The sequence below is a fragment of the Odocoileus virginianus genome, chromosome 11 (assembly GCF_023699985.2).
Source record: "Odocoileus virginianus isolate 20LAN1187 ecotype Illinois chromosome 11, Ovbor_1.2, whole genome shotgun sequence".
Classification (NCBI taxonomy): domain Eukaryota; kingdom Metazoa; phylum Chordata; class Mammalia; order Artiodactyla; family Cervidae; genus Odocoileus; species Odocoileus virginianus.
Window position 1 is genome coordinate 37,318,670 of NC_069684.1, and position 139,142 is coordinate 37,457,811.

The 139,142-nt window shown below is 49.7% G+C and overlaps 6 protein-coding genes and 1 non-coding gene across 20 annotated transcripts in view; 4 read left to right on the forward strand and 3 right to left on the reverse strand.

Annotated features, from left to right (window-relative positions):
* AGTRAP (angiotensin II receptor associated protein) overlaps window positions 1–10,154 on the forward strand; it is a 17,471-nt gene extending 7,317 nt beyond the window's left edge. The window contains exons 2-5 of one of the 2 annotated variants that reach the window (XM_020894307.2): window positions 4,280–4,314; window positions 6,836–6,941; window positions 7,790–7,985; window positions 9,453–10,154. In XM_020894307.2, the coding sequence (XP_020749966.1) occupies window positions 4,280–4,314; window positions 6,836–6,941; window positions 7,790–7,985; window positions 9,453–9,556 (441 nt within the window). In that variant the 3' untranslated portion in view covers window positions 9,557–10,154. The remainder of the gene's footprint in view (window positions 1–4,279; window positions 4,315–6,835; window positions 6,942–7,789; window positions 7,986–9,452) is intronic. The other variant, XM_020894384.2, reaches the window with a different exon arrangement.
* Window positions 10,155–22,334: 12,180 nt separating this feature from the next.
* Window positions 22,335–22,407, forward strand: TRNAW-CCA (transfer RNA tryptophan (anticodon CCA)). Its single transcript has one exon. It is a non-coding gene; the product is annotated as a tRNA-Trp (tRNA).
* A 6,306-nt stretch (window positions 22,408–28,713) lies between these two features.
* Window positions 28,714–51,222, forward strand: C11H1orf167 (chromosome 11 C1orf167 homolog). Of its 4 annotated transcripts, none has more exons than XM_070474291.1 (20): window positions 28,714–30,442; window positions 30,646–30,689; window positions 31,115–31,322; window positions 32,414–32,550; window positions 35,101–35,216; window positions 35,752–35,938; window positions 38,884–39,059; window positions 39,538–39,724; window positions 41,397–41,574; window positions 41,659–41,813; window positions 42,471–42,679; window positions 43,560–43,704; window positions 45,028–45,411; window positions 45,960–46,230; window positions 49,034–49,127; window positions 49,349–49,455; window positions 49,544–49,659; window positions 49,873–50,008; window positions 50,359–50,469; window positions 50,925–51,222. In XM_070474291.1, the coding sequence occupies exons 1-20, from the start codon at window positions 29,270–29,272 to the stop codon at window positions 51,201–51,203; spliced, it is 4,413 nt and encodes a 1,470-aa protein (XP_070330392.1). In that variant the 5' UTR covers window positions 28,714–29,269; the 3' UTR covers window positions 51,204–51,222. The 4 variants fall into 4 exon arrangements, with proteins under 4 accessions (XP_070330392.1, XP_070330393.1, XP_070330394.1 ...); XM_070474292.1 differs by having other exon boundaries at window positions 49,430–49,455; XM_070474293.1 differs by lacking the exons at window positions 35,101–35,216; window positions 35,752–35,938.
* Window positions 51,223–51,533: 311 nt separating this feature from the next.
* Window positions 51,534–66,644, reverse strand: MTHFR (methylenetetrahydrofolate reductase). Of its 7 annotated transcripts, none has more exons than XM_070474295.1 (13): window positions 66,499–66,644; window positions 65,985–66,145; window positions 63,703–63,945; window positions 62,080–62,318; window positions 61,148–61,258; window positions 57,713–57,906; window positions 56,493–56,743; window positions 56,085–56,219; window positions 55,745–55,925; window positions 55,310–55,492; window positions 54,109–54,210; window positions 53,177–53,296; window positions 51,534–52,519 (listed from the first exon to the last, which is right to left on the reverse strand). In XM_070474295.1, exons 3-13 carry the CDS (start codon window positions 63,933–63,935, stop codon window positions 52,301–52,303), a joined length of 1,968 nt encoding a protein of 655 aa, XP_070330396.1. In that variant the 5' UTR covers window positions 63,936–63,945; window positions 65,985–66,145; window positions 66,499–66,644; the 3' UTR covers window positions 51,534–52,300. The 7 variants fall into 7 exon arrangements, with proteins under 7 accessions (XP_070330396.1, XP_020750451.2, XP_020750519.2 ...); XM_020894792.2 differs by having other exon boundaries at window positions 63,703–63,948; XM_020894860.2 differs by having other exon boundaries at window positions 63,703–63,948; window positions 65,981–66,145.
* Window positions 66,645–66,669: 25 nt separating this feature from the next.
* Window positions 66,670–101,008, forward strand: CLCN6 (chloride voltage-gated channel 6). Of its 4 annotated transcripts, none has more exons than XM_020895206.2 (23): window positions 66,678–66,987; window positions 67,785–67,844; window positions 74,620–74,685; window positions 75,368–75,433; window positions 78,022–78,088; window positions 79,910–80,016; window positions 80,544–80,670; window positions 81,727–81,794; window positions 83,067–83,125; window positions 83,980–84,112; window positions 85,125–85,238; window positions 85,486–85,652; window positions 86,194–86,320; window positions 88,911–89,037; window positions 89,311–89,464; window positions 89,806–89,965; window positions 90,055–90,161; window positions 91,139–91,325; window positions 92,266–92,423; window positions 92,540–92,696; window positions 94,308–94,415; window positions 94,558–94,683; window positions 97,421–97,772. In XM_020895206.2, exons 1-23 carry the CDS (start codon window positions 66,901–66,903, stop codon window positions 97,421–97,423), a joined length of 2,535 nt encoding a protein of 844 aa, XP_020750865.1. In that variant the 5' UTR covers window positions 66,678–66,900; the 3' UTR covers window positions 97,424–97,772. The 4 variants fall into 4 exon arrangements, 3 of the variants coding, with proteins under 3 accessions (XP_020750865.1, XP_020751032.2, XP_020750794.2); XM_020895135.2 differs by lacking the exon at window positions 97,421–97,772 and adding an exon at window positions 97,800–101,008 and having other exon boundaries at window positions 66,679–66,987; XR_002314203.2 differs by lacking the exons at window positions 94,558–94,683; window positions 97,421–97,772 and having other exon boundaries at window positions 66,670–66,987; window positions 92,574–92,696; window positions 94,308–94,397.
* Window positions 101,009–103,732: 2,724 nt separating this feature from the next.
* NPPA (natriuretic peptide A) lies at window positions 103,733–105,668 on the reverse strand. The gene is made up of 3 exons (XM_020902185.2): window positions 104,943–105,668; window positions 104,520–104,846; window positions 103,733–104,000 (listed from the first exon to the last, which is right to left on the reverse strand). The coding sequence occupies exons 1-3, from the start codon at window positions 105,060–105,062 to the stop codon at window positions 103,989–103,991; spliced, it is 459 nt and encodes a 152-aa protein (XP_020757844.2). The 5' UTR covers window positions 105,063–105,668; the 3' UTR covers window positions 103,733–103,988.
* Window positions 105,669–117,950: 12,282 nt separating this feature from the next.
* NPPB (natriuretic peptide B) lies at window positions 117,951–119,770 on the reverse strand. The gene is made up of 3 exons (XM_020902292.2): window positions 119,231–119,770; window positions 118,712–118,958; window positions 117,951–118,178 (listed from the first exon to the last, which is right to left on the reverse strand). Exons 1-3 carry the CDS (start codon window positions 119,354–119,356, stop codon window positions 118,162–118,164), a joined length of 390 nt encoding a protein of 129 aa, XP_020757951.2. The 5' UTR covers window positions 119,357–119,770; the 3' UTR covers window positions 117,951–118,161.
* Between the last annotated feature and the right edge of the window lie 19,372 nt (window positions 119,771–139,142).

Sequence of the window (139,142 nt, forward strand, 5' to 3'; positions counted from 1 at the left end):
CCATTGTTTCTCCATCTATTTGCTACGCAGTGATGGGACTGGATACCATGATCTTTGTTCTTTGGATGTTGAGTTTTAAGCCAGATTTTTCACTCTCCTCTTTCACCTTAATTGCTTTCTGCCATGAGGATGGTGCCATCTGCATATCTGAGAATATTGATACTTCTTCCTGCATCCTTGATTCCAGCTTGTGCTTCATCCAGCCCGGCATTTCACATGATGTACTCTGCATATAAGTTAAATAAGCAGGGTGATGATTTACAACCTAGACATACATACTCCTTTCCCAATTTGGAACCAGTAAATTGTTCCATGTCCTATTCTAACTGTTGCTTCTTGACCTGCATACAGATTTCTCATGAGGCAGATAAGGTTGTCTGGTATGCCCATCATTAAGAATTTTCCAGTTTGTTGTGGTCCACACAGTCAAAGGATTTAGTGTAGTCAATGAAGCAGAAGTAGATGTTTTTCTGGAATTATCTTGCTTTTTCTATGATCCAACAGATGTTGGCAACTTGATCTCTGGTTCCTCTCCCTTTTCTAAATCCATTTTGAACATCTGGAAGTTCTCAGTTCACATACTGTTGAAGCCTAGCTGGAGAATTTTGAGCATTACTTTGCTAGTGTGTGAAATGAGTGCAATTGTGCAATAGTTTGAACATTCTTTGGCAATACCTTTCTTTGGGGTTGGAATGAAAACTGACCTTTTCCAGTCTTGTGGCCATTGCTGAATTTTCCACATTTACTGGCATATTGAATGCAGCACTTTCACAGCATCATCTTTTAGGATTTTAAATAGCTCAGCTGGAATTCCATCACCTCCACTAGCTTTGTTTATAGTGATGCTTCCTAAGGCCCACTTGACTGCACACTCCAGGATGTCTGGCTCTAGGTGAGTGATCACACTCACCTGGTTTTCTGGGTCATTATGATCTTTTTGTGTGTAGTTCTTCTGTGTATTCTTGTCACCTCTTCTTAATATCTTCTGCTTCTGTTAGATCCATACCATTTCTGTCCTTTATTATACCTATCTTTGCATGAAATGTTTCCTTGGTACCTCTAGTTTTCTTGAAGAGGTCTCTAGTCTTTCCCATTCTTTGTATTCCTCTGTTTCTTTGCACTGAAGTAGGTAGCCTATCCCTTTTCCAGGAGATCTTCCCAAACCAGGAATCGAACCAGGGTCTCCTGCATTGCAGGCAGATTCTATACCAACTGAACTACCAGGGAAGTCCACTCACTCCTCAGACCCTGGGAAAAACCTCAGAAGACTATTTCTACTCTCCCTTGGTTTCTGCATCTTTGTAATAGGAGGACACATCCACTCAGGCCCTGGGTGGAACAACATCTGGCTAAGTCGGGATTGAACCCTGGCTCTGCTCTGTGCCCTGGTGCAGATTACTTACCGTTGAGCCTTGGTTTTCTCAACTGTAAAACTGGGGAAATGATGCTTCAGAGAATTGTAAGGATGAAACATGTTCACAGGCAGAAAAATCTTATCTTGGTGCCTGACATGTAGGAAGCACTAATTAATAAAGGTAGGTGGTGACCAAGATTCCTTCCAGAGCTAGCCTTCTGTCATGTTGTTCTTGTTCAGTCGCTCAGTTGTGTCCAACTCTTTTCAACCCCATGGACTGCAGCATGCCAGGCTTCCCTGTCCTTCACCACCTCCTGGAGTTTGCTTAAACCCATGTCCATAAGTCAGTGATGCCATCCAACCATCTCACCCTTTGTCTTCTCCTCCTGCCTTCAATCTTTCCCAGCATCAGGGTATTTTCTAAGGAGTTCTTCACATCATGTGACCAAAGTATTGTAGCTTCAGCTTTGGCATCAATCCTTCCAGTGAATATTCAGGTTTGATTTCCTTTCAGATTGACTGATTTGATCTCCTTGCAGTTCAAGGGACTCTCAACAGTCTTCTCCAGCACCACAGTTCAAAAGCATCAATCTTCAGCATTCAGCCTTATTTATGGTCCAAGTCTCAGTCATGTAGGCTCAGCTTTTTCAGCATCTTGAGACCTCTATAAAGTCAGGTGTGTTGGTCCTTAAAAAGCTGTTCTCCTAGTCCTCTGTAGCTGGAAGAGGAGTTCTGTAGGGGTTGGGGACCACAGTCTGGACTTGGTTCACTTCACTGAGCACTGGAGGCAAGATGGGGTATCCTGGCCATCTGCCCTGGATGTCATCTGGCCATCCACCCCCGCACCATGTGGAAAACATCCATGTCTGTCCAAGCCCAAAGAACTTCTCTCTCTAGCACAAAGGTTAGGAGCCCTAGTTCTGGAGTCAGACTTACCATTTAATTACAGTTTTGCATCAGTGGAGTCATGATCAACTTAATTTACCTCTGAGCCTAGTTTTCTTGACTGTAAAATGGGAATGATTCTAGTATCTGCTTCAGAGGCCCAGAGAAGGTCATGTGAGACATTGGGTCCTGGGCCTAGCACATTGCAGATGTGCAATAAATAATAATTCTTTTTTTTTTTTTTTTGGCTATACTGGGTTTTCATTGCTGCGTGCAGGCTTTCTCTACTTGTGGTAAGCTGGGGATACTCTCTAGTTACCACGCTCCGGCTTCTCGTTGCTGTGGCTTCTCTTGTTGCACAGGCTCTAGGTGTGCAGGCTCAGTAGTTGTGGCGCACAGCGCCTAGTTGCCCTGTAGCATGTGGAATCTTCCCAGACCAGGGGTTGAACCCGTGTCCACTACATTGGCAGATGGATTCTTAACCACTGGACCGCCACGGAAGTCCAATAGTAATTCTTCTAGAAATGCAGCCAGAGTTCCTTGCTGCAGGTGGCATCCTCTCCTTAACACCCCCCACCCCCCTGAGCACAGGACCATAAACCTGGGCCTTTCACTGTAGTCCTTTCTGTGTCTACCCTTGCTCTCTGGGCCCAGCATGCTGCTGCTGCCTCAGGCTGTTGGCATCCTTGAACCCTCAGTGCCTGGAGCAAACTCCCTTAAAGGTCCTTGTCCACCACTGGACCCCACTCCTACAGTCTCGCCACCACCCCCAACCTCAACCCCATCCTGGCCCTACCCCTCCTCAGGGCTCTGGGTGTTGTGTCCTTGCCTGTGCTTCTGGGAGTCCACCCTGGAACACCCCACTCTCCCTCCCCTGTGCCTGGCTGGTCCCCAAGTCCCCTTTAGCACCAGCTCCGAGTTCCCCGCTTCTTCCCCCTGCCTTCCCCATAGCATCCATCTGCTCCTTCCTTCCTTCCTTCCTCTTTTAAAAAATTATTTATTTGGGACTTCCTGGCAGTCCAGTGGTTTAAGAATCTACCTGGCAGTGCATGGGACATGTGTTCGATCCCTGATCCAGGAACTAAGACCCCACATGCTGAGTAAGCAACTAAGCCCTCGCACCACAACTAGAGAACCTGCATAACACAATGAAGATCCCACGTGCTGCAGGTAAGACCCGACATAGCTAAACAAACAAATGAATAAATATTTACTAACAGAGATCTTTAGTTGCAGCATATGGGATCTAGTTCCCCCCACCAGGGATCAAACCCTGGACCCCCTGCATTGGGAGCACAGAGTTTTAGCCACTGAACCACCAGGAAGGTCTAATACTTCCTTCTTTACTTGCTTTGCAATCAGGACTCTCTTGATTTCCAGGAATAGAGACCAGTTCCAGTAAAGAGGCCTGTCTCTGAAGGATATACGTGGCATTAAAAAGGGTGGGACAGTGCATGGACTCTTAGTATAAATCCTAACATGTTACCTTCCTGCAGAAAAGCTCCTGGTGACTTCCTTCAGTGCCCTGGAGATGAAGTCCATGCTCCTTGCCGAAGCCCTCCAGGCCCACCTTTCCCCTCTGGTCTCCTGCCCCCGGGATGCTCTCCCATTCCTTGGATGCACTGGACATCTGCTCAGCCCCACACGGCACCCCACTCCGGTGTACTGAAATCAGCTTCATTTGAGCCCCTCCCGGCCATCGAAGCCTCCTCTGGTTTCAGAACAGATTCCCAGATTCCCCAAAGGAGCCTCCTTGGAAGTAGGAAGGGGTGAGGGTGTCAGCGGCCCCGAGGAACTGGGGAGGGGTGACCTGGCAGTGTCCTCTGGCCTGATCTGTGCTCTTCCTCTTTTTCTACCACTGTTGGGGGCCACTCTCTTGCTGGTGTCTGAGCAGACATTGCTGAAGCCCTCTTAGGTCTTTGGCCGGGGCTTCTGGTGTTTTTTGATTCCAGAGGCTTTCCTGCCCACTCATCCTACCACCATGGTGGTCACAGTCACAGTTCTCTTCTTTACCCCACCCCCTCTTTTTTTGTGCCACAGGCGATCCTCCTGGTTCACTGGCTGCTGACGACCTGGTGAGTGACTGTGGGTGTCCAGTTCTGTGTCCCCCTGGTCTCCGGAGATCTGGGTCCACATGTCTCTCTGGGGTCTTGTCCACATGTATCCTGGATCCTGTCCACATGTCTTCCTGGGGCCTTGTCCATGTCTCCCGGCCCATTCTAAGATTAAATAGCTCCTCTGTCAAGATCATCATCAGCAAGCTCCTATGTCCCAAGGATGTTGGAGGGGCAGGTGGTACCCAGAGGCCTTTACCATCACTGACCCTAGGAGCTTCGAGCCCTCATCCTCAAGAAGACAGCAGCCCGGGGGGCAGTACTGACAGCTCAGACCTTCCTCCAGACACTGCCCAAGCCCTTTGGGGCTTGGCATCCCCTCTGGTTCCTCCCCCAGGGCCTTTGTGTCTGGGGCTGTGAGGTGCTGAAGCCTAGAGGCTGGCCTCTCATACCTTGCTGGGGTGGATGTCCAGTGGAGCTCTATGTGTCTGTGACCTTGGTGAGCCACTCAAACCCCCTGAGTCATTTTCTCACCTATAATGTGAGAGTATTACTGACCCTCCCACTTATCCTGTTAAGTCGTCTGAAGGTGAAAACACAATTTCTGAAACCATAATAATTGCTGACCTTTATTGAGGGTGCCTTCTGGAGGCTAACTCAGCAGCTCAGCAAGTAGACATATGATGAACCTGAGTTCAAGGGTGAGGGCACTCACTTAGGGGTGGACCCTCATTCTCATTTCATACCCCCTGCCCAGAGACAGCAGACTCAGGATTTCGACTGACCCTGGTCATGTCCTTAGCCCTGCCACGTTCCAGCTGGGTCACCTTGATCAAATGACTTCACTTCTCAGTACCTTGGATTCCATCTGTAAAATGGGTGCAAGGATGCACAGCCCTCAAGAGCTGTGACGGAGAAGCATGGCCTTGCTCTGCTCACCAGACATTGCCCAGGGGCTTGCACAAGGGAGGCCCGGGGACCGCAGGGTGATTTTCATCATTACCTTCTGCTTTATCGGTTGAGTTTCTGGGGAGATTTTTCTGCCTGACCAAGACTGGAAACCATTGAGCTCACGTGTGCATTTTGCAGACGTGAAAGTGCAGTGCATGTGTTCATGGGTGTGAATAACGGGAGCAGTGGTCATCATGGTTATGGCCTTGGGGAGCAGAGTGAAAATCCAGATTTCTCAGGCACACTCCCTGAGACTCTGAGTTAATGAGTCCATGCTGGGCCCCCAGCACTTGCTTTCTCAAAACCAAAAAATGAGATGACTAATTCCAAGTAAGCCCCACGGTGCTCTGCACTTAACTGCTTTGCACATGTTTTCCACATGGTACACTTCAGGGAATGTCATTTACATTTATGAAGCACCCCACTGTGTGCTTGGGCCATCCAGGTGGGTAAGAGCATGGCCTCTTGAGCCAGACTGCCTGGGTTTAAATCCCAGCTCAGCCACTTAGCAGCTGTGTGACCTTGGGCAAGTTCCTTGACTTCTCTGGGCCTCAGTCTCCTCTTCTGTAAAATGAAGATGACCGTAGTGCCTCTTTACAAGGGTTGTTAACGCATATGCACATACATGAACCCATTTAAAGCACTCATAACTGTGCCAGATACTAGTAAGAGCTCTGGGTTAACTATTCTTTTCTTTGAATTGACAAACAGTTTAGTTAGTAGCAATGCCCTACAAAATAAAAGAGAGTGGGTGTTGTGTTAGAAGGTGGTCCTTACAGTGGGGCAGTCAGGGAAGGAGTCTCAGAATTAACACATGAGCTGAGCCTAAACTGACAAGAAGAGACCAAATGTTCAGGTAGAAGGAACAGCAAGGCAAGGGATGGGAGGTATAGGCTGGGCTGTGTCATCAGACCCCACAGGGCCCTGTAGACCATGGTCAAGAGTCTGAATTTTATTCCAAGAAAGTGTTGGAGGACTTTTAGCAGAGAAATGACATCTGATTTACCTTAATGGTTGCTGTTTATGGAGGAGTTAATAAGTGTCGCTAGTGGTAAAGAATTTGCCTGCCAATGCAGGAGACGTAAGAGACACAGGTTCGATCCCTGGGTCTGGAAGATCCCCTGGAGGGGGGCATGGCAACCCGCTCCACTATTCTTGCCTGGAGAATCCCATGGACAGAGGACCCTGGCGGGCTACTGTCCACAGGATCGCAAAGAGTCAGAAACAACTGAAGTGACTTAGTACGCATGCAAGCACATTTATGGGATGGCCAGGATGGGGCAGGAATGGAAGTTAGGGGACCAATGGGGAGAGGCTACAGCGAAACGATCAGTCCCAGTAGGAGAGGATGTTGGTTTGGACCTGAAGGGATATGGCCAGATTCCGGATCTATTTGGGAAGCAGAGCCGATGGGACATGCTGACATTTTTGGCACATGGGTGGGAAGTAGGGGAGTGGAGAGGGGAATGAGGCCAAACTGTGGCCTCTGCTCGTGGGGCCCCTGAGACCTGGAGCCCCAGGAGGTGACCTGTGGGAGGGGTGGGCACCTAGGGGGCACCTCTTGACTTGACTCAGGCACCTCCTCCCGCAGGGGCTGCATTGTGTTCCAGGGCGCCTATCCCTGGACCAACTTCCCCATCCTGGCCTTGGGCGTGTGGGCTGTGGCGCAGCGGGACTCTGTTGACGCCATAAGTATGGTGAGCTGGGGGAGCAGCCAGGGAACTGGCTTCAGGGTGGTCGTGGGCCCAGCTCCGTCTTCCCCTTCACCTGTCCTGTCTTCTCTGCCTTCTTTTTCCCCCATTTTCCATTTTCTAGAGTCCAGGTTCCCAGCCCACATGTATCTTAACTAGCCTGGCCTGCTGCTCTGCCTACCTGGCTCAGAGAGTCTCCTCATTTTTTTCCCCAAAAGGGGCATGGGGTGGACTCCCACCAATGCCCCACGAGATTGGCTGCTCCTGGAGGGCAGTAGGGCATGCACCAGTAATCCTGCTTGAGGGCCCCCCTAATAGGGAGGGGCCACCATGAAGAGGGAGCTCCACCACTTTGTGAAGTCAGAGTGGACACAGTTTGGCTAAACTGTCCCACTGGCAGCCCTCAGACACCTGCTCAGACCCCATGGCTGTGAGCGCCAGCGTGGGCCTCTCAGGATGGTTAGGGACGGATTTCTTCAGTGGTGGAGATGGAGCCAGTGAATTCCAAAGGACCTTCCATCTGGAAGATTCTGAGCCCACGTCTTGTGCCTCATCATAGCCTCAAGGATGAGAAGAGTTGGGGGAGAGGGCTCTGTTAGAGCTGGCAGGTTGGATCCAGACAGGGACCCCAACCCTGCTCTCAGCCCTGCAGTTCCCAGTCGGGCATCTAGTCTGCAGAGTCCCACCTGCTGTCTTGGTCTGTCTTCCAGCAAACCCCAAGGACACAGTAGGGCACAAATGGAGCTTCCAGTCTGGTATATATGGTGGGGGGTGGGGTGACAGGGCAGCAGCGCGCTCATCAACACTAATGACACCGTGGTCACCCCTCGGCCCTGTGCCTGGCTGTCTTGCAGTTTCTGGGTGGCTTGGTGGCTACCATCTTCCTGGACATTATCTACCTTGGCATCTTCTACCCGAGGTCCAGCCTCTCGGACACGGTGCGCTTCAGCGCAGGCATGGCCATCCTCAACCTGATCCTCAAGCCGATCTCCTGCTTCTTCGTCTACCAAATGTACCGAGAGCGTGGGGGTGAGCTCCTGGTCCACGTTGGTGAGACCACCACCTGCAGCCAGCTCCCCAATTCCCCTCCCACCAGCCCAGGTGCTGGCACTGCTGTCTCCTCCTCTCTCCTTGGTCTCTGCCTTGCCCGCCCCCCAGCCCCTGCCCCAGGGAGCCAACCTTGCCCCCTGAGACAGGGATTCAAGGTGCAGGGTGGGGCCTGGTGTGGGCTCTGGGCACCAGGTTGGAAAGTGTGCAAGTTTCTGGTTTCCTAGAAGAACCCAGGGGTCCCCCAGCCATCCCTGCCTGGTATGACCTTTCCCTGGCACCAGGCTATGATGCCATGTCCTTCTCTCAGCTTAAACATGGGTGTGACTGGGGGCCTGATCCAAGGCCCCAGGCAGCTCTGGGCAGCCTGCAGCCCAAGGCCCATAGGCACCTGCAGGGCCAGCTTCCCCTCTCAGCTCCCTCTAGTCCCATCACTGGAACCCCCTTTCCTGCCACCTATGGGGTCTGGGTGACCAGGGGAGAGTCAGTGCTGGCCTTGGTCCTGGGAGCCCTGGCTAAAGCCAGCCCTGAGCTGCACATGCCTTTCCTTAGCCCGGCCCCACCTGCCCCCTCCCACAGCCTCTCTGAGCTGAACCCCTGCTTGTTGCAGCCCTTCCCCAGCCCCCTGTGACACCCGTTCTCATGTCCTTTCTCTCTGAGAGAAGTGGGGAGAGGTGTGGTCTTCTGCCTTTCACTCTTGAAGAGTGGCCTGAGACCTGCTGGGGGAGCAGCTGGGTTGAGGCTGGGAATGGCCCAGGGCTGCCCACCCTTGGCAAACCGCCAGGCTCCCGGACCTGCCCTGGGGTAGGGAAGAGCCAGCGCGGTCCCTTCATTAGACAGATGAAGATACAGAGGCCTGGGGCGCTGGGGGCTTGTTCAGGAGCACAGGACAGATATGGGGAATGAGGACAGGAGTGAGGAGTATGGCACCCAGAACCCAACAGCCAGCCTGGCATCGTCTGGGCTCTGCAGCTGCGCCAGCCCCGAGGGCCTTCTGGATGCTGTACAACAATGTCCATTATCCGGGAGAGGAGCTGGAGGGGAGCCCATGGGTCCAGGGCTGGGTATCCCTCGGCCAGATTCCTGAGCATGTGCTCCCAGGGAAGGACTGAGGCCCCTCTCTTTGGGGTCGTGCGGCATAGGTTTGAACCCTAGTGTCCTCTATTTCAAGCTTTATAATCTTAAGCAAGTCGGTTTATCTTTTTAACACTCGGTTTCCTCACCTGTAAAGTAGGGACAAAAAAAAATACCCTGCTCTGTAGGGTTACAGGAGGATTTAATAAATGATACATGCTAAAGGCTTGGTGCCTGGGGCTGCTGCCACTGGGTGCCCGGATGCCCAACTCTGGCTTTTCTTGATGGGGTGAGATGGGTGGTGGGGAGTAGGGGGATCTTGGTTTGGCCTCGTGGAATGTCCTAAGTCCTCACCCTTCATTTTTTTCTTTCCTCCCATCTCCCTCCAACCCCCAGGTTCCCTTAGGCCCTCAGAGGATCGCAGTTCGTACCAGCCGATCGACTCCTCAGAGGTGCCTGCTGACCCGGAGAGCAAGGCTCACGTGACCCGAGGATACTGAAGCCCAGCCCAGGGGCCAGTCTGACAAACTGTGGGGCCGGCAGAGAGGAGGCCTCATCACCTTCTTTGTGCCTTAGACGTCATCCTAGGGGGTGCTCCTGACCGCCCCCTGCTTTCTCAGAACTAACTTCTGTCCTCCAGTTCCCCATCTCAGGGGCTGCCTGAGTCAAGTGCCCTAAGAGGCCCAGAGCCCCTGTGCACACCTGTCCCCAATTCCTCGAGGCCTCTCCTCCCTTCTGGGTAGCCCACTGGTCCCAGGCTGGGAACTCTGGTTGCTTTTGTCCCCTCCACCCTTAGCTGCTCCATGCAGGCCCCAGGCCGAGCCGTGCCCAAGCCTGGCAGGATCAGGCCTCTGGGGGCCACTGGTGCCCCCCCACCTCGGCCTCTCCTGAGGTTGGCCATGCCCTCCCACAGGAGCTCCGAGAGCCTCGGGTCTTGCTAACTGCCAGGAGCACAAGGGTGAGGACCCCTGGCTTCTCACTACCTGGTCACTTGGTGCCTGGGGACCCCAGGGCTGGTGACAGGAGGGGTCTGCAGCCCCTCAGACCCCCATCAGCCTCTGGCTGCGGCCACAGCATTAAAGTTCAGGGAATTCTGCAGCCAAGTGTGTTTGAGCCGTGTTTCCTCTCCTGTCAGAGCTGGGGCCTGGACTTGCCATTCCCAGGAAGATTTCTCCTGTGAATCTCCAGGGTGCCAGGGCTTAGGTGCCTGTTTTCTTGTGACAGAAGGAAACGGGGCTCGTGACCAGCTGGGCCTGCGGGTGCTCAGCTTCGGCCTAGCCGAGGCCCCGGGAGAGAATGCCAATGTGTCAAACAGGCATCCATGTCTCTGAATTAAGTGACTCAGGTATTGGTTTGAGTCCTGCTCTGCCACTGACTGTGTGCCCTTGGGCATCTCAACCTTTGGACCCCATGTCTGCTGGAAGAGGGCTGATAACTGCCCAGAGAGAGAGAGACGACACAGGTGAAACGTACAGTGTGTGACCCTCAGGAGGGCTCCCTAAATGACAGCAAAGTTTTTGGTGGGTCTGCTCCCTAAGCCTATGCTGATGTTGGTCAATAGTCCAGGGGTGGCCTCCCCCTGGCAGACCCGCTGTCTTGGACTCAGAGTAAACTGAGACACCTGTCCAAAGTTCCAGGGGTTTCATGGCCAGGACCCTACCCCACCCACATTGGGATGGGTATTGACCACTGGGCCCAGGCATCTGGGCTTTGTCAGGCCATCCTGGCTTGCTTGTCCCTGGCACAGAGATGTCAAGGCCGGGTGCACAGCCCCCACCACCCCAATCTTCCGTATCCATCCATCCAAAGAGGCTGAATGCCTGCCAGTGCTGGGCATGAGCCTGGGGCTACAGGGGTGAACTCAGGTCCTGCCCTCAGGGTAACAGACACTGGGAGTCCTGTCAGGAGGCCTGAGCCCTGAAAAAAGGAACATGGGCCTCCAAGGAAGGGACTCATGTTCTGGGGCCGAGGAATGCAGAGCAGCTGCAGCTGCAGAAAACCAGAAACAGTCTCATAGTCAGACGAAGACAGACAAATAAGCCATGGTTCATTCATTCTAAGGAGTACTGTTCAGCAGTTCAGATGAATAAACCAGACCCATTTCTATCAATGATGCAGTCCCTCCAAATATCGATTGCAGAATGGCACATGCAACATGAGAGCATTAGTGTGAATTTTAAAAGCTCATAGAAATACTTTGTATTGTTCATGGGTGTGTATGTGGTGAGACATAAAAGCATTGACTAGAAGGACCTGCCTCAAGTTCATGATTGTGGCCCTGGGTGGCAGAGCGTTTCCAATTCTCTGCCCCCCTCTTTTTTTAAAAAAAATTTTTGGCTGCACTGGGTCTTCATTGCTGCACACAGGTTTTCTCCAGTTGCAGAGAGCGGAGGTTACTCTAGTTGCAGTGCGCGAGCTTCTTATTGCGGTGGCTTCTCTAACTGCAGAGCACAGGCTGTAGGGACATGGGCTTCGGTACTTGTGGTGCATGGGCTTAGTTGCGGCATGTGGAATCTTCTAGGACCAAGGGTCAAACCTGTGTCTCCTCCATTGGCAGATGGATTCCTACCCACTGTACCACCAGGGAGGTCTCCAGTTCTCTTTTGTTTATACCAGTTCCTGGCACGTGGGAGGCTGGCAGTGTATGTGCTCCTTGAGCATATCAGGAGCAGATGAGAACAGGAAGAAGGAATGAGGTCAGGGAGGCAGCAGGGGCCAGATGATACAGTCAGAAGGTCACTTCAGGAACTTTGAATGAGATGGGAGCTGCTGGAGGGCTTTGGGCAGAGTTGGACATGGTCTGATTTGCGGTCTAGAAGGACAGTGTTGGACAGAGAGGTGGGGGTGGTGACAAGTGGTCAGGCCAAGCAGAGCACCAAGCACCAGCTATATCAATCTAGGGGAGTTCTTCAGGTACTTCTGCCTGATAGGGATAGAACAGGTCAGGAATAGGTCAGAAAGATCCCTTAGAAAGGGAAATGGCTGTAGCTCACCAGGCTCCTCTGTCCATGAGATTTCCCAGGCAAGAATACTGGAGTGGCAACCCACAAAATAGTCAGACATGACAGCATAAACAACAACAGGTAGTTGTAGAAGTTCTAGTAGGGTAGATAGGAAAACCTAGGAAATGTTGGGAGACCACTGTAAGTTAATGATCACTCAAGAAAGCTATTGGAAGGTAGTGAAATTACAGCCTTGCTAAACTATAAAGTCATAAATAAAGGCACAAGATATGCCCCAAGCCATTGTGTGTGTGTGTGTGTGTGTGTGTGTGGTAAGTTGCTTCAGTCGTGTCTGACTCTTTGTGACCCCATGGACGGTAACCCACCAGGCTCCTCTGTCCATGGGATTCTCCAGGCAAGAATACTGGAGTGGGTTGCCGTGCCCTCCTCCAGGGATCTTCCCTGACCCAGGGATCAAACCCACGTCTTTTATTTCTCTTGCATTGGCAGGCAGGTTCTTTACCACTAGCATCACCTGGGAAGCCCCAAGGCCATTAGGTGAAAGAAAAATGTCACCACTCTTCTTTTGATATAATAATCCTAAGAGATTAAGAAGAGATGGCAAGAATACACAGAAGAAGTGTACCAAAAAAAAAGTCTTAATGACCTAGATAACTATGATGGTGTGGCCAATCGCCTAGAGCCAGACATCCTGGAGTATGAAGTCAAGTGGGCCTTATGAAGCATCACTACAAACAAAGCTAGTGGAGGTGATGGAATTCCAGCTGAGCTATTTAAAATCCTAAAAGATGATGCTGTGAAAGTGCTGCACTCAATATGCCAGCAAATGTGGAAAACTCAGCAATGGCCACAGGACTGCAAAAGGTCAGTTTTCATTTCAATCCCAAACAAGGGCAATGCTAAAGAATATTCAAACTACCACACAATTGCACTCATTTCACATGATAGCAAGTGCTCAAAATCCTTCAAGCTAGCCTTCAACAGTATGTGAACTGAGAATTTCCAGATGTTCAAAATGGATTTAGAAAAGGCAGAGGAAGCAGAGATCAAATTGCCAACATCCGTTGGATCACAGAAAAAGCAAGAGAATTTCAGAAAAACATCTGCTTTGTTGACTACGCTGAAGCCTTTGACTGTGTGGATCACAATAAACTGTGGAAAATTCTTCAAGAAATGGGAATATCAAGCCACCTGCCTCCTGCAAAACCTGTATGCAGGTCAAGAAGCAACAGCTAGAACCAGACATGGAACAATGAACTGGTTCGAAATTGGGAAAGGAGTACATCAAGGTTCTATACTGTCACTCTGCTTATTTAACTTATATGCAAAATGCCTGGCTGAATGAAGCACAAGCTGGAATGAAGACTACCAGGAGAAATATCAACAACCTCAGATATGCAGATGATGATACTATAATGGCAGAAAGTGAAGAGGAACTAAAGAGTCTCTTAATGAAGATGAAAGAGGAGAGTGAAAAAGCTGGTTTAAAACTGAACATTCAAAAACTTAAGATCATGGCATCCAGTCTCATCACTTCATGGCCAACAGATGGGGAAAAAATGGAAACAGCGGCAGATTTTATTTTCTTGGGCTCCAAAATCACTGCAGCCATGAAATTAAAAGATGCTTGCTTTTGGAAGAAAAGCTATGACAAACCTAGACAGCTTATTAAAAAGCAGAGACATCACTCTGCCACCAAAGGTCTGTATAGTCAAAGCTATGATTGTCCCAGTAGTCATGTACAGATGTGAGAGTTGGACCATAAAGAAGGCTGAATGCCTAAGAATTGATGCTTTCGAACTGTGGCTGAGAAGACTCTTGAGAGTCCCTTGGACAGCAAGGAGATCAAACCAGTCAATCCTGAAGGAAATAAACCCTGAATATTCATAAGGACTGATGCTGAAGCTCCAATACTTTGGCCACCTGATGCAAAGACCTGACTCATTGGAAAAGACTCTGATACCGGGAAAGATTGAAGGTAGGAGGAGAAGGGGATGAGATGGTTAGATAGCATCAGAGACTCAGTGGATGTGAATTTGAACAAACTCCGGGAAATAGTGAAGGCCAGGGAAGTCTGGCCTGCTGCAATCAGTGGGGTCAAAAAGAGTCAGACACAGCTTAACAACTGAACAAAAAGAACAATCCCTAGTTTGACCTCAGGTCAGACACTCTCCTGACTGATAGGAAGGAGAAGCTCATGATGTAAGCCTCACATCTTCTGGAAGAAGGTAGTCTTTTCCCCTCCCCTTTTCCTTTGACAATAAAATTGTAGTCTACTTAATCCTGGGGTAGAGCTCCCTCACCTGCCCACCTGCATCTCTTACAAGCATCCTATGTTAATAAATCTGCTTCTTGCCTATCACTTTGCCTCTTGCTGAATTCCTTCTGTGCCGAGAGACAAAGAACCTGAGCTTCATTAAGTCCTGAAACCAAGTGTGTGATCTTAGTTGGAAGACTGTGGGTTTTGGCTGGGTTCAAGTCCCAATCTGAGGTGAATGGTTTCATGCCCACGGCAACTTGGAATTGGAGGCACCAAGGAAAACATCAGGCACTCAAGCACTGATGGACAGTGCTGGGCTCATGCCGAGAAGAAACTGCATGAACAGCATCAGCAGTGGTCATCACTTTGCCAATAAAGGTCTGTATAGTCAAAGCTATGGTTTTTCCAGTAGTCATGTATGAATGTGAAAGTTGGACCGTGAAGAAGACTGAGCACCAAAGAACTGAGGCTTTCGAACTGCAGTGCTGGAGAAGACTCTTGAGAGTCACTTAAGTCCAAGTCAATCCTGAAAGAAATCAGTCAATCCTAAAAGAAATCAGTCCTGAACACTCACTGGAAGGACCGATGCTGAAGCTGAAGCTCCAATACTTTGGTCACCTGATGTGAAGAGATGACTCATTGGAAAAGACCCTGATGCTGGGAAAGGCTGAAGGCAGGAGAAGAAGGGGATAACAGAGGACAAGATGGTTGGATGGCATCACCAACTCAATGGACAAGAATTTGAGTAAACTTCAGGAGATAGTGGAGGACAGAGAAGCTGACATGCTGCAGTCCATAGGGTCACAAAGAGTCGGACACGACTGAGTGACTGAACAACAAGTGGTGTTGGTCCCCTGGGACCAGCAGGCGTCTCCCAGCAGCTGATGGGCAGTTTGCTTGCTGAGCCATCTCATTGCACAGTGGAAGCACCTTATCCCCTCTTGGAAGAGGACAGTGGGGTTGGCTGGGTGCCATGTGACAGGCATGTTTAAATGGAACAAAAGAGCACACACTGGCCAGAAAGAGGGTAAGATATTCCCGTGCCAGGTGATGAGCTCAGCAAAGCTGCATGGGCTCTCCCATCTCTTGGTGAGGAAGTGTCCCAGGCCAAGCAGGGTGGAAAGGCCACACTGCAGAGATTACCTCTCCAAACCTGGAAGCTCTGGGGTCTGCTCTGAAGGCAGAGCAGCAGATTTCACTCATGGACTGGATATAGGAGAAAAAGAGAAAAGAGGAGATCAACATGGCAAGGTTTACGGCTCGATCAGCTGGAGCTACCACACACCAGGAGGAGGCAAGGAGGCCAGGTTCAGGGCAATGATGCCCAAAACTCGGCCCCTGTGCACCAGGGCCGAACTGACTCTTGGAGACAGAGTTTTGGGTGAAGTAGAGAAAGGTTTATTGCTTTGCCAGTCAAAGGGGGACACATAGTTTTACGGGGCAGGAGTCTGCTGTATCTCCCTTTGCCTGCAAGGCAATAAAGTTGTTCTCTTCTATTTTACCCAAACCTCTCTCCGAGATTCGAGTAGGCCCTGGTGCCCAGAGGCTGAGTTTTCAGCATCAATAAGGCCAGAGCTCAGTCTCCAGTGGGTCATGCTTGAGGTAATGGGGCTTTCAAGCCAGACATTCTCACTACTGTGGTCTTTCTACTCCTTTTTTTTTTTTTTTTTTTTTTTTGAGCACCTTGCAGCTTGTGGGATCTTAGCTCCCCAATTAGGGGAATAGTGAAAGTGCTGAGTCTTAACCACTGGATCCCATGCCCTCCCCACCCAGGGAATTCCCACTTATTTTTAAAAAGCCAGTTTCTATAGGGATTTGGAAAGAGACTATATATTTTTAACTTACCTATTTTTGACTGCACTGGGTCTTCGTTGCTGCGCATGGGCTTTAGTTGCAGGGAGCCAGTGCTACTCTTCATTGTGGTGTGCAGACTTCTCATTGAGGTGGCTTCTCTTGTTGCTGAGCACCAACTCTAGGGCGCAGGCTCAGTTGTGGCACACGGGCTTAGATGCCCCACAGTATGTGGGATCTTCCTGAACCAGAGACCAAGCCCATGTGCCCTGCATTGGCAGGCAGATTCTTAACCACTAGACCACCAGAGAAGCCTGAGAGTCGCTCTTTTTGTCTATAGTGTTGTCTGACATTCTAGAAACTGTCAACCACCAAATTCCTCTTGCCTTTGGTTCCCTGCTGGCGAGAACTCAAGTCACCTATCTTGTCTACAAATCCTCTATTTTTTGTCTTCACTAAACTGAACCTTCCAGATTTAGGAACCAGAGAAACTGCCCTGAGAGGGCTGGTGTCTTTTCCTATTGTCAAAACTGGACCAGAGCAGGAAACACTATCCTTCCTTTGCATCAGGCCTGTCAGGCGAGTGTATGCTCCTCGGTTCTTTGTCTCGTCACAACAAAGATTTGGAGTGATGGACATTAAAGCCCTCGGCGCATCACAACTGTTGGGTCTTGGACAGGCCATGTTATAGCTCTTAGACAAATCAGTGTTACAGCTCTATTTAATTTAGAAGATAGCAGGAGAATCCATCCTCGAAGAAGAGAAGAGAGTGGAGGAGCGTGCCAGCATGCGGGGTAGTGGTGGGGGGTGAGGAGTAGAGAGAGAAAGTGGGTACGCATGGGTGGGAGAGAGACAGCCCTTTGGCTCCTCTTTTTATATGTTTTTTTTCTTCCCCCTGGGCCTGCCCTATGCAAATTGGGCTTGGCCAGGAGTGCTGTTCTACCTGAAGTCCTCACTCCAGTCCTCGGACCTTCCTTTGACCTTCCTCTGTTCTATTTTCGCGGGCTTTTCCCTTCCTTGTCTTTTAGCCACCGCCATTTTGGACTCTTTTTCCCTATTCTAACTACCTAACAGGCCTATCCTCGGAGTCTCCATACCAGCTCTGGAGCCAGTGAGTCTTCGCTTTAATCCCAACTGCTGCCTGTGACTGGGACTGTAAGAGACTGGATGGTCCCTAGACTTCACTGAGCCTCAGTTAGATAAATGTGACATCTCAGTTAGATAAATGTGCGTTAATTTTTCAGAGGGAAGGATGACCAATGTAGGAAGGAAAGTTTTTCTCAATCCTCCCCGGGTCTCTGGATAGGTCTGAAATTAAACTGACAGAGATTATTAATTTTGGGGGGCTTGCAGGATCTTAGTTCCCCAACCAGGAATTGAACCCACCCTCTTGGCAAAGAAAGCTCAGAGTCCTAACCACTGGACCACCAGGGAATTTCCTAAACAGGCAGAGATTAACAGGAGAAAAGCGTATAAGCTTTTTTGAAGTTTTATGCATGCAAGAGAATAGAGACCCAAAGAAGTGGCTGGAGTAGGAAGCTTTTAGACAAGAGAAACAAGAAATCTGTGAAGCATTAACAAGACAAAGGTTTGGGAACCTGGGGTTGTAAATAGTAAAGAAGTAACTAGAAAGATAGAGGTTTAACAACTGATAAGGGTTTAACAGATAAGGGTTTGTTCATACAGATTTCTTGATCAGAAATCCCCAGTCTCTGGTGATAAATGTCTTCTTTTCTTCTGGAACAGCAAGGGTACCTTGCATGTGGGCGTCTCATGACCTGTTTCAGGGAAGAAGAACAGAGGGTTGGGGAAAGGTCAGAGGGACCTTCCTGCTTCTGCTGTTTTCTCAAAAACTCCTGTAGCTTAAAATCCCCTTGAAATTAAAAGACGCTTGCTCCTTGGAAGGAAAACTATGACAAACCTAGACAGCATATTAAGAAGCAGAGACATCACTTTGCTGACAAAGGTCTGTCTAGTCAAAGCTATGGTTTTTCCAGTAGTCATGTACAGATGTGAGAGTTGGACCATAAAGAAGGCTGAGCATCAAAGAATTGATGCTTTCGAATTGTGGTGTTGGAGAAGTCTCTTGAGGGTCTCTTGGACAGCAAGGAGATCAAATCAGTCAATCCTAAAGGAAATCAACCCTGAATATTTACAGGAAGGACTGATGCTGAAGCTCCAATACTTTGGCCTCCTGATGGGAAAAGCTGACTACTGGAAAAGACCTGATGCTGGAAAAGACTGAAGGCAAAAGGAGAAGGGGGCAACAGAAGATAAGATAGTTAGATAGCATCATTGACTCAGTGGACATGAATCTGAACAAACTCCAGAAGACTGTGAGGAACAGAGGAGTGCTGCAGTCCATAGGGTTGCAGACTTAGTGACTGAACAACAACAAAGCTTAAAATATTCGATCTGCCAAGGTGCCATATTTGGGGATAGCATGTCCTGAACCCCATCACCAGTCTGACCACCCATTTATCTATCCATTTGTTATTAATTCCACAAACATTTATTGAGTGCATTCTACAAATTTTCAAAAAATTGAAAAAGTTTCAGGGAACAGGTCAACAGGTTTTATAAAACATTATTGTTGTTCACTCACCCAGTGGTGTCTTTGCAACCCATGGACTGCAGCACACCAGGCCTCACTGTCCCTCACCATCTCATGGAGTTTGCCTAAGTCCATGTTCATGTCATCGCTGATGCTGTCTGGCCATCTTCTCCTCTGATGCCCTCTTCTCCTTCTGTCCTCAACCTTTTCCAGTATCAGGGACTCTTCCAGTGAGTCACCTGTGTACATCAGATGACCAAAATACTGGAGCTTCAGCTTCAGCCTCAGTCCTTCCAGTGAATATTCAGGGTTGATCTCCCTTCAGATGACTGGTTTGATCTCCTTGCTGTTGAAGGGACTTTCAGGAGTCTTCTCCAGCACCACAGTTCAAAAGCATCAGTTCTTTGGCATTCTGCCTTCTTTATGGTTCAGCTCTCACAACCGTATTGACCACTGGGAAGACCATAGCCTTGACTATATGGACCTTTGTATGGCAGAGTAATGTCTCTGCTTTTCAACACACTGCCTAGGTTTGTCATCGCTTTCCTGCCAAGAAGCAATCGTCTGCTGATTTCATGGCTGCAGTCATCATCCGCAGTGATTTTGGAGCCCAAGAAGAGGCGCCTATCTTGATTCTGGCTTGTAACTCATCTAACCTGGTATTTCTCATGATGTGCTCAGCGTATAGGTTAAACAAACAGGATGACAGCAGACAACCCTCTTGTATTCCTTTCTCGATCTTGAACCAATCAGTTGTTCCATACAGGGTTCTAACTGTTGCTTCTTGACCTGCATACAGGTTTCTCAGGAGACAGGTAAGATGGTCTGGTATTCCCATCTCTCTAAGAGCTTTCCACAGTTTGTCATGGTCCACACAGTCAAAGGCTTTAGTGTAGTCAATGAAACAGAGATAGATGTTTTTCTGAAATTCCCTTGCTTTCTCTATAATCCAGTGAATGTTAGCAATTTGACCTGTAGTTCCTCTTCCTTTTCTAAACCACCTTGGACATTTGGAAGTTCTTGGTTTGCATAAAGCTGAAGCTTAGCATGCAAGATTTTAGGCATGACCTTACTAGCATGGGAGATGAGTGCAATTGCTGAATGGCTAGCACATTCTTTGATACTGCCCTTTTTGGGAATTAGGATGAGGACTGACCTTTTCCAGTCCTGTGGCCACTGCTGGGTCTTCCAGATTTGCTGACATAGTGAATGCAAAACCTTGATGGCATCCTCCTTTAGGGATTTGAATAGTTCTGCTGGAATTTTCATCAAATCACTAGCTTTATTAACAGCAGTGCTTCTTAAGGCCCACTTGACTTTGCACTCTGGAATGTCTGGCTCTGGGTGACTAAAACATTATATCAGAGATCTAAACTCAGAATCATAGATTTGAACTTGAAGAGAGCTTAGAGCTCCCCTAACCCAGCAGTTTGAAAAGTCTCTTCTATTTCAAATGCTTTGTTCAAAAGAAATCTTATCTAGTATATGGAATAGAGCTAGTCTGACAGGGCACACCCCAAGCTGTCATCACCAGTGCCACACTAAGGTAGGGCCTCTGAGCACAATATGAAAATTGGTCCCCTGGATCCTCCTTGTTCCACAACTGGGGATACAGCCCAGGAAGAGGAGACTCAGACAAGAGCACATGGAAACTTCTTGATTTTAGAGCCAGATTGTGACTGTGCAAAATGGGATGCCAGATAGAATTTAAAAGGAAAGAAACAGGGGATTTCTCTGGTGGTCCAGGGCTTCTCTGGTGGCTTAGATGATAAAGAATCTACCTGCAGTGAGGGAGACCTGGGTTCCATCCCTAGGTCAGGAAGATCCCTTGGAGAAGGGGATGGCAACCCACTCCAGTATTCTTACCTAGAGAATTCCATGGACAGAGGAGCCTGGCAGGCTACAGTCCATGAAGTCTGCATGGAGTTGCTCCGACACAACTGAGCAACTAACACTTTCACAGATGGTCCAGTGTTTAAGACTCTGGGCTCCCAATTCAGGGGGCATGTGTTCCATCGCTGGGGAGCTAATATCTTGAATGACATGCTGCATGCTATGGCCAAATAAAAAATTGGAAAGAAATATAACTTCTACCTATGAAAAACAAAGTGACTGAAGTTAAAAATTCAATGGATAGGTTAATTCATAGAGAGATTCACCAGAGAAAAGAATCAGTAGCCTTGAAGATTAGAGATGAAGGATGCAGCAGAGAACAGAAGTTAAACAAAAGACAGAGTCAGAAGGTCCAATAAAAATATCATCAGAGCTACTGAGGGAGACAGCACGAGAGAGAGGTAACATCCAAAGAAACAACAGTGGGTTTTCCAAAATGGAAAGACACCAAACCCAAGATCCAGGGAGCCAAACAATCTCCAAACAGAATTAGTAAGAGGAAATCCACGTTTATCAACATAATGGAACTTTGTTCACTCACTGATATATCTTCAGCACCAAGAACAGTGCTGGCTCCCAGTAAGTCCTTTATAAAAGTTATGGAATGGGGGCTTCCCTGGTGGTCCAGTGGTTAAGAATCTATCTTGCAATGCAAGGACACTGGTTTGATCCCTGGTCTGGGAACATCCCACATGCTGCCAGGGCAACTAAGCCCATGTATCACAACTACTAAGCTGATGCCCTAGAGTCCATGCTCTCCAACAAGAGAGTAGCCCTGCTCATTGCAACTAGAGAAAGCCTGTGCACAGCAACAAAGACCCAGTGAGGCCAGTTAAAAAAAAAAAAAAGTTATGGAATGAATGGATGAATGAAAACAGCAGAACATCAAGGACAAACATTAAGATCCCAAAAGCAGTTAGATAGAAAAAATATTGTTCTAAAAAGGAATGACAATTGTCAACTGAAAAAAAAATGCATAGCCTAAAGGTAGAAAATTATGTTTTATTTGGCGGACAAAACTGAGGACTTAAGCAAGGGACACAGCCTCTCAGAAAGCTCTGGGAAACAGCTCCAAGGAGGTAAGTAAGGGGGAAACCAAGGTATATAGGAGTTTTTGCAACAAAGACCAGCTAATCAGAACATCAAAAGGTTCATTAAAGAAAACCAGACATTTCAGGTAGATGCATGTAGCAATTTTCTAGGTATGCAAAGATGTAAAAGTCTGGGCTCCTTGCCGTCATTCCTTTGATATGCATCTCAGTTACCTGGGGCCAGTATTCTGTGCTTTCTCATTCTGAGTGTCCTCAGGGGGCACCTCAGGGGCCACTCTTATGTGGTAGCTTGACAACTGCAGCATCCTGTTTACTGATATGGCAGCAACATTTTTTCTTTCATAAAATTATACTGTCAGCTGATGTCTAGTGAGGTATCTGTCAGAATGAAATACATATTCAGAGGAACACTAGTGGAGATGATCTCCAAGAGACATTCCATACAGAGGCGTCTGAAGAACCTTTTTGTGGAAGAAGGAAATTTTTCCATAAGGTAGATCTGACACCCATGAAGGAAATATTAATAGTAAACATGTGGTTTAGTGTTCAAGACAATAATACTATATGTCAGGAGAAGCAGACCAGGCACAGTGTTACCAAGTCCATTTGGGGTCTGAAGGGAAGGTAATTACTGGATTAACTTTAGACTTTGTTAAATAAATACACATATTTAAATGTTTTGGAGAAACACTGAAGAAGAAAAAATGTGTAATTTCCAAAACAGTGGTGGGGGAAAATATGAGGAAAAAGACAAGAAAGGGAGAGTCCCTGGTGGTCGAGTGGCTAAGATTCCTTGCTCCCAATGCAGGGGGCCCAGGTTCGAATCCTGGTCAGGGAACTAGAGGTCACATGCTGCAACTAAGAGTTCGAATGTCACAGCCAAAGATTCTGCATACCTCAAGAAAGATCAAAGATCCCATGTGCCGCAACCAAGACCCAGCACAGCCAAATAAATAAATAAAATTTTAAAAATAAATTAAAAAGGCAAGAAAGGAGAAAAAAAAAACCATGAAATGTGACCATTAGCAAGCACCAAATAAGATGGTTTATATAAATAGAGTCATACATTAGTAAACGACTTTTAAAAAAATTCCAGCCACATTGTGTTTTAAGAACCATGCCTAAAATATACAGACACAGGAAGGCTGAAAGTAAATGGATGAAAAAGTTAAACCAGGCAAATAATAGAGCTGGTAAATATAATTACCAGATTGATTTGACTTTAAGGCAAAAAGTATTACTAGAGATAAAAGAGGACTTGAAGTAATAACCACACCCTCCTTCAAGAATTGCTTTAATTTAAAGGCTCTTTGGCCTCACCTTGCTAAACAGCGAACTCTCACATCAAACCCGTGAGAGAGTCGAGTAAGTCTCATCACTCCTCTTTCACAGATGAGGAGCCTGTGGTTTGGAAACGTTAGACACTTCTGCCTAAGGTCAGACAGCAGCGGAGTCAATATTGATCACAAGTCCTCTGACTCCACGCTCCATGCTCTCCGTGTTTAGAAAGGAGAAAATGGGAAAGAGCAGGGCAGTGCTGGGTGGGGAACAGCACATAGGCAAAGAGGCTTGGCAGGGAGAAAATGCCTGGAAAAAAGTAAAATTGCTCCAAACTTGCCCCGACACACCGTGGAGGGGAGTGGGTCGGGTGGATTCCAGCCAGTTTTGAAGAGGCCCCAGGCTCTGTGCCTGGTGGCTCAGATGGTAAAGTGTCTGCCTACACTGCGGGAGACCGGGTTCGATCCCTGGGTTGGGAAGATCCTCTGGAGAAGGAAATGGCAACCCACTCCAGTACTCTTGCCTGGAAAAGCCCATGGCCGGGGGAGCGTGGTAGGCTACAGTCCATGGGGTCGCAAAGAGTCGGACACGACTGAGCGACTTCACTTCACAAAGCTTTGCGCAACAAGCTTGCACGAGGCCACCTACCTTGCCAGTACCCTAGTGCGGATGACGGTCCCTTCCAGCGCCCTCGAGCCCGCGCACGCGCAGACACCAGTAGTCGGGCTCAGGACTCCACGCAGGCGCCGCGCGCACCCTCCGCAGACAGCCGCTGAACGCTGGGCGGGCGCGCTCTCTGACGTCTCCCAACACACATCCCACTTACCTGGGTCGTTAGCCGGCCGGCCTGAGACCCCCTCCAGTGAAGGTGGACGGAAGGTGAAGGCGGACGGAAGGTGAAGGTGGACCAGAGGAAGACAGACGCGTGGGAGGGCAGGTCCAGGAAGGCAGGAAAACAATTCTGGTGGGAAGAGAAGAGATGCTCTGATCACCTTAACCGGCCAAGGATGGAGTGCCTGCGGGGTGGGGGGGCCGGCGGGGTGGGGTGTGAGAAGAAGGTAGATGGGCAGGTGAGTCCAGGCATGGGACCAGGGGAGTTGGAGGTAGGAAAGGATATTGTGGATTGAGCTGTCTCAACTCTCCTTTGAAAAGAGGTAAGGGTCGAGGTGGTCCTGGTTAGGAGCATGCACTGTGGAGTTGGACCCCCGGCATAGCCCTTCTGCAGCTGCTGATCTACTTTAACATTTGGGCTGGGCAGGCTTTAAACTCACATGTAAAACAAGGAACTACTTCTTAGGACTGCAGAGCAGATTAAATGACAGGAAGCATCCTAAAGGCTGCATGATGCTGAGTACCAGCCGGTCACTCCTTTTACACAATGTGCAGGCCCCTGCTAGGTGCCAGATACTGTTTATTCTATGTGCTGTGAATACAGCAGGAGAAGAGAGGGTGGCTTCAGTCCCCTGAAGGGAGAAGAGCAATTTCTTCAGTCTGTTAGTCTGGGAAAAGTCAAGGAGAAAAGTCAGGCAGGGTGAAAAGAGGGAGTAGGGAGGGTACTGTGGAAAGGGGCGGGGGAGTGGTCAGGGAAGGGCTCCCTGTGAAGTCTGAGCAGGACTTGAAAGAATGAGGGAGGGTGGGAGGGAGCGAGAGTGTTCTGAGCAGAAGGGACAGCAAGTGCAAAGGCCTTGAGGTGGGAACATGCACAGCATTTTGGAAGAACATGGAGGAAGCTGATGTGTTCAGAGCAGAGAGAACAAGGGAGGGAGTGGGGGTGGGGGGAGGTGGGGTACCTAAGCGTGGGGAGCAGATAGCTAGGGCAGGGGTCAGAGAGTAAACATATGCAGCCACAGACAAACACAACCAGAGAGCGGGACTGTGTTCCATCGTCACTTTGTACATAATAAACAAGGTCCCTACGGTAGGGCTTCGAAACCTTGGTTGAGGACTGAGTTGGGGAAACTTTGGCGGTCTTTGAGTTGAGTCAGGGCAGACTTGGATTTCAGTGTTCACAGGTCACTCTGCCCTCCGTGGGAAAGAGGCTCTGGGTGTGGGGACAAGGGCAGAAGAGGGGAGACCAGTTAGGAGGCAAGAAGGGAGGGTGACTCAACCCAGGGAGGTGAGGATGGAGGCGGGGAGCAGCGGCAGATTCTGGGTGTCTTTGGAAGGTAGGACAGATGGAGTTAGCTGATGGACTGCATGTGAGGTGAAGGAGTCAGGAGTCAGGATGTCCTGATGGAGCCGTCCTTCGGGAAGAAGAGCAGGATGGGAGTCTGGGTGAGAAATGTCTGAGGCTGAGGTCACCTGGGGTGTGAGGATCAGGGGAGTGGGGGTGTGGGCTGGGACTTAACATGGAGAGGAGGAGGAACCAGCAGAAGAGACTGGAAAATAGGCAGGAGGGATGGAGGGAAACTGAGAGGGGGCAACCTGGAGTCAGGGAGACAGGGCCTCTGAGGAGACTGAATAATCAGTGTCCGGCCTCCAAAAAACAGAGGGCTGGGAATTCCCTGGCGGTCTGGTGGTTAGAACTCCGCACTTTCACTGGGTTTGATGCTCCTTGGAAGGAAAGCTTTGACAAACCTAGACAGCATATTAAAAAGCAGAGGCATTACTTTGTCGACAAAGGTCCATATAGTTAAAGCAATGGTTTTTTCAGTAGTCATGTAAGGATATGAGAGTTGGGCAACAAAAAAGGTAGAGCACCGAAGAATTGATGTCTTCGAACTGTAGTGGTGGAAAAGACTCTGAGAGTCCCTTGGACAGCAAGGAGATCCAACCAGTCCATCCTAAAGGAAATCAGTCCTGAATATTCATTGGAAGGACTGATGCTGAAGCTGAAACTCCAACACTTTGGTCACCTGATGCGAAGAACTGACTCATTGGAAAAGACCCTGATGCTGGGAAAGATTGAAGAAAGGAGGAGAAGGGGACAACAGAGGATGAGATGGTTGGATGGCATCACTGACTTGATAGACATGAGCTTGAGCAAGCTCTGGGAGCTGGTGATGGACAGGGAAGCCTGACATGTTGCAGTCCATGGGGCAAAGAGTTGGACATGACTTAGTGACTGAACAACAACAGGGAGCTAAGATCCTGCAAGCTGGGGGCTGAGAACTGGCCAGGGGTGCAGCACCTCAGAGGTCACCTAGAGGAAAGGAGCTTTGGGGTGAGGGGAGTCCAAGTGCAATGAAGTCAGCAGAGGTGAAGGTGGGGAAGGAACAGGGATTTGGGGGTGATGAGAAGGGGAGACATGGCCTGGGTCCTTCCTGGAGGCTCAGAAGGAGAGTGTTGCTGCTGTTTGGTGTTTTTGTTTTTAAAGATGGAAAAAAATAACCACCGTTTAAGTGCTGATGGGGATGAATCAGTCAAGAAAGGGGAAGTGTTGATGATGGGGGAAGTTACTTAGGGAGTGGGGACAAGGCCCTGACACACCATAGCCTGCGTCCTGTCCCCCAGCTCTGTGTCCTGGTGGGGTGGGGGGCTGAATCAGCTGTGAGGCTATGGGGATTGAAGGTGCTCTTTCTGAGTCACAGAATGGGACCTCAGAGGTCAGTGGTAGCCCCGTGTGCTGGCTTTGGGCAGGGCAGACAGGATGGAGCACAGAGGAGGGTCAGGCAGGTGGGGGGACCACACAGGATGGCAGAGAGACTATGGATACAAAGGGGGCAAGTGGGGACACTTAACAGCATTTCTCTTTTTTAATATATATATTTATTTTTGTTTATTTATTAGTTGGCTGCACTGTGTCTTAGTTGCAGCACGCGGGATCTTTAGTTGCAGCTTTTGTTTTTGTTCAGCCACTAAGTCATGCCTGTCGCTTTGCGAACCCATGGATTGCATCATGCCAGGTTCCTCTGTCCTCCACTGTCCCCTGGAGTTTACTCAAAATTCATGTCCATTGAGTCGGTGATGCCATCCAACTATCTCATCCTCTGCTCATCCTCGCTCAATCCAACCTCTCATTCTCCTTTGCCTTCAATCTTTCCCAGCATCAGGACCTTCAGGTGGGATCTAGTTCCCTGACCAGGGGCTGAACCCAGGCCCCCTGCATTGGGAGCATGGTGCCTTAGCCTCTGGACTGCTAGGAAGTGCCAGCATTTCTCTTCTGATGTCCCTATTTGATGGGTAAAATAGGAACAAGTTCTGCTGTGGGGGGTGAGTGGAGAAGAGGGGGCAGAGGCCTGAGGACATCAGAGAAAGTGTGAGTTAGCATCTGGGAGGGCCAGGAGGAGGGGACTAGAGTTTGATTCTCCGGCAGCCTTGGGGGCCCCTCTTGAGACTGAAGGTGGTACTTTCTGAGCAAGGCCACCAGTGCATTGTAGGGTTTCCTTTAGTCACTTTAACCTGTGTTGTCATTTTTCTGAGTGAGTGGCAGAGAGGAGGAGCTGGGAGGGTGCATAAGGGATGGTTAGAACACTGGATGGTTAAGCTGCAGGAGGTGGGAGAGAGACATCAAGGATCAAAGGATGAAGGGTGATGAGAACAGAGGACCAGGTCTCACGAAAGGTCCACAGGAGGGAGCTGGAGAGATGGTGTGGTCTCTGAAACAAATTAGGGAGGGGTGCAGTTATTGAGGATGACAAAGTCTGGTGGGACCCTGGGCACCAGAGGCTGAGGTTGGGTGAAGGACAAGATGGTGGGAGGCAAGAAGGTCAAGGACTCACAGACCAGGAGTTAGAGGGATCATCCACATGGAGGATAAAACCACCCAGAACTTAGGTGTGTGTTGGACAAAGTGACAGTGAGCCTAAGCTGACATATTCAAGAAATAAATAATCAAGACTTCCTTGCTGGCTCGCCTGGAGCTTAGAGCCAGAGCATTCTAGAGAAGAGAGAGGGCGAATGGTTGGGAAGTGGCCATAGGAATCAAAGAGGGACACCCCATCCTGCCTGGAGGTCTGAAAGAAAGAGCCCCTACTGAGAAGCCTGCTGGGGAAGCACAGTCCACAGGAACCTGTCATCAGTGTTAGGAGTGGGTGCGGAAGACATGAGAAAATGACAAGGGAAAGGGGTGGTAGGGACTGGGGAGAGGAGACTCGAAGGGGCCCTGAACAGGACAGCCAGGCTGGACCTCAGGGCAGCCAGGGATGCTGCTGAAGGGTGGGGTTGGGGACCAGGGATGGGCATGGCTGGGTAGGAACTGAGCGCCCTGTCCTCACCCCTCAGAGCCCCTCTAATCAAATAGGACCGCCAGCTGTGGTGTGGAACAAGATCACTGCCCCCTGCCCCCCGGCTTTGCCCTGGAGCACGTGGAGCTGAGACCTGATGCCAGCCACAAGGAGAATGTGCCCCCCAGGCCGGCAACCTCCCTGAGGCCAGGCAAGAGGTTCAGTGGGTCTGGGTCAGAGGTGGCAGGAGCAGGGGCCCCTGGGGTAGCAGCCCAGAGCCCCTTTTCGCAGACAGCCCAGCCAGGGCTTTGTGGATTCCTGAGATTGCTCTTTGAGGCCAACTGGACCAGGACAAAGTCTTCCAGTCCAGGGCCCAAGGGAGGATCAGGAAGTCAGGACATGAGGTGAGGAAGGGGGAAACAGGAGCTCCAGAGCTCGATCTCTGCAGTGGTGGGCTGGGAACACCTCTGCTCAGGTGCCTGGGGCTTCCGGAAGGCCACAGAGCTGTGTAGCCAAGAGTGGGAGCAACCCAAGAACCAGTTCAGATTCCAACTGACATACCAGTTTCTCTGTGTTCTTAGCTGTGTGACCACAGGGCAAGGCTCTTAACCTCTCTGAACTTTAGTTCCTGTCTGCAAACTTTAATGGCCCACTCTACCTGCCAGGCCCTCCCAGGCGTCTCACCAGTACCCAAGAGGCCGGTAGAAGGGAGGCAGGCTGGGGAGACTGGGGGCGGTGGGGAGGGGGTGGTGGCTGGGAAGTGGAGGGCTCTAAACTCCACGCCCATGGTCCCCAGAGCAGCTCCCTTTTAACTATAATATGTTGGATCTTGCTTTCACTCCAACTGTGAGCCACCCTCTCACCCAGCACCTCTGCTCAAGCTGGACACCACCAGGGAGTTGTCCTTGATGCTTCACCCTCTTTTACGCCTTCACCTTCTCAGCAGATCTGATCTGCCTCCTCTCCACCCTCCTACTGCCCCCATCCCAGCCCCATCACCTCTCACCTGGGAGCCCCCTCAGCAGCCTCCCCCGTCTCTCCCTGCTTCCCGCTGCCCTCCTCCGAGCCCCTTCCCCGCTCCCCGCTATGAGTCCCTGCACTGACACCAGGTCACTGTGCTGGGGTGCATCCATCGGTCCACCCGGGACAATAGCTGACACAGACCTCTGGACTCTGGGCTCCCTCCGCCATCCCTCCTGAGCACTGACCACAGAGTCCTCCCCCAGCACATAACTGTCTGTCCTTTCTTTAGAGCCACGGAGATTCCGGAAGAGCCTGGGTGTCGGCCTGGCCAGTAGACGTGGCCAGTGGGTGTCCATGGGCCCGGCTGAGAGGGAAGGGCCTGCTGCCACACCGTGTCTGGGGACAGCACTACACCAGGAGCCTTGCCGAGTCCAGAGCAACCTGGCCAGCCCCAGCCCCAGCCTGGGCCTCGTCCTGAGGGACATGACCGGCCGGCTGACCAACTCAAGCTTCCGGCAGCAGGACAACCTGCAGCCCTTGGTTGGGAGACCCCAAAGGAGAGTCCAAGACTTTGCGATCCAGCAAAGTAACTTGTGTGCTAGGGAGACCCACACGGCTGAGTGTGGACGTCTCACCAGCCCCCAGCTCTGGTCAGAGCCTCAGGAGAGCTTCCGGCCCCACCTGATGCCCCAGGGAAGCCCCCTACCCCAAGGGCCACTGGCTCGCCCATCCTCCAGTCTGAGGCAGTCCTGGCTGCTGGCCACAGATACCTCTTGCCCAGACATCGGGCTTGCTACAGGGCTGGCCCCACTCAAAGGGCCCACATGGTCAGACCCCAGATCCCGGTGTGGCCTGGGGGGCTGGACCTCCAGGCTCGTGGGGAAACCCCTGACCCTGAAAGACCTGGCTGTCCCTGCCCAGAGCCTACCTCAGGCCCCATCCCAAGCTGCCATTCACCAGCTGCTGGTCTGCGTTCAACGCCTGGAGTGCCAGGCAGTGCGGCTCAGGTGCCAGGCATCCCGGGAATTCCCAGGCCCTGTGTGGCAGGAGCCCTGGACCAGAGCTGGCCAGACACTCCCTGTCCACCCCCAGCTCAGCCAGCCTGTTCTTGATTCCTGGGATGAGAGGAGGAGACACTCCCGAGGCCTCAGGGAAACTACTAGTTTCCCAGAGACTCCGGGGCCCCAGGAGGGTCTCTCAGACTCTCAGGCAAGCAGCAAGCATGGATCACTGGGGACCACTCTGGCGATGCTGCCTGGGGATGCCCTTGACCCTGAGCAGGTGGTCCTTTCTGCCTGCACCCTAAGGCAAGGAGAGCAAGGCTCCTCGGGGACTACACACGGCTGGGGGCAGAGGGGGGACCCCCTGCGCCCTCCAGGTGTGGACAGCAGGGAGGCCAGACTCTGCTCTTCAGACTCGTCCAGTTCAGCCCGGGGCATCCTCCCTGGGCGGGAAGGAGGGGGCAGGACCCCAAGGGAGCAGATCAGCAGGGAGAAAGAAAGGCCAGCTTCCAGGAATGCCCTGCAGGTAGGGGCCAGAGGAGTCTGGGAGTTTGGGGACTCTGGGTTGGGGGCTGCCCTCCCTCCCAGGAATTCTCACTCCAAGCTGGCTGTCACTACCCTGTTGCCCTCCCTCAAAAGGGAGGCCTTGGGCAGGCAGGCTTAGAAGGGGGTATCTAGTCCTGCTTGCTTCTCAGCCTGAGAGCATGTTGTGTTCTTTTATTTTCCAAGAGCAAAGCCAGAAACACGGTGAACCTGCAGCCTGAGTTAGGCCGGTGAGGTTATGTGCTGTGGCGTGGGGACGAGGCCACACTCTGGGAACAGCTCCTCTCCCACTTGCCTGCAGATTCAGGCCTGATGGCACTAAGGCCGGGCTGGCAGATCCTTGCAGGAAACCTCCCAGGCCCCTAAGGACAGGAAGGTGGGGGCTGCTGCTTCCTGGGATCTGAAACTTGTTAAGCTGCCCTGCAGCTTGGCAGTCAAACAGGGCATTCCCCTGCCTCCATGAGCCCTTTTTTATGGGATTTCCAAGGCTAGCCCTCTGTAGAGGAAAGTCCTCCCAGTGTCCAGCCAGCCCTCTTGCCTCAGGGTGGAGCATCACCCTTCGTGCTGGAAAGGCAATGTGGGTGGCGCTGAGCCCCCAGCTGCTCCCTGGGGCTGGGGGCCAGGCCCACCCCTGGTCAGCCTTGTCCATCCCTAGCTGGCAGTGGCTGTCCAGATGTTTCAGAGCATGGTGGCGCTGGGCACGGCGGCGGCGGACAGTGGCGGCGGCTGTGGCCCTGGGCCGGCGGCAGCTGTTACGCAGGGGTCTGCGGGCACTGCGGTGGGCACTGTGGCTCCGGGAGGCCCAGCTGGAGGCAGCATGGGGGCAACACACACAGGCCTTGCTGGCCCGGACCTTCCAGAAGGTTAGGAACCTCCAGATTGGGGCATAGAGAGGTGATGAAACACCTGTGTGTCTGGGGAGGAGGCTCTCTTGGAGCACAGGTTGTTCCCCCTGAGTAATTAGCAGTAGAAGGGGCAGGCATCAGCCCAGGCACAGGACTGAACTCTGCTCAAGTTTAAATCCTATTTCCGCCACTTTCCTTTCCCCCACATTTTCTCGTTGTGTGACCTTGGGGGAAGTTACTTGACCTCTCTGAGCCTTAGTCTCTTTAGCTCTGAAATGCACTCACATTTACATAGCTCTCAAGGTTGTGAGGTTGTGCTGTGCTTATTTGCTCAGTTATGTCCGACTCTTTGCGATCCCTCTGTCCATGGGAATTCTCCAGGCAAGAATACTGGAGTGGGTTGCCACGCCCTCCTCCAGTGGATCTTCCCAACCCAGGGATGGAACCCAGGCCTCCCACATTGCAGGTGGATTCTTTACCAGCTGAGCTACCAGGGAAGCCCCTTTGTGAGGTTAAATTAATAAATATAAGGAACTCAGAATTCTGCCTAGCACATAGCAAGCCTTCTGCTATTTAAGTGGTTGCTTTTTTTTTTTTTTTCTTTTTTTAAACTAGGGGCTTCCCTGGTGGCTCAGCAGTAAAGAATCTGCCTGCCAATGCAGGAGATGCAGTTTCTATCCCTGGGTCAGGAAGATCCCTTGGAGAAGGAAATGGCAACCCACTCCAGTATTTTTGCCTGTGAAATCCCATGGATAGAGGAGCCTGGTGGGCTACAGTCCATGCTGTCCAAAGAGTCGGACACAACTTAGCAATTAAGCAACATTTTACTAGAGGTTTGCTAGCCAGGACTGGGAGGGCATTTCTGTGTTCGTCCCTCCTTAGGAAAAGTGCTTTGGGAGGGCCTAGCTCCAGGTTTTGTCTCCCAAGGAAAACCCTGCCTCTTGGGCTCCATTTCTCCATCCATCCATCCATCCATCCATCCATTCCCAAAGAGGCTGGGGCATCTAATTGGTTAAGACTACAGTGTCTGACTTTGTCTCTGCCCTTCCCGCTCAGGGCACATTTGAGGCATCAGCCAACATCCTTCTTCCCCTTCTCTCTTGACCTAGTGGAGACATTTGATTCAGCAGCACAAACAAGGGCAGCCTCACGTCCAGGCTGGGCCAAGACCCCTGTCCTCCGGGGGAGACCAGGACCAAGGCCCCTCAGGAAGGAAGCCGGTGGTGGACGGTGCCTGGAGAAGCAGGTAGTCTGGGACACCCCAGGTTGGTCAGTGTGACCTGGACAATGATTGTGCCTTCCCTCCTTGTCCCCCACTTCCCCTCAAATGTGGACAAGGATTTATGCAGAAGGATGTCCATCGTGGCATTATTTATACCTATGAAAGCTTCAAAACAGCCTAACTGTCCAACATCAAGTGAGAAAATTGTCATTTAACCATGTGATAAACATTTGGCAACTGTTCAATATGATGTTTATCAAGATTTTAAAAATTCCTCCCCACTCTTTTTTTCTTTATTTTTTGTTTCCATATCTTTATTGGTGTTCTTTCCTATTATAATAATCATAATAGGAATGCATGCTTGATTTGAAAAAACATTCAAGATAGTTGCAAGTATTTCAAATAATTCAAAAGTTTCATCTCCCTTCTTATGTATCTTATCTTCCTTCCTAGAAGTAGCTTTATGGGTATTTGCATATGGGTATTTTTAATGCTGGGGGGGCGGGAAAGAGGGTAAAAAACAGTACCTAATGAGCTTCCCTGGTGGCTCAGTGGTGAAGAATCCACCTGCAATGCAGGAGACACGGGTTTGATCCCTGGTCTGGGAAGATCCCACCTGCTGTGGAGCAACTAAGCCTGTGTGCCACACGTACTGAGCCTCCTCTCTAGAGCCTGGGGAATCACAACTACTGAGCCCATATGCCACAACACTGAAGCCTGTGTGCTCTGGAGCCCGTGCTCCACAACAAGAGAAGCCACTGCAATGAGAAGCCCTCTCAAATGCAACTAGAGAGTAGTCCCCACTTGCCAGAGCTAGAAAAGAGCCCATGCAGCAATGAAGCCCCAGCACAGCTCCCCCCATCAAAATAGTACCTAAGAAGGAATTCCCTGGCAGTCCAGTGGTTAGGATTCTGCACTTTTTAAAAAAAATTTTTAATTTATTTTTAATTGGAGGATAATTGTTTTACAATATTGTGTTTGTTTCTGCCCTATGTCAACATGAATCAGCCATAGGTATACATATGTCTCCTCCTTCTTGAGTCTCCCTCCCCACCCCACCCCTCTAGGTTGTCACAGAGTACCGGGTTTGAGCTCCCTGCATCATATAGCAAACTGAAACATAAGCATCACTATATGTAAAATAGCCAGCCAGTGAGAATTTGCTGCAGGACTCTGTGCTTTCACCGCTAAGGGCGTGGGTTCAGTCCCTGGTTGGGGAAATAGGATTCCACAAACTGTGTGGCCAAAAGAAAAAATAGTACCCAAGATGGGCTTCCCTGATGGCTCAGTTAGTAAAGAATCCACCTGCAATGCGGGAGACCCCGGCTCGATTCCTGGGTTGGGAAGATCTGCTGGAGAAGGGATAGGCTACCCACTCCAGTATTCTTGGGCTTTCCTTGTGGCTCAGCTGGTAAAGAATCCACCTGCAATGCGGGAGACCTGGGTTTGATCACTGGGTTGGGAAGATCCCCTGGAGAAGGGAAAGGCTGCCTACTTCAGTATTCTGGCCTGGAGAATTCCACGGACTGTATAGTCCATGGGGTTGCAAAGAGTCAGACACAACTGAGTGACTTTCACTTCACTTCAGTACCCAAGATATTGTTTTCTATGAATGAAAAATAGTGCATAGAAAAAAGACCAGAAGGAAAAATATTAAAATGCTACATAACAATGTGAATTACTTAACACCACTGAACTGTTCACTTAAAATGGTTATTGTGTTTAAAATATTCATTTAAAATGGTTAAGATGGTAAATTTTATGTGTATTTTACCACTGTTAAAAATAAATATAAGTAAATAAATCTTATTTCCCCCTGTCCCTCCAAAAATGCTAAAATGGAAATAATGGTCATTTCTGGAGCAGTGAGGTTAAAGATGGTTATTTTCAGTTCCTCAGTTTTCCATTCCAATGATGAATTGTTTTTGTTCTTATTTTCATTTTTTAATTTTTAAAATTTTATTTATTTATTTTTGGCTCTGCTGGGTCTTTGTTGCTGCTTGCTGGCTGTCTCTAGTTGCAGTGAGTGGGGGCTACACTTTGTGTGGTGCTCAGGCCTCTGACGTGGTGGCCTCTCTTGCTGTGGAGCGCAGGCTCTAGGCTCATGGGCTTTAGTAGTTGCGGCTCTCGGGCTCTAGAGCACAGGCTTAGTAGTCGGGGTGCACAGGCTCAGTTGCCCCATGGCACGTGGGAGCTTCCCAGACCAGGACTTAAACTCATGTGCCCTGTTGGCAGGCGCATTCTTAACCACTGGACGAACCATCAGGGAAGTCCCATTCTTATTTTTAAACAGTTGTGTTTAAAAGATTTAAGTAATATTTATTTGAATGCATGTTGGTTGTAAAAAACCCAAATAGTATTAAACAGAATACAGAAAGAGCAGAACCCTCCCCAAAATTACTTGCATAATCAGGAACAGAATGTACTATCTGGAATAGAACAGGGGGGTGGCTCAGCGCACCTTTGCTCCTGCCGGCAAATGGTCCTTCAGGACTGGGGTGGATGGGTTGTGACTGGGTGCCCTCCCTAGGCCTGGGAGGGCATCAGTTTCTCTCTGGGCAACTTCACTCTCAGTCCAGGGAGTCTGAGAGAAGAGGCGGGAGCCCAGCCGATCCCGTTGTGTGCTGGGCCGAGGCCAGATGGAGGAGATAGGGGAGTCCTGATCCTGCAGACTCTGCACCAGCTGACTGGTGAGACACGGGGTTCTGGGGAAGTGGGGAGATGGATCCAGGCAGGGCAGGGCCCGAGTCCCTACACTGGGCAGGCAGAGCCAGCGGGGTAGGCCCAGGCCCCCACACTGGGCAGGGCAGGCGGTCAGGGGTCCTCAGAGAGTGAGTGAGTGTTTACTGAGTATCTACCCTGGCAACTTCCCAGACAAGATCTCATTTAAGTCTCATGGTGACCTTGGCAAGGCATTGTGCCCATTTTACTGATGGGGAACTGAGGCACAGGGCAATTAAGTGATCAGCTCAAGGACACACAGTATGAGAGGGACACATCCTGCATTTGTGTGCCATGGAAGATGGATACAGGCCAGACAGAAGCTTGTATATTAGAACCGGGAAGTCCTTAGATATGACTTACTCATGGGGAAACTGAGGCCCAGAGATGGAGAGTGACTGACTGGTCCGATCAGCCTGGCATCCCAGGACTCAGTGGTCCCTCCTGGCTCTGTTGCTCCCCTCCACTCACTCTCTCTTCCCTCCTTCTTCCCACCCCCTTTAGTCTTCCTCCTGTGGTGTCATCAGAAGGAATGGGCCAGGCAGGAGGAGGGGGTCCAGGGAGAGGCCTCCCAGGCCACGCTGAGGACTCGGAAGATAGGGAGGCCCCCCCACACCTGGCACTCTCCTGCTGCAGGGGCAGCCTGGGTGGCCCTACTGGACCCTCAGCATCGGAGAGCCTGTCTCTGCAGGTAGGGGGAAGAGAGAATGGGGACCACCTTCCCTAAGGCAAAGGGTGGGATGCAGCTGGGAAATGCCCTTTAAGTCAGTTTTTTTAAAAATATTTATTTATTTGGCTTCACTGGGTCTTAGTTGCGGCAAGCAGGATCTTTAGTTGTAGCATGTGGGATCTAGTTTCCTGATCAGGGATTAAACCCAGGCCCCTGCACGGGAGGGTGGAATCTTAACCACTGGACCACCAAGGAAGCCCCTTAAGTCAATTCTTGACTCCTAGTGTTGAGAGAACAATGAAAATAAGAAATGAACACATCCACCATTTAGTGAGACACCAAGACCTGCCAGACACCACCCAGGGGCTGGGACTTAGTTATGTATGTGTGCACAGTTGCTAAATCCTGTCTTACTCTTTGTGACCCCATGAACTACAGTTCATCAGGCTCCTCTGTCCATGGGATTTTCCAGGCAAGAATATTGGAGTGGGTTGCTGTTTCCTCCTCCAGGGGATCTTCCTGACTCAGGGATCAAACCACATCTCCTGTGTCTCCTGCATTAGCAGGTGGATTTTTTTTTTTAATTGGAGGATAATTACTTTACAATACTGTGATGGTTTTTGCCATATATCAGTATGAATCAGCCACAAGTATACATGAGTTCCCCTCATTCTAACCCCCCCTCCCCCCTCCCTCCTCACCCCATCTCTCCAGGTTGTCCCAGAGCACCGGCTTTGGGTACCCTGCCTCATGCATCGAACTTGCCCTGGTCATCTGTTTTACATATGGCAATGTACAAGTTTCAATGCTATTCTCTCGAATCATTCCAGCCTCGCCTTCTCCCACTGAGTCCAAAAGTCTGTTCTTTACATCTGTGTCTCCTTTGCTGCCCTGCATGTAGGATCATCAGTACTGTCTTTCTAAATTCCATATATATGCATTAATATACAGCATTTGGCTTTCTCTTTCTGACGTACTTCACTCTGTATAATAGGCTCCAGGTTCATCCACCTCATTAGAACTGACTCAAATGCATCCCTTTTTATAGCTGAGTAATATTCCATTGTGTATATGTACCATGGATTCTTTACCACTGAGCCACCTGGGAAGCCAGGGATTCAATTATAAGCAGAGCTTAAAGCCCATGGAACCTATGACTCAGTACAGGGACAGATAGGAAGGAAGTTAACAATCACAAAGGGGGTGTGTGTGTGTGAATACCACCCAAGTTAAGTGTTGTGAAGGGATGGAACACAGATCTACATGAAGATTTTTTTCCCTGTTAACTATTTTATTAAGGGACATTTTTATCTTACGCAAAAGTAGGGAAAACAGAATAAACTTCAATGTATCCATGAAGAAAATCACCTCCTGAGAAAACTTGTTTCATCTGTACCCTAGCTACTTCCCCCACAAAAACCCCAGGCATCCTATCATTTCATATGTAAATATTTCCTCAGCATCTCTAAAACAGAGTCTTTTAAACAACAGAACCACCATACCATGGGCTTCCCAGGTCATACTAATGGTGAAGAACCCTCCTGCCAATGCAGGAGACACAAGAGACACCAGTTCAATCCCTGGGTTGGGAAGATCCCCTGGAGGAGGAAATGGCAACTCACTCCAGTACTCTTGCCTGGAGAATCCCATGGACAGAGGAGCCTGGTGGGCTACAGTCCATGCGGTCAGACAGGACTGAAGCAACTGAACATGTGTGTACTGTCCAGTTGCAGTGTGCAGGTTTCTCACTCCAGTGGCTTCTCCTGTTGCCGAACACTGAGTCTAGAGGTCACGGACTCAGTAGTGGTGGCACAGGGGCTTAGTTGCCCTATGGCGTGTGGGATCTTCCCAGACCACGGATTGAACCCATGTCCCCGGCATTGGCAAGTGGATTCTTAACCACTGGACCACTAGGGAATTTCTCTGTGAGAGTGTCTAACAAAGGGAGCTGACCTTGACCAGAGTTCAGCAGAGATGGGAAGGATGCATGGATGACTGGTAGAGGGAGAGCAGACTAGAGCGCCGGACAGAGGGAACAGCATGTTCTAAGGCCTCTGACAGAAGAATATGGAAAATTCAAAGAAGGACAGTCAAGTTGGAACCCTGTTAGTACAGGGTTGGAGGCCAGGGTGGTCTGAGATGAAGTTGGAAAGGGGTGCAGTGGTGTTTGGGGGGCAGATCATCAGAGAGGGCCTTGTGAGGAGCAGGGCAGTGGGGAGCAGTTGAAATTTTCATCAGAGCAAGGAGACTACTGCTGGAGGGTTTTAGCAAGAGAGTAAGATGCCTGCAATGCAGAAGACCCAGGTTCCATCCCTGGGTCGGGAAGATCTTCTGGAGAAGGGAATGGAGAATACCCACTGGAGAATACCCACTCTAGTATTCTTCCCTGGGAAATCCCATGGACAGAGGAGCCTAGTGGGCTGTAGTCTATCAGGGTCACAAAGAGTCAGACACAATAGAGCGACTAACACTTGAAAAATATTTCTCTAGGGACTTCCCTGGGGGTCCAGTGGTTAGGGCTGCACACTTTCACTGCAGGAGGCACGGGTTTGATCCCTGGTCAGGGAACTAAGATCCCACAAGACTTGAGGAATGGCCAAAAAATAAAAATACAATTTTTTAAAAAATAAAGAAAGATAAATAAATAAATAAAAATAAAAAAGAAAGAAAAATCTTACTCTGGTTATGGTGTAGGCACTGACCAGAGGGGTGGGGGCAACAGTGGATGAGGGAGGCCAGGTAGGAGGCAGCAAAGAACTGCCAGGCACCCAGAAGTGATGCTGGTATGGCCTGAGTAAATGGCATGCTGCACTGTCCTTACAGCAGCCCCATTTTACAGATAAGAAAGCTGAGACTCAGTGAGGTGAGTGGCTCGCCCAGGGCCTCAATGGTGTGTCTGGCACATGGCAGGTAGCCGGAGCTGCTGTCATTACGGCAAACACCAGCACTTTCTCTTGGCTGTCCAGGTGCTTTGGGGCCTGGCAGCGTTTCGTGCAAAGAGGGACCCGGTACCGGGCCCATGTGGCCAACCGCCAGGCAGGGACCCTGAGGACGTGCTTGCAACAGTGGGTGCAGATGAAGCAGCTCCGGGCGTCAGATGGAGCGAAGGTGGCCCAGCTGTCTCTTTGTTGGCAGAAGGCAGGTGAGTGAGCAGCTGGCCAAAGGGCTTCCCCTCCCCCCACCCAGCAAACAGCGCCACTTCAGCTCCTTCTGCAGTTGACCTGGTTGACTTATGGATTCTCGGGATGGGAGGAGATGAGACTGGGAGCTTTCCCAAGGGTGCAGCCTGGCAGACCTGGGAGGGTCCCTGGAGCAGCAGGCCTCGGTGGGCCCCATCCTGGCCGCTGTCATGAGCTCCTCTAGGCAAGAGACCCGTTCCATCCTCCACCTGGAAGGAGTATGTAGCCCCTACTCCTGGGAAGCCCCGAATCTAAGGGGGATGCACAGCCCCTGCACCTGAGACCAAATAGGATCTTTGAGGTGTCCTGATGGGGGAGGGTTTGGAGGTGGTGGCAGGAGGCAATGCCCATGAGGAGAGGGGTCCTAAGGGGCTGAGGCAGTGACCACCAATGGCTTGGAGCAGAGAGAGGTCACTGATTCATCTCTTGTCTACTTCTCAGGGAACGTGGCCCATTTCAGCTCAGTCCCTGGAGAGGCCACAGTGCATGGGCTAAGGCTGATGGCCACGGCGCGGGTGCTGCCCCAGGAGCAAAGCCGGGGCTCCCTGCAGGAAGCCTGCTGGAGGCTGGCCCTCCAGCGGGCGCTGCTGCTCTGGAGGACGCGGCTGTCCCAGCGCCAACGGGCGGAGTAGGTGACCACAAGCTTGTGACCTGGGGTAGGGTCTGGGGGAACCTAGGGTGGGCATGTGAGCAGTGCTCAGCACAGGATGGAGCATTCCATATGGAACAGGGGGCATCCTGCTCCTCCCTGTGGTCTCAGCCTGGGGCCTGGCACCCCGCGGTGCCCACCGGGTGTGGGGCTGTGGGAGGTGGCCCAGGGACACTGAGACAGTGACTGAGCAGAGAGCTGGTGGCGGGGGGTGGGGAGGGTGGGCAAGGCGCTCCAGGGGCACAAACGTGGAATCCTACCAGGATGGCCGGAACCTGATGGGAGGTTGGTTTAATGCTCAACTCCCTCCTCAGAACCTGAACCCATCTCTCACCCATCTCCTGGTTAAGTGGGAAACCATGTCTGTCTCCTCACCAATGCCTCCCAGTATTTTGCAGGTACCTGGACCGCCTGTGTGCACAGGGTAGATACTCTAAATGAATAAAAGCGAGCCACTTTTCCCTGCCCCCAGTTGCCTTACTGGGGCTTCCCAGGTGGCTCAGTGGTTAAGAATCTGCCTGCCAATGCAGGAGATGCAGATTTGATCCCTGGGTTGGGAAGATCCCCTAAAGTAGAAGATGGCAACTCACTGCAGTACTCTTGCTTGGAGAATCCCATGGACAGAGGAACCTGGTGGGCTACAGTCCATAGGGTCAAAAAGAGTTGGACATGACTGAGCGACCAACACACAACACAGTCACTTTATTACACAGCTAGAGAAACTGAGGCTCAGAGGGGTCGAGCACCGTGCTCTAAATCACACTGTGAATCTTTAGCAAGAAAGTCCCTATAGTGAGACCTTAATGATGCTTTTATACAAGACAGGATGCTGGGATTCAGGGCCCAGGCTGATGGTTGTGGGTGAGGGGGCTGGTGGAGGTCAGGAGGGGTCAGCTTCACTAATGGGATGTCAGGAAGAATGAAAACTAGCAGCTGCAGGGTTAAGAATCCTATCCTTAAAAGCTATACACCTGGCATCCACCAGCCCCACACCCACTTGGTCCACTTGGACCCTCAAGTCTCTTTTAATGCTGGAACTCCAGGGAAACTCAATTCACCATGATTCTTCAGAATGCAAACCTCCCTCTGCCAGGCTATCCTCTGGCATTTGGGTACCAGGGCACAGTCCATATCTCCCTGCAACATATCTGGGGTCCCCTGTAGCCTGAGACCAGTGCTAGGATCCCAGGTCTACCACTGTTTGAAGTTTGAGGAAATGACCTTTCCTCAAGCCTCCATTTCCCTACCTTTGTAACCAAGTGGAGGCAGAAATACTGGTGTGGGCTCTTGAGTCTTGGGTCTGTGGGCCTGGGCCCGGCTCCACCCCCCATCAACTGCATGCCCTCCACTCCCCACCCGGGGAGTGTAGTGAGAATCAAGCAGGGGATCACGGCAGGTAGAGCTGTGCTCTCGGCCTCAGCTGCTCATGAAGGTCACCCTGGGACTTTGGGAAGCCCAGGCGGCACCCAGACCATTAAAGCAGAATCTTCAGGGGTGGGGCCCCAGTGGACCCCAGTGCACATTGGTATCTCTTAGAGCCCCGGGTGGTCCCAGTATGCAGCCAGTCTGGTGGTGCCCAGCTCTGCGCCTTTCCAGCACCCCCAGCCACGGGTGAGGTGCGACCCCGGCACTCCCCTGCCCCCTCCTGTAGCTCCTTCTTCAAGGGCATGCAGTGGCGGGCACTGCGGCAAATCCTGAGGGACTGGCGCCTGAGAGCACGAGATGCAGGCAGCGCCAGGATCGCCTCAGCCCCAGATCCGCTGGGCGGCACCCTGGGAGGGGAGGCCCCGCCAGGCCACAGTACACACCGGAGAAGCTCCTGGGACAAGGTGAGGGGCAGAGGGTGGGGAGGAGGGTGGGCGAGGAGACAGTGGGAAACCAGGGCACCCAGGACCCCACACCTCCTTCCCCAGGCTTCCAGGGCCCCTGCCCTCCTGGAGATGCTCCGGTTGAGCTTTCTGTGGGCAGCAGGTCGGCGACAGCAGGGGCAATGCCTTCTGCTCTGGCGGGCACGGGCCCAGCAGTCCCGGGACACAGCGAGGTGGCACCAGAGCAAGCTTCAGAGGCGGTAGGGACCCCTCCCAGGACAGGGGAGCCGTGCTGGCCACCCCCGCTGTGGATTTACTGTTTCCCAGAAATCCTTGACTTTCCATCTGCATCCCCTTGGGGTCTGCATCCCAGAGGGCCCCCCTCACTCCCCAGGCTCTGTTACTGCCCTCTGTCCTGCCCTGCTGTGAACCATGGGGGTGAGGGTGGGGACCATGTGAGGCAGGTTATTCATTTCTCCCAGAAGTTTCATGGCTGTGGTCATCTCAGCTTTGCCCCACACCGGCTGTGTGATCTCGGGCAAGTTGCTTAACCTCTCTGTGCCTCTATCTCCCCATTTGTATGGGGCTCATACTAGGGCTCTCACTGGTGGGACTCAATGAGGTAGGGGCACGCACATCCCCTAGCAAGCACAGTGCCTGGCATTAGCAAACACTCAGTTCATAGCGTTGTTCATCACAGCAGTTGGCATTGGGGGTCTGGGGTCCCATTGTATCCTGACCACCGGTCAGTATGACCCTCTGGGTAGTGTTGAAGCCCTCCAGCCCCCAGCAACCCCTCCTCCTCCATGACGGAGACAGGAGGAAGGGTCACCCAAGCCCCTCCTTGCTGCTGAGGGGAGGGGAGGGCAGGGCCAGGCTGGCAGTGACCACCTGAGGGTGGACACTCCCCTTCCCAGCATCCTCCTTGACTGGAGCCACTGGGCAATAGCCCAAGGGGCCCGGAGAGAGCTGGCTGCCCGCTGGGCCTGGGATCGGAGGGGCAGGGCCGCCCTGGGCCTGTGGCGGCAGCGGCTGGTACAGCGGCGGGAGGTGGAATGGCGGGCCCGGGAACGGGGCCGGAGACTGCAGCGACGTGCCCTGGGCCACTGGCACTGCTACTGGCAGAGTGAGTCGGGGACTGGGACGGGGCACCAGGGGTGAGGGAGGGGTCAAGGTCCGGCAGGGACATCCAGGATTCAGGTCCTCTAGCACAGAGTCCAATATTGGACTGGGTGACAGGTTGGGACCGGGGTAGAGGGGCAGGGTGTGGTGTGTGTGTGTGGATGCTGTATGCTTCCATTGCCTGATTGTATGGACTTTAAACAAGCTACTTAACCGTAGTCTCAGCTTATTCATCCATAAAATGGGGACAACAATGGTACCCACCTGCTAGGGTGGTGTAGGGATTCTATGAGACAATCCACATGAAGTGCTTGGCTCAGAACCCAGCTCCTTGTGGGTGTTACCATCATCATCACCATCTTCGTCCTCATCATCCTCACCATCTTCACCCTCATCATCCTCACCTGGCCTTTTGGAGTCAGGGGGTCCTCAGAGCTCAGCACAGAAGGCAGGGGTCAGTGGGGCCATTTTAGAGGCTTCTTATTCCTCCAGTGTCATATCAGTGGGCTGGCAGGTGGGGACTTGGCTGTTCAGAAAGTTTGTGTCCTGTCCACTGGGGACAGCGGCTCCCCTGACTCAATTGTTGCTCAGGGATATTGACCCAGTGTTGCCAGACCTTTGTTTTTACAGAAAAGCTGGAAATCTATATTTTTGTGTGAGCTCTCCTGATTCCTAAACATCATCAAGAAATTAAAAAGGAACTCTATGAGTTGGTTGGCTTAGTCACCAGTAGAGCACCTGTAATGGAAGTATTTTAACCCAGTTAGCCATTCCCGCTTGGGTAGAGGGTCGAGGCTAGCGGAGCAGGGGCCCATGGTTCCCCAGGGCCCAGGCTGAGGCTGGAATGAGCACTCAGAGGCACCTCAGCATCTCTCTGGCCATAGGACAGGTGTTCCTGCAGGAGAAGTGCCAGCGGTGGGTGCAGGCCCGCCTCCAGGGCCTGCGGAGGGCCGTATTCTGGGGCTGGCAGCAGGCGGCAGCTCGCCGGAGACCCGCGGCGGCCAGTCCAGAGCAGCTCCTAATGCAGAGGTGGGTGGGCCTGGGGGTGGGAGCGCGAGGGTCATCCCCACCCCAGAAGCAGCAGGGAGAGCGCCCAGGGATGGGAGGCTGGGTGGCCTCTGCAACTCGAGACAGGCCAGGCTGGAGACCTGGCATCCAGGCAACAGGGGCCTGAAGGGAGACCCCAGCCTGGAGTCAGAGCCACCAAGCTTCCATTCTCCATGTTGCTCAGGAGGTGGGGGATAGTAAGCCCCTAACCCCTCCCAATGCCTTGACAAGCCCTGGGTCTCCACCTCCTGGCTGGGTCAGCCCTTTGGTTTCAAAGCTCACAGCTAAGATGGGGAAATCACCTCCTCAAACAGCCACCGGAACGTGTGTTCCAACTCCATGTCTTGTTTAATGAATCACAGCACAGAATTCCATAGACAGTCAAAGAAGAGAGTGAAATCTGAAATAGAGATGGTCTAGTGACACACGTATACAGATCATAGATGCATGTGGGTTTTTAAAAAATTATTATCTTTGGCCACACCCCACAGCCTGTGGGATCTTAGTTCCCTAACAAGGGATTGAACCCTGGGCCCTCGACAATGAAAGCATGGAGTTCTAACCACTGGACCACCAGGGAATTACCTGGATGCATATTTAAAAGCAGAAGGGGCAGATCACGTTTTCTCCCAGGGTTGGTTCTACAAACTCACAGGCGTTCTCAGTGCCCCCACAGGGGCAGTGAACCATTCACTGCAGAGTAGCTGATGTTCTCTTGGCCCCTCTGACCACAGTCCCCTCACTGACCTCCAGCCCTAGAGCTGCCGTGTGAGGGCAGACAGGGTGTGGCTGTTCCCCTGATGTAGGGGGCCTGGACCCACACCACCAGGCTCCCACACCACCCCAGGCAGCCTGCCCTCAGCAGCCAGGGTGCGCGCCTGCCAAGGCCTCTAAATGAAAGCCAGGGCTTTCACCTGTCACACATCAGCCCACACTTTTTTTTTTAAGAGATTTTTTTGTTTTGGCCATGCTGCACAGCATCACTTGTGGGATCTTAGTTCCCTAACTAGGGATCGAACCCAAGCCCCCTGCAGTGGGTGGAAGGCACAGTCTTAACCACTGGACCTTCATGGAAGTCTGGTCCAGATGTTCTTAAGGCACCGAGGCTGTGTATACAAAACTGTGTATAACCTGTGATGGTTTGTGGACAATTTTTGGGTGTAGCTTTGAACACCTGGACTGGCATGCTGCAGTCCATGGGGTTGCAAAGAGTTGAACACAACTGATCAACTGAACTGAACTTTGAATAAATGAAACTTCTGACTGGGAAGCCACCTAGGCCGCTCCTCTGCCTCTGTTCTGCAGACACTTCCAGGCCTGGTGTGGAGTCGTGAAAGCCTCCTGGGCCGAGCGTCCAGCCTTCCAAGATGGTCTGAGGAGACGGATACCCGGGGCCACATTTGCCAGTGAGGCCCAAGCGGCCACAGCCCAGCCTCGGGAGCTGTGTGTGGCCCGAGCCTCCTGCTGGAGAAGCCAAGAGCAGGGCTGCCAGGCAGACAGGCAGCTGAGGAGGACCTGGGCCCAGCAGGCCTTCGTTGCAAGGCAAGTGGCCCTGGGCCAGTGTTGCAAGGCCCATCGGCAGGCAGGAGAGAGCTCCAGGGCCCAGGCCCTTTGCTGGATGCTGTGGGCACGTGAGTCCTGCCAGCACCGAGTCCTTCGAGACCATGCTGTCCCGACTCTGAGCGCCAGGTGGGTGCCCTCAGCCTGAGGTCAGTCCCGTACTGTGTGGGGCCAGCTTGGGCCTTGAACTTGTTTAGGGTCAGGGTGCAGAGTATTTGGTGGCTAGTGGCGGGGCTCTGGGGGCTGGGGGTGATGGGAGAGAACATCCTGGTCATTGCAGCTAGTCCTGGGGTCGAATGCCAGCTCTGTATTCTCCAGCCACGCCACCCACTCCTTGGGCAAATCTGACTTTGAAAGTCAGAGGAAGATAACAGGCCTGCCTTGTGGGTGGCCTCAGGGTTTCCGTGGGCAAGCTCTCAGCTCAGCTCGGGCCAGACGCACACCAGGTGCTGAAAATATAAAGCAGTGCTTCTGGGGGGATGGGAATGAAGGAGCAGTTGGCAGGCCTGCTTTCTCTCTGTCCCCATGTGTCATATTCTGCCACTCCCCGAGCCCACTGGAACCTGATTTCAACAGAAGAGGGATGAGGGAGGGGAGCACGGGCATGGGGCTTTGCCTGGACCTGCTGGAGAGTCCTGGCCCTGGTGACTTCAGTGTGGGCTCCTCCCTCCCCCCAGGATCCTAGAAACCTGGACCCAATCAGCAACTCGGGGCCACGTCCAGCAAACTGCCATCACCCACTTCCAGCAGGCTGGGCCCAGGCGCTTCCTTCGAACCCACTGGGCCCAGTGGCGGACAGCGCTGCTCAGAGTGTGGCTAGAACCACAGGCCTACGAGGCCAGCACAGCCCACCTGGCCAGGCCCAGGGCCAGCCTCCGGCGCTGGCGTGGGCTGGCCGCCAGAGGGCGTCTCCTGGTGCTGATGAACCCTCCAGCCCTGAAGAGGCAGGTGAGGCCGGGCCCAGGTGGGGTGGGAGGTCCCAAATGACCTGCGGGCCAGTGGCCTCAGAATCAGCTTGATTCAGCACAAGCGACAAGGGTGGCTAGATGCTTCTCCAGGATCCCAGTGGCCTTGTGGACACCACCCCTATGGGTTCTCAGCCTCCCTCTGGTCTGGCAGTCAGCAAACATTTACTGAGCACCTGCTGAGTGCCAGGCCAGTGTGTCTACTACAGACACACACCCTGGGTGGCAACTGTTAAGGAGCAGACACCTAAACTCCCAAGTCAAGGTGCAGCCTAGGATCAAGATAGGTGATTGGATTCAGCAGAAATGGTGACAAAGAGCTGGGTGGCCTACCAGGAGGGGAGAAGCCATAATGAGTGCGTCACTTCAGGCACGAGGAGTGACGCTGCACAGCAGTCTAGGGAGACATCATCGCGGGACACACAGTGTTCCTCCAGATAACTGGCAGCATCAAGAATCCTGTTTTAGGATGCCAGGAAGCATGTCATAACCTCTAGGAAGGTTCTAAGAAAAAAGATTCAAGTTGTTTATTTTAAATGGAATTGAAAGGGACTAGCTCCAGACATCCTGGAATGTGAAGTCAAGTGGGCCTTAGAAAGCATGACTACAAACAAACCTAGTGGATGTGATGGAATTCCAGTTGAGCTATTTCAAATCCTAAAAGATGATGCTGTGAAAGTGCTGCACTCAATATGCCAGCAAATTTGGAAAACTCAGCAGTGGTCAAAGGACTGGAAAAGGTCAATTTTCATTCCAATCCCAAAGAAAGACAATGCCAAAGAATGCTCAAACTACTGCACAATTGTACTCATCTCACACACTAATAAAATAATGCTCAAAATTCTCCAAGCCAGGCTTCAGCAACACATGAACCATGAACTTCCAGATGTTCAAGCTGGTTTTAGAAAAGGCCGAGGAACCAGAGATCAAATTGCCAATACCAGCTGGATGATCAAAAAAGCAAGAGTTCCAGAAAAACATCTATTTCTGCTTTATTGACTACCCCAAAGCCTTTGACTGTGTGGATCACAATAAACTGTGGAAAATTCTGAAAGAGATGGGAATACCAGACCACCTGACCTGCCTCTTGAGAAACCTATATGCAGGTCAGGAAGCAACAGTTAGAACTGGACATGGAACAACAGACTGGTTCCAAATAGGAAAAGAGGTATGTCAAGGCTGTATATTGTCTCCCTGCTTATTTAACTTGTATGCAGAGTACATCATGAGAAACGCTGGGCTGGAAGAAGCATAAGCTGGAATCAAGATTAGCAGGAGAAACATCAATAACCTCAGATATGCAGATGACACCACCCTTATGGCAGAAAGTGAAGAGGAACTAAAAAGCCTCTTGATAAAAGTGAAAGAAGAGACTGAAAAAGTTGGCTTAAAGCTTAACATTCAGAAAACTAAGATCATGGCATCTGGTCCCATCACGTCACGGGAAATAGATGGGGAGACAGTGGAAACAATGTCAGACTTCATTTTGGGGGGCTCCAAAATCACTGCAGATGGTGACTGCAGCCATGAACTTCAAAGATGCTTACTCCTTGGAAGGAAAGTTATGACCAACCTAGATAGCATGTTAAAAAGCAGAGACATTACTTTGCCAACAAAGGTCTGTCTGGTCAAGGTTATGGTTTTTCCAGTGGTCATGGATGTGAGAGTTGGACTGTGAAGAAAGCTGAGCGCCAAAGAATTGATGCTTTTGAACTGTGGTGTTGGAGAAGACTCTTGCGAGTCCCTTGGACTGCAAAGAGATCCAACCAGTCCATCCTGAAGGAGATCAGTCCTAGGTATTCACTGGAAAGACTGATGCTGAAGCTGAAACTCCAGTACTTTGGCCATCTCATGCGAAGAGCTGACTCACTGGAAAAGACCCTGATGCTGGGAGGGATTGGGGGCAGGAGAAGGGGATGACAGAGGATGAGATGGCTGGATGGCATCACCAACCTGATGGGCATGAGTTTGAGTAAACTCCGGGAGTTGGTGATGGACAGGGGGGCCTGGCGTGCTGAGGTTCATGGGTTCACAAAGAGTTGGACAAGACTGAGTGACTGAACTGAACTGAGCTTTGGTTACTTGCAGAATCTGCATTTTCACCTATGCGGGGCTATGGTTAATTTTCAGAATGTTTATAAACACTTCCATTCCTGCCAGCAAAGGCAGGCAGGGATCCCGTTTTCTGATGGAGCAACTGAGGCTTGTAAAAGCAAAATACAGTAAATGCCAGGAATGGTCAGTGATAACCAGGGTGAATTCCAGGCCCCCCTCTTTCTACCGCATGCACACCCGTGCCCAGGCAGCCCTCACTTAACGGGGACAGGTTTTATGCCATCTCATGGTGGCACAGGCTCCTTTAGAGAGCCCCTGCCCCCACTTGTATACAGCAGTCGCTGGGGGCTCCAGCTCTGGAGTCAGACCACTCTGGAGAGGTGGGGCCTCAAAGAAATAACTTTTATGACACTAAGTAGGGAGAGAAATGCCCACCTCACAGGCTGTACCTGACACAGGTAGGCTCTCAGTGGTAGCCATTATCGGCCCACTCACCTTCCAGTCTCCAGCCACACAGGAAGATGGGGGAAGAGGCAGGGGCATGTACCAACAGCCACAATACCCTTGGCCCTTTTCTGTCACCTCCAGAAGCCTCACAGGAGAACCTGAGGCAACATGAACTGTCCCACTTGTGTGCACACAAACAGGAAGTCTCCTGACTGGTTGGGGCAGGACAGAAAAGGAATCCTGCCAGGTCACCTGGGCTCAGGTTTTTCTCTTTGTTCCTTCAGACCCGCAGCTGCAGGCCATGGGCCATGGGGCCCAGCCCAACCCAGCACCGCAGCCCCAGTGGACGGATGCGGGGAGAAGTGTCCTGGGCTCAGAGTAAGGAGACCCTCCCTCTGGGGATAAACAAGGTCTGAAGTGCAGCGGTGAGTCGGTTACCAGCCCTCACAGGCCTGGAAATCAGCATCGAGCCCTCTGCAAACCTGTCTTATGTATTTACTGTTTTCCCCAAGCATCTCCCCTTTCGGAACATTTCCCAGTGTTGGGAAAACAATTACAATTTCTCCCGCCCCAACCATTTCCTCCTCTTTGGGCCACAGGAGACTTGGGCAGCTGTGGTGGAAGCAGGGACACTGGCTTCATTCGCTCAACATCATTTCTTGTGCACCCTTCTCTTACAGTTCAACCTCCAGAAGCACCGGGACGAGTAAGTCTGCTCCCCTCAGTGATGTGTTAAACTTGTCCAACTCCCCTTTCCAAGTGACAGCCAGCCTCCTCTCTGCCCCACCTCCCAGCTCCAGCTGCAGGGGCCCGGGTGTGCCTGCTGGGCCCCAGGCCAGCGCCCTGTGGGGCCAAGGGGGGACTGCAGCTCCGAGATCAGAGACCTCGAGGGCAAGAAAAGGCATCTGGGGTAAGAAAGAAGGGTGTGCGTAGAGCTGGAAAGGTGAGCATGGGGGCTGGACCAAGGGGTTTGCCTGACCCATGGCTAGACCTGGGCCCCCCCGGCCAGTGCTCGTCCCACAGGATCCCAGGGGTGCAGGCTCAGGCCTGGGGCTCTGCCCTTTATCCTGACCATGAAGTAGTCATAATGGCCATCAGGACCTACCAGGGCCTCTCCCCTCAGGAGGAAATACCTGCAGTGCTGGCGACTTGAGGCCCGGCTGCGCCAGCTGCAGAGCTCCCAGCAGGCCAGGCTCCGGGCAGCCATGTGGCAGTGCTGGGTAGATGCTCAGGGGGCAGAGAGGCTGGCATGGACACTCGTGAGTGGGGGGCCCCTTCCCAACCTCACGCTGATCGCCCACCCCGTCCCTTTCCCAGCCCTAACCCCTGGACACGCTGTCTCTCCAAGTTTGGTCTTTGAACCTACCAAGCCTGAAACCTTGGGAACAGCCCAGGGACCTGCACTGTTAGCACATCTCAGATGACATCTCCTTGTCACAACCCCGTCCCCCCCCCACCCCGTCCCCCAACCGGGGCTTTTGGCCTGGGGCAAAGGGAAGGGCCCCCTCTCCCCTCAGGGGTGCAGGTGGGGAGAGGCAGCGGAGGGGCTGGGGGCTGCCAGGGACAGCGGTGGGCCCATCTCGGGGCCTCCTCGTGACTGTCCCTACAGCTCAGGCAGTGGCACCTGAGATGGGCCTGGCGACTGTGGCGGGGGCGCATGCTGCAGTTACAGGTGGCTCAGCGGTTACAGCGACAGGAGGACGGCTGGGTCCTTTCCCAGGTACCGGCAGGCTGCCCCATCCCCAGCAAGCCCTTCCCAACAGGGCCACACCTGCGCATTCCCGAGCTGCGCCCTCCCTGGTGGCTGTCCCCAGAGACTCTCCGTTTCAGGGAGGGGTCAATTCAGAGAAAACAACCTGGATTCCTTAATTCAGCTGGTGACCAAGGGCTCCGCCCAGTCCTACAGTCACTGGTTGAAGACTAGGCTTGGCCCATGATACAGCTGTTGTTCACACTAGCCGGTGATGGCTGTGGGTTGCTGAGCGTCACCCCTTCCTGACATGCACTCAGAGCCCAGCTTCCCTGGTCACAAATCACATGTATCCTGAGCTGGGGCTTTTGGCCTGGGGCAGAGGGAAGGGCCCCCTCTTCCTTCAGGGACAGAAGGCTCTGGGCCCAGTACTGACCACACAGACCTGGAAGGGAGCCAAAGAGCTCCTCCCTCCCTGATTCCAGGCCTTTAACAAGTGGCACCAGTGTCTGGCAGCCAGGGGCGTTGAGGGCCAGAGCCAGCAGCAGCATGAGGCCCTGGAGCAAGACAGGCCTCAGGAGGCCTGGAAGCAGGCCGGAAGCTGCCAGAGCCCCAGCACTGGGTGGACCTGGGGCGGAGAAGGGGGCCCAGCTGCAGCTGTGACATGTTCTCATGGAAAGGAAAACAAATCGGAGCTCCACCCATCTGCGGAGTGCAGGCTCAGGCCACAGAGCGCCCAGGCCAAGAGCTCTGAAGGACAATAAAACGCCCTCCTTAACTCCAGCTGCTTCTCTGTAACTCCTAAAGGGTGCCCGCCCCCACCAGCCAGCCCGTGATCCATTTCCTCTGCCATCAGGCTGCTCTGTGGACACGCGCCCCTCTCTCCTGCCCCTGAGCTGGTGAAGACTCACAAGAGGGACTGGGACAGGGACCAGCCTGTGTGCTTGTGTCACAAGCTCCCCTGGACAGCGGGGAGCAGTGCCAGGCAGACAGCTTCCTGGACAGCGTGCTCCGAGGGGAGGAAGCAGCTGGCAGGAGGAGGGGCTTCTGCCTGAAAAATAAGCCAGGAAGAAATCAGTCGGGCTCAGCCAACCTCATCTTCTCCCTTGATGGTAACAGGCAGGATATTCTTTCACCCTTCAGGGCCAGGGGAGAAATGGGAAGGCCAAGGGTACAGGGGTTCAGACACCATTAAGCCTTTAGAGGCAGTTTGTTGATTCATGGGGTTAAGTCTTTCAAACAGCAGCACCGTAGAAAGGGGAGAAACCCAGTTGAGCTCTCTGCTAAAACGAGGCCAAAACTATTAGGTTTCAGTCCAAGGTCGTCCAGGGGCCGCTGCCTGATGGGGCAGTTGGCAGGCGGGGCAGTGGCTGCCTCTTCATTCCCAAATGGGTGGCACGTGGCTGCCAATGCCTTGGAGGTGGAAGGGTGAGGCGCTATGACCTTGCCATGTCTCCTCTGCAGTCCCACAGGACCTGCTGCAATGTTCACTTTGCCTGTTCTCCTGGTGCCCCAGGAGCAAGGTCACTGGCAGTCCCAGGCTGGCCCCAAGGGGCTCCGTTATCAACAGCCCTTCTTGGGGTGGACAGTGTTCTGCCCATGGGGTCCTTGTGGAAGGGGCTGCTCCCCACCAGAGCACAGACTCTCAGCTGAGCAGGAACACCAGGTTCCTGTGTGGGGCAGACTCAAGTCCAGCCAGAGCCTCAGAGCCTCACACCAGTCTAGCTGCCATCATTGTATCAGAGGGTGGAGGCCAAGGCTGGGGAGAAACAAAGAAGAATAGGGGTCTCCCAGAGAGCCAGGACGGGGAAGAGGAAGGTGGGACACAGTGGCCTCAAGCCAAGGTGGTGAGGGTGCAGGGTCACGGCGCCTCTGTCTCCCTCTCATCTTGGGGGGGCCTGCTGAGAAGCTCAAACGTGTCTTCCACCACCTGCCACAGGCAGTTGTCCAGCGGAAACTCGTTGTCCACCAAGTTGACCAGGAAGTAGTTGTCATGGATGTACTGGATGATCATGCGGGAGGGGGACTCCTCCTCATACAGCTTGCCCCACTGCTCAATCCACAGCGCGAAGGCCTCATCCTACACGTGAGCACATGCGAGCACACAGGCGCACACACAGACACCCACGGACATGCAGGCACACACGCACAGAGGCACAGGCACGCAGTCTCACATAGAGACGGACACACGCAGACACACACAGACGCAGGCACACACGCACAGAGGCACAGGTACGCACACAGAGACAGACACACACAGACGCAGGCACACGCGCACAGAGGCACAGGTATGCACATTCGCACACAGAGACAGACACACACAGACACACACACAGACGCAGGCAAACATACAGGAAAGCACAGGTGCACACAATCGCACATACAGAAACATATACACACGGAGACGCAGGCACACAGAGGCACAGGTACGCACAGTCCCACATACAGAGATACACAGACACAACAGCCAAGTTAACAGAGCTGCCCCTACATCGGGGCTCCATGCTCAGCACCCCAAGGGCCTCTGCTGCTGCCGAACAGGACGTTTTCCAAGAACTCAGCATAGCCCATCACCAGTGCCACCCCCCTCCCTGGGTCAGAGATAAACACCGTGAGTCAGAGTCAGGGTGCTACCAGCCCCGGGGGTGCGGCCTCCAGCCACCTACCCAGGACCTGGCGACACCGCCCGCCCAAGGCTCTGGAGGTGGGCAGGACAGGCCTGCTCCCGCCCCCTTACCTTCCAGAACATGAAGCTGACAGGGTCCACCACTGTGGGCTGGATGATCTCTCGGCCAGGGAAAATGCCCCAGGTGACCGCATTGGGCTGCAGCTCAGGGGCGTTGGTGATGTTTTCACCCTGGGGGGGGGTGGGTAGGAGCAGACTTGGGGTGCAGACAGCTGCAGTCCTCTCACTTGGAGCGCGCACCCCCATTCCCCTCTCCGCCTCCCAGCTCTGCAGCTCTGTGACTAGCCACAAACCTGAAAGCCAGAAGTCATCCTGGCCTTTTCTGTCCTCCGCCCGAGGTGCCAATCAGCAACTCTTTTCAGTGGCTCTGCTCACTTCCTCTCATGTCTCACCTGGCCAGGCCTCTCTTTGCTACTTAGACCACCAGGCCTGGGGACTCTTGTCTGCCCAACCCTGTTATCCACATAGCTGTCCACTGGGATCTGCCCCCAATCAAACACAGGGCCAAGGCTACCTCTTGCCTATAAAGGAAACCTCAAATGCCAAGCAGGACAATTGAGCCCCCTGAGGACCTGGGCCTCCCTCTGACCCCATTCAGCAGTGAGGCCTTTGCACACCCTCGGCCTTTTCTCGGGATTGCCCTCTGCTCCTCGTTCTTAAAGATTCAGGTTACACAGGATCCCTCCCATCGCCTCCTCTGACCTCTCAAGTTAGACATCCCTCCCGCATCTCCAGCTTCCTCTGCTGAAGTTCACTGTTACAAAGTGCAACCGCCTGCACCCATTCATAATTATCCACTGATGGCCTCCTCACTAGGCTGGGAGCTCTAGGAGGGTGAGGCCTGGCTCTGTCTTCTAATCCACTTGGCATAATGCCTGGCCCAGTTGGGCGCTCCATGATTGCTGAATGGCAGAGTAAATGTGGTGCCCTTGGCCCTGGTGCTCTGGCCCTGCCAGGCGTCCTTTGACCCAAGGCTGGCCTACCTTCACATCCACGATGTGGTAATTCACCCGGAGCTCATACTTCTTCAGCACCTGCAGAAGCGCCTCCACCGTCTCTCGGGAAGTGAAGAACTCTAAGTAGGCCTGCAGGAAGGAGACAGGCACTGTCACGTAACCTGCTGCCCTCACTGGACACCTTCCATGGGTGCTGCTGAGCGAGCTCTGTGCTCTGAAACACTGGACGCTTGTTCTGCTGACCGTGCCGGGGAGGCACCGATGAGGACACATGTGGCAGGACACTTAAGGTGTCGGGATGAACAGTGGCCACTAGCTGGAGTTAGCAAATACATGAATGACAGGGAGGGGAGCAGGCAAGTGCAGTTTCTTGGTCTTGACGGGTCTGAGGGCCATCTGGCACCCTTCCATCCAGTGGAGAAAGCGTCCACGGAGAAACCATTTCAGAAGCTGTACAAGGGGCCCAGTTTGGCAAGAGAGGCCTGTCTCCTATCCCGTCTGCTGGGTGGAGGGCTTCTCCAGCACCACCTGGCCATCAGGAATTAATCTGGGTTTATTTATTTATTTAAACTTTGGCCACACCATACGGCATGTGGGATCTTAGGTCCCTGACTGAGGGATCTAACCCACCCACCTGCATTGGAAGTGTGGAGTCTTAATCACTGGATGCCAAGAAACTCTGAAGCTGGGTTTATTTAAATTCACTTGCTATAATACTCATAAAACTGCAAGGTGGGGGCTGTTAGCTCCATTTTACAGATGAGGAAACTTAAGTTCAGGAAAGCTAAGGAACTTGTCTGCACTGACTATACACAGCAGAGCTGGTATTCAAACGCAAGTCTTTCTACCCCCTGAGCCTTCAGGCTTTAGTTTAGAATGTAATTTTGATTCTAGCAGCCCCTGGAGAAAGGGGTCCACAAGGAACAGTAATAACAGCTCCCAGTTAGGAGACGTTTCCCACGTGCTAAGCACTTTACGTGCTTTGTTGTGTTTAATTCCCAGAACACTTGACGTATCCCCATTTTATAGAAGGGAAAGCTGAGGCTCAGGGCAGCCAAGTGACCATTCTACCCAGGTCTATCCGACTCTGAGTCTGAGCTCCCGCCCACTTTGATTCACTGCTGTTCAGAATAAAAAGTCTCCGAGAGGAAGGTTGCTGTGTCCTCAGCCCTGGAGAATCCCTGCATGCAGGTCAAGGGGTGCATAGCCCTACGGATCCCTGCCACACCTTCTGGAAGACATAGCCCCCACTGGGGCCCCAGCCCACGATGGGGTCAGAGGACGGCTTCCCGTTGATGTTGGGCTGAGAGTTGATGGTGAGGATGCCCCGCCGGTTCACTCTCAGCAGCTCCTCCTTCATCAGGCTGGTCTCGGCCGCCAGGGGCTCATCATTCCAGGGCAGGCAAGTCACCTGAGGAGGGTGAGCCCGGCTGGGGCAACAACCCGACCTGGCACCCTCAGTCCCTCCCTGTTACAGTCCCCATCAGAGACCTAGCCTGTCTCTGCCTCTGCAAGCCCCTTCCAGGCACCCCGCATGGGGACCCCCTGACTCACCTCCTCCCTTGGCTGAGGTGCCACATCCAGACACAGCGACAAGGCTCAGGGTAGGGCGTCTGGCCCACAGGATGAGGGTACCTGGGGATCCCACCCCAGCTGCACTCACTTTGTAGCCGTTCTGGTTGGGCTCTCCCGAGAGGTAGTGGGCAAAGACTTGGAAGACGCTTTCCTCACTGGTCAGCTCCGCCCCCCACATCTTCAGCAGCTCTTCCTTTGGGGACTTGCTCTTTAGGTAGAAGAGGTAGTAGTCCTTCAGCTCCCCAAAGGCCGGAGAGGAGGAGTTGCCCCTGGCGGAGGAGGTGCCCTAAGTCAAGTCGCACTCCTGACCTTGGGCTCCAGACAGACAATGGCCTCCACCTGCCCTGGGGTTGGTGCATTCCTGTGAATTCTGTCCGAAGGGCTCCTCCACACTCACTCTCCCTCCTCATCCGGATAAACCCACTCACCAGCGGCCGTTGGGGAACTCGTCCCACTCCTGTGTGCGGTAAATGTAACTCTTTGGTCTCGAGGCCCAGAAGATGGGCCGGACATCCTCCTCCCGGCGCTTGGGGTGGGCGCTGAGGGCCCAGGGCAGGGGACGCCTGTGTGAGAACGTAGACAGAAAGGGTCAAGGACTGGACAGAGGGAGGGAGGGAGGCAGCACTGAGCCCACGTTCTTCCATTGAACTCAAACATCAAGCTGGACAGGCAGTTCCGGCTGAGACTGGAGCCCTGACACTAGACACTGCACAACCCTCTGAGCCCCGTGGCGGCTGGCACAGCTAGGGTGTGCACACTCTGTGACTTCTGACTTCCTGACCCACCCAACTCTCCTCTGGGGCTCCCGGGCTTGAATTCGGGGCCTTTGGCCTCACCTGGGATCCTCGATCCAAAGCCCCAGGCGCTTCAGCACCTCGATGGTGGCCACCTCGCGGTTGAGGGTGTAGAAGTGGAGACCTGGCACCAAGCCGCTGGCCAGCAGCTCCTGGCACAGGCTCACGGCCTGCTCGATGCCATAGTTGCGGATGGCAGCGTCATTGTCTTTGATGGGCTCGATCACGTCCTTGATCTGCTGTGGCACCTCCAGTTTGGATAGCTTCACCAGCTGCCGGAGGGAGTGGTAGCCCTGCCCAAGACATGGGGTGCTGCAGGTGCCATCTCCCAGCCTGTCTCTCACCCCACATACTCATCCCCCCACCAGGTCTCCTGGCCCCTGTAGTGCGCAGGGTGACCCAGGACAGTCAGGCCATGCAGGACAGTCAGGCCATGGAGCGCAAGCACCCTTGCCTACTCCAGCTTTTTCTACTCTGCAGATTAGGGCAGCTGTCTACAACATCCCTTGGGCTTTCCTGGTGGCTCAGATGGTAAAGAATCTGCCTGCGATGAGGGAGACCCAGATTCGATCCCGGGGTTGGGAAGATCTCCTGGAAAAGGGAATGGCAACCCACTCCAGTATTCTTGCCTGGAGAATGCCATGGACAGAGGAGCTGAATGGGCTACAGTTCATGGGGTCACAAAGAGGCAGACATGACTGACCGACTAACACTTTCATACTTCATAGCATCTCAGCCACAGGCCTGAGGCAGCCCTTTGGCCCCTAGATGTATCTATTGATAGCACAGTGGTCATCTAAGCCAGTGGTTCCCAAGCCTCACCAATCACCAGAATCGTCCACCACATTTAAGAAATAATGGACAGATTCCCAGGCCCCACCTCAGATCTACTGAACCAGAACTTCAAGGTACGGGGTCTGGAAATCTAGCCTTTGAAAAAGCTCATTAAATGATTCTGATGACAGTGAAGTTTGGAAACCATTAACCAAAATTTATAATGAGAGTAATAACTCCTTGCAGCGACACTTATCGGCAAGCCCCTCCAACAGGTACTACTGCTATTTGAGAAGACATCAGGGGTCTGAAGTAGCTGGCAAGACAGCACTTTGCAAAGACTGAGCATCTATCTAATGAAAATCTAATGAATCAGAAAGAACTTGAGCCTGAACTTGGCACTTCACCCCAGGGCCCTGGCTAAGGGGGAAGTGCTAGCATGAGCAGGGGCGGTGGTGGGAGTCCATTAGCACTCCTGGGACCCTCACCTGAATAGGGAAGATGCCGGGGAGGATGGGGCAGGTAATGCCTATCTCGGAGCAAGCCTTCACAAAGTGGAAGAACGTGTCAGCCTCAAAGAACAGCTGGGTGATGATGAAGTCGGCCCCCGCAGCCACCTTCTCCTTCAGGTGCTTCAGATCGGCCTCAAAGCTCTCTGCTTCAGGGTGGCCTTTGGGGTAACCTGCCAACAGGGATACCACAGAAAGAGGCTGGCTCCACCCGCTCAAGGTGAGTGATGAAGAAACCAGAGAGCCGGCAATGGACAACTCCGGACCCATACCTTCTAGCCTCTCAGCATGGGTAGGCTGAAGTGGTGATGGCTGTACTGCTTAGATGGGCCCCTCGCCCTGAAGTTGACCCTCGAGGAGAGCTGGCTTGCAGTCAGCAGCCCCCCCCCCCACAAGAGTGGGGGTGGACTGCCCTCAAATCCCCACACTGTCCTGCTTCATGGTCCATGCAATTAGTCAGGCCAACTTGACCTGGACTTGGTGGCCACAGAAAAGAGAAAATGCTACATTCACACTGGCTGGGCAGCTTGGGAGGATGGGCTTGACTCTAGGTACCAGATGAAAACAGTGCTTCTAATTTCACATCAAAATCACTCAGTGGTGCCAGACGGCACAGCCAGAACCACGTTACACAAGGAAGAAGTGAAGAGAGTGGAGAGGTTCTGCTTGAAGAAAAGAATGGAGAGAACATGGTAATTATTCCTAAATGCCCACAGGTCTGTCACCAGGAAAACAGAGTGACCTTAGTTCCTTATTCACCATATTCTGTGCTGCTTCTGATGGTTCCGCCTGACAGTGGAAAGAGCACCCCACAAAACAACCAACTCCCAGAGTGTGAAAACATGGGGCGGGGCGGGGGGGGGGGGGTGGGCAGGACACGGATGTCCACACGCTGGGATGGTAGGGATGTCTGGGAGGTGGGGCCAGACCTCCCCAAGGCACCTCTAGCTCCAGGAATGGTACACCTCACCTCACCTCACCCCACCCCACCCCACCCCACTTCCCTAAAGGACTAAACTCCCTAGTGGCTCTGCCTGCACCGAAAGACCGGAGGACCTAATGAACTACAAGCAGAGCACTGGCTTCCTCAGCCTGAGGCCAGGGCAGGACCCTAAGGCAGGAAGTGAAATTCCTGAACCCATGCTGTTGGACAGCCAGGCTGCTTTGCTGTGACAAGGCAGTTTCATTCTTAAGAAAGCCCGAGTCATCAAAAATGGATAGAATTACTGTTTCAGGGACAAGGGGGTGGGAGGATTAAACACCAGACTGTTACACTTTCAATAACAAGGCTATTTTTCCAGCAGGAATTTCAGAAACAGAGGTTTTAACAGCCGAAACTCTAGAAAACCTCAACAGCACCCAACAGATCCAGCAGTTGCTGATGTTCGGGTTTTGCTACATTCTTATTCTATGGTGGCCAGCTGGATGCTTTCTAATACACCCATCTGTCCACTTCACCATGAGCAAGGCACCAAACTGCTAGGCAACGGCATGCTCACAGCTCTGCTGGTTTTAACTTGTGACCATTCAATGCCCATCGCACGTGGGCACATTCCCCAATCAACCGACTGTCTTGTGGCCCCGTGAGCAAGGACACTTGGAATTCCCAATTCCTCATCAGGGTCTCCCACTCTCATCTACCTCAACACCCTATTCTGAACACTGAGAACAGTGGACCTATACACTGGGGGCCTGGGGACACAGCCCAAAGCCCCCACAAGAAGTAATTTCCTCGAAGTCACATGGCTTACTTTTTAAAATCCAGGTCACTCCGATGTTCTACTCCATAACAGAGCTGGGTTCGTTTTAGTAAGAGTGATATCATTTTCTCCAAAATATTTGAAAAAATCATCACACCAAGATGATGCGTCAAATGAATCCTTGGACTTACGGTGTGTCTGGCACACACTGCCTCATCATACTTAAGCCCCTATTCGAGAAGCTTAAAGTCCAGCCCCCAGCAGTGCAGGCAAGAGGGAAGGCCACACCCTCTCTTTCTAGCAGGTTAACCTCACCTCCTGGCTGTAGCTAGAGAAACTAGAGTTAAAACTAGAGTTCTCTCTCCTGAGATCTGGATTTATCACTGAGGCCTGTAGATCCATCTTGGCTACACTCAGGAGCAAGCAGTGGGTCACATGTGTACCATACATATCAGAGACAGGGAAGTGTACATATTAGATCTACTGGATGAAGCATGGAGCAGTGGAAGGCAGAGATGAGGCTCTGCGGCCCCAGGGAGGATGAGGGAGGGCTGTGGATTCCAGGGCTTAGTGAGGTCTGATGCCATTTCCTGACCTTATTCTGAGATTCCCTGCCCTCGAAATCTTAATAAATATATCTCTTTTGTTTGAAGAGGGATAGAGTTGGGGAACAGGCTAATAGCAAGAAAAGGCAGAGGAACAAAACTTTACAGTATGAAGGGATATGGGGTGGGGGGAAATCATTGGTTCTGATTCATGTTCACCTTGAGTAAATAAAACCTCACTTTGAAACTGTTCATACCTCCCTAATACAGTTAAAAATAATGTGACTCTTTTCCCTTTCACAGGCAAATATAACATCCTTTTTTCATCAGGTCAAGAACACATACATATCTTCCTTGGAAGTCTGAGTGGTTAGATTTTGGCCACCAGGAGTTGAAGAAGAAGGGGAGAGGAAGGGGGTCCCAACAGTGGGCACAGGTCTAAGAACAGAGAAGCCCTGGCCATACGACACTGGTTTATGCTACACGAACAGAGAATCACAAGTTCAGTGTTGGTACTTTTCATTCCATTGTATTCAGTTGTATAGTACTTCCAAATTCAAAATGAAAAGAAAAGCTGCTCTGCATCAAAACATCTGAGCGATGTTACATTTTAAAAATGGACAGAGGACTTCCCTGGTGGTCCAGTGGTTAAGAATCTGCCTGCCAATGCAGGGGACACAGGTTCAATCCCTGGTCTGGGAAGATCCCACATGCTGTGGGGCAACAAAGCCTGTGTGCCGCAGCTACTGAGCCCTCATGCGCTATAGCCCACGCTCCCCAACGAGAGAAGCCACTGCAGTGAGAAGCCCGAGCACCGTAACTAGAGAGTGGGCACCACTCACCGCAGCTAGAGAAAGCCCTCGTGTAGCAGTGAAGACCCAGCACAGCCAAAAATAAATAAATCTTTTTAAAAAATAAAACTAGGAAAAAAAATTAAGGGATGGTGACACTCCCAGGAGCATGGTGTATGAGAGGAGGAGGAAAAGGCAGAAGATGTGGTCTGCCCAACTCACCTCTGCACCTCCATCACTCCATTCCATCACAGCACAGGCCTCCCCCCACGGTGCAGGCAGGCCCCCGTGGTGCACTGAACCTTCTGAGGTCCTCATCTGTGCCTCTCCTTCCTTCCTCTCTCAGGCCCCACCCACTGGGACACCCTAGCCCCTCACCTGCCACACAGACGTCAAAGTAGTCACCAAACTCGTTTCGGATGTGCTTCACCAAGTCCGTAGCATAGTTGAAGCCTCCTTCCTCCTCTTCCCACTGGTCACCTATGGGGTCTGCAAGGTTGGAGGGCACAGTGCTGGGTCTCACCCCACTTCCAGGAACTTCTCTGTTCCTTCTCCCCACACCCACACCCAGGGCCAACAGAATCTCGAAGGCAGAGCCTTCCTATTACTTAAGTTGGTGTCTGAGCTTTCCATTGTAGCACTTGGTAAACAGTGGGAGCGACGACAGCAGCCAAGCCAGCAAACAGTCACCAGGCACAGATGCGGGCAGCAGCTGGCAGAGAACAGCTGCCGCTCGGCATTCAGCCCGGAGCATCTGAAATCCCACCCACCTGTTCACATGTGGGTGTGTCCAGGCACCTCGCCCAAGCCCACTGCTCACTCTTCCACTCCCTGGGAACCCTGGCCTCCTGGGAGAAGCTTCTACTCATCTCAGGTGAAACGTGGTCTTTGGGGATAGGGAGCAAGAGGCCACAAGGGCCCGCCTAGCAGACTGCCGCTTCCCACATTTGTGTCCCCCAATGACAGCCCGGGCCAGAGGCATAAACAGCTACTCTCACTCCTGGGACCCAGGTCAGAGCTGAACTCTGTGACTGGGTCAAAAGCCAGGAGCAGGAAGGGATCGATTCAGTGGTATACATCACAACAGAGGGTTATCAGGCACCGGCTGCGGTCCTGACTGAATTCCTACTGAGAGGTCAAGAGGTCAAAAAGTGGCTCCATCTGTGTGTCACCCATGGTCCTCTTGACCCATACCACCTACTGATGCTCCTGGCAGGGATGGGACCCAGAGAAAAAGGAAAGGACCATTGCAGGGAAAAAGAGGTCCTCCAGAAAGCAAGACCCCAGAGAGCAGGCTGCTGGCTCCACACCTCCCCTCAGCGCCAGGATGTTCTTCAGGCCCAGCTGCTTGGCTTTGTGCAGGTGGCCCGTGATCTCCTCCCGGCTCTGATGACAGCAGGTCATGTGCAGGATGGTCTCAAGGCCACAGTAGTTCACAGCGGTGCTGGCAATCACCATGGACGAGGTCTCCTTGTCGGAGCCAGGATCCCCGGCTGGGTGCCAGGTCACGTCTACAAAGAGGGGGCCACCCGCTCCCATCCGGTCAAACCTGTAGGGAATTTCTTTCTGAGGAAGGGCTCCTCGGGGTGCACCACCCGTCACCACCTTCCCATGGGGTCTTGAACTTAGAGAAGCCTCACCTGCAGGTTGGCATCAGACTGACCTGCATTCACATCCTGGCTCTGCTACTCACCAACTGTGTGATCTTGGGAGAATTACTTAAACTCTCTGCCTCAGTTTTCTCATTTCTACAATGTGGCAGGGGACACTGCCTACTTCTTAATAACACTCTGAGGACATCATAAGAGATGGCCCCACGACTCAAGAACAGTGCCGGGTACACAGTGAACAAGCAATCAATGTGCTGCTATTATGATTACACTTATTGCAAAGATAACAACAATAAAGCCATTTTCTGTGAGAGCAGCACTTTAGACTTTTCAAAGTGCTCGCATATTTACCATCTCAGGTGAATTAAGACATTTTGAAGGATAAGGGTTCAGGGCACTCCTCAGAGTGGCAAGCAGGGCCTTATTCTAGGGAAAAAGAGGGTCAGCAAACACAAGTTTCTTCCACGCTGCCCGCCTCCACCACCCCCAGCCCCCCACCACTGCCCAGTCCTGGCAGCAGCCCAGAGTCCTGCAGAGCACGGCCACATTACCAGGACTAGTATCAAGAGCCACATGGATGCTGTGTTATAAGAGTTGTGAAAAAGAGAAAGTGTTAGTCACTCAGCTGTGTCCAACTCTTTTTGACCCCATGAACTGTAGCCCGCCAGGCTCCTCTGTCCATGGAATTCTCCAGGCAAGAATACTGGAGCCATTCCCTTCTCCAGGGGATCTTCCTGACCCCAGGATCGAACCCGGATCTCCTGCATTGGAGGCAGATTCTCTACCATCTGAACCACCAAGGAAGCCCATTATAAGCTGTGGTGCATTTGCACATTTTTGTGCCTTCAAATTTCACAACCTTGGGAATGACACATAAGTGCAAGCAATACAAAGCATAAACTTTAAAAAAAGAACTGCAATTCATAAAGCGCTAATGCAATCCAGTTGGCATTTCTCTATTTCAAGGGCATAATCCCAAATGCCAAACTTGCTAAAAATGTTCTCCAAGCCGCTGTTTTTTAACTTTCTAAACTCTACTCCTGATCTAGCCACAAACCCCATCAAAGAATGCTGTCTGGGAGAATGAACATTCTTAACTCACGGAAGACTGTGAATAAAAATTCCACGTGCCTGGAGAGACTTTTACAGACCAGGAAGTGGCTAGCAGCATACCAAAGCATCTCTCCTGGTTTGGCTTCATTCCAGCCCTTGGAGCTACCTTTTCTCTGCTGGGTCAAAGTGCAGCCCAGTCGCAGGGCAGACAGTTCACCTGTTCACCCTGCCTCCACTCCCCAGTCTACTCCTTATCTTACACCAACTCACCTGGAGATGAGATTGACAGCGCCCTGGGCAGTTCGGGGAGGGAAGAACTCGAGGGAGAACCACTTGTCACCAGAGTCCATCCTCCGCTTCATCTTCTCCCGGAGTCTCTCGCATCGCTCGGGGTCCAACCCCGGCGTGGAGCACCTTGAACTATCCTTGGAGCTCTCGCTGCCGCTGCTGCTGCCCTCCCAGCGGGAGCCGGGGCCTCCGTTCCCTCTGGGTTCGTTCACCATGGCCGAGTTCCTGCTGCGCGGGGGCGGGGGCGAGGGCAGGGGGCGTGAGACGGAGGGGCAGGTGGCCGAGCCCCAGCGTGGCAGGGTCAGGTGAGGGATGCTGCGTTTTCACGCAGGAAGGCGGCCGGTGAGGGTCTGGGTGACAAAGCCCCCACCCAGCGACTCCGCAGTAAGGACTGTCTGTGCTGCCTTGCTCCAAGCTTGGCCCTCCGCTGCTGCCTGACTCCAGGGACGTCAGCCCCCACCCGGCACATGCTCCTCAGCCCCTGGGTCCTCTGAGACCGCTACCTGATGGAGGGTGGCACTGAGAACCTTCTGCTGCCAGCCTCCGAGGCTCGCATTCCCAGGGAGGGGCAGCAGTGCCCCACTGGGAAGACCTTGGGTTTTGGACGGTCCATCTCCGCCGGGGTAAACTCAGACCCCGGACCTCAGATTTCCTGAGAAACGAAGAACCTTCCCCAGCGGGTGTGCCTGAGTGGGCGGAGCCATGACAAAGGAGTTTAAAGCTGTAGCTGGGGCCAGCGCGAGGGGGCGGGCGCAAGGCTTCCAGGCGAGAGGGAGGGCTGAGGCACTAAAGTGGTCGAAGATGGATAGGAGGAGGAGGACGTGGGGTGCTGACCGCAGCGTTTAGGTGGAGATGAGGTCAACAGATGTTCAGGGCGACTGGATCACTCGCCAAAGAAGGAACAGTTTGGCCCTGGAAACATCTCCAGGGACTGGAAACAGTTTGTGTGCACGCAAGATGGAAGGGCTTAGGGCTTGACGAATCTGCCAGATTTCTCCCAAGTTTGTGATTCTCAGACAAGACCATGTCATGGGTTAGAAGTTGACATTGGCTGGGTTCCAAAAGTAGCCGGATCCAAGTTCTGTAAGGGCATGGATTTATGTCCAACTTGGAACAAAGACTGTCCAGCTTGTGCATGTCTTTCAGGCTGTTGTCCTTACACACATCAGTGAGGTCAGTTCAAGAAACTGCACAGCCACCACAGCTGAAGCCGTGAACCATGGCAACCACAGGCAGGCCAGGCTGACAAAGGGCACAGGGCCATGGGGCAGTTTGGTGGGGAACATGGGACACACTACTCATGCACCGCAAGAGTATCCAGTGTGTGGCAACGCGGAACATTAGAGGAAAAACCAGGCCAAGATCATGTGTTTCAGGGAATGCCTACTGCCAAGCCCATGTTCTTAACTAGTTTGGGGTCCTAGACTCATGAGAAACTGATGAAATCCAATGCTTCTCTACCCTAAAACATACACAAGTGTCTTTGGTACATCCAGGGTCAAGGAGTTGACTCCAGACTGTGCTTTCCATCCTGAGGGATGCCCATTTTGATTCTGACCTAAAGCTCCAGTTTCTCTGTAAGGGATGAACACGAAGTGTAAGAAAGGGGAATGTGTCAAGTATGTGTGTCAGCCAAGTATGGCCTCTCCTCTGAAAACAAGGGAGTGCATTGTTAATCATCTGCTGGACCAAAACAGGAGCAGGGGAGGAGGCTGAACCACCTACAAACTAACCGCTCCTTCGTCTGTTCATGAAGACTTCCTAGCTCTGACTGGGCACTAAACTTGCTTCACCACTTTTTCAGGTGCTACCACTTAATCCATTTTAAGCCAGGACCCCAAAGGACCCTGTTGAAGCTGGGATTCACATGTTTATCTCTCTTCTTCCCAGTTCCCTGAGACCAGGGCCAAGTATTCTACCTATGGTATCCCAATGTCTGGCATCTGGTAATAACAACTGGCACTCACTGGGCACCAACAGGCCAGGCACTGTCACACTGTTCTCAAAACAACCCTCCACCAATGGATGTGCGTGCTCACTCACTCAGTGTTCACGACTTTTTGTGACTCCATGTAGCCTGCCAGGCTCCCCTGTCCATGGGATTTCCCAGATGAGAATACAGTATTGAGTTGTCCTTTTCTTTCCTAGAGGATCTTCGGGACCCAGGGATGGCACCGGTGTCTCCTGCCTCTCCTGCACTGGCAGGCGGACCCTTTACCACTCAGCCACCTGGGAAGCCCCTCTGCCATTTGATGAGCACTTACTTAATCGGTGCCAGGCACCTGGAACAGTGGGGAAATACTGGAGCCCGTCACTCTTAGAGGGGTCCAGGTGGGCACTTGTGTGCAGCCCGATGCAGTGGCGTCGGGGACAGCAGTGCCAGCGGCCCTCGGCTCTTCTCAAGGTGTTCAGCCGCTCTGGCGCGCTGCGAACAGAATCACCGGGTCACTGGGTCACGGGCGGGGGCGGAAACCAAGGCCCAAGTCCGGTCCCAGGGCACTGGGTCACCACCCCACCTCAGAGCCGCCTCAGCCCTTAAGTCCCTCCGTCCAGGCTGGGGGCCGAAACTGAGTCTCTGCTCCAGGGCTGGGGGGGGGGGGGGGGGGGGTCGCAGGGCAGTCAGTGGGGGCTACTTTAGTCTCACCGAGGACGCGCGCGCAGAGAGGGCTGGCCAGCCTCCATCGCTCCCCGCCCCCCCAGCAAGAGCCCGCCCCTGGGTGGGTGGCCCCCAAGGCCCGGGTCTTCCCCGCGGGCGACGTACGCCTCGCCGTCACTCACCCTCTGGTCACGGATGACTCAGAACTCGCGGCCTCCACAGCCGTGTGGCGGCTAATGAGTGTCCGGCGGAGGGGGCGGGGCCCGGGAGGAGGCGGGGCCCGGGAGGAGGCGAGGCGCGGGTGTCAGGTTGCTAAGGGAGGCGGGAGAAGAGGACGGAAACCGCCCTCTCGGACGCCCGGAAGCCCCGCCCCCAACATGGCCGCGCCCAGAAGTCTCGTTGGAAGCCGGCCCTCCGCCGTCATGTGACGCGAGCCCTCGCCCCACCCGTCTGCAGCCACTCCCCGTCTCCATCCTCAAGCTCGAGAGGGCCACGTGACACTCCCGGGACCAGTCACGTGAGGCTCGGATCCTGGGTGGGAGGGGGGTTGGCAGAGGGGTCCAGAGTGGCAGTATAGGAGGAAGATGGCGGGATGCAGGGGGTCCCTGTGCTGCTGCTGCAGATGGTGCTGCTGCTGCGGTGACCGTGAGACTCGCACCCCGGAGGAGCTGGTAAGGAGCGGGTGGAGTCGGGCTGGGGAGGGGGCGGTTGCTAAGGGACGGCGAGAGGCGTTGCCGGGGGTGGGGCCGGGTCGAGCTAGGCCCGCAGGTGGCCGCGGGTGGGGCCTGGACTCCGCAGCCCGGGCTCTTGAAGCATCTGCCAGCCTCACGTGCCCAAGTCTGGGGTCTTTTCTCATAAGCCCTCCCTGGAATCTGAGGGAAGATCTAGGCCAGCTCCAGTCAATCTCATACACATTAATTTTTTAGTTTCCACTTAAAAGGAGTTTTGAATGAAACGAGCATTTCAGAATGAGCCCCTTTACTGGACTTTACATATCATGCCGCTGGCTTAGTTTTTCCAGCGCTTTGTCACTGTATCCTTCACCCTTTCTGGGTCACTGATAATCCAGCTTCCCTCTGCAAAGCACCCTGGGAAAACTTGAGTTGTGTCCTCAGAGTTGACAAGTCTCTCCTGATGTAAGACTCCACGTGTTGTCAGAAGGAACCTGAAGTCTTTCCCCCTTAAGCTGGCAGGTGACATCTTTGAAGTGTCCTGAAGATGAGTGGTGATTTGAAGAATGTATGGTAGGAATGAAGAGCTCAGCCGATGACTGTATATACCCTCACCACATCACCCCCATCCCAAAATGTTTTTTTGTTTGTTTGTTTCTTTGTTTTAGGTGTTCCCATTTGATGATAATGGCTACAGAGGATTTAGAAATTAGTAGCTGGTTTCAGTAAATACTTCTGCCCCTTTCCACTTTTAAAACCATTGAAAGGGTCTCCCTTCTCTGGATTTGTTTTTCTAGACCATTCTTGGAGAAACACAGGAGGAGGAGGATGAGATCCTTCCAAGAAAAGACTATGAGGTAAGATTCTTAGATGCTGTCTTGGGTAACAGAAGGAGTGAGTGTCCAGCTCACTTCAGACTGAAGCATTAGGATTCCAACCAGAGATGCTCTATGACTTTCTCTCCCTGGGAGTGAGTGGGTAAGAGATAACTTCTTTGTCAGAAGGGGCTGTTTAAGAAGCCCTTTTCTCACCTTAGCCTCAAAGCAGGGTCTGAGTGTGTCTCCAGGCTTTCATAGATCTATTGTACCTTAACCTGGTTAGAGCATGTGTTTGCTGTTAGACTGTTTGCTTTTGTAACTTGTAGAGACCCAGAGTCAAAGCCACTGACAGCGTTTGCTTGTAAACACGTGTGAGCCAGGAAGCCTTGCTTTTCTTCTAAGAGAACTGAGTTTTCAGGTGATTGTTTGCTGCCCAAGCAGCTTCTCTTGGAATTGTCAGTTCTTGGTTATAGTTTTTGACTTCATGCTCAGGACTTAGAGAGAGAGAGAGAGAGAGTGTGTGTGTGTGTGTGTTTTGTGTGGTGGGGAGCAGTAAGGCCAGTGCTGCTAGAGCTGACTGTAGTCAGCTTATAGTGACATTTCTGTGACTTTTGAAATGACAAAAACAAGACATGGTTGTGATAGAGGATTTTCATATGATTTGCAAAAAGAAGCTAGGGAAAAATCTACAGTCCTATTCATGGGAAGATGACTATTCATTTTACTAAACGTCCTTTTCTGTGCCTTCTTTTAAGTAACAAAGTGAAATTCTACTAAATACACTATTTTAACATGATTTTCCCTCCCAGTTGATAACAAATTTTTGTATCAATGGATACTTTTCTATAATACATTTTTAAATGGGGAAATAGTATTTCATTATTTATGAAATAAGATAATATTTTTTATCTGACTTTTCTATGTTATGAATTGCATGGTGGTGACCATCCGTTCTTGTTTATCTTTAATTGCTTTCTTAGAACTAATTCCCAAAGTGAGATTAATCGTGTCTGTACTTAATGACTTTAAAAAAAAATACCAGGTACTTTAAAAATTCAATATTCTAGAGCAGTAACATACCCAGACTAATTTTCTAATATTTTATCTATTCTTGCTGTAGAATTTAGTGTATCTATTATGATTTGTAGTTTCTCATGGGACTTTTTTTCTTCTAAGTTCCATGAGAAGCTACAAATCATAAATGTAGACAAAATGGGCAGAATAGTACACTGAAACCCCCTGTACTCATCAGACAGCATCGTTCAGTTATGCCTAACCTTGTTTCATGTGTGTACCGGTGCACTTCCCCCTTCCCGTATTATCTTGAAAGAAAGTCTGTACACCATATCATTTCACCCATAAATAATTAAGTTCAAATCTTTAGTGGATAAAGACACTTTTTTCCCTACCATAAGCCAATGCCATTTTCACACCTAAGGAATTTCACAATAATTCCTTGATATCAAACAACCAGTGTTTGGATTTTCCAGTTCTCTTATAAATGTCATAAGTACTTTTTCATAGTTTGTTTGAATTGGGTTCCAAATAAAGTCCTAATGTTGCACTTGTTTGATACATCTTTTAAGTCAGATAGGTTTGAGATGAAGTAGATTCCACCTTCATCTTTGTTTTGTTTCATCTTTTTTTTCCCCTTGCAATTGACTCAACAAAATAATTTTAAGAGTCTAAAATTTGCTAGCTGTACTGCAGTGGTATAATGTGCTACTCTGATGTGAGTGCTTTTAATCAATCAAAAAGCACTATATCCAATGATGTATTGTCTCATATTTCTTTTTAAAAATAATTTATTTTATTTATTTGGCTGCACCAGGTCTTAGTTGCGGCAGGCAGGACCTTGGATCTTTGTCAAGGCATGCACACTCTTAATTGCAGCATGCGGGATCTAGTTTCCTGACCAGGGATGGAACCTGGTCCCCCTGCTTTGGAAGCATGGAGTCTTAGTCCCTGGACCATCAGGGAAGTCCCATAACTCTTAAATATGTGTTTGCTTGTACACAGTAGAAAGATTTGCAAGAATTAGCATGACGATCCATATCGTGCTGTCACCTTGCCATCCCTCCTTCAACCTGGTGATATCATTCTGATGGTTACAATTGACACTGTCTCAGCTTTTATCCTCCTCCTGGGATCTCAACACTGCGTGTCTGCTCCATTGATCTTCTGTTTCCTTCACTCTTTTTGCTAAATTGCACTTACATCAGTAATGTATTTCCTCTCACCTGATATGCATATTTGTGTAAATTTTATGGGTTAATGTTCTTTTGTGTGAATCATTAATATTTCTCAATTAACCATCTTCTTGAGAGCATTTGCTGTAAGAGCAAGTTTAGTTAGGCATTGACTCAGAAAAGTCAGCTCAGATTTTATTTATGAGGGATCAACTAGAAAACCCTTTTTCTGAAGGTCTTTCTAAAATGTGTTCGTTCCTGTCTTAGTTGGCTTCCCTGGTAGCTCAGCTGGTAAAGAATCCGCCTGCAGTGCGGGAGACCTGGGTTCAATCCCTGAGTTGGGAAGATCCCCTGGAGAAGGGAATGGCTACCCACCCTGGTATTCTTGGCCTAGAGAATTCCATGGATAGAGGAGCCTGGCAGGCTACTGTCCGTGGGGTCACAAAGAGTCGGACACAACCAAGTGACACACACAGTGTTGTTCCTGCCTTAGTAAGAATTCATTGTACGTACTTGACTCTTTCTTTAATAAGTGGGGATCTTACAAGATGTTAGAATCCCTGTTTTGACATCCATTCTCATTATAGATGGTTTGAATAATATCAATTCCCTGTTTGTGGGATGAGATCATTACCAAGGAGTATTGTTTTTCTGCATGTCACAGAACCTATAGTGCCCTTTTGAGGCAGAGAAAGGCACCCCCTCAGAGCTGAGGACTTAGAATAACAGGCCTCCCCTCTCTGAGCCATTTTAACGCCAACACCCCTGCTAAAGGCCCACCAAAGGTGTTTTTGTGTGAGCCCTAAGATGCCTTCCTGAGTGAATTTGGGCTATACCTCAGTCCCCATTTGCGCCCTGTAGCTGGGTGCCATTTTTGCTCATAACCATGGACATAAGCCCTGCAGCCTACCTATACAAGTTTTATTTTTAAAGAATTTCATTTTTAAAGAAGTTGTTAGTTTCCCAAACCAAAGAGTAACATATACAGCAAAAATAAAAGGAAGTTAGTCATGGCAAAGGAGAAGTAACTATCTGGTTTTAATAATAGATCATATAGTTCTTGGGAACATGTTTACCAAGTGTCAAATTTTCAAAACTTAAAAAAAAAAGTTTGGTGTTCTTATATTACAGTTCTTTCTAAATGTCCCTTTTAATAGCCTTATTGAGCTATAATTCACATTCTATACAATTTTCCCATTTAAAGTGTACATGCAGTGGTTTTTATTTATTTTTTCATGCAGTGGTTTTTAGTATAGTCACAGAGTTACACAACTATCATCAAATCAATTGCAGAATATTTTCATCACCCAGAGAGAAAACATGCACCTGTTAGCAGTCACTGCCCATTCTTCTTGCTCTGACCATAGGCAAGCACTAACCTACTTTCTGTAGCTATACCTTTGCCTGTTGTGGACGTCTGCAAACCTTTTCAATGTCTATGGAGGCTTAGCTTTATTAGAACCATCAAGCAAATAATTGCTAGTGGTTTTTATACATATTGAGCATGAAGGATATCATATTTTTCAACATGTTAACTTTTTCCCATTTGTTTCTAGGATGTGATGTCACCTAATTGATTAAAACGTGTGTGTGTGTGTATATATACATACACACATGTATATGTGTGTGGACATAATAGTTAATCCTTGAACAACATGAGTTTAAAGTGCGCAGATCTACTTACATGCGAGTTTTTTTTTTCCCCCAATAAAGATAGTGCCTGTATTTTCACTTTACAGATCTTTAACTAAGTGTGGGGAAAAATTTGTGTTCCGTTAGAGATCACAATGTGTGGAATCCAAAGAACTAGGGTTGAGTCCTGATTCTGTCCACATTATTTCAGCTTCTTGTCCTTGGTTGATCCATTTATCAAATTCTTCATTTTTGAGGGAGAAATAGCAAAATGGGGATTTTTACCTGTGTGGAAAGTTGCTTCCCCTAACCCATATGTTGTTCAAGGGTCTACTGCTGGGGTCCAGCCCCAACAGGATCCAGGGCAACCCTCAGGATGAACGGCGTCGGCGAATGAGAGAGACAGTGAGACAAAGCTCGGGGCTAAGTCTGAAGTTTAGTTTTTTGCACAGCTCCTTTATACCCTTAACAGCATCTTTGGGGGAAGTGCATATCGCTTACACACAGGTCATCTCAAAACATTACAGCAACTTGACCTTCAACAGAAACTGGATGTCACCCACATACTTTTTTGTTCACAAGAGTCTTTCTTATTATTTGGCCTTCAGGCCTGCTAACATTTGATGGCTTGCACCTGGTGTGACTTAAGCAACTTCAGTAGCCGACCCTGTTTTTCTTACAATTAATCTATTTTCTTTCTAATAAGCATCATCTCTATGGGAACTAGATAGGATTACATTTTTTACAGAACAGAAATGCGAAGGACTGCAGAAACAGCAGATATGGCACAAAACAGGCTCTAAGTCTAAAAGTTAACTACCTACAAGAAGTCGCCAGCTAATCTCTATCTAAAGTATTTTCTATTAGGCACATTTGTGGCTATCATATTTGTGGAGCTTTTCTCACCCCGTGAAGGGGCCTATGCTTAATAGTTTCTTTGGTAGTGTACTGTGCTTAGGATGTTTAGAACAATCAAGAGCATTTTTTGCAATGAGAGCACATATTTATCACACAAGCCAGAATGCCAGCAAAAGGGTTTGAATTGAAGCATTTCCTTCATCCCTGGCCCCTTCGTAGGGTACCAGCGTCCAGGAGATTTATTAATTAGGGTTTTAAGTTGGTCTTTATTCAGTGAAAGAGGAGCAGGAGAGCTCTCGGCAGGCAACACAGGAATTTGTAGCAGGGCAAACAAGAACAACAGCAGAAAAGGGGGGAGGATACAGGGTGGGGTAGAGGCCGAGGCCAACATGGAGGGTCCCTTATCCTAGACGGCCTTGCCTGTCAGGTTTTTTCCTCGTGACCTGGTCATGGATGGGGTCCCGGATGGCCTTGCCTGCCCGGTATTTTCTTCATGACCTCGTCACGGGCAGGACCCCCCATAACGGCTCCCGGCAGTCTACTGTATCTGTGCGTGTATGTGTGTGTGTATGTAAACTATATATGTGTATATATATTATCACTAAATACATATATGTTTAATCATTCACTGATGGGTCTAGTTTCCCAGCGGAAATATTGTTTACTGGTTGTTTTTTTCTTCCTGATTTTTTTTTTTGTTTTATAATCAGGCAGACAATTTTGTTTCCAATATCAAAAAAAGTACACCGTATTTGCCAGGAGAATTTTAGGTAATATCCAGATGTGAGTGCCTCCTGAAAAAAACACCTCAGAGTTAACCATTGTGAAGGGTTTTCCCAAATGTTTTCATTGTATGCTGACATACAAATCTTCGTTTAATCAAAGTAGTATGCTATTATACATTTTAATCTGCATGTGCCTTTATTTATTTTGCATCTTGCCTTTTTTGCTTTATCTTTGCACATTGGCCACATCTGTCCTTGAAGACCTGTCCAAATTCTTTTTACGGCTACATGAATGTGTGCGTGCTAAGTTACTTCAGTCGTGTCCAACTCTGTGCAACCCTATGGACTGTAGCCCGCCAGGCTCCTCTGTCCATGGGATTCTCCAGGCAAGAACACTGGAGTGGGTTGCCATGCCCTCCTACAGGGGATCTTCCCAACCCGAGTCTCTTACGTCCCCTGCATTGGCAGGCAGTTCTTTACCACTAGTACCACCTGGGAAGCCCTATGACTACATAGTCTTCCATATTGGGTGGATAAAAGGTGATCAGTCACCTGCTGCTACTTCAGGACCCTTTTAGAAAAGGAATTTGGACTTTGGGTAGTCACAGAAATGGAATGAACGGTCACATGTCACACCTGCGTTTGTTTAGCGGCTGACTCTGAACTCCTGTGTGGGAGTGTGGCTGCCAGGCCAGTGTCCAAGTTTGTTCACTAGCTGGTGTGTAGGTAGCAACGGGTTATGGGGAGAGAGCACACAGCAGACTGTTTTCCTTTGGTGCCAGACTGCTGCTGCTTGTGCATGATGTAGGAATAAATCACTTCCTTTGAATTGTTCCTCAGAAATGTCCCTGGCACACCTGCAGATCGTTTGCAGAACTGCTGTGTGCTGTGAAATTTAAGGAACTGTTTTAGGAGTCAGGCTGGATCTGTGCCTCTCCCTAACATAAACCAAAAGTTGTTTTTTAAAACAGTCTCCACGTTTGTCTCGTGACTCACCTCTTTTTCACAGATGCTAACTTTAGAAGATACTTTAAGACTTGCTAAATTAATTTGGCTCTGGTTAATGGAAGCATTTGTTCGTCAGTGGAGTAAGTTGGGTAACACCAGTGAGGGTGCGAGGTCTTTTAGTGTTTGGCAGAAACAGGGCACTTAAAAATATTTAGTTTAAAACTTCCTAACACATAAAGTATACACCTACAGGGGTGCTGCTGAAACGTCCATGTAAGTGATTTTGATTAAGAAGGACCTGAGGGGGTCCAAGAGTCTGTGTTTTTATCAAGCCCCTCCTGGGTGCTGCTCTGGCCATCAGTGCTTTGAGAGGTGGGAAGCGGAAGGTTTATCCTTTCCAGGTTATGGTAATTCTTCCTATCTGCTTATACCTTTTTCTTTACTGACACATCCCTCTTTCAGAGTTTGGATTATGATCGCTGTATCAATGACCCTTATCTGGAAGTTTTGGAGACTATGGATAATAAGGTGAGTTCCTTATTGATCTTTTGGGACCAAGTAGGTTTTATGACAGCCTCTTTTTCTTTTTCTTTTTAAATTAATTTATTTTAATTGGAGACTAATTACTTTACAATATTGTAGTGGTTTTTGCCATACATTGACATGAACCAGCCATGGGTGTACATGTGTTCCCCATCCTGAACCCCCCTCCCTCCCCATCCCACCCCTGAGTACCCTGTCTCATGCATCGAACCTGGACTGGCGATCTGTTTCACATATGATAATATACACATTTCAATGCTATTCTCTCAAATCATCCCACCCTCGCCTTCTCCCACAGAGTCCAAAAGACTGTTTTATACATCTGTGTCTCTCTTGGACAGCCTCTTTTTCTGTTCTAAATATTTTAGTAATTTTCCTTAAACTTTGGACTCTTAACCCTTTTCATGGGATATCTATTAATACCATCTATTAATTAAATCTATTCATTCCTTAGTCCTTCAGCCTGCCAGCCAGCATGTCCACTGTCAGTGCACCTGGCCTGGCCCTTCACGTTCTTCATTCTTGCACTGTAAAGCTTACCTGCCACACTAGACATCACGTCTGTGCTTGCTGTTCATGTGGAATTTAGTCTGAAACTGGTTGGCTGAGATGTAGTCTCTCCTTGCTGCCATCATAATCCTGAGTCATTCTTTTCCTCTGTGAACAGAAAGGTCGCAGGTATGAGGCAGTCAAGTGGATGATGGTGTTTGCCATTGGAGTCTGCACCGGTCTGGTGAGCAGGCGGGGAGAACATGGGCCAAGGGGCAGCGGAGGGCAGAGGGCACGCACCAGTCTGGCAGATAAGTCATTTGTCCTTATAACAGAGACTGCCTTTTTTTGCTTCTTTCTTTTTTAAGTATAATCCTGATACTTTTTTATACTTTTCACTTTATGAAATGAAAGTGAGCCATGCAACGCTGATGCCCTTTAAAGCACTCGAAGTCTTGCTCAAGACCTGTCCTTTGTTATGTGGTCCCATTAGGTAGATGGCAGAGTGGGGAGAGTGCTTAGTAGACGCTGAGGTCACTCTGCAGGGAGAAAGCAACATGATGAGAACAAAAGTGTGACTATTATGCTCTTTGCTAGAGCACAGCGTGCCAGTAAACAGGACATCGCGGACCTCCATGAACTCATTACGCTGTCCCTCTTCCCTGAACACTGCTCATTTTACCTAGAAGGTAGAGCTGGCAGTTGTGGGTAGAGGAATACGCCTGAGTGCACAGGGTTCTGGGTCAGCACGTTCACAGATGAATCCCAGACAAGAAGAAATCATGAAACATCACCAAAGATTGTCGTAGCAGTCTGGAACCATAATTGCTGACTCACCGTGCTTCAACCCGGAGCAGAGAAGCTAGAAGAGTTAGCAGACAATCCAAATGATAAATGTCAAATCTGATTTTCTGTCAGTACAGTGTTAGAAAAGGGGATTGTCTTCATCCATCCAGACTGCTACAGCAAAAGTACCACGGACTGAGGGGCTTAAACAACAGGCATTTACTTTTAATAGTTTTGGGGTCTGGAATGTCCAGGCCAACAGATTTGGGGTCTGGAATGTCCAGGCCAACAGATCTGGTGTCTGGTGAGCGCTCAATTCATCATTCACACATGGCCGTCTATTTGTTGTGTTTTCAGGTGGCAGGAGAGGCAAGTGAGCTCTCTGGGGTCTCTTTTATAAGGACACTGATCCTATTCATGACCACAGAGGCCCCCCCCACCTCCTAATTAGAGGGGATTAGCATTTCAACATACGAATTTGGGAGTGGGCAGGGGAGACCACAAACATTAGCCCATAACAGTGTAAATGTATTCTTAAGCAGTAGTCTATTAATCACCTTTCTCTAGAATTAACCACAGGTTTCAAACTTAATTCTATATAACATACCCATTAAATGTAAATACATATGTAAACATAAGGTAGCCACAAGAACTGACCACAGGTTTTAATTTCTGGATTTTTACTGTAGTAAATTCAGAGATCAAGAAACATCTTACTAGTTAAGATTAATAGCATTCAGGAGGCCTCTTTGATAATACTCTGATGGATGCTATTTTGGGGGCACCGTGGGCTGATTTAATTGTTTTATTTTGCTATATAGTTTCCTGGTTGCAGATTACCCTGTAATACACATAGTTACTAGCATATAGGTGTTAGTCTCTCTGCTACTGTTATGTCAAACTTTAGCAACTCTACAGAACACCCTCCTGTTCTCCGAAAGCAGACCTGCCTTAATAATGTAGCAACCATCTCCTCTTGCTACTGGCTGTCTTCTCCTTTGATCTGTGCAGTTCAATGTTTCAATATTTAAAAGCCCCCTGGGCACAGGTTTGTGGGAAGACCAGAGTTAAAGGCACAAAGCCTTTGATCCTAAATTCACATGGTCAGAAGTCTTCCCAGTTCTCTGTTAAGTCCTGAGTATGCACTTCAGAGAGTGAACTAGTGGAACAGGAGTGGTTTTGTCTTATTCACCAGGCTAACCATTGGCTATTCAGTGATTATAAATCGAAGTCATAATTTATTAAATGGGTAATAACAGAGTGCCAAAAAATCAATCCTTTTGAATTGTGGAGATTCAAGGAGATCAAACCAGTCAATCCTAAAGGAAATCAGTCTTGAATATACTTTGGCCACCTGATGCAAAGAGTCGACTCATTGGAAAAAGTCCTGATGCTGGGAAAGATTGAGGGCAGAAGGAGAAGGGAGTGACAGAGGATGAGATGGTTGGATGGCATCATCAGTGGACAAGAACTTGAGCAAACTCTGAGAGATAGTGGAGGACGGGAGCCTGGTGTGCTGCAGTCAAGATGGTTGCAAAGACTGGGACATAACTTAGCAAATGAACAATAACAGACGTGCAAGAGCCGTATACTACTCCTGAGTGGGTACTGGCTTTCAAAGTGATATCCTGGTACCCTAAGCCTTTCTACACTTACCCGGCTAAGGATCACTGAAAATGCGTTTGGGTTTCTCCTTTTGACCCTGCCTTTGGGAAGAGCAGAGCAGGCCCTCACACGCCTCTGTACTGTTTCTCTCTAAGCACTGGCAGTCTTCCTTGGTCTCAGGTTCTTTTTTTATTCTTACTCCTCTGTGTTGTAACTCTCCTTCTGACAACTTAGCTACACCCCTTCTTTTGTCCTCAGAAGGGCCATGGGACCAGACAGGTGGGGCACTCCCTGACTAAGGAAAGGCCTGTTCACACATGGCCTGTCGGTAGCATGGGTGCGCGTGACCAACGAGAACCAGCAGTGGGGGTGGGGGCTGTGTTTCCAGGGGGGGTGCCGGTGACTGTGGAGACCCAGGTGACAGCCCTGTGCTCCTCCCAGGTGGGTCTCTTCGTGGACTTCTTTGCTCGACTCTTCACGCAGCTCAAGTTCGGAGTGGTGCAGGCATGTATCCTTTACAGGGGTCACAGTGTTCCCCAACATCTGTGGTTGCTCACCCTGCTTTCCCACATAGAAATGAGTTTACAGATGTGATCTTTGAAGAGCTACTTTTTGGCCACTTGGGTTTAAAGTTTTTCATTATTATCAAAGGACACAGAAGAAGAGTTGAATAGAAAGATGTTCATAGTCATGGTAATAAGACACGAAGCCCAGATGCCTGTTTTTCTCTCATCAGTCTGTGAACTGATTGTGGTTCCAAGGAAAGTTCCACTAAAATTGTTCGTGGAACTTGAAAATTATCTTCCTAAATTTGTGTGGAATCATAAAGAGCCCAAAGTATCTGAGACAGATTTGAACAGTGGATGGGACTGGCCATCCTAGATGTCAAGACTTACATAATTTAAGATATAGTGATTAACTCACTGTCATATTGGTACAAGAACACCCAATTAGACCAGTGGAAAGTAATAGAGAAGCAGAAACTGGCCCATACACATACAGCAATGCAGTGAGTGACAGAGTTAATACTATAAATCAGTGAGAAAGGATGGGTTTGTTAATAAAAGATGCTGGGAGATTGGCTACCTATCTGGAAAAATACAAAATTAGATTCTTACTTTGTACTATATATTAATTCCAGATGGATTAAAGAGGTAAATAGGCAAAACAAAAAAAGACTCAGACAATAAAACCCCATAAACAAATTGAAAAACAAGTTTACAGCTTAGGAGAAGTTACTCCCTGTGCATTTAAGAGACAAATAATTAGTATCCATAATAGAGGGAGAGCTGCAACTCAGTAAGAAAAAAGGCGAAACAGCTCAGTAGAAACACAATGCAAAGGATGTGAGCAGACAGTTCTCAGAAGAGGAAAATTACCTGTGGAAAAGCTCTTACCTCACCACCAGCAGGGAAGTGAAAATTAAGTACACAGGAAGGTGTGCTTCGCTGACTCCTGTGTTTGTGTTCCAGGTGTGGCCCTCGGACATGCTCAGAGATGTGATTGCAAAACTCTAATATCACACCAAATGGGAGAGTGGGACAGTTGTAATTCGGATGGTGTAATTTCTCACAGAAGTTAAATGAACCAGAGCTTTCAGATCAACATGGCTAATTCTCAAAAAGTGTTGAGGGAGAGAAGGCAAGGGTAGAAGGTGCATCAAGTGCAATGCCCCTGTTTTAATTTCAGAAACACTCACAACAGTGTGGATGCAAATGGACATGTTCTGGGGAGGATGTGCACGGGTTCAGGTTAGGGGGTTCTTCCAGGAGAGAGGGAGGGAAACACAAGGGGTTTTGTTGTTTTGAACGGTATCTAGTGTTTTAATTTTCAAGAAGCACCTGGAGCAGATGTGGCTTAATGCTGAGATTTGTTAAGGCTCTGAGGGTACAGATGTTTGTACATCTTGTAATGTTTGAAGTATTTCATGATTTTAAAATGGTTCCTAGTGTAGGAGACAAAGGCTTCCCTGGTGGCCTAATGCCTGCCCATGCAGGAGTCGCAGTTTCTATCCCTGGTCAAGAACATCCCCTGGAGAAGGAAATGGCGACCCACTCCAGTATTCTTGCCTGGGAAATCCCATGGACAGAGAAGCCCAGCAGGCTACCATCCATGGGGTCGCGAAAGAGTCGGACATGATTTAATGACTGAAAACACCAATGTAGAAGACATCTCAGACAGTTTTTGTTTTTGTGAAGTTTATATGCGGAAAACAGGAAAATGTGCAGTAAGCAACCCACATGCTTCAGAGAAAGAGAAACTGCTTCATATAGTGGTGGCAGGATCACTCCAGCTGGCAGGCTCGTTTTTCTTAACCCCATGTCTGCAGCGGTGGAGGAGTGCAGCCAGAAAGGCTGTCTCGCGCTGTCCCTCCTGGAGCTCTTGGGTTTCAACTTGACCTTTGTCTTCTTTGCAAGCCTTCTTGTCCTAATTGAGGTGAGGTGTCATGGGGGTGAGGCAGTGGGGGTCCTGCCTTCTTGCTCACAAGGTTGTTGGGGACTCCATTTTTCTCCATCTCCATTTCCGAAATGTCAAGACACTGATTTAGTCTTAAGAGTATAGATTCCTGTAGAAAAAGTGATCTCTCTTTCACTTAGAGAGGTTTTCTGAAAGTGGTTTCAGCCTCTGGGGAGATTAAAGGGGAACAATCTAGACTAGGAGGTTGCTTCTCAACCTTGGCAGCACATTAGAAGAAACACCTGGGGAACTGTAAAAACACCTTAGAATAACAAATGCTTTAAACCTTAACGAACTTTAAAAGTGACCAATACCCAGCTTAGACAAATGAGGTGTGAATCTCTGGAAATGAAGGGCAGCATTGATTGTTGAAAAGCCTCCCCTCGCAGGAGATGTTAAATCACCAGGCACTTGTCAGAAATGCATCAGGCCTACTGAGTGTAGTGCTGTCCAGGGTGAGCCCAGTGGGTTCTGAGTTTCTGAGTGTGCCTGCTCTTCCCCCTCAGCCAGTGGCAGCCGGTTCTGGGATCCCCGAGATCAAATGCTATCTGAATGGCGTGAAAGTGCCTGGAATCGTGCGTCTCCGGACCCTGCTCTGCAAAGTCTTTGGAGTGCTGTTCAGTGTGGCTGGAGGTAAGGAGGGTCTTTTTTACCTCCTTTTTTTCTTTTTTAAAAGTATTTCTTTATTTGGCTATGTCAGGTCTTATTTGTGGTGTGTGAGTGTCCTCAGTCATGTCCAACTCTTTGTGGCCCCGTGGACTGTAGCCTGCCAGGCTCATCTGTCCCTGGGATTCTCCATGCAGGGATATTGGAGTCGGTTGCCATTTCCTCTTCCAAGGGATCTTTCCAACCCAGGGATAAAACCCACATCTCCTACATTTCCTGTGTTAGCAGGCTCCATTTCTTTACTACACCACCTCAGAAGCCCTCTTATTTGCAGCACACAGGGTCTTTTTAGTTGTAGCATGTGGGATCTACTTCCTTGACCAGGGATCAAGCCCAGGCCCCCTGTATTGGGACCTTGGAGTCTTAGCCACCGGACCACCAGGGAAGTCACAAAAGGGTCTTCCTGACCTTTATCCTTGAAGCCTTCCAGGGGTGAAGGTGACAAGAATCATTATGGGTGTACATTAAGCAAATATGGCCTTGAAGTTTCTGCCCTCAAACAGATCTCTGCACTTTTCGTTGATGAGTTAGTTTTTAAATGTAAACGCTGTTAATAAGTTACCACTCAGAGCTGTCTGACCAGCACACCAATGAGTTTCAAAGTAGAGCAACTGTCTAGTTGGTTTGTGAAGTTGGCTTTTAGCAAAGTCAGCAAGACTTTTGTGCCAGATGGTAAATATTTTAGGCTTTGTGGGCCAAGTGGTAAAAAGGAGCTATTATGTAGGTGCTTAAACTTACATAACCACTTAAAATGTATCCATTCGAGAATGTAAAAAACCATTCTGAGCCCTTGGGCTGTATAAAAATAAGCAGCAAGCCTGTCTTGGCCCACAGGCTACAATTTGCTGACCCCCAATTTAGAATTTCAAGGTTACTTTCTCTTATTTGATAGGGATTTGATTCACTCTTACTGTTAGCAAGTCATGTGATCATCTCTGTTTTGTGGTTGTCAAGAGAAAGGTCTGTATAACAAAGATTGTTCTGTGCTGATAGATTGTCTCGCCTTTTTCCACCTGTTCCTAGGGCTCTTTGTGGGGAAAGAAGGCCCCATGATCCACAGTGGAGCAGTGGTGGGGGCTGGCCTCCCACAGGTAAGGGTTGATGGGCTGTGGGGGGCGGATTGGCCTTCAGAGTGGGCCTCCTGGGCAGGGGCGTGTCCGTGGTTAAAATTGCAAAAAAATCCATCAAGAGCACCCTAATGTGGCCTTGGAATCTATTATCAGTTTGGGTTGATGAGAAACTATGAGGTCTGTCTCCCAGGAGAGCAGGTAGCTGGTACCTGGAGGTTTTATTGGGGCCCTGTGGGGTCCTGAGAGCAGAGGTGGGACAGAGAGAAAGTTCAAACGAAAGTCGCCCAGTGCTCCCACAGCCTTGCCAAGGGTCTGCACACAGGGTCGCCTGCAGAGCGTCCCAAGAGAGGCTGGAAGCCTTGGCTGTGATGGTTTCAGGCACAGGCCAATGCTGATACCATTGGATGCAGCAAGGGAATGACAGCTGCTGTTCATCAGGTGCCATCTGGGCCAGACTGTCCTGTCCCAACTCCTGTCTTTAAAGCCACTTCAGGGACTTCCCTGGTGAGTCCAGTGGTTAGGACTCTGAGCTTCTACTGCCACAGGCCCGGGTTCCATCCCCGGTCAGGGAACTAAGATCCCAACCAGAAAAAAGCCCCCTCGGGTTTAGTTGTCCTCATCATCATCATTCCTAGATGAGGAGCTGAGGCTCAGGGAGGCCAAGGGGCTCACTCAGGGCTCCCAGACTCCCCTTCTCACAGGCTGGTCCACAGAGAAAGGTCTCAGTTCCTTGTGAACTGTCATCTGTAGACAGTTTATGTCTCCCATTCTAAGGGGAGGGAGTTGCTATGGTCGTTGTGTCGTCCAGGAGGAAGAGAGAAGTCCCTGTCATCCAGAGCCCATCTTTTGATCTCTCTTGTTACTGCCTCATCTCATCTCATCTCCATGCACCGGCCTCTCAGTAGTAAGCTGACGGGTAGAAGGAGGCCAGGCCAGGACGGGGCGGTAGTCTGAGGATTTGTCAGGCAGTCACTTGGCCCTTCCCTGGTGACCGCCCGGAGCAGAACTCACGTTGCCTTCTGTAGCAGCCTTCAGTTCCTCTCCACCCTTCGCCCAGCTGTTTCCCCTTTTCCTTTCAGACTAGCTGACTGTACATAATGCAGTTTCTGAAGAGCCTAGGACTCTGGAGGCAGGAAAGAAGTTCCTCCCCAAAGTCACCTCTTTTAGCAGCTGCTGTCCTGGACTCTCCTCCTTGCGGCTCCTGCCCAGGAGCGGTCAGGCTGCAGGGACTCCCAGTGCTGTGGCTTCCTGCAGCCTCGGGCCGCTCTCTGACTCTGTTTTCTCCTGTTCTAGTTTCAGAGCATCTCCTTACGAAAGATCCAGTTTAACTTCCCCTATTTTCGAAGTGACAGGTATGGAGAGGTTAGAAATTGGGGTGTTTTTGTTTTTTTAAAAAAAGCAAGCTGTTCATTTATTGCCACTGAGACCCTGTACTTGCTCTAACTGGGCTCACAGTCTCCCCAGCTTGGGTGGGCTGCATGCAGAACCTGACCATCAGGAAGGAGGTGGGCTTTGAATTATTTTTCTGAAAATTAGGAGCACAATGGGCAAGCAGGCATCACAGCTTCTGTTTTGCCATAACCCAGGGCCTAGAAGCATCTCCTGCAACAAAGAACATGGTCCAAGATCAAAAATACAACCGAGAAAGTCCATTGGCATATTATCAAGAACGGAGTTTATTTACTTGGTCCGCCGCTTTAGGCTTGGAAGGTCTCTGCACCCTGTGTGATTTGCAGGTGTTACTGACCTGCACACCTGGCAAGGCCCTTGCAGTCAGGGGCCCACACCCGGGTTGGGGTCCACCTTCTCACCTTCCTGCCAGGCACTGTCACCTGTCCTTCTGCATGCAGCCACACTTGGCCATTTTCTCTGGTATTGGGCTTTCTGGAAGGAAGATCTAGGGAGCTGGTGGCTCAGTGGTGACACCGGAAATCTTCGACCTGCCTTCTGAGAGAGTTCATGCTTGGAGTTGACTAATGTCAGGGAGCCCCCCGCCTAGCGGAGTTCCAATGGGGGAGAGCATCTGGCTGGTTAGTGAACTGTGTTCACTGCTGAGTCGCTTCTGCAGAAACCGAAGCCCTTTGTGAGCCCTGACTGTTCTTGGGTCTCGAGATAATAGAATGTTGGTGCATAGGAAGTGAGAAAACGGCCGTTGGCAGACTGAGGACTGTTTCTCAGATAAACCATCTCTCTCTCCACCCCTCAGAGACAAGCGGGACTTTGTATCAGCAGGGGCAGCTGCCGGAGTTGCTGCGGCTTTTGGGGCCCCCATTGGGGGTACCCTGTTCAGTCTGGAGGAGGGTTCGTCCTTCTGGAACCAAGGGCTCACATGGAGAGTGGTAAGGAGGCCCTTCCCCGAGCTTAGCCACCCACCCCCACCTCAGGTTTCATCTGGACAACTCTTACTCGATACGTTTACAAGTAGTATTTTTTCTCCTCTTTAGCTGTTTACCATAGACATACTTTATGTACAGTCATAAATGTCTGAAAATAAAAGGAACAGAAAAGGTATACCATGTCTGCGCTAACCAAAATAAGGCTGCTGTAGGTGGTTCCAGGAATCCACCTGCCAGTGCAGGAGACTTGGATTCAATCCCTGGGTCGGGAAGACCCGCTGGAGAAGGAAATGGCAACCCACTCCAGTATTCTTGCCTGGGAAATCCCATAGACAGGGAGCCTGATGGGCTGTAGCCAGTGGGGTCACAGAAGAGTCACACAACTGAGTGACTCAACAACAAAAAGTTTATTAGTGTTAAAGGAGACTTTGAGACAAGGGGAGTTACCAAAGTGAATAAGGGACGTATCACAGTGGTAAAAGGCTCAATTTAATGGATAGTTTCAGGTTAACCTGTAGTTTTGATGAGGCCAGGAGAACTGACTTCCTTTGCCTGTATCCTCCTATGACTGTTCTCTACTTCCCATATTAACTCCCGTGGACTGTTCTCTACTTCCCATATTAACATCCTTTTCGTCCCCAGTGAGACGTTACCCTCTCACGACGAACTATGTGACTGGAAAGGTGAGACCAGCTGTGGTCCTGACTGAGCTCCCGTCTGCTCGCTCGGGGAGCGCATTCTTCCTCTGGTGTTTACTGTTCCTCTTTTAGCATAGGATCTGGTGCACCATAGACCTTAAATAAATAGTCCACAAAAGGCTGAATGGAAACTCTTAATAGCCCAATTTCCAGCTTTTCACACTTGAGGTGAACTTACGGCCGTGGTCACCAGAGCCCCATGTCCAGACCTGGGCTTGGAGGTCTCTGTGTGGAGCAGTAGGTTTACAGGGACGCGTCCGGGAGGAAGTAGGACTTGCAGCTATCAGCTGTTTTTGTTTTTGTCACCTGTTTCCCAGCTCTTCTGCTCCATGTCTGCCACCTTCACCCTCAACTTCTTTCGTTCTGGAATTCAGTTTGGAAGTTGGGGTTCCTTCCAGCTCCCTGGGCTGCTGAACTTCGGCGAGTTTAAGGTATGTTTTGTCCTTGCCCGCAAAATTTTTCTTGACCCTTGACAATTGCTGTTAAGTAAAGTATCAGAGAGAAGCTGGCAGAGAGGTAGGTGCGCCTGGGCCCCGTAGTCTCCTGCATGCATGTGCTCAGTGTGGGCAGGAGTCCAGCACCGCTTCGGCTCTCGTCTCTGTCTTCTCCGCTCCTGCCCCTTCCTGTTCTCACGGGCACTCTGGTTTTTCTCTCTCCCTCCCCTGCCCTTTCTCTCAGTGCTCTGACTCTGATAAAAAATGTCATCTCTGGACAGCTATGGACTTGGGTTTCTTCATCGCGATGGGGGTCATTGGGGGCCTCCTAGGAGCCACGTTCAACTGTCTGAACAAGAGGCTTGCAAAGTACCGTATGCGAAACGTGCACCCGAAACCTAAGCTCGTCAGGTACCCTCGCAGTTGCCTCTCCTGCCTGCTGTGGCTCCCTGGCCCCGTGTGGACCGGGCCATCTCTCCTGAGGAATAGACCCCACTTCCCACGCCAGCTTCCAGGTCACGTCTAAGACTGAGAACATAAATGTGTTTATCAGATAGACCAAGAGACTGTGGCTGAGCTTAACTTATATCAGAGCCACTCTGGCTCCTGGCCTCTCTGGACTTGGCCACAGGGACACATGGCAGAGTCAGTATTGGCCCCGTCGGGGGGCACGCTGTCATGAGACTCTCACCCTGGGACTTAAAGTGGGAGGCCTTTCATTTCTCAGAGAGAGATGATGTGGCCGCAGCAGCCTCGCCACTAGCCACCTGTACAGATTTGTACATAGAGATTGCTGGAACACAGCAAGCCGCTGAAACATTCTGCACGTGTGCTGACTGCCCAGGGTCAGCTGTGCGTGCTCTGGGGGCAGGGAGGGCTGGGGTAGGCAATTTCAAGTTCCCAAGACCAGGTAGCTTTTTATCCATGCTAACAGCCGTGTTTTGCCTCCTAGAGTCTTGGAGAGCCTCTTGGTGTCCCTGGTGACCACCATGGTGGTGTTTGTGGCCTCCATGGTGTTGGGAGAATGCCGCCAGGTGACTTCTGCGGCTCAAGTTGGGAATGACTCCATCCCACTCCAGGTAACCCCTCTGCACCTGCTGCCCTTGTCCTGCGTCCACAAAGAATGTATGATGTGCCTGTTTAGAGCCAGTAGATGTGTTGGTTTACTGTTCCACACCTGAGTCAGATTGCCGGGTGGGGGATGGGGGTGGGGATGGAGTTTGTAGCTGTCATTTTACTTAAGAGAGGATGTTCACCAAACTGGCTCTTTTTCACTTTTGTCAACAGTCCTAGTCATCATAGAGCGGACTCCTCTCTATCCCCCAACCCCCACTCTTGAACAAGACTGATCAGAAACAGATGCTAAGGACACTGACGGCTTCTCCTCTGAGCCTCAGTTCCCCCTTCTAACCCCTGCCCCTGGAAGGTGCCCAGCCCGCCCCTCGGGGTGGGAGAGGCACACTTAAGAAAGGAGAAAGGAACACCTCCCTCAGGGTGCACAGTGGTCCTGGCTCTTCGTGCATCTTCCAGTTTGAATGAGTTCAGGTCATTTCTTGGCACACTTCCTCTTTGCATTTTTCTCTTTCCTTTCTTAGGAGTGAGTGATATTTTCTACAAGCTTTCCCCCAGAAGAGCAGGGTGAGTGAGGCAGGCATTGGAACTTAGCTTACAGTGTATGTTGGGTCTGAGAGTGGACCCTAGGGTGGAGGCTGAAGGTCCTCTGAGTACATATCTTAATGGCCCCTGGGGAGCTACTTGAGTCCATCCAGCCCCTTTTGGCTTTTGTCTTGAATGGCTGCATCTTCAGTGTCCCCAGGAACACTAAATGGCTACAATGTACTCAATCAGAGGTCAGCAAATTGTCGTCCATGGACCACATCTAGCCCCTGGCAACCGCTTGTTATTGTGTAGCCCCCGAGCTAAAAGTGGTTTTTACAGTTCTAAGAGTTGGGAAAAGAAAGCCCGCAAGAACCTGCACTAGAGACTGTATGTGGCTTGCAAAGCCTAAAATATTTACTCTCTGGCTCTTCACAGGAAAAATCTGTTGATCCCTGTTACTGGTTATTCCCCAAGGCCACCTCCTTACCAGGCCAGTACTTTCCAAAGTGTGTTCGAAGGAGCATTTATACACATGATTCAAGAGCGAACAAACAGAAACAGACTCTATGGTCAGATGAGATAACCAGGGCTAAGTAGGTTTCTTGAACACAGGCCTTCTCAGGGCCTTTAAAGCTCCAGTGTTAGGAATGTTCGGCATGTTTTTTGTGTGCCAGGTGTTCCACTAAACACTGTGTGTACATGACCTCACTTAGTTTTTACCACGGCCACTCTGGCTAGTCTTGTCCCCATTGACAGATGAGAAAACTGAAGCAAACTGAGGTCTTACCCAAGACTATTCAGCTAGTAATAGCCTGAGATAGGTGTTATTCCCATGTTATAGATGAGGAAACGGAAGCTTCACAAAATGGAGTACCTTTCCCGAGGTCACAAGAGGGTGACAGGGTGCAAGTCAGGTCTGTCTGATCATGGAGCCTGTTCCCTGCTCGTCGCAGATACGCTGATTTCCAACAAGTGCAGTGATGCTCCTCTGTTCACCTGACCACAGGTTTCTTTCCAGAGTGCCTTCAGTACTGGGTTCCTCCAGACCTAAGTTGGGGAAACATTGCTTTGTTGATTATTCAACTGTTTCCTCGGCTTGTCCACCCTCAACAGCTGTGCACACACGTCCCGGTTGCCCGCTCCTCCCTGCCAGGTTCTGCCCATAGGGGGCGCTCCCCTGTTTCTTGCAGCAGCCTTCATCTGGCTGTGTTGCCCAGCCAGGCCCACCTCGTACGTTTATACTAACCCATGGCCTGCTATCATTACAGTGTCCATGTAAGGGCATCTTTACAGTGTCACTGATGGAATGGAATCCAGGAACAATCCATCTCCTCAGTTAGCTTTGCAGTAACACCCATTAGCTGTTTGCCCAGGGACAGGTATGAGGGTCATCCTCTGTGCTACTGAACACCAGCAACCAGAAAACAAACACCTCTCTGATGAGATAGCAGTGCCAGACTCTCATCTGCTCACACAAGATGATGAAGGGGGTAAGAGGGCTGGGATGTGAAGAAATCCCGTCTTTTCCCAATTTGGGGTTTGTTCAGGCAGGTGAGGGATGGGCAACCAGGAGCAAGGTGTCTGCATTAGGCCTCATATTCACAGGTTTCTTCTGCAGCAAAATCAGGGCAGAGGCTTTTTCCACTTGGAGCAAAGATGGTCTTAGGTCAGGCAGTGCCCTGGACTCTCCTATACAGACACCTGACCACTGGGCCTCTTGTCAGGCCTCTACCTCGTCCTCCATGGTCCGTGGGCCCCAGGGGCCAGACTTCCCCCAGTGCCCCTGACAGAAGTAGCACTGAGCCAGACCCACAGTGAATCATGAGTGTAGTTATATTTTGTTGCATATGTGCGTGAATAAGGGTCCTCATCCTGATTCTTTCTCAAAATGTGAGGAATACAGTATCACAGTTGGCTGCTCTTGGATCTCAATCTATTTTTGCTACCTGTTTTATTATGAGTAAAGCTTGCATGCCAGGTTTGCTGCAGCCTTGCTGGAGACGTCCCACTTGAAATATCAAGTGCCCTGGTCAGGGACCTGTGTTTAACTTTTTGATTCTTGCTTCTCAGGTCACATCAGAAGATGTGAATTCAAGTATCAAGACCTTTTTTTGTCCCAATGAGACCTACAATGACATGGCCACCCTCTTCTTCAATCCCCAGGAGTCTGCCATCCTTCAGCTTTTCCACCAGGATAGTGAGTCTCAGGGGCTGGGCTTTGGGGCAGGAACAAATGATTGTTCACCTGCCCCTTCTGTTTACCCTCAGACACAGCTGGGCTTATCCCTAATTTTGAGCAAGAATGGGGCTTTTGATTGGTGACATCACCCCAGACAAAGATAGGGTTTCTGCCTGCAGCACTGGAGGTGAACCGAACAGAAAGCAGTAGGACCTGGTGGGAGCCGGGTAGTCTGGGAGGCCTTGGTAAGCATCTCAGTGGGACTCAGGTTAGTCTGCTCTTGCTTCACAGGTACGTTTAGCCCTGTCACTTTGGCCTTGTTCTTCGTCCTCTATTTCTCACTTGCATGTTGGACTTACGGCATCTCTGTTCCGAGTGGCCTTTTCGTGCCTTCTCTGCTGTGTGGAGCTGCTTTTGGACGTTTAGTTGCCAATGTCCTCAAAAGGTACTCTGTGCGTGCATGTGTGTGTGTTTGCATATAATCACATGTGTGGGAATCATAGCTTCCCACCCAACCCCACAGGCTTCCCTGGAGGCTCAGCAGTAAAGAATCCACCTGCAATGCAGGAGACCTGGGTTTGATCCTTGGGTTGGGAAGAGCCCCTGGAGAAGGAAATGGCAACCCACTCCAGTATTCTCGCCTGGGAGATCCCATGGACAGGGACGCCTGGCGGGCTATAGTCTGTAGGATCGCAATAGTCTGACACGTCTTAGCAACTAAACTACCGTCACCCCGCCACACACTGTATGATTCTGAGCCATGTTCTTGGTCTCTTTCTTCACCAGCTACATTGGATTGGGCCATATCTACTCTGGGACCTTTGCCCTGATTGGTGCTGCGGCTTTCTTGGGTGGGGTTGTCCGCATGACCATCAGTCTCACGGTCATCCTGATTGAGTCTACCAACGAGATCACTTACGGCCTTCCCATTATGATCACCCTGATGGTGAGCACGCTGCTTCTAGGCCTCGTTCAGATTCAGGGCCCAGTTCCCCCCACAGCAGCCTGTTTTCAAGCCTTTTCTTTGTATTTCAGGTGGCCAAATGGACAGGGGACTTTTTCAATAAAGGCATTTATGACATCCACGTGGGCCTGCGAGGCGTGCCGTTGCTAGAATGGGAGACAGAGGTGGAAATGGACAAGTAAGGCCAGAATTTCTTTGTGTCCTAGTTCCAGAATTTATGAAGTCTAGGGCCCAGGAACTTTTGTATTAGGGGGTGGTAGTACAGATTCTTGGGCTGGAAGAAGGTAACAGTAGCAAGCACGTCTGTCCCCAAGTGTTTTCAGGAGAGTGGAGTGGCCCCATGGCTGGAGGCTGGGGCGGGCAGGGCCACTTCATGTACTTTTCGGCTGCTATGGCATTCTAGTGAAACAGGAAATGTTATGATTGAATGTTTAAGCGTCCGATCCTTGTGAGTGAGAGCAAGCTGCCTCATGTGTGCCCAGTGAAGAGTTGTCTATCAGCAGTGACTCCTCTGGGCATAAACACCAGCTTATCCATCAGGCCTCTCATGTCTGGAATCACGTGAGGTGCTTAAAGTCTGTCCCGTAGGAGTCAGCCAACTTCCAGAAAGGACCAGCCAGTCAATATTTCCAACATCGCAGGCCATGCGGTCTCTATCACAACTATCCAGCTCTACCACTTTAGTGCAGAAGCACCCATGGACAACATGTAAATGAGCAAGTGCGGCCAGATTGGACCTGTGGGTGAGAGTTGCCATCCCTGGTCTAAAGGGACACCAAAGACTTTCATTTTAATTCCCGTGTCGTTAGCAGTTCAGTGCGCCGTGGGGTGCCGAGGAGGGATGGCTGAAACCTGGGCAAGCGGGTGGGGTTCATGGGGAGGGGGCGTTCGTATTGAGATGAGGGTGTTGGCCCACTCAGCTGACAAGGCAGGGAAGAGCATATTCCAGGCATATGAAGCATCATATAGCATACAGCACATAAGAAGGGGATAGGAGTACCAAGGAACATGTGTGTTCAAGGATTGGCTGGAGGTGGTTCAGAAGAGGGACCCTGGTGGTCCAGGCAGTATGCAGAGGAGGCACGGCCATGTCACGGCTGCTCCCGGTGTCACGGGCTCCGTCGTGAGGCTGGAGCACTTCCCTCCCTTCCCCAGACTGCGAGCCAGTGACATCATGGAGCCCAACCTGACCTATGTCTACCCGCACACCCGCATCCAGTCCCTGGTCAGCATCCTTCGCACCACTGTCCACCACGCCTTCCCGGTGGTCACGGAGAACCGGGGCAACGAGAGGGAGTTCATGAAGGGCAACCAGCTCATCAGTAACAACATCAAGTTCAAGGTAAAGAAAGTGACCCCCGAGGAGGGGTGGACCATGGAAAAGTGGTTCCCTGACGCTCACACTGACCCCATGCTTGTCACACCCTGTAGACAGGCTGGCCCTGGTTGGCTCTCGTGAAAGTCAGCATCCTTGTCATTGTGCGTGACAGTGAGTAAGGACTGAACAGTGAGTAAGGACTTCGTTAGGCCATCAGGATGTGTGTTCATTCTCACTTCAGCAAGCACGCAGATAAGTGGTGGTTTTAATCAGCCCACCAGGGTCCTAAGTTCATGGGATTTTCCAGGCAAGAATGCTGGAGTAGGTAGCCATTCCCTTCTCCAGGGGATCTTCCTGACAGAGGGATCAAACCCGGCTCTCCCGCACTGCAGGCAGATTCTTTACCGTCCGAGCCACCAGGGAAGCCTGGTTTTAATCAACAGTGGTTAGCGTTCAGTGCAGGTTGTCCCAGAGAGGGTTCTGAATAGCCATCAGTGGACTCTAACCTACTTAAGGAAGAAAGATGTCCTTAGGAAGCTGCAGGACGGACAGGGAAGCTGAGGAACACCCAGTGTACCCTGGGTGAGTAGGTGGCTGGCGGCTCCTTTGTGGGTACCAGGAGACATCGGCATCAAAGGAGAGTCCAGCTGCCTCACTTGGGCCGTGTGCCCACCCTTAGCTTTGGAGGCTGGGGGCACATCAGTTGACGGGCCTGCAGAGATACAACGTGGGAGCATTGCCTTGCTGTCCCCACATCAGAGGAGTCGAGGCGTGGGGCCAGCAGGAACCTTGGGCTCCGAGAGGCTCCTTGAGTCACAAGTCTCTGAGTTGCCATGCAGGTTTCTTGCCGTTCTGGCGTGGGCCTGTGCCTTTTGACCCTCAGGGTTACTCACCTCCTCCCCTGGGTGGACACTGGCCTGCCCTTGAGCAGTCATCTGTCATCACTGCCCCTTCCCATCCTCAGAAGTCCAGCATCCTCACCCGTGCCGGCGAGCAGCGCCGGCGAAGCCAGTCCATGAAGTCCTACCCATCCAGTGAGCTGCGCAACATGTGCGACGAGCACGTGACCTCCGAGGAGCCGGGCGAGAAGGAGGACCTCCTGCAGCAGATGCTGGAGCGGAGGTGAGGGGGCCCCTCGCCCAGGGCCATCCTTGGGAGTGCGGGCGGGGCTCGGGGCCATGGACGGGACACGGTCCTGCTGAGGGTGTCCTAGGCAGCGTCTGGTTTTTGTATAACAGATACACCCCCTACCCCAACCTATACCCTGACCAGTCCCCGAGCGAAGACTGGACCATGGAGGAACGCTTCCGGCCACTGACCTTCCACGGCCTGATCCTGCGCTCACAGCTCGTCACCCTGCTCGTCCGAGGAGTCTGTTACTCTGAAAGCCAGTCGGTGAGTCTGCCTTCTTGTCCACACCGGCCTCTGGAAAGCACAAGGGCACTCGGAACACAGTCCCCACACCTGCTGTCGAGCAGTGTGTGCAACTCCCACTGCCCTGACGCTGAGCAGGGCTCACAGTCCCTCCAGGGCCTCGCCCCTTAGTCTCTGCACCTGTTGCTAAGTGTCCTTCTGGCCAGAGGCTTTTAATATAACCTCTACACTTTAATTTCTGCCATATATGCACTTTGTTACAAAGTGCATTTCTTTGAACAAAGAAATACCTTTGTTCTCGTTCATTCCCCAGTAGTCTTTTTTTCTCTTTGATTTTTGTGTGTTCAGAGTGGTCCGTATAGTGACCTGCGACACACTTCACCCCCTTCAGATGGAGCCTGAAAAAAGAAGACTGAAAAACTCACCCAGAGACCTAGTTCCCAAACTGATTTTCCTCTGGGTCTTGCCCATGGGCAGCTAGCCTGAGGTCACCTGTGGTCTGACTAGCCCGCAGAAGAGCAGGTCATGTGGGCAGGACAGGAAGGGCCATGGGTGGAGTGGCTTGGGCTTGGGGATATGGCCTATGGGAGGCCCAACTCCACTGGAATGGCTCAAAGGACGAGAGTTGGAGGAATGAAGCAGGCCAGACTACACAGGGCCTTGCCTGCCGACAGAAACCACCAGTGCTGGCCTGGGGAAGCCTTGGGGGTCAGCAGTGGACAGCAAAGACTGTGGGCCGAGGGGAGCGAAGGGGAGGAGGGTTGGGGAGGAGTAGTGACGGGCCTGAGAGCTGATGGTGGTGGCCCCGGTGCCCTCTGACGGTCAGTGGCCTTGAGAGCTGAGGGACAATCCAGGAGACTCAGGATGCAGGAATAGTGGCGAAGTTCCTTTGTGACTTTTCTGGGCTGACTTTCCTGGGGCTGCTGTTTCCAGTTGCCACAAACTGGGCAAAATCCCTCAGACTCGACCTGCTTCAGGCACTTCCAACAACAGCAGTGTATCATTGCTCAGTTTTCAAGGCTCTGGGACAGAATGCCCAGTCGGCCAGGCTGTGCTTCCTCTGAAGGCTCCAGGAGAGGATTCTTGCCGCCTTCATTTGTGGTGGGTGCCCTCGGCCTGCCCTGGCTGGAGGCACATCACTCGTGTCCGCCTCCTTATCATCTGGCCCTCTGTCTGTGTTCTCTCCTCTTTTAGTAGGACATCAATCCCTGGGTTTGGGGCCCACCCTCCTCCATGTGACCTTATCTTACCTTGACTACATCCACAAAGGCCTTGTTTCCAAGAAGGCCACATTCACAGGTTCTAGGCATTAGGATGCAGACAGATCTTTTAGGAGACCTAAGTCACTCCAGCTACAGCTACTATTAGCACTTTTCTCACTGAAACTCTAGAATAGCTCACATCTGTTCTCCAGATGAAAGGGACATTCAGAGAAGTTAGGAGACCAGCTCAGGGGACACAGCTAGGGAATTGGCCAAGAAATGGCTTTGGAGCAGGAGGTCTCAATCCAGAGCACCTATCCTGGCCCTGTGCTGCCTGCCCAGCTCTCAGACATTGAGGGAGGGTCCCCTAAACATGGCCCCGCCAGTGACCACATCCGGTGCAAGGACAATGTCTGGGTTGGGATTGCAGAGCGCCAACCAGCCACGCCTCTCCTACGCTGAGATGGCCGAGGATTACCCGAGGTACCCCGACATCCATGACCTGGACCTGACCCTGCTGAACCCGCGCATGATTGTGGTGAGCAGGGCTTCCCTGGGGCTGGGGCTGGGTGAGGAGGCTGAGAGCCCATCCTGCATGGCCCGCTCCTCCTCTGTGCAGCCACCGTCACATCCTGGATGGGCAGGACTGGCCGCGGGTCACCGTGTTCTCTCCTCTGTAGGACGTCACCCCATATATGAACCCCGCACCCTTCACTGTTTCACCCAACACCCACGTCTCCCAAGTGTTCAACCTATTCAGGACGATGGGCCTGCGACATCTGCCAGTGGTGAACGCAGTGGGCGAGGTGAGTCAGAACCTGGGAGGCTGTGTCTCCTGGAGAGGAGCCTGTGAGCTCAGCGCTGTAGGAGGAGCAGCAGAGCCCCACAGGGGGGCCCCTCAGACTCAACCTGCTCCGCGCTCCCCCAGCAGGGGTGAGGTGCAGAGGGGTGGGCGGGAGAGAAGCAGCTTTGGAAGCCTTCCCCTTTTGCCTCCTGGGTGTTTCCTACATGCCGTCTCCTGTGTGGCTGGCAGGTGGAGCCAGTGTCGCACTGGTCTTCCTTTCTGTGGGACTGGAAAGCTTAGGCCTGGAGCTTCCCTGGGGGCTCAGTGGTAAAGGATCCGTCTGCTAATGCAGGCAACTCAGGTTCAATCCCTGAGTCAGGCAGATCCCCTGGAGAAGGAAATGGCAACCCACTCCAGTATTCTTGCCTGGAGAATTCCATGGACAGAGGATCCTGGCAGGCTACAGTCCATGGACTCACAAAAGAGTTGGACATAGCTTAGCAACTAAACAACAAACCTCTCTGTATCCTAAAATCTTCCTCTTCTCATTGGACTTCATGGTGCCACCTTACGGGAAGGGGGTCAGTTCCCTACCTGTTAGGGGAATTTGTAACACTAAATGAGAAAATTTCAGGTAAACTACTCAAGAAAGTATTAAAAGGTAAACTACATAGTTATTACAGATTTCTCCATTTTTTTCTTCTTAGAACTCCATTTTTTTTCTTACTACAGCAACATTGGTATTTGATTGTAGAAAAGTGTGAAACTAGATAAACAAACAGCAAGAGATGGCAAGCCCTTGTCTCTGTAGAGGCAGCCATGTTAACTTTTTAAAGTATCTCTTGTTTTTTCCTCTGCATCTAGGATTAAGAGACGTTATTCAGGTTTCAGTGAAAATATTACCACTGCCTGTACTGTTTAATATCTTAATTTTTCAATGAATCTATGGGAAATGACTTTCCATGGCAAAAAGTATTTATTTAGGACATTTTAACGGCTCAAGAGCATTCTGTTGCATGGCTGCCTGGTCACTCACTCAGTTCTCTGTGGTGGGATGTTTAGTTAAATTTCACTGTGAAAGTGAAAACATGAGTGTGTTATTCACTCAGCCGTGTCCGACTCTTTGCGACCCCATGGACTGTAGCCTGCCAGGCTCCTCTGTCCATGGGATTTCCCAGGCAAGAATACTGGAGTGGGTTGCCATTTCCTTCTCCAAGGGATATTCCTGACACAGATCTCCTGCCCTGTCTCCAGCCTTACAAGCAGGTTTTTTTTTCACAGTCACTGTAATGGTCACCTTTCTGAGCCTTTCAGTCAGTGCCCCCTAGGTGCCTTGCAGGAAATGACACCTCTCCAAAGTGAGGGTCACCCAGCAGAACCCCGATAGCACGCATGCACTTACATGTGTTTAGTGGCTGGAGGTGGAATCGTGTTCCTTGGAACACAGCTGCGCTGACAGTTCTGGGGCACCCACCCAGTGAGATGTGAGCCACTGCAGTGACTGTGGGAACCCCCTGGTTTTCTGGATTCTCCTGCTCTGATGAGCTTCTGTCGCTGGATTGGGGAGGAGGGTGAGTTCCCTACACAAAGCAGTTCTCTGGACACCAGTTGGGTGTCCTCAACTCAGTTCAGTCCTGACACTGTCTGCCTGGGGATGGCGTCATGCCCCTCAGGTTAAGAGCTCAGCCCCACAAGACTGTTCACCCTACCCCCCTCCCCCACCTCAGTTCTCAGTCAGAAGTCTAGGTTGTCACCTGTGTTCCTAACTGACTGGCTATAAAGAGGAGATTCCTATGACACCCTGCTCACAGAATTCAGAGAAACAGTTACTCATATTCTTTCATTAATTTCCTTATTCATTCAGTCATTTATTTACTCATTCATTCATCCATTATTTATTTATTTATTTATTGGCTGTGCTTGGTCTTTGTTGCTGCACAGGCTTTTCTGTTTGTGTTGAGCGAGGGGCTACTCTCTAGTTGTGGGGCATGGGCTTCTCATTACATTGGCTCCTCTTGTGCAGAATACAGGCTCTAGCCAGGTGGGATTCGGTGGTTGCGGCTTCTGGGCTCTAGAGCACATGTTCAGTGCTTGTGGTTCACGGGCTTAGCTAATCCATGGCATTTGGGATCTTCCCAGACCAAGGATTGAGCCCATGTCTCCTGCACTGGCAGGCAGATACCACAGAGCCACCAGGAAAGCCCCCCCCCCAACCCCCCCAACCCCCTGCCTCATATTCTTTTATAATAGATTGTAGTCCATAACCTGGAATGGGCAGATGGAAGAGGTACACACGGCAGGGGATGGGGGAAGGGAGGCTGAGCCCTACCTCTTCTCTGGCAGGCTGGGCACCCTGCTATCACCTCACAGGTTCACCAGCCTGGACGCTCTTCAAACCCTGTGGTTCAGGTTTAATAGAGGCTTCATGACACAGGTGTGGTTGGTTACATCTTTGGCCATTGGCAATGGATTCAACATTTCCCACTGCCCCCTCCCCCCGCCCCACCAGGGAGGTAGGGCTGACAGCTCCAATCCTCTAGTCATACACTCGGTTCCCTGAAAAACCAACCTCCATCCTTAAAGGCTTCCCAGAAGTGACATCATTAGCATAACTCAGGTGCGGTTGAAAGGGGCTTGTTGCGAATAACAAGACACCCTTATTATTCACCACTTAGGAAGTGCTGAGTTTTAAGAGCTTTGTGCCAGAAACTAGGGTGATGACCAAATATATTTTTCTTACTATAAATCTAATATCACAGTGACTCAGGTAGTCCTGAATGGTGATGCCAGCTGGGTGTGGTGGCTGTGAAGCTACAGACCGTGAGCTCTGCTTAAGAAGACATTCGTATCCAGATTCCAGCTGGCCCAAGCTCAAATCTCTGTGGCTGAATTTGTCCCATTGGCCTCCAGCTTGCGATCCCGAGCTTTCTCTGTATCTCATTTCCATCTAGAAATGAGGTGCCCTTTAGAACGAGTGTCCTGATTGTGTTGTCGAGTCTGCCCTCGTCCTTCCGGGACCTGATTCTGGCCCTGCCACCTGAGACAGGCTGGGCAAGCTCTGTTCACTCCTGTCAGTCAGTTCTCGTCCCAGTGGGTTTCACTCTGCAGGTGACCTTGGTCATTTCTTCCTGGTCCTAGATCGTGGGGGTCATCACACGACACAACCTGACGCGTGAGTTTCTGCAGGCCCGGCTGCGGCAGCACTACCAGACCCTCTGACGGCCGGGCTCCGCCTCATCGCCGCGTGTCGGCTCTCCTCGCCAGAAGCCGCCTTGGGGGGCAGCAGCTCGGGCTCCGCCACCATGGCTGGCTGGACTGTTCCCGGTTATGGAAGATCCCCAGTCACCCACTCGCTTGGAAAGCCTACAGTCATCGAACACTTTGCCATCAGAGATCTGGGGGTGGTATGGGACCATCAGAGCCTGGACTTGTCTGACTGCTCAGCAAGTATCTTCCCGTTTTCTGCTCCCTGCGTTCCTCCATCCAGTGCCGAGCCAGGCCCCAGCCCCCCTCCCCGCTAGCACCAGGACCAGAGGGGAGTCAGGCCTCTCCTGCTGAAGGGTGACCCTCAGAGCAGGTGACCAGCCTCCTCTTTGCCACTTTCCTAGGGAACCCAGCTGTTGCCTTAAAGCATCATGGGAGGGGCTTTGACCAATGTAAACACTGGGGTGGGGGGAGATATGCCAGTTGCAGAATTCAGTGAATGAGGAATTGGGCCCTGAGAAAACCACCCACGTTTCAGAGAGCACCCCCCGCACCTCAGTGGGACTCAAGTTGACACCTTCACTAGTTCATTTTAAGGGAAGTTCTGGGTGTAGGGTGGGGCCCCTGTGGTGTGAACCTCCCTGGAACCACCAGCTCCAGAAGCACAAAGCGTTCACATCCTGCTCGTGGTCTCTGAACTTTATGATAAAGCTGACGACAGGGTCAGATTTCCACCTGTCCTAGCTTTGAGCATTTCGGCTTTCTCTCTAACTTCTCGATTACCCATGGTCTCCTTGTGCCACGTTTTCACCCCAGTCCTTCTCCTCCATCAAATTACTCAACGTCCCTCAAGTTCTACCTGCCTTTTTGTGGTGAAGCAGCCCCAGCCCAGAGGACCTTTCATCACCCCTAAAAGCAGGCTCCCTTAGATAAAACTGCTTCACTTGACCCTGGGGAACAGTGCCGTTATTCATAAGATGGGAGGGAGTGAATCCTGAACCAGGAATGCGGACAGGTCCGTGATGTGGCTGAGAAAGCGAGTGTGACCGCACAGCAGGTGTTCATTCGAGCAAGAGGGTGTCTTCCCTTCATAAGCATCTCGCACCTGCCTGCTGCTGGCCGTCCCCACCCTCCCAAGGGCCTCAGCAGCGGCAACCTCAGGAGGGGTTAGCAGTGGGTAGGGGGAGGTGCTTCCTGCCAGCTCATGCCCCAAGGTTTTAGCGTCAGACATAGGAAGCCTCCCTCTCTGTTTGTGTGACTCAGTTTCCCTCCTGGCTGTTTGATCATCTCTGAACAGGCACCCAGAATGAGCATCTGGGTGTCAGGCATTTGCACTTACTTTCCTCTTTGTTCTCTCTACGTTCAGCAGCATCTTTTTTTTAATTGGAAGATAATTGCTTTATAATGTTGTGTTGGTCTCTGCCATACAACAGCTCAAATAGGTCATAATTATATACATATACATACAGTCCCCTCTCTGGAGCCTCCCTCCCTCCCATCCCATTAGACAGCCCCACAGCAGATGTGCTTAAAGATTCAAGATGGCATTTGTTTGCATTTAGTTAGTTGTTCCCATTTTTTTAAATCATGTAAGTTGCCAGAGGGCATCAGTGCCAGGCCCCAGCAAGGCTCTTCTCTCCCCTGAGCCTCCAAGCTTTGTTGTCAAGACGAGTTCAGCCTGGGGACGAGTACCTGCCCTGCTCTGCCAGCTCTGGTCTTGTGCTCCACGCACTCTAGGGAACACCACCTGCACCCAGGGGCTGTTTCCACATCATCCCCGGTGACTAGGGCCCTTCTGTTCTTCCTGTTCTCTCATCTCTTTCATCAACATGACTTTGACATAAATTTTTTAACTCCCTTGGGTGCACTTGACTTATGAAACACAGATGAACGTTCTAGTAAATAATTGAGAAACTCACCAGGACCAAAAGAGCAAGCCCCCCTAAGTGTGATGGTGTTCAGCCAGCTGCCAGTGTTCTCAGGCAGCATCCGGAACTGGAACCCGCTCCCCTCTTGCTGCCGCTCTTCCCTTCCTGAAATCTTCCCTTCCTGAAATCAGGACTCAGGTCCTCCCACCTTCAGGGGGCGGGGTCACACTGCTGGCCCAGAGGCCGCCCTGGGTGAGTGTTGTTGAAATTTATCCCTCCGGCACACCATGTTGTGTTTAAGTCACCTGATACTTTGTTCCCATCGGTGCAGCCCAGAGATAGACAGCAGAATGCAGACACCTCCCTCCCTGCCCCTGAACAGATGCATCAGACCCAGACCCAGCCCCCCTGGAATGGCACGTCGTTTTCTGTCCTCTCCTGGCGTCTGCCCTTTACAGACAAGCCCAAAGATGCACAGCTCCACTTGTAACACAGTCAAGTGTCAGCCTCATTCCTTTGATTTCTGTTAGAAACCCTCATTTCAACATCGTGCCTGTTTCCAGTACAGTCACCTCCCAGGGATGTGGCCCCTCAATAGATTCTCAGGGGCCAAGCCTGGGATTGACTAGAGGTGGTTTCATGTTTCCCCGGCCAAGGTGACAGGGGAGGAAGCAAGTCCCACCCCACTGAGGGATCTTCGTGCTCTGGGAAATAACTGCTCACAACCACAGAGGATGAGATGGTTGGATGGCATCACCAACTCAATGGATATGCATCTGAGCAAACTCTGGGAGATAGTGAAGGACAGGGGAGCCTGGTGTGCTGCAGTCCGTGGCGGCGTAAAGAGACAAGACACGACTCAGCGACTGAACAATAAAAACAGCTACGTTTCATTAACAGTTCCTGGCTGGAATGGACACTTGCTTGCTTGACTCAGCTGACCATATGACATTTCTGATGCAAAGTCACGCGCTGACAAGGCCCTCGGGGATGAAAAGGCCTACGGGAAGGCCAGCAGCACCCTGGCGGCCCCACAGTATTGATGTGCAGTGTTACACCACAGCTCATGGACCTTGGTCATCTCATCAGTAGCAGCTTCCTTCTTTCCGTTTGCACTGTTTGATTATACAGTAACGTTAGCTAATTCTATGGTGTATATAAATTGTATTTTTTTTTAATTTGTAAAGTTCTATTTTCATTTGAATTCTTGGAACTTGGAGGTTCTCATCGTAACAGTAACCTGTCAGAATAAAACGTCTCCATCCGTCTCCATCATCCTTTTGTCTCCACAGTGCTCTTTCTTTAGTGTGATGAGGACTTGTTTTCATTTCATTCCTCCCCCCTCTCTAACACATACACAACGCAAAGCTGGAGAGGGGTGTATAGCCTCAGGTCTCCTGTAGCTCTCCCGGCAGGACTGTTCATCCTCAGGGGGCCATTTGGCACCTTAACGTAAGAACCACTTAGTCCTGTGGGTCTCAGCAAAAACCACAGCAGTCGCCTTGCTCTGTCCCCGCTTCAGATCAGCATTGGTGGGCTTGTTCACATGTCCTTTCCACCTATAAAATCGCCTGTCCTCACAGGCACTCCCTCACACAGCAGCTGCTAGAGAATCCATTCAGTTCCTGCCAGTGTTTCATTTAGGACGGCCTCGCGGGCAGATTCCCCCAGTGTCCAACCAGAAGAAATGGACCCAGTGCTGGGCCTAAGGACTTTCAGACCTTGGTGCCAGCCTCCATCGCTGCCACCTCCCAGGGATTTTGGGTCACATTTTGTTTTGCCTGAAATGTGATTTCTTGGTCTCTGGGTGATCTGCTTCGAGTTGCTTTCCCCCAGTGGCAGAAACACTGGCTGGACTTCCTTGGTGGCTCATATGGTAAAGAATCTGCCTGCGGTGCAGGAGACCTGGGTTCGATCCCTGGGTTGGGACGATACCCTGGAAGATGGCATGGCAGCCCACTCCAGTATTCTTGCCTAGAGAATCCCATGAGCAGAGGAGTCTGGCAGGCTACAATCCATGGGGTCGCAGAGTCGGCCAGGACTGAGCGACTAAGCACAGTGGCAGAAACAGCCTCAGTCTACTCAGGAGCCTCCATGCAGCCTCCCTCACCCATCACCCCTTCACCCATCCCTGCTTCAACCTGTCCCTCCCGCAACTCATCACCCCTTCCACCCATTCCCCAGTGTCCTCTAAGTTCCAGGGGTGTCTCATGTATTTGGCACGTTCAGTCAATCCCACCCGTGAGAACCTGCAGTGTCACTGTGACACTTTGGCAGTGAGCCCAGTTCCCCCCTGCTCCCCCAGTGCCACCCCTCAGGAGCCAGACGCTTCTTCCTTTCTCTCCACCCTCCTGTCCTTGTTAGTCCTCTGTTGTTAGTTTTCCACCCTCTGCATTCAAAATCCACACAAGGAACATCTTATTCAGAAGCAGTTACCTTAGAGTTCTTTCCCTCCCTCCCTGACTAACCATCAGTTCTCTCCTGGCCTCCCCCTCACTCTACGCGGAGCATATTACTACTTTACCTCCTCTTTTCTCAGTTTCTGTACAATCTGGCCAACTATATGTAGAGTGCCCGCTGTGCCACATGCTGCAGGGCCTGCTGAAGGGGCGTTTCCCTCCAGGAGCTTGCAGATCAGGGACACAGACCCAGTGGCATACCCAGCCATGTTGTGGTGACTGGTAATAGTTATAAAATGCTGCCAGTGAAGAGCTTGATCTGTCCTGGGCATGTGGTACCCTGGAAGGCTTCAGGGAAGAAGTAGCATTCTTAATGAGCTTGAGAAATGAGTAAAATGTTTGGGAGAGGTGGAGAGCTCTGGATAAAGGGAATCTACATGGAACAGCATGAATAAAGGCATGGGGAAGTGAAGGTGTAGGAGTGTTGGAGGAATGTCATAAAATCCGATACTGGAGTGTGGTGTCAGGGGTAATGGGTGCGGAAATGGCTTGGAGCCCTGCTCCCCAGTGCAGGTAAACCAGGGCAACACCCGTTTCAGAAGCAGATACAAAGAAACTACCTCTTCAGCGACTCCCACCTCAATAAAACATGCAAATCCAAACACCTTGAACATGAATTTGGGAAAGCCAGTGGCTAATTTTTAAATTTAGTGCCCAAAAGATGCATGAAGTTGAAGTATGTCAGCACAGCAAACATTCCTTTCTTCATTTTGCTCAGCTTTTAAGCCCAAATATTCTGCCTATTCTTCAAAGAATTGCTGAGAAAGAACAAAAGTGCAATTCACTCAGCTGCCACACTAACTCTCAAAAGGTGTCAGAGAAAAGTTAGGGTCCTGATTTCATATATGCCCCTCTAAAAAAAGAATAACCATAACAAAATAATACTAGGTGTACAAAAGTGTCATACTGAGGACAAGATACTTTAGATGTAATCAAGAAAAAAGCCCAAATGTTTATAAGTTCTCTTTTCAATACCTAAGTGCTCTGAATGTGAGCAAGTCTGAATAAAGATAAAGGCCCTTTTGGTCTCCTAGGGCTTTTTCAGAATCAGTGGTGAGGCTGCAGTGTGAGTGAGAGCAAGTAGAGAGCTGCAGTTTGAGCTTCTACCCACTAAACACACACACACATTTGGAGGGAGAAATGACAGGAAGCCGAAGTTGTCCAAATCTACACACCACCAAGGATGAACACGATGTGAACTACAGATGTTGGGTGATTATGATGAGTCAGTGTAGGTTCATCAAAGGTAACAAGTGTCACACTCTGGTGGGGATGTTGGTCATGGAAGAGGATGTGAACGTGGGGTGGGCAGGGGTATGTACGGAGTCTCTGCTTTCTGTTAATTTTGCTGTGAACCTAAAACTGCTCCCCCAAACTAGTTAATTCTTTTAAAAAAAAAGAATAAAAAAGGAACTGAGCATTCTTCTCTCCAACAAAACGTAAAATGACAAGGAATATCAGGCTGAACTCCCTTCCAGAAATGAAAAGAAATCACACCAACCCGAGCCTACTACTTCTGTCCATGGTGCTGAAGTTTATTCATCTTCAAACTGATGTTGGTAACAGGTGATTAAAACTTAACACATGGGTGGGAGAGGTGGAGAAGCCACAGTTATATCACTTTATCTACATTTAGCATAAAATGTGAGAAATGTTGACAGGAAGCTGATGCTTGAATAGAACGCTTGTCACAACTCAACTTGATGGCAACCAGATGCGACAAAGTTGAGTGAGAGACCCCAGGGGATTCTCTTGAAGACTGCCTGGGGCCTGGCCTGCCTTTTCCTCCCTGGCCATTATCTTCGATACTACAAGAGAGCAGAGACATGTTTGTTTTGGTGACCTGACTCCACCAGAAAAGTCAGCTTCATCAGACTTTGCTCCCTTCCCACCAGCCTCCACTCCAGCCTGACGACCCTCTGACTTCTATAAACTGGTAAACAAATTGCCCATTAGGAGCTAGTAAAGTCAGTCCTGCTAAATTTCAATCCTTTGGGATCTGATGATTCTGCAAAGGACACAAACTACCAATCAGCAAAGCACAGGTGACTTGGCCCCATGAACCATTTAAGTCCCCAGTGCTCGTGACAGTAAAGTCTTTTTTTCTTAGCATTTTCTCAGCAAACTGTAGCTGAGGTTGGTATCATTGTCTCAGAGCACATCCCCCTCCCCGCCAAGTTGGGGCAGAAATTTCAAAGGGGTTGCTTCTATGCTGTCCCTTTCCTGCTGAAGGCATCCCCCGGTGGTGTTCTTTCACAAGGTTTGAACTTCAGCAAAACCACAATTTCCTTCCTCCCCATCCCATTTCCATCCTCAGGTCCTCTTACCCGGAAGCTGTTGCAGCCCAGTCCACTCTGGGCTCCAATCCTGTCCATCCTGCCCCCGAAGCAGCTGGACCTCCGCAGGCTCCGAGGGGCAGTGAGCAGTGCTCTCAGCTTGCTCTTCAGGAGGGTAGATCTATCGGAGGGCTCCCAGGGGCCCCGCCCGAGGGTGCCCCCATCTTTCTGGGCTGGGTTGACCTCCCCCATCCAGGGAGGCACCTCTGAAAGGGGGCTGAGAGGGGCCCCAGTTTCTTCGTTCTGCTCACTTAGTACTTGGGAGGGCACAGCCTCATCTTCTAAAGGCATCTTGTCCTCCAAATGGTCCAGCAAATTCTTTACAAAAGGAAAAGAGGGAAAGGGAGAGGTCTCACTGCCTGGCACAATGTCACAACCCCCTCATCCCAGACCGTGCCACTTTCCTGGCCCTACCTTGAAATCCATCAGGTCTGCGTTGGACACAGAGCCATACACAGGATTTGCTCCTGTTTGCCCTGGGAGCTGAAACGCCAGGAAGAGGAGGAAGCTCGCGGTGATGGCGGAGGAGCCCATGCTGGCGTCGGTCAAGGAATGGTCGGTCTGGTGCTGCTGCCCCCTCTCTGTTCTCTCTGGCCTTCCACCCTTGGCCTTTGTCCGCCTCTGTCTCCCAGCTGCCCTGCGCTTCCTCTTTTTATAGCCCCCTGGCTCTCCGGGAGCTCGTCCGGGAGAGGGACGGAACCCTCCGCATTCTGTCACTTGCAGTGATAAAGCAGCTGAGTGAGGAAGCAGCAGAAGATGCCCTTTTAAAGTTATCAGTTCAGCCTGCTCGTCACAGCCCCTCTGCCTTGAGCAGCCCCGACAACCCCCGGGACCCTCAGCTGCAGGAGCCACATTCTTGTTGATTTGCCTCAAGAGGTTCCCACTTCAAAGGTGTGAGAAGAGCAAAAAAGAGTCCTTGGTTATCTCACAGCGATGCCTCGGGTTTCTTTCTCCTCGGCAACGGGACTCATGCGGGGAAGCAGAGGGTGACGGCTGGCGGGCGCCCAGCTCCCCTGGTGCTTTGCCGCTCAGCTGTCAGGGCTCCAAATAAGGGCGGGAGGGGAGGATGTGGCAGGCAGCCGGCCGCTCGGCTCAGGACAAATTAGTCCAGATGCTGGAGCTGGCCTCACATCTGACTCATCGGCAGTGGCGAGGGCAGACCTCTCCCTCCACAGGGCTGCCCCTACCCCTAACTGTCCCTCTCCGTGTCCAGGTGAAGAGAAAGTTGTTTTCTAGAGTCCTAAGTCAGCCGGAACCAAATGGGACCAATGTCCCAAGAACTCCACTCCCCAGAAGAAACACAAGACAAGTTTTAGGAACATGATCATTCCTCTGCAAAGCCCGCCTCCTTCACTGTGTGGCTCCTTCCAAGGTGTGGGGGGAACTTGACACTAGAAGGCTGCTGGTATTTACATTTAAGGAAGCTTGCTGCTTCTAGAAACTCAGACTCTATGAAGCTTGTAACACCTCGCACCTTCCTGGGAACACTCCCAAGGTGAGGTTGGCTGATGGAGGCAGTTATGACCTATGTAGTTTCCCTTAAGGCCTTTCATGTCCTTCTCTAAGGCCCAGCAAGCAACGAGCCATCAAGGTCTCTATTTTCCTGGCCCCGCAAAGAGAAACACCAGGCAGTGAGTCTCTCTATCTGCAATGAATGGCTTCCTTCTGTTGTTGTTGTTGTTCAGTTGTTCAGTTGCTAAGTTGTGTCCAACTCTGTGACCCCATGGACTGCAGCATGCCAGGTTTTCCTGTTTTCCACCATCTCCTGGAGTTTGCTCAAATTCTTGTCCATTGAGCCAGTGATGCTATCTCACCCATCTCTTCAGCTGCCGCCCCCTTCTCCTTTTGCCCTCAATCTTTCCCAGCATCAGGGCCTTTTCCAATGAGTCAGCTCTTACCATCCGGTGGTCGAAGTATTAGACCTTCAACTTCAATATCAGTCCTTCCAATGAATATTCAAGGTTGACTTCCTTTAGAATTCACTGGTTTGATCTCTGCAGTCCAAGGGACTCTCAAGAGTCTTTTCCAGCACCACAGTTCAAAAGCATCAATTCTGGGAGGGAGGTGGGAGGGAGGTTCAGGATGGGGAGCACATGTAAATCCCTGGATGGTTCATGTCAATGTATGGCAAAAACCACTGCAATATTGTAAAGTAATTAGCCTCCAACTAATAAAAATAAATGGGAAAAAAAAAAGAAAAAATAAAGCATCAATTCTTTGGTGCTCAGCCTTCTTTCTGGTCCAACTCTCACATCCATACATGACCACTAGAGAAAATGTACAGCACTGGCCTCCATTTACTAAGTGCCAGACCAATGCTATACATTCTTCAATGCAGTGTATCCAGAGGGGAAACACTACACTGAAGGGATGAGAACCCTGCATTGTGGCCCCAAGCAGTCAAATTGCATGTATCTTTGTGTCTTTGTTTTCCTTATCTGTGAGCCCTAAAAGAGCTGTTACTATATAAATGCATTTGAAGTGTGAACTGACTCACTAGAAAAGACCCTGATGCTGCAAAAGATTGAGGCAGGAGGAGAAGGGGACAACAGAGGATGAGATGGTTGGATGGCATCAAAGGACTCAAAGGACATGAGTTTGAGCAAGCTCTGGGAGTGGTGATGAACAGGGAAGTCTAGTGTGCTGCAGTCCATGGGGTTGCAAAGAGCCAGACACGACTGAGTGACTGAACTGATCTGAAGTGTGAACTGCATGATACTCATAATGGTTATCTTTATTGGTTGCTTGGAATGTGCGAGACATGGTGCTGAGAGCTTCATGTGGATTCTTCCCTTTTCATCACCAGCCCCAGGAGGTAGGTATTGTCTCCATTCACAGAGGGGCAGAACTGAGCCTGAGAGCATCTGTCACTTGCCCAGTGTCACTCAGCAGGATCGGGACAGGAACCCCAGATCTGACGCCAAAGCCTGGAATCTCAACCCCCTTCTCAGATACTGCTGCTTCTTAGCATGAAGTTTCCTTAACAATACCTTTAGTCTTAGTTCCTGATTAAACACTGCCCTAGTCAAATCCCTTATGACTATACAGTAGAAGTGAGAAATAGATTTAAGGGACTAGATCTGATAGACAGAGAGCCTAATGAACTATGGACAGAGGTTCATGACATTGTACAGGAGACAGGAATCAAGACCATCCCCAAGAAAAAGAAATGCAAAAAAGCAAAATGGCTGTCTGAGGAGGCCTTACAACTAGCTGTGAAAAGAAGAGAAACGAAAAGCAAAGGAGAAAAGGAAAGATATACCTATTTGAATGCAGAGTTCCACAGAATAGCAAGGAGCAGATAAGAAAGTCTTCCTCAGCGATCACTGCAAAGAAATAGAGGAAAACAATAGAATGGGAAAGACTAGAGATCTCTTCAAGAAAATTAGAGATACTAAGGGAACATTTCATGCAAAGATGGGCTCAATATAGAACAGAAATGGTATGGACGTCACAGAAGCAGAAGATATTAAGAAGAGGGGGCAAGAATACACAGACGAACTGTACAAAAAAGATCTTCATGACCCAGATAATCACGATGGTGTGATCACTCACACTCACCTAGGGCCAGACATCCTGGAATGTGAAGTCAAGTGGGACTTAGGAAGCATCACTACAAACAAAGCTAGTGGAGGTGATGGAATTCCAGTTGAGCTATTTCAAATCCTAAAAGATGATGCTGTGAAAGTGCTGCACTCAATATGTCAGCATATTTGGAAAACTCAGCAGTGGCCACAGGTCTGGAAAAGGTCAGTTTTCATTCCAATCCTAAAGAAAGGCAATGTCAAAGAATGCTCAGACTACTACACAATTGCACTCATCTCACATGCTAGTAAAGTAATGCTCAAAATTCTCCAAGCCAAGCTTCAGCAATATGTGAACCATGAACTTCCAGATGTTCAAGCTGGTTTTAGAAAAAGCAGAGAAACCAGAAATCACAGTGCCAACATCTGCTGGATCATTGAAAAAGCAAGAGAGTTCCAGAAAAACATCTATTTCTGCTTTATTGACTACCCCAAAGCCTTTGACTGTGTAGATCACAATAAAGTGTGGAAAATTCTGAAGGAGATGGGAATGCCAGACCACCTTACCTGCCTGTTGAGACACCTGTATGCAGGTCAGGAAGCAACAGTTAGAACTGGACATGGAACAACAGACTGGTTCCAAATAGGAAAAGGAGTATGTCAAGGCTGTATATTGTCACCCTGCTTATTTAACTTATATGCAGAGTACATCATGAGAAATGCTGGGCTGGAAGAAGCACAAACGAATCAAGATTTCAGGGAGAAATATCAATAACCTCAGATATGCAGATGACACCACCCTTATGGCAGAAAGTGGAGAGGAACTAAAAAGCCTCTTGATGAAAGTGAAAGAAGAGAGTGAAAAAGTTGGCTTAAAGCTTAACATTCAGAAAACTAAGATCATGGAATCTGGTCCCATCACCTCATGGGAAATAGATGGGAAGACAATGGAAACAGTGTCAGACTTTTTTCTTTTGGGCTCCAAAATCACTGCCGATGGTGACTGCAGCCATGAAATTAAGAGACGCTTACTCCTTGGAAGCAAAGTTATGACCAACCTAGATAGCATATTAAAAAGCAGAGACATTACTTTACCAACAAAGGTTCATCTGGTCAAGGCTATGGTTTTTCCCGTGGTCATGTATGGATGTGAGAATTGGACTGTGAAGAAGGCTGAGCACCAAAGAATTGATGCTTTTGAACTGTGGTGTTGGAGAAGACTCTTGAGAGTCCCTTGGACTGCAAGGAGATCCAACCAGTCCATTCTAAAGGAGATCAGTCCTGGGTGTTCATTGGAAGGACTGATGCTGAAGCTGAAATTCTATTACTTTGGCCACTTCATGCGAAGAGTTGACTCATTGGAAAAGACCCTGATATTGGGAAAGATTGAGGATAGGAGGAGAAGGGAACAACAGAGGATGAGATGGTTGGATGGCATCACTGACTCAATGGACATGAGTTTGGGTAAACTCCAGGAGTTGGTGATGGACAGGGAGGCCTGGCGTGTTGCAGTTCATGGGGTCTCAAAGAGTCGGACACAACTGAGCAACTGAGATGAACTGAACTGAGTCCCAGTCCTTTAGATTGCCTCTGAGCACTTCCTTGCCTTCCCCCTGCCCTGGAGCTGTAGCTTTGCATGCTTGGCAAGTCTGTGAGTATGTGGACTGTCTCAGGAAATCAGTATACCCAAGCCCCATTAATTTTGGATGCACGCAGCAGGGAGCGGTATCTTACAGTAAGCAGCAGTAGTGAGCTGGAATCCAGACCTTAGTTCCCTGACCAGGAATCCTAACTGTTAGACCGGAGAGGCCAGCAGCTAGGGCCTAAATCCCCAGTCCTTGCCTACCGAGATAAGAAGGAGTTCTGATGAGGAGGTAGAAGGTAAAGAGAGAAGTAAAACGTTTATTGGAAAGGCAGAGTGCATGGGCGAACTCTGTGAGAGCTGTCTCCAGAGTCACACCTTTGGAAAGTTTAAATCCGTTTTAAAGGCCTGGTTTTCTGGGTCTTTGTCTCCCCTCTGGCCAATAATCTTGTTTTGCACTGCACCACCCCCACCCCCACCGTGGCTACTTTGTCTCAGGACCCTCCCCTCCCAACCAAATGGATTTCAACACAAAGGCGTCTGGGAGGAAAGAAGCAAGACTCATTATGGCCTGGCATCCCCTGACTTTTGACCCCCAAGGAGACTTTCTGCACATGTGTAGTGTCTCCCTTGCCCCAAGGAGGGGGAATATGTGATTTCTTGACCCTTCACTCAAACAAGGTTTAACCCCTCTCTGTTCTTGCCATGATTGTTATCTTAAGGTGTGCATAAGAGACAAAGCCTGGCTATATACCTTGTTTCTATTGTTACTTCCACTTCAGAAGGTAAACAGGAGTGAGAGAGTGCATGCGTGCTCAATCAAGTCCAGAGGGGAAGCACTACACTGAAGGGATGAGAACCCTGCACTGCAGCCCCAAGCAGTCAAATTGCATGCATCTTTGGGGCCTTATTTGTGACTGCATGGCCTGTAGCCCACCAGGCTCCTCTGTCCATGGAATTTTCCAGGCAGGAATATTGGAGTGGGTTGCCGTTTCCTACTCCAGGGAATCTTCCCAACCCGAGGATCAAACCTGTGTCTCCTGCATCTCCTGCATTGTTAGGTGGATTCTTTTACCACTGAGCCACCTGGATAGTGCCTAACCTGGAGCCCACCTATGTCCTGTCTCTGGCAATGAAACAGGAGGCTAGTTGTACAGGTCTAGCCTGAAGCTCCCTTTTTTTGCCCCATGAAATGTAAACAGGAAGCTAGCTATGAATGCCTAACCTGGAGCCCATCTATCTCTTGCCTTACCGTGACCTATTTACACACCTAACTTGTTTCAATCTACCCTCTAGAACCTCAGGAATTGCAAATGGAATGACAGCTCTGTCCTAGCCAGACCCTCTTCCACCTATGCTCAGTCCTTGGCTGGTCAGATGGAGAGGCTGTTACACAGCAAGAGGATAGGATATCAGGGCAGTACGTGTCCAGGGGACACAAAAGACATCCAGGGTAGTTTTATTCTAAAGGAGAAAGCAAACCCCTTTACTAATTTGGATTGGCCAAACTCAACTTCAAATCCAAAATGAGTGCAATTCTGAGTAGGGCGGCATCTGGGAGGAAGGAAGCAAGACTCATTATGACCCGGTATCCCTTGACTTTTGACCCTCAAGGAGACTTTCTGCACATGTATAGCTCTGGGGGCCAAGAACCTGATGTATCCTGATGTATCCTGGAATGCGCTCACAGCCTAATTGCTCTGGTAGCAGGGTTATTATTAGCAAAGAGGATTCAGTGAGCAGTCACCCTGGGGGAACTGATGCTCCTCGGGTGTGCGTCAACACAGCGTGTCTCCTGGAGATGCCCTTTGAGATAGGCCTTTGATGCAGGCAAGACTTCCGAAAGGGCACCATGGTGGGTGGCCTCTGCTGTGGCTTAGCCTCTGAGGGCTGACGCTGCTCTTGCATCCACCGACTCTTCTGAAGTCTGTCGGTGGCCCAAGGAAAAGTGAAAGTCCCATGCAAGTTTCCAGAAGAAGCATTTAGAACTTTTTTCAGTTTACTTTTATTATTAAAACTTTTACCCTTCCAGAGTGAATCTGGAGTGGGGGCACGAGTGTCATTTTTTTAGTTTCTTCTTTTGTCTCTGTTTTGTTTTGTTTTGTTTTTGCAGAAAGTGGGTGGCAAGAAAAGAATACTTAGTTTTCTGCCCTGAGGACCTTGTACAGAACACCACCTCCTGCACTAACAGAGCCCAGGGAAAACAGATAGCCCCCAATATACTCACTACCCCAATGATATGAAAGCCTTTGATTTGAGTCTGAAATGGAAACTGACTTGACGTACAGTTTCTCTTCCTTTCCATGCCCCTGATCCACTTCAGGGCATGTGTGTGAAAGAGTTAATATTTAATGGGGTGTTTAGAAGCCAGACTGTGGGAGTGAAAAGCAAAAGACACAGACCAGATCCACCCCCACCCCCACCTCTTCCATTAGCTGAAAAATCAAAAGCCTTTATTTCCTTATCACTGGAAAGAAGTCCTCTTAGTCACATGATGGAATGAGGGTTGCAAACGGCTGGGAGAATCCAGAATTGGGGCATCTCCAGTCTCTAGCTGAGTTTGGTTTCATGATCTTCCAGGGGGATACTGTGGGCTGCTTCAGGGAGCCACGAGTGCCCAGCGATGTTACACATGGGCAGAACTGGTGTGAAAAACCCATCACATTCCTGGCATGACTCTGTCAGACCTAAATAGCCTAAAGCAGAAGCCCCAGTTGGGAGGAATTGGTAGGACACTGGTCCATAGTTAGGAATGATTGCTTTAGACTTTGAAAATGATGTTCTGTTTCTTTGGTGCCAATTGGAGGTCACTGAAACTGAAATTTGGGGGCAGATTGCCCAGGGGAAAAGGCCCAAGGCAAGTGTATTTGCTAAAGCTTTTGGGGCTTCTACTTCTAGTGAAATAAGAGTGAGCGGAAAAGGGAAGTATTAGTCAACTATGGCTGCGTGACAAATTACCCGCCTCTTAGCAACCTTTTGTTTTTCCAGCTGCAATGGCTGTTTGTTTCTGTGCACGGGCTCTCTCTAGTTGCAGGGAGCAGGGTCTACTCTCTAGTTATTGTATGCTTGCTTCTCATTGCACTGGCTTCTCTTGTTGCAGAGTATGGGCTCTAGGGTGTGTGGGCTTCAGTAACTGCAGTGCAAGGGCTCAGTAGTTGTGGCACACAGGCTTAGTTGCCCCTCAGCATGTGGGGCCTTAGTTCCCAGACCAGGGACAGAGCCTGTGTCCCCTGCATTGGCAGGTAGATTCTTAATCAGTGGACCATCAGGGAAGTCCCTACCCTAATCAACACATATCTATTATCTAACAGTTTCTGTGGACCAGGTATCTGGCTCTGCTTAGCTGTGTACCAACTTGCTCAGGGCTTGCACAGGCTACAGCTAAGATGTTGGCCAGGGCTATGGTCATTTCAAGGCTTGGCTGGGAACCTGTTTTCAAGGTCACTTGTGTGTCTTTTGGCAAGCCTTGGGTCCTCACTGACTGTTCCCTGGAGATGTCGTTTCTTATGACATGGACTTCTCCATAGAGATGCAGCTGACTTCTTTTAGGTAGAGAGAAAAGCATTAGGTAAACCACCATCTTTTTGTAACCTAATCTCTTGGAAGTGGCATACCATCATTTTTGTTGCCCTTTGTTCATTAGAAGTGTCACTAAATCCAGCTCATACTCAGAGGGAAGTGATTACCAAGGGCATGAATACTAGGAGATGAGCATCACTGCAGACCATCTCAGAGGCTGCCCACCACAGGTAAGGAAAGAGAAAGAGCAAATACACAGTGATATGTTACCAAGTTGGTCACAGCTTTGAGAAAACAATTTAGTGGTAGGTTGGTTTGTTATTGGTTGGTTGGTTGGTGTGTTGGTTGGTTGTTGGTTGTTTGGTCATGGTGCACATCTCCAGAGAGTTTCATGGAACCCAGCATCTTGGAACAGTCTGTGAGGAAAGAAAAGGATGAGGGCACTGCATCAGATGCTTTGGGCTGCTGTGACAAAGTACTACAAACTGGGTATCTTAAAACAACAGGGCTGTATTGTCTCACAACTCTGAAGGCTAGAGTCCAAAATCAAGGAGTCAGCAGGGCCATGTTCCCTCTAAAACCTGTAAGGTAGGATCCTTCCTGTCTCTTGCAGCTTCTGGTAGCTGCCAGCAGCCTTTGGCATCCCTTGGTTACAGATGCATCTCTCAGATCTTCATCTCTTCCTTCTCTGGGTTTCTCTCTTTTATTCTTTCTTTTTTTGGGGGGAGGGTTTCCACATATTTTCTTTTTTCCTTTTTTTTCCATTTATTTTTATTAGTTGGAGGCTAATTACTTTACAATATTGTAGTGGTTTTTGTCATACATTGACATGAATCAGCCATGGATCCACATGTATTCCCCATCCCGATCCCCACTCCCGCCTCCCTCTCCACCCGATCCCTCTGGGTCTTCCCAGTGCACCAGGCCCAAGCACTTGTCTCATGCATCCAACCTGGGCTGGTGATCTGTTTCACCCTAGATAATATACATGTTTCAATGCTGTTCTCTCGAAACATCTCACCCTCGCCTTCTCCCACAGAGTCCAAAAGTCTGTTCTGCACACCCGTGCCTCTTTTTCTGTTTTGCATATAGGATTATCGTTGTAAGGACACCAGTCAGGCTGAATTAGGCTTTCCTGGTGGCTCAGACTATGAAGACTCTGCCTGCAATGTGGGAGACTCAGGTTCCATCTCTGGATCTGGAGAAGGGAATGGCAACCCACCCAAGTATCCTTGCCTGGAGAATTCCATGCACAGTGGAAACTGGTGGACTACAGTCCATGGGGTCACAGAGAGTCAGACACGACTGAGTGACTAGCACTCACTCACTTATACTGAGTCAGGAGCCCACCCTACTCCAGTGTGACCTCATCTTAATTTCCTCTGCAATGACCTTGATTCACCACACCCCCTCCAGCACACCACCCATGGACATACCTGGAGTACATGCCCTCCTTGGGAGCCTCACAAGGAGGAGGAGTCTCTCTCTGGATAAGGCATGAGGGTTCTGCTCTCTCCCCCTGATGCAGGAAGAACCAAGTAGGGAAGCCTGGAGCAGGGGGCCCAGTTAGGAAGCTGGTGTACCAATACGGGCATGAGTGGTGAGGGAAAGGAGGAATGGACATGGCACTGCCTGGGTGGTCCAGTCAAAGAACGGAGTCAAGGAAGATTCCCAGGGCTGAAGTCATCAAGGGTGGGGAGCCCTGGAAGAAGGTTTACTCATTCGGGAGTGTCTTAGTTTGGGTTCTCCTGAGCCTGAGACATGTATTCAAGCAAAGTAGTTTATTCTGGAGACAGTCCCAGGAAATATTGGCAGGAGACTGGGGAAGTGACCAGGGAGAGGGCTTCAGTGATCATAGTGAGCAGCTGCAGCTTAAATCCCCATCCCCTACAGAGAAATCTGGGGACCAGTAAAAAAACACATCACCTGTGAACCGAGGGTCCTGCTAGGTGTGGGTCAAGTGCTGCTCCTGGTCCATGTCAATTTCCCAGAAATTCCTGCCTGCCCCCAGGAAATGGGCTCTGGCTGCCAGAGAAAGTCATCGGGCAGGAAAGTGGGATGCTTCCAGATGGAAGTAGGGCTGGTGTGCACTGTGAGGGCAGGGATTGAGTTTGGCAGTGTCAGAGACACAATACTAGGGGCAAGAGAGTGGGAGCCACTGTCCCAGGGCTGAAATGCTATAGAATGCCCACACAGTTCCATGAGTCCTGGCTCTTCATCCCATGAGAGAAACAGGCCACTTAGTGGAAATGCACTGATTTCATGAAAAATTCTACAGAGACAAAGATAGACAGCTGAGAACTGCAACATGAACAAGACAAATGGCCAGGTCCATGATTTTGTGCTTAGACCTATTTCTGTGGGGGTGGGGGTGGGGGAGGATGCATTCTTTTTTTTGCCACAAATCATTCTCAGGAAGGTCAAAGCTGCCCCATAAAGGATGGAGAAGGGAGTGTAAAATCAATGACAAGAGATGAAGAATTCAGGTCCAACACTGTCCTGACTTCAGTAGCTTCAACAGTGGAGACCCTGCAAAGCAGGCCCACCCTCTACTGAAGCTCCTTTCAGCTGCAAAGCTGTGGGCTGTGAAGCATGGGTCTGTGTCCACCAACATGTCTTTCTGGGTAGGTTATAGTGACAAGCATCCATGGCGATACATAATCTTGCAGCTTCTTTGGAGGACAAGGTTGATCATAGGTAAGTCAGGGAGATTCAGGCCATGGCTGTAGCTCCATGGGGATGTGTTTGAAGGGGCCAGGGTCACAGGTCAGGGAGGGCTGGTTTTAAAGGGCTTCCTTAGACAGTGCAAGTGCCATTTCACTGCCCACAAACACCAAACACAGGAGGAGCTTGCTGAGATGTCATTACATTGGGTACATCAGACCACCAACTCCCCACCCTCCAGAAGTTACATTTGGCTCTTTGGTTTGTTTTGGAGTCCTTTTTCCTGGACCTTGGCTTGGGTGAAAAGCCTCAAGTCAGAGATGTATCTGTATCATGCACAGACTCTATCACCTGAGCCATGTTTATGGAAGAACTGGACTTACCTGGAAGACTTCTGAAGTGCTGGCTGGGTTTGTAAAGTAGGTGTTCTGGGAGGAATCTGTCTTCATCACCTGAGCAGAGGAGGGAAGTTGACAATAGGTAGTGGCCACAGATGTTGAATTGACTGATGCCATTACGAGGGGACTGTCCATCCCATCAGCAAGCCTAATTCACTGGCCTGGGAAGGGATGGATTGTTCAGTGATTAGGTGTATGGATGCTGGGCCAGCCTGTGTGGGCTTGAATCCTGGCTCTGCCACTTTACCAATTGCAAGACCCTGAGCAAAACATATTGCCTTTCTGTGCCTCAATTTGTAAAATGAAGGATGATAAGAGTTCTTCCTGCATAGCTGTTGTGAGGGCTAATATGAGTTCATGGAACTGTGCCTGGACTTTAAAAGTCCTTTATAAATGTTAATTATGCTAATTAATCATTACCACCCAGGGTCAAAACATTAGGCAAAGATGACTCTCAGTTTTTTTGTTTTGTTTTCTTTTGAGAATAAATTGGTCCTAAAACCTTATTTTCAAAACTTTAATCTCATTAGATATCTATCACCTCAGATGCAAACTGGGTTAAAATGAGAGATAATACAAAGATCCACCAATTCTGGTTTCCCCTCACTCAAGGAAACATCAGATGAGGACAGCAGGAAAGTCATAAGAGTGCAGTTAAAGGTCCGGAGTTCAGGGAGCGAGTACAGGCTCCGGATTCATGAGGATCCCCGCTCAAATTCTAGCTCTGGAACTTAGCAGCTGTATGCTTTCAGGTAAGATGCTTCCCTTTCTTGGTCTCAGTTTTTTCGTCCATAAAACGGGGACACTCAGAGTCCTGTCCTGCTGAGCTGGTGCCATAAAAGGCATTCTTGGCAAAGGAAACTGCGTAGTCTGAAAGCAAGAGCAAGTTCCATCACATGACGCGGGATGCCTGGAACCCAAGATGCAGGGGGAGGGGCATCCTGAAAGCAGAGGGCAGTGACCCCCTACCAGGACTCCCAGCTGATTAAGGCAGCACAGTAGGGTTCTGGGGCTTGTCTCTTTTCCTGCCTTAGAATAAAAATCCTTCCTCTCTAGGGCAGAGAGGAAGTAAAAATGTGGGACCCCCAGGAAAGGGCACTCTGAAATGCTGGGCCTCTTTCAGGTACTTCTAAGTTTGTGGGCTCAGAAAATGAAAATGCTATTAAACTCGGGGTTTTGAAGTCACCTTTCCAGGATGACATCAGAAATTGAAGGCCTGAACCTGAGGTTGGAGGCAGGAGGGAGAACTCACACTCATCAGGAATGCAAATAAGCCAGCATGCCCCCCTGCCCCCCTAATACACACACACAAACACACAGACACACAAACACACACACACACAAACACACATACACTGCCCTCGATCTCTGAGAGCTTCTGGAAACAACAAATATACGGAGAGTGCCTCCAGTCACAGAATTCTAGGCAGAAGGAAGGCTATTGTCAAGGGGTAAATACCCTGCGGCAGGAGTACATCAGGGTCCATTCAGCTCCCATGGAGAAACTGTCAGGCTTTCAAAAGTAGTTTCTGGAAAGTGTCTCAAGTGTCTGAGGTGTTTAGGGATATTTCAGAACATGAAAAAAAACCTTAAAGAAAAGTAGTCTCCCTCCCACCAACTGCCTGATCATCAGCTCTTGAAGCCATGTCCCCACCCCACCATTAAATGAACACCTTTGGAACCTGCAAGAAAACACAGGGTTTTGATTTTTTTTTTTTTTTAATGATTGGTTACTTTTTAAAACACTGAGACAAATGAATTTCAAAAGGAAAAAGCTATAATATTGACTTTATTTCATCATGGAAAATTTGTGTCCAAAGACAAGAACCATCTTATATAAAACAACCAAATAAATAAATAAATAAAAATAAATAGGAGTTGCTTCCAAGGGGATCAGGGGTTGATGGAGAATCAGATGCAGCCGTATCTGCAGCCAGGACCTCCTCTTAGTACCTCCTCAGCACTGTGGGGGAAAAAAGAGGATGATGATGACTTTGGGGTGGGAGACAGGCAGGATCTGAGCTTTCCCTCACTCTGTGCCACCCGTGCCACTCCCCTCTTCAGTTCATCTGCATGTTTGGGGCTTTGGAATAACCCATCTCCCTGGACCTCCCCTTCTCCTTGTAAACGGGGGATTACCATCCCCCTGGTGACTCTCCCCTCTGCCTTCACAGCTTTAGACAGTTCAGGGGAAACCAGGAGGGAAAATGTTAAGTACTCCTTCTGCTCCAAGGAAGGCCTGCTGAACAGTGACTGAATTACATCCTAAGGTGATTCTGCCCCTTTCAGTCAGAGGCAGGAGGTGGATAGAAGGGGCTCCCAGACATGATAATGAACGTTGTCCAAATTTAATATTTCCAGAAAGGCATGCCTTGGCCCTGAGGACTGCCAGAAAATAAGAGTGATGTTCTTTGTTCAAAATTTGGTCCCCTGAGACATCGGACCCAGAAGTGGCTCTAATGGTGATGTGCAGTGGGAATGGGGGGAGGTGCTCACCGTTGCAGCCCAGGCCGCTGAGGGAGCCGATCCGGTCCAGCCTCCGTCCAAAGCAGCCAGAGTCGCGCATCATCTTGGGGCCCCTCAGGGCCCGGAGGATGCTGTGGTGGGGCCGGAGGAACCCCGCGGGGGCTGCCGCCGGGGAATCCCAGGTTTCTTCCAGGCCCTGGCCCTGCTGGAGGGGCTCCACGCCCAGCTGCTCCGCCTGCATCTCCGAGACCCTGTCTCGTAGACGGTCCAGCAGCTCCTGCAATGCACGGTGGGGGAGCCGGAGCTTCAGAAACCTGCACCTGGCCCAGCCGCCGTCGACGGTGCCAAAGCGATCCAACCGCGCTGGGTACCGGCTTCCCGCACCCAATCTCGCCGTTTTCTGATTCCCTTTCTGATTCACGTATCACCAATTCCCAAGGGAGAGTGGGGACCTCTTGGGATGTAGGTGCGGGGTGGGTGGGGACCCGTTAATTGCTGCTGTCCGCGCCCTCCCGGCGAACCGGGTTTACGCAGTTCGGCAGCGCTCACCTGTAACCCAGGCAGTTCCGAGGCCGGGCCGGGGCCACCCAGCGGGTGGGAACGACATCCTAGCAGCGACAGGTGCAAGAAGAGGATAAGCAGGAGCGCCCGGGACAGCGCCGTCTGGGGGTCCATGTCTTTGGCGGAGCGGATAGAGGTTGCGGCCGCGGCTGCTTCGCTGGGTTGCGCTTGACGTCTCACCTTCTGGTGCCCGGTGGGCGCTCTCCCGGATCCTTGGGCAACAGCGGCCTTTTTATCCCTGGTCCTGGGAGCCGGGCCGGCCCTGCCTCTCTGGGTTATCTCTGATTTATCGGCCGCATTCCGGCCCGACTCGCTGAGCTCAGGGCGGGGGAATGTACCTCTCCGCGCTGAGGGGGTGGAGGCCGGGGAGAGCAGGCCTTGTATAGAAATGGGCCTGACCGGGAGCTGGAACGCGCCCGGGGTTGGGGGGTGGGGGTTGGAGGGGTGGGGTGCGGGAGTGGGGGCGTAGGCAGGGAGGGGTAGACACCAATAGGTCCTTCGTCTCTCTCTTTTTCCTTTCCTGCCAAAACGCCGGGGTCATTAGCGTGGATGTTTTTTCTCTTTCCTCCCCACCCCCATTCCTGGATTGAGCAGACAGAACCCCAGCGATCAGAGACCCGACGCAAATGCCGGGCGCACGAGGTGACTCACAAAGAACAGCCCCAGCCAACACCCCATCACTGCAGCGCGTCTTCCCTCCCCGCCTGGAACTCGGCACCCCGCCTGGAAGCGTGCAAGCCTGCAACTCTGCCCCGCGCCAGACCGCCGGTCCCTCGGGCGCGCTGACCGCTGTCCGTGGTTCTGATCACACTGAGCCACCAACGCAAGAGTTCTTGCTCACCTCAACTCCGGTCTTGCCAGAAAGACAAGCATGGGGCAGGGGCCAAGAGACGCCTGAGACCCCCCTCCCCGCCCTCTCACGACCTCCTGCACTAGGATGCTAATTCTCCAGTGTCACCTGATTAAAAGTCTGGGTATGACAAAGAACTTCTGGAATGCTGACCCTTCTTCCGTCCCTTAAAGGGTAGAGCTGATTTGACAGGAATTTTGAGAGGCAAAGCCCAGAGATGAAGTCATCCAGGAATGCCTTCTATCACATCTCCTCCAGGTGCCAACACCTCCTCTCCCCCCCCCCCCCCCACAAGTCAACATAACGGAAAAAGCAAGGATGACTGCAAGATGGTTATCTATTTAGTGGGACACTAGGGGTGTGAAGGAGTGTCTTCTGCAGTGCCTCCTTCAACTGGTCATCCAGGATCTCATTCCCATTTGCAGATCTGGTCTGCAATTTGTAGGTCTGGACCTCCTGCCTGTGATTGCAAAAAGGGCTCCAAGGGGGAAATGGCCCTGGGAAGAGACACAGCAGATTAAATCCCTCCTAAATTGTACATGACTGATGTCACTGCCCCTTCCAGATAACTTGTGTTGGCAAGCATCAGGATGAGGGAGAAGGGTTGTTCAAGAAAGGAAATGTGTTATGACAGGAGTAGAGAAAGGGGCAGAAACTGGGACCACTAAGCAAATCTTGCCTGAAAAATAGCACCTGCCAGGTATTGAGTGAGAAAAATTATTATCATTGTTCTTCACTTTTTTGGATAAGGAAACTAAGCTCAGAAAAATTAATGTACTTTTTTTTTCTTTTTTACAGCAAAATTGATTTTTTACTTTAATCAAGGTACAGTTGATTTACTTAGTTTCAGGTGTATAACATAGTGATTCAATATTTTTATAGATTATACTCCATTTAAAGTTATAAAATATTAGCTATATTCCATATACCATATATTACATCCTTGTATCTTATCATTTTATACCTAGTAATATACCTCTTAATACACTACTCCTATTTTGCACCTACCCCATCCCACTCCCTAATTGGAGCCACTAGTTTGTTCTCTGTACCTCTGGATCTATTTCTATTTTGCTATATCATTCATTTGTTTTATTTTTTTAGATTCTACATAGGAGTGAAAACACACAGTATTTGTCTTTCCTGGTTGTACCAGTTTACATTCCCACTGACAGTGCATCAAAGTTCCCTTTTCTCCACATTCTCGCCAACATTTTTTATTTGTGGTCTTTTTGATGATAGCCATTCTGACAGTTGTGAGGTGATATCTTATTGTGGTCTTGATTTGCATTTCTCCAGTGACTAATGATGTTGGGCATCTTTTCATGTGCCTCTTGGCCATCTGTATGCTTTCTCTGGGAAAACATTAAATCAGATCTTCTCACCATTTTTTCATCAGGTTTTTAAAATATTGACTTGTATGTACTGTTTGTTTTGGTTAGGAAACTCTTATCAGAACATCATTTGCAAATATTTTCTCCCATTCAATAGGTTGTCTTAATCTATTTTCTTAAGATCACACAATTGACAAGTGCTAAAACCTGGATTCTAACCTAGGCAGTCTGATTTTTAGACCTGAAGCTCTTAATCACAGCCAGGGTGATTGTTAGGTGTTTCTACTAAAGAAAAAGTAGATTACCCTATGGTCATTTCTAAAGTTACAGAAAGCTGTGCAGTGAGGTATGTGTAAGTTTGGTCCCTGACACAAGGAGAAGGAGGTCAAGCAGAGGCAAGTCCAGCATTTTACAGATGAAGATGGGGGAGAGGTAAGGGCTGTGTTAAGATGTCAGTCCTGGAAAGACAGATTCTGGGAGCTGAAACAAGGTGTGTGTGTGTGTGTGTGTGTGTGTGTGTGTGTGTGTGCACATGCACACGTGCACACTATGGGAAGAATATCCAAAAATTAAATGGCAGAGAGAGACAACAAAAGATAGCCAAGAGCAGAGCTGAGACTTAAAGCTGGGGCTGCTAAGGGTGCAGAGAATCCCTAGAGCTGGAAGTCATGAGATTAAGGGTTGGGAGCAAGATAGAGTCCATCAACCAATACCTTTCAAGAACTAATTCTGTATCTATCCTGAGCCTTGCTTTGCTCTTCTGCAAAATGGACATATGCTCCCTCCTTTCACGGACTAAAAGGGAGAAAAAAGTGTCATTGAAAGTCAATAGCAGTGTGAAAAGAGCCAAAGAATTCAGAAGACATATGAGAGTTCATCTTTGCTTCAAAGGAAATTCTGTCTCAATGGGGAGACAGAGCCATTCCAGGGGGAAATGATAAAGTGCTGAGCACTCTGACCAAGCCCCTATCTTCTCCCAGTGGAGGGGACTGTGGGAGAAGACTTTAGGGCAGACACAAAACTGAATACATGCTCCAGGGACTTCTGCACAGGGAAGGACAGCTCTTACACCAGATCATTTCCATCAACATTTATTGAATGCCTACTCTGTGCCATGTACTTTTCTACTTCTATTTAATGGAGCTATGTTGTAGCACTACCACCCAAGAATTAAATGAAATGGATATGTGGTAAGCTGAATAAGAGCCTCCCTAAGATATACATATCCAGATTCTCAAATCCCTATGCCTTTGAGGAGCATACAGTGTAGGGAGAGAAACAGACAGTCACAGGCCCCCAGGACAAGGTGGTGACCGATCCAACAATGAGACCTGGGTGCTCTGGGAGCGTCGCAGTAACACTCAGTTGAGGAGACAGCTTCCTGGAGAAGGTGGTTCTCGGCTAATGCTTGAAGAATAAGAATGGGTCAGCCATGAGAGAGGAGATGAGGAGGGTTCCAGGCAGAACCGGGGGGCTAGTTAAGTGTTCAACTACCTCTCCTACCATCTTAGTCCACTCAGGCTGCTGTATGAACTAAGAATACCATAGATTGGGTGGATTAACCAACAGAAATTTATTTCTCTTAGTTCCGGAGACTGGGAAATACAAGAATCAAGGTGCAGGCAGATTCGGTGTCTGGCGAGAGCCCATAAGTTGTCTCCATTGAAATCCCACATGACAGAAGGGGTAAAAGAGATATATGGGGTTTCTTTTAAAGATTTTTTGATATGGACCATTTTTAAAGTCTTTAATGAGTTTGTTACAATATTGCTTTTACTGTAAGTTTCAGTTTTTGACAGAGAGACATTTGGGATCCTAGATCCCGACCAGGAATCGAACCCACACCCCCTGCATTGAAAGGCAAAGTCCCAACCACTGGGCCACCAGGAAAGTCCCAGCAGGGTCTTTTTTATAGATCCCATTCACGAGGGCTCCACCCTCATGTCTTTTTTTTTTTAATTAATTTTTTCCATTTATTTTTATTAGTTGGAGGCTAATTACTTTACAGTATTGTAGTGGTTTTTGTCATACATTGACATGAATCAGCCATGGATTTACATGTATTCCCCATCCCGATCCCCCCTCCCACCTCCCTCTCTACCCGATCCCTCTGGGTCTTCCCAGTGCATCAGGCCCAAGCATTTGTCTCATGCATCCAACCTAGGCTGGTGGTCTGTTTCACCCTAGATAATACACATGTTTTAATGCTGTTCTCTCAAAACATCTCACCCTCGCCTTCTCCCACAGAGTCCAAAAGTCTGTTCTGTACAACTGTGTCTCTTTTTCTGTTTTGCATATAGGGTTATCATTACCATCTTTCTAAATTCCATATATATATGTTAGTATACTGTAATGGTCTTTAACTTTTTGGCTTACTTCACTCTGTATAATGGGCTCCAGTTTCATCCATCTCATTAGAACTGATTCAAATGAATTATTTTTAATGGCTGAGTAATATTCCATGGTGTATATGTACCACAGCTTCCTCATCCATTCGTCGGCTGATGGGCATCTAGGTTGCTTCCATGTCCTGGCTATTATAAACAGTGCTGCGATGAACATTGGGGTGCACGTGTCTCTTTCAGATCTGGTTTCCTCGGTGTGTATGCCCAGAAGTGGGATTGCTGGGTCATATGGCAGTTCTATTTCCAGCTTTTTAAGAAATCTCCACACTGTTTTCCATAGAGGCTGTACTAGTTTGCATTCCCACCAACAGTGTAAGAGGGTTCCCTTTTCTCCACACCCTCTCCAGCATTTATTGCTTGTAGACTTTTGGATAGCAGCCATCCTGACTGGCATGTAATGGTACCTCATTGTGGTTTTGATTTGCATTTCTCTGATGATGAGTGATGTTGAGCATCTTTTCATGTGTTTGTTAGCCATCTGTATGTCTTCTTTGGAGAAATGTCTGTTTAGTTCTTTGGCCCATTTTTTGATTGGGTCATTTATTTTTCTGGAATTGAGCTGCAGGGGTTGCTTGTATATTTTTGAGATTAATCCTTTGTCTGTTGCTTCTTTTGCTATTATTTTCTCCCAATCTGAGGGCTGTCTTTTCACCTTGCTTATAGTTTCCTTTGTTGTGCAAAAGCTTTTAAGTTTCATTAGGTCCCATTTGTTTATTTTTGCTTTTATTTCCAATATTCTGGGAGGAGGGTCATAGAAGATCCTGCTGTGATTTATGTCGGAGAGTGTTTTGCCTATGTTCTCCTCTAGGAGTTTTATAGTCTCTGGTCTTACATTTAGATCTTTAATCCATTTGGAGTTTATTTTTGTGTGTGGTGTTAGAAAGTGTTCTAGTTTCATTCTTTTACAAGTGGTTGTCCAGTTTTCCCAGCACCACTTGTTAAAGAGGTTGTCTTTTTTCCATTGTATATCCTTGCCTCCTTTGTCGAAGATAAGGTGTCCATAGGTTCGTGGATTTGTCTCTGGGCTTTCTATTCTGATCCATTGATCTATATTTCTGTCTTTGTGCCAGTACCATACTGTCTTGATGACTGTGGCTTTGTAGTATAGTCTGAAGTCAGGCAGGTTGATTCCTCCAGTTCCATTCTTCTTTCTCAAGATTACTTTGGCTATTCGAGGTTTTTTGTATTTCCATACAAATTGTGAAATTATTTGTTCTAGTTCTGTGAAAAATACCGTTGGTAGCTTGATAGGGATTGCATTGAATCTATAGATTGCTTTGTCCACCCTCATGTCCTAATCACCTCCTCAAACCTTACCTCCTAACACCATCACATTGAGGGTTAAGTTTCAACATATGAACTTGGAGGGATACAAACATTCAGTCTGTAGCACCTAGGCTCTTGGTGGAAGGAAAAAGATGCAAGAAAGGTTTGGGATAGCTGGTTCCATCAGGGAGTGTGGCTTGGCTGTATTATGCTGTTACTTCCCTATAGCGTCTCTTCACACCTAGCGTCTACTTCTAGCCCAGCCCTGGGCAGCTATGGGGCAGCATAAGAGCACTGGGCACCCAAGGAGAGAGGAAGGCGGGGCAAGGAGCACTGCCCCAGGAGTCAGCAGCTGGCGAGCCTCTGCCTACTGTTATCTCACTGAATAGCTTTATGCAATTCCTTTCTATGCGCTGGGATTCTGTTTCCCCTTGTGCAGAAAGAAGGAATTACACAAAAACATTATTATAGTCAACTGCCCCTACCTAGTTCTTGGTTAGGTCTACTTGCCAACTCCCAGCCCCCAGCAAAACCTCCATCCTTTACTACCCTTAGACGTTCTCCAAAAGCCAGAAACCACCCACAGATGGTCTATCAGATCCTTCACAGCAGTGGCAGCCGTGTGTGTGTGTGTGTGTGTGTGTGTGTTGAGGGTGCTTTAGAAACCAATTTGAGTGTGTAGATTGTCTCTGCTCTTGGAGTGGACTTCTAGACTTATGGTTAACAGAGGAAGGTCTGAGTTTGGTAGCCTGGAAGAAAATAGCTATTAACTCTTCCCATTCCATGTCTAGCTTCCCAGGTAGTGCAGTGGTAAAGAATCTGCCTGCCAATGCGGGAGACAAAAGAGACATGGGTTTGATCCCTGGGTCAGGAAGGTCCCCTGGAGAAGGAAAAGGCAACCCACTCCAGTATTCTTGCCTGAAGAATCCCATGGACAGAGGAACCTGGCTGGCTACAGTCCATGCAGTAGCAAAAGAGTCGGACGCAACTGAGCACGCATCCCAAGTCCAGCTTCAACAACAATATTCAAAGCATCTGACTATGGTTGCCTGTGTGTTGTAGGGTAATAGTCTCTCTCTCTCTCCCCTTTTCTCCCTGTCTCTCCTTTCTTCCCCTCTATTTCTCATTGTTATAACCTCAAAAAGAAAGAGTAATTCTGAAAGGGTCACCTTATCCCTCCCCTCACCTCCAAAAAGGATTGTATTCATTTTTTTTGTTCCCATAGCTTTGTTCCCATAGCTGACATTCTAGTGACATCATTGGGGCTCCTGAATTCAGTAAATCTTGAAGTCAATTTACTTTCAACCAATAAACACACCCCTCCTTTGCCTAGACCAATTTAAGTTAGATTTCTATCACTTCTGTCTCAAAAATTCCTAACTGACACAGTCCCCAAAAGAAACTGCAAATCTTTTTCTTAGAAGTGTATCTGGAGTACAAGCTATCTCAGCCCTGGGTAACAGCCCAAGGTCTAGAGCCTGTACAGACTAAAGTGCTGAGCACTGTCCAATTTAACTCTCTCCTCTTGTAATGTAACTTGATCCCCATGGTCAGACAGAAAGCAGAAAACACATTCAATAACTTTCCAAAAGGCTGGAAAGTCTGAGTTGGCTCAGCAGGTGGGAGGCATACAGAAGGAAGGATGAGAGGTACACCCCAGAATCCACACCCTACAGGAGCTCTGTCCTGGCACAGTGGGGAGAGATGGAGGAATTAGAAGGCCCAAAGACTGCCTTCAAGTTGTTGCCTACAGTCTTAACAGGCAGACAGACTTCCCCCTTCAGCAGGCTGAGGAGGGGCCCTTAAGAAGCAGGACTGAGGATGTACATGTTGATCCCCACCCACCATCTGGACATTTGTGCATCTTGTGATGCTGAGCCAGTGACACCATGGGAAAGGGGTCTCTCTGCCTCCTGAGGTGGTTCCCTCCCAAGGTTGTCTTGGTCCAGGAATCTCACCTCCTTCCCACAGGAAACAAGACAAAAGATTATCTTAGCTCAGAGCCAGGAGCATGGAAATGGGTGTGACAACCGTCCTCTGACCCTGCTAATCCAGGAGGGATATGGGGTCTGCACTCAGCACACTCCGTGTGTTCTGCTTTCTGTCTGACCACAAAGATCAACTCACATTACAAGAGGAGAAAATTAAATTGGACCGTGCTCAGCAATTTTGTCTGCAAAGGTTCTAGACCTTGGGCTGTTACCAAGGGCTGAGATGTCGTGTTCTCAAGATACATTTCTAAGAAAAAAGTATGCAGTTTCTTTGGGGAACTGTGTCAGTTAGGAATCTTTGAGACAGAAGTGATAGAAATTTAACTTAAATTGGTCTAGGGGATGTGGCTTTTAACCTCTAAGGGTGGTGGCAGGGCATTGGCTTCACCCAGCCTGTCTGGTTTGAAGGCTCAAGGTCACCAGTTAAAGGACTGGCTTTGGCTTCAGTAGAAACAGCCATATCAGGGAGCCCTTGGAGAGATGCTCCATGGCCCAAGCAGCTGACCTCCCTGGGTCAGGAGCTGACCCTGGACAAGTTTGTGCCCTGTCTCTAGGTAGGAGAGTCTGTTCCCAGACCTGGGACTCCTTAATTAAACAAACATATCCTCCTATCTAGACTGAGCATTAATGAGCTGAGGAAATGGCACCCCACTCCAGTACTCTTGCCTGGAAAATCCCATGGACAGAGGAGCCTGGTAGGTTACAGCCCATGGGGTCACAAACAGTCGGACATGACTAAGTGACTTAACTTTTTTTCACTTTTTTTAATGAGCTAAGGCCAGGAGCTCACCCCTCCAGGACTCTTTCAGGAGAGGAATTCCTGGAGGGGCACAGCTCAGCCCAGTAAACTAAAATATTAGTCCCGGGTTGTGTGACACTCAAACTTAACTGCACGTCCTGTATTGTTCTCTGTTCAACGTGGCAACAGGACATGCGGAGAGGAAGGTGGGGCTTGGGGGCTGCTCCATTCCCTGGGTTCTTCTGTCCGCAGGTAGTGGATGTGGGAATGAGGACAAGGGGGAGTTCTCCAATTTTCATTAGCATCCCCACCCCGTTCCATCTCACTGTGCTTGGCTATCCACCGCCGGCCTTCACTGTGAGGGTCTCTAGCCGCCTGTCCTCAAGAGCGCTGACATCCTAGGTCTGACCACCTCACCGCCATCTGGGGTGAGACAGTGCAGCCCTTGGCTGAGAGGGTGGAGAGGATTCTGCCACACAACAGCACAAACCCCCAGCCCAGGGGGGCTAATTACAGGACCAGAGCTCTCTGCAGCATGCCTCCCCAATTCATGGCGATCATCGATCAATCGGCAGGCTCCCTGCACCCCACCTCTCCTCCAGTATCAGGAGAAAGAGCACAGGCTCACAACACAACAGCCCCCTTCCCACCTCCACACCATCAGCCCTGCCTGGTCACTGAGCTTCCAGCTCAGGAAGCAGGACCTCAGTCTCCTCATCCAACATTTGGAGGTGAGGCAGAGGGATGGGCAAGGTTCCAGCACCCTTGGTGCCAAGAGCTGTGCCACCTCAGGAAAGTCACAGAATTCTCTGTGCCACTGTATTCCCATCCCTGAAATAGGAACAATGTGGTCTTGTGTGAGGATTAAGGGGCTTCCACGGTGGCTCAGCAGTTAAAGAATACACCTGCAGTGCAGGAGATGCAGGAGCCACAGGTTCCATCCCCTGGGTTGGGAAGATCCCCTGGAGGAGGAAATGGCAACATACTCCTGTATTCTTGCCTGGAGAATCCCATGAACAGAGGAGCCTGGCGGGCTACAGTCCATGGGGTCAAAATGAGTCGGACACGACTGAAGGGACAGAGTACCCACGTGTGCACGTGAGGATTAAAGGAGAATGCCAAGCAGATAGAATCTTTCAGAAACCTCGGCTGCTGTGTTGGCTGTCCTCTAATCCCTGTGCTCTGCGTTTTCCCCATAGTACCATCTTAGACAACAGTTTTGGAACTTCCATCCTGTCCTTGCAGGAAAGACCATGGAATCTTTCCCTAGAGATCTTTCATGTTACGACTCAACATCTTCAAACATTTTTCAAACTAACTGTGTGCGGCTTATGTTTGGCTCTTGGTCTTGAGTGATCCTTTTGCAAGTGAGCATTCTCTGAAATTCCCACAATCAAACAGCTTAGTTTCTTCTTGGAACTTGGTGCCCTTTCTGCTTGGCATCAGATCAAGGTAGAGTTTGCTTTTCCTGCACATTCAGTTCATCGTCACCTTCTTGCTTGGGACAGAGTTCCACTCCCACTGGGCAGAGAAAGCATCTTAGGTAAGAGCGGAATAAAGAACAGAATGGAGTTTAAGTTCATCCTTCCTTTAAAATCCAGCCCAGGTCAGGTCACAGGGGCTTTCTTGTTGGTTCAGATAGTAAAGAATCCACCAGCAATGCAGGAGACATGAATTTGATCCCTGAGTTGGGAAGATCCCCTGGAGAAGGGAATGGCTACCCGCTCCAGTTTTCTTGCCTGGAAAATCCCATCAACAGGGCAGCCTGGAGAGCTACAGTCCATGGGGTTGCAGAGTTGGACATGACTGAATGACTACACACACACACACACACACACACATCAGGTCAGGTCAGTCCCAAAGAACCAGGAGCTGTTGCTGCTTGCTGCCACTGCAAAGAAGCTCTAAGCATCCTCTCCCTCCAGCTCTCTCCCTCCTCCTCCTCCTTCCCCAGTGCATCTCTACACTTGCCCTGGAAAATGTAGCCACTGGCCCCTTTCCTCATTTTACAAATGGGAAAACAGAGGCCCAGAAAGACAAAAGTCCTTGTCCAGGGTCACACAGGAAGGCAGTGATTCAACTGATTCAACCATGAGATGGACATGAGGCCAGTATCTGCCCTGCAGGGAGGCTGTAGGAACCCATGGACCAGTCTATACAAAGCACACATCATCCCAGGGGACACCCACACTCTCGGTGTACTGAAGGGTTTCTAGGGCCAGTTGCTTTTTATTTTGAACTAACTTCCAACCTATAGGGAAGTTCCAAGAATAACTGAGAGAAGTTCCACATACCCCTTACTTGGATAAAACCATTCTTTAATATTTTGCCACATTTGTTTTGTTTCTCTCAGATCAGGTAAAATAGGACAACTAACACACAGGCAACAGAAGAAAAACAATAGGTAAGTTAGACTTCATCAAAATTTTAAAATTTTGTGCATCAAAGACACTATCAAGAACATGAAGACAGCCCATATTTGAAAATAATTGTGGATCATATATTTAAATGTCCAGAATATATTTTAAAAACTCTTAAAATACAGCAACAAGAACACTAATAACCCATTTTTCAAATGGACAAAGGATTTGAATAGATATTTCTCCAAAGAAGATGTACAAATGGCCAATAAACACATCAAAAGTTGCTCAGTGTCATTAGCCATTAAGAAAATGCAAATCAAATCCACAGTGAGATATCACTTTATACACTAAGATGCCTCTATTATTTTTTAAAAAGGAAGATAGTAAGGGTTGACAAGGATATGCAGAAATTAGAACTCTCATATGTGGCTAGTGGGAATGGAAAATGATGCAGCTCTTTGGGAAAGCACTTTGGTGGTTCCTCAAAAAGTTTAATAAAGAATTATCATGTAATAATAATCATGTAATACTGTTTAATATAGAGTTACTACGTGATAAACTCTATACCTTTTAATATAGAATTACCATGTGAGAAACTCTATACCATTTTTTTTCTTTTTTTTTTGGCTCAAAAGGTAAAGTAAGAGAGCTAAACAGCAGGCAAGCGAGGGTGTTTTGGCTAACACAGTCTCTCCCCCAGAGGCATTCCCTAGCCTTGGCCTTGCCTCCCAAATTCCAGCCAGACAAATGGAATCAGAATCTAAATGAACCCCAGAGTATCTCCCAGATTTCAAGTTCCCTTAAGAAAGAGGCTAATTAAGAGGAATGGAGAGGATCAGAGAAATTAAATTCAACTAACAGCTATATACCATTTAATATAGAGTTACCATGTGATAAATGCTGCACTGTTTAGTATAGAGTTAACCACGTGATAACTCTATACCATTTAATATAGAGATACCATATGATAAACTTTATACCATTAATGTAGAGTTATCATGTGACCCAGTAAATCTACTCCAATCAATACACTCTGGAAAAATGAAAATATGTCCACACAAAAACTTGTATACAAATGTTTATATTCTAGCAGTTTTATTTACCATAACTAGAAAGTGGAAGCAATTCACATGTCCATCAACTGATGAATGGATAAACAAATATAGCCTAGCCATACAATGGGATATTGTTTAGCCATAAAAGAATAACAATGATTCTTGCTACAATATAAATGAACCTTGAGAATAGTCACACTAAATAAAAGAAGCAGAAACAAAAGACCATATGTTATGTGATTTTGTTTCTATGAAATGTTCAGAATAGGCAAATCCATGGAGACAGGGAGGAGATTAGTGGTTGCCAGAGACTGGAAGGAGAGGGGCAACAGGGACTAGCTGCTAATGGGTACAGGGTTTCTTTCCAGGGTGATGAAAATGTTCTGGAACTAGTCATGACGGCTGCAAATCCTTGTGAATATTCTCAATATGTGGTTAAAAGATGGGATGTGAATTGTATCAGTAAAAACATGTGAAGTTGCCCTTAATTTTCTGTATTCTGAAACAATGCAACAGTGGGGTTATCTTGACTCTAAAGCTGAGGTAGGATTTCCCCCATGAAATCATACGGGACTGGGTTTTTCTGTTGTTGTTTTTTGTTTGTTTTTGGTGTTTTGGTTTTTTTGCAGGAGTAGTTTTCTGCCTCTTCTATGGAAATAGGTTATTATAAGTTCATTTTACCTCAGTCACAAGTGATTTTGGAAAACCACATTCCTTAATAATTTATCTATTTCATCTAGGTTTTCATATTAATGTGCATTGGAATGTACAAAGTAGTATCTTTTGACATTTAAACTTTCTCTCTGTTGATAGGTACTATTCTTCCAATCATACCCCCAATATCGTTGTAGTTTTTGCCCTGCAAATAAATATATTAAATGCTCACCATCAACTTTTTAACCTAGGTTTTCCCAATTGCCTCTTGGTTGGATCAAGCTCATCATCTAGTTTTTTTGTTGTTTAGTCACTAAGTCATGTCCGACTCTTTTGCAACCCCATGGACTAAGCTCTCCAGCCTCCTCTGTCCACGGGATTTCCAAGGCAAGAAGACTGGAGTGGGTTGCCATTCCCTTCTCCAGGGGATTTTCCTAACCCAGGGATCAGACCCGCATCTCCTGCAGCGCCTGCATCTGCAGGCATATTCTTTACCACTGAGCCACCAAGGAAGCCCCCAGGACAGAGAGTTCATCAAAAACATGATTACAAGCACATTCCAGGCTGACTGTGCTGTCCTGACTATTGCTGCTGGTGTTGGTGAATTTGAAGCAGGTATCTCCGAGAATGGGCAGACCCATGGGCATGCCCTTCTAGCTGTTTCACACTCTGGGTGTGAAACAGCTAATCATTGGAGGTAACAAATGAATTCCACTGTGCCACCCTACAGCCAGAAGATTTCTCTGAAAGGATGCCTGTGAACTACATTCTTTGAGATCTTCAACCTTTGATACTTGAAGGACAATTTAACTAGATAAAAGTTTTTACTTCACACTATTTCCTTGGCGCTTCCCTGGTAGCTCAGATGGTAAAGCATCCGCCTACAATGCAGGAGACCTGGATTCAATCCCTTGGTCAGGAAGATCCCCTGGAGGAGGGAATGGCAACCCACTCCAGTATTCTTGCCTGGAGAATTTTATGGACAGAGGAACCTGGCAGGCTATAGTCCATGGGGTCTCAAAGAGTCGGGCACAACTGAGCAACTAACACTAACACACTTATTTCCTTCAGTTCAGTCGCTCAGTCGTGTCCAACTCTTTGCTACCCCATGAATCGCAGCACGCCAGGCCTTCCTGTCCATCACAAACCCCCGGAGTCTACTCAAATTCGTGTCCATCAAGTCGATGATGCCATCCAGCCATCTCATCCTCTGTTGTCCTTGAAAATGTTGCTCTGTCTGTTGTTGCCTTGCTTTGTATGATCACAGCCTAATTTATTATCCTCATAAAATAATTCGGTATATTCTTTTAGACTGGGTGACCTGATCATATTTTCTAATAATTTTTATCAGTGTATATCTTGGAGTTGATAGCCTTAGGTCAGTTTCTCAGTTTTCTGGGAATTGGTTTATTTTTTTTTTAAATCTTTGTATTTTATATTGGAGTGTTGCCAATTAACAATGTTGTGATCGTTTCAGGTGGACAACAAAGGGACTCAGCCATACATGTACATGTGTCCACTTCTTCTCTAAACTCCCTTCCCATCCAGGTTGCTATTTAACATTGAGCAGAGTTCCCTGTGCTATACAGTAGGACCTTGTTGGTTATTCACTTTAAATACAGCAGTGTGTACGTGTCCATCCCAAACTCTTTAACTATCCCTTCCCCCATCTTTCTCCCCAGCAACCATAAGTTCACCTTCTAAGTCTGTGAGTCTGTTTCTGTTTTGTAAATAAGTTCCTTTGTATCATTTCTGTTTAGATTCCACATATAAAGGATGATGTTCCTCCTTCACTGTCTTCACTTACTTCACTTAGCATGACTATGTCTTAAGTCCATCCGTTTTGCTGCAAATGGCATTATTTCATTCTTTTTAAAGGCCGAGTAGTAATCCATTGTGTATTTGTGCCACTTCTTTATCCATTTCTCTGCTGATGGACATTTAGGTTGCTTCCATGTCTTGGCTGTTATAAACAGTGCTTGTGTACAAGACTTAATATTCCACGTCTACTCTTTCATAAACAGCCCCTTTTATTAAACCTCCTTGAATTATCCTAAGTCTGCTGCTTTCTGCTTCCATCCTCACCAATACCTTTTTATCATCATTGTCATCACCATCGCATAACATTTTTGACCTTGGGTGTTTATTCCTCCTGGTTATGGCTGCTGTGTCTGCTCTTCAGACAAGTCCCATGGTCTGTCCAGGTTCTGTCTGGTTGAGATGAGCCCTCTGTGTGAGGGAGAGGAAGGCACCCCAGGCCTGAAAATGAGACGGAAGAAGGCAGGACAGTCACAAGGCCCTGCTGCCAGGGACTAATCTTAAGGCAGCCCTCTGGCCTGTCACATGCTCTCAGCCACCATCTCCCCCTAGGTTTCTAGGATCTGAAGGTGGAAGGGTGACAGGTAACACACACGCACTGCACCGAGCTCTCCTCCCTGGCCTGGCAGGCTCTGGCCAGTGTCCCCCAGGAAACCCCACACTTTTCCTGGTTGGATGGGGCCGGAGGGGGCTTGGAGGCTCTAGATGGCCGCAGGTCAGGAGTGACTAGCCAGTCTCCAGTTCTGTCCAGAACAGAACAACCTCAGCAGCCCGCTTCCTGCCAGGAGTAGGGAGGGCAGGCCAGGCCATTCAGACACGAGGAGCCACGTGCTCTCTTTTTATAGCACCTACATTTGAACTGGGCAAGGTTCTAACTCATTCATTCAACAAACATTCATGGAATGCTTACTCTCATCAAGGTGTTCAGGGTACAGCAGTGAACAAAACAGACAAAGCCTTATATTTGGGAAGCTTATGTTCTAATAGAAGGAGATAGACCCATAAAATGAAATAACTAAAATATATAGTATACCTGTGTGTGTGCTCCGTTGCTCAGTCATGTCCAACTCTTTGTGACCCCATGGAGTATATAGCCCTGTCCGTGGGAGTCTCCCAGCAAGAACACTGGAGTGAGTTGCCATTTCCTCCTCTGGGAGATCTTCCTGACCCAGGGTCAAACCCATGTCTCCTGCATTGGCAGGTAGAATCTTTACTGCTATCACCACCTGGGAAGCCCCATTTATTGTATTAGAAAGTGATCATTCTAAGGAGAAAAATAAAGCAGAGAAGAGGGAGGGCTGTGTTAGAGGTTGTTGAGTTGTTAGCAGGAAGCTCAGGAAGAACTCACCAGGTAGGTGATAATGGAGCCAAATTTGAAAGAGGTGAGGAGGTGGCCTCAATGGTTTTAGGGGAAGAGGGAGCCAGGCAACACTACAGTGTGTTGCAACACACAAGAATGGCGAAGAGGTCAGCATTAGGGAGTGGATGAGAGAGAGTGAGTGAGGAGAGAGAGAGGAGAAATGGGCTCAGAGAGATGGTGAGTGCTGAACAGAGCAGAGTCTTCCAGTTAGACTTGGGCTAACTTTAAACTTGGACTAAGTAAGATGGGGCCATCGGAGTCTAAGGCCAAAGATGTATATGATCTGACTCGTGACCTAGCAACACTCAGTATGTCTGTGTCTGGTCTAAAGAGCTGGCCCCAAACACTCTTCTGCTTTTTCTCCATCCTCCTCAGAGTTCTGGGACTCAGCCCCATGGGATCCCTTCCCCAAGCTTCAAAATTTCAACCAATTCCAGGGGGGCACAGTTTCTTCTTTTGGTATTCTTCCTCCTTGATGCCTAGTTTTAACCAATTCTGGGGGGCACAGCTTCTTCATTCAGTGTCTCCCTCCTTGACACCTAGAGTTATCATGATTTTTCAGGTTTTCATGGCTAATTAACAATTTTAGGGGCTTCCCTGGAAGTCCAGTGGTTAAGACTCCGCATTTCTGCTGCAGGGGCCAATGGGTTTGATCCCTGGTAGAATTTCCTTGGTGGCTCAGACGGTAAAGCGTCTGCTTCCAATGCAGGAGACCTGGGTTCAATCCCTGGGTTGGGAAGATCTCCTGGAGAAGGAAATGGCAACCCACTCCAGTATTCTTGCTTGGAGAATCCCATGGACAGAAGAGCGTGGTAGGCTACATACAGTCCATAGGGTCACAAAGAATCAGGACACGACTGAGCGACTTCACTTCACTCACTTCACTGGGGAACTAAGATCCCAAATGATGCACGGCCAAAAATAAATAAATAATAAACAATTTTTTAAAGGTTTACACATAGAAAAAAAATTAGTAAAAAAATAAAAGCAAATAAAAATAAAAAATAAGAGCAAACAAGTAACTTATGTTAAATTGTCTCTGTTAAAATAATCAACATGGTTCTTGTCTTCAGCTGGCCCTTGGCCGTACCTCGATGGCGGACCTTTCACCGTGAATGAAACCCAGTCTCTAGTTCTGAGGATGACCTGAAGGTGATAAAAGGGAGATTTCTCTCATATTCACTGCAGATGAGTTTCCCAGTACTCCAAAGTAAAGTGCCACAAATTCCTTAGCTTGAAACAACAGAAATTGGTTCTCTCATCATTCTTGGAAACCAGAAGTCCAAAATTAAAGTGCTGGCTGGGTCTCGCTCCTTCTGTAGTTTCTAGGGGAGGATTGTTTCTGGCCTCTTGCAGCTTCTGGTGGCTCCAGATGTTCATCATCAGTGTGTGGCAGCATCCCTCCCATCCCTGCCTCTGTCTTTACATCACCTTCTCCTCTCTGAGTCTCAGATCTCCTTCTCGCTCTCTCTTTTTCTTTTTAATTATTTCTTTTGGGTGCTCCTGGTCTTAGTTGTTGCATGCAAGATCTTCAATCTTTGTTGTGGCAAGCCAACTCTTAGTTGTGGTTTGTGGGATCTAGTTTCCTGATTAGGGATCAAACCCAGGCCCCCTTCACTAGGAGCACGGAGTCTTAGCCACTGTACCACCAGAGAAGTCCCTGTCAGTATTTTTAAAACAACTTTATTGAGATATAATTCATATAACATACAATTCATCCAGTGAAAGTCTATCATTCATGCTACAGGAATCTGCAGCTGGTGGTGAACTGAAGGTGATTAAAACAATTTTTAAAATCTAATTAAATTTTAAAGAGTGTATCATTCAATAGCTTTCAGTACATTGCAGATATATGCAACCATCATCATAGACATCTTAGAACATTTTCATCATCTTATCATGCCATTACCCCCCTACACTACCCCCATCATCACCTCTAGCCCTAGGCAACCACTAATCTTTCTACCTTTATATTTGCCTATACTGTATAGTTCATAAAAATGTAATCATAAACCATATGGCATTTTGTGTTAGGCTTCTTTCACCTAGTGTAATATTTTCAAGATTTATCCATGCTGTAGCTTTATGTATCAGTATTTCATTTCTTTTCATAGTCAAATAGTATTCCATCCCATGGATATATCACATTTTGTTTATTCAGTCATCCACAGATGATTGGGTTACTTCCAACTTTAGGTGATTATGAATAATATTGCCATGAACCTCCATGTACTAGTTTTTATGTGAACATACGTTTTCATCTCTCTCAGTTATATACCTAAGAGTGAAATTGGTGAGCCATATAGTAAAACTATATTCAGTCATTTGAGGAATTCATATATATAATTATGTATAATATTCATTTCATATATAATTTTAATATACTTCTCTATGTTACTAAAGCCTCCAGGGCTTCCCTAGTGGCTCAGATGGTAAAGAATCCACCTGCAATGAGGGAAACCTGGGTTCAATCCCTGGGTCAAGAAGATCCTGAAGAAGGCAATGGCCACCCACTCCAGTATTCTTGCCTGGAGAATTCCACGGACAGAGGAGCCTGATGGACAACAGTCCATAGGGTCGCAAAGAGTCGGACACAACTGAGCGACTAAGCACAACATGTTGCTAAAGAGCTGTCATATTTATCCTTTTAGATGGCTACTTTATAGCTCAATGAATTTAATATTCTTTTTTTAAATTTAATATTCTTAATATATTTAACTGTTCTAATTTGATAGTGCCTAGATTTTTCTTATTAGTTTAATTAATGCTACTATAAAAATCTTTAACTATGTAAACTTTTTGTCCTTTTAGATCAATTTGCATCAGCCTCAGCCCTATAGACAATTTGGGGTCAGACAATCTTCTGTAGGGGTCAGGGGGCTGTCCTGTGTGTTGCAGGGTAGTTGACAGCATTCTGGGTCTCTAGCCCCTTACCCAAATTGTGGCCAAAAATATCTCTAGACATTGCAAAAATGCACCTGACTGAGAGCCATGGTCTTAGATATTTTACTCAAGATAAACTCCCAAGGGGACTTCCCTGATGGTCCAGTGGTTAAGACTCTGCTCTTTCACTGCAGGGGGCATGGGTACGATCCCTGGTAGGTGAATGAAGATCCCACATGCTGTGTGGTGTGGCCAAAAACATTAAATATATAAAATAACAAGTTCTCAAGAATGAGATTCACTGAATTAGAGGCTACGAGTCTGTTCATGGGTCTCAATGCCAACCAGTGGCCAACCCTCCAGGGATGGCAGCAGTTCACAGCCTCACCACAAGGCTCAGGAGAAGGGGATGAAGGATCCTCGTGGACGCCTACGAAAGAGCAGACCTCACCAAGAGTGGAGGCCCACTGCCGCTTACACACTTGCAGGGGGCGCCTTTCACAGGGCAGCCCCCGGGACGTGTCCTAGACCAACGTCATTCATTTGGAGTACAATGCATGATGTGAACGCAGAGCCTCTAGCTCACAGTCAGGAAGAAGCACACAGTGGCTTAGATCCTGCAGGTTCTCTGCAAACGGAACAGAGAGAGGGCACAGGAGAGGGGCAGAGCCAGCCCTGCCTGGAGCGTGACACTCATGAATGGTGGAGTGGGGGGGACACGTGAGGACGGGCTCATGAATGGCCGGCCCAGAACGTCCACATGAGGGATATTAATAGAGCCGTTCCGGAAAAGGACACCCTGTGCTGGGCAGGGTCAGACACAGGAGCAGGCCCGGGTGTGCGGGAAGCAGGCCCCGTGAGAGCCCCACCACGGGAAGTGGGGGAGGCGCTGGCAGGGCTCTGATGTCACCCTGGTTGGCTCTTTCCCTGACGCTACTCCCCAGGGGAGGCAGCCACCCCACAAGGGCTAGCCACATCCTCCCCGATAGCCTGGACCTGGAGCTGTGCTCCCCCATCTGAAAGGCTGTGTGGAATGAGGAGAGTGACCGCAAAGTAACTAGGTGTGACTGGAAAATCAGAAAGGGGCGTTGTACTGGGCTGGGCCGTGTCCCCTAAAACTCACACCACCCAGAACCTCAGAATGCAACCTTATTTGGAAATACGATCTTTGCCGATGTCATT

Bases quoted from the DNA above. Each gene is read 5' to 3' on its own strand.
- C11H1orf167 (XM_070474291.1), top strand. From the start codon at position 29,270: ATGGGCCCGGCTGAGAGGGAAGGGCCTGCTGCCACACCGTGTCTGGGG. The intron at 30,443-30,645 runs GTAGGGGCCAGA...TTATTTTCCAAG, and splicing joins CTTCCAGGAATGCCCTGCAG to AGCAAAGCCAGAAACACGGT. The intron at 30,690-31,114 runs GTGAGGTTATGT...GTCCATCCCTAG, and splicing joins CTGCAGCCTGAGTTAGGCCG to CTGGCAGTGGCTGTCCAGAT.
- MTHFR (XM_020894663.2), bottom strand. From the start codon at position 64,333: ATGGACCGTCCAAAACCCAAGGTCTTCCCAGTGGGGCACTGCTGCCCC. The intron at 57,907-61,147 runs GTGAGGGGCTAG...CCCTGTTGGCAG, and splicing joins CTTTGACGTCTGTGTGGCAG to GTTACCCCAAAGGCCACCCT. The intron at 53,297-54,108 runs GTAGGCCAGCCT...ACCCCCCCCCAG, and splicing joins ACCACATCGTGGATGTGAAG to GGTGAAAACATCACCAACGC.
- CLCN6 (XM_020895135.2), top strand. From the start codon at position 66,901: ATGGCGGGATGCAGGGGGTCCCTGTGCTGCTGCTGCAGATGGTGCTGC. The intron at 90,162-91,138 runs GTAAGGCCAGAA...TCCCTTCCCCAG, and splicing joins ACAGAGGTGGAAATGGACAA to ACTGCGAGCCAGTGACATCA. The intron at 94,416-94,557 runs GTGAGCAGGGCT...TCTCCTCTGTAG, and splicing joins TGAACCCGCGCATGATTGTG to GACGTCACCCCATATATGAA.
- NPPA (XM_020902185.2), bottom strand. From the start codon at position 105,062: ATGGGCTCCTCCGCCATCACCGCGAGCTTCCTCCTCTTCCTGGCGTTT. The intron at 104,847-104,942 runs GTAGGGCCAGGA...CCTTTTGTAAAG, and splicing joins CAGACCTGATGGATTTCAAG to AATTTGCTGGACCATTTGGA.
- NPPB (XM_020902292.2), bottom strand. From the start codon at position 119,356: ATGGACCCCCAGACGGCGCTGTCCCGGGCGCTCCTGCTTATCCTCTTC. The intron at 118,959-119,230 runs GTGAGCGCTGCC...CGTGCATTGCAG, and splicing joins CGGAACTGCCTGGGTTACAG to GAGCTGCTGGACCGTCTACG.